This window comes from Xiphophorus hellerii, chromosome 1, assembly GCF_003331165.1.
Source record: "Xiphophorus hellerii strain 12219 chromosome 1, Xiphophorus_hellerii-4.1, whole genome shotgun sequence".
NCBI classification, from domain to species: domain Eukaryota; kingdom Metazoa; phylum Chordata; class Actinopteri; order Cyprinodontiformes; family Poeciliidae; genus Xiphophorus; species Xiphophorus hellerii.
Window position 1 is genome coordinate 26,973,493 of NC_045672.1, and position 144,179 is coordinate 27,117,671.

The window sequence follows — 144,179 nt, forward strand, 5'->3', positions numbered from 1 at the left end:
AGCACTGGGTTCACATGTCTATATCTTGATAATAAAGTGTGATATAGTAGCAAGTAGTCATCTTCCTGTGGTTTTAGGTGTTTATCGTGTTCCGCCCTGCTAAGTTAACAGAGCAAGACAGCTTTGAGTGTTTGCATACTTGTATTCCTGTAATATATTTGTACGAGGCCGTATGAAAAGCCTCTGTGTCATTTCTATATTTAAAATAGTTGGCCAGCTGCATCTTGCTAAATGTTCTACAAGTGTTTTGCTGCATTTCAGATCTGTTGCCATAGCGGCTGATGATGTCAAAGCCAAGGCATTGGAATAAAAGCACACCCATTTTTTTTAACGGGAAGGACTGGACGGAAAATAGTGTTCAGTTATCCAGAGCAAATCAACCAGAAGAGAGCAGGCTCTGGCCTTGGGCACATAATCTACTTAATAAACGAACCCACTTGTTTTCTCTGGTCTGTAGGTTTAGCCGCTACTGGATGACACACATACACGTTGAAAGAAGAGAGAAAGTACTTGAAAGGAATATTTCCCCTATCTAAAAATCTTGTCTTTTACAGTTTAAATGAATCTCTGTGGGTTAATAGATAGCATGAGAGCTGTTCAATCTGGTGGAGGGTGGAGAAGACAATGGAGAAGAACAGAAATCGGTTGTGGCTGTTTCAAAACTGTTTGCCTTCCCTCTTTTAACATGAGGTCATGAGGTTTTGTAACTGGAGTGGATTCATACTTCCAAAGCTACAGAGCGTCACTGTGGATGAACATGTGGTGCTTAAAAAAGTATGTACACCCCTGTAACTTTCTGCTTTTTTCCAGTTCCACCCAGGCACTTACAACATAATGCGTAATTTTCAAGTTAAAGGTAAATTATGCATGTTTTTTTTTAAATATTTTTAATAAATAAATAAAATATGTATTTAGTTCTCCAAGTCAAGAGTTGGTAGAGTCACCTTTCATTGCAACTAGTCTTCTCTGATATGTCTCAACCAGCTTTCTACATCTACAAAGTGAAATTTAAATCTGGACTTGGACTAGACCATTCACACACACAAATATGTTTTATCAAAGCCATTACTGTTAGGGTTTTTGTCCGACATTAAATTAGACCTTCACCCCAGTGTCTTTTTTTGCATTTATTTCCATCTATCTTCATGGAGCAGTTCACGGTTAAAATCCAATTATGCCAGGAAACTTCAAACTTTTTGTTACGTGGGCCAATATCATCAAGTGAAAAGTACTCAAAATGGAAAAACTAAAATCAAGCAAAGAAAGTAGTCAGATTTTTACTTTTTATTTAGCAGGAAAATTGTAGATCGAACACTTAAGAAGGATTTTGCATGTTTGCTGTTTGAAAGGTAAGACATTTAGTTTTTGAATTCTTTTGGGCTCAGTTGAACAAATTCTTATTCTCAGGTGTAAGAACAGAACTTGGGTCACTTTCTTTCAAAATGCTTGCTGTAATAGCCAAGTTTTAAAAAAATTACAGTAAAGCTGATTTGGGTGCAGAAAAGTAGTTTTTTTCAGTAAAACTGGATAAATGTGGTTCTACTTATTATAAAAGTTTGGTTGGAAAAAGATTCATGTTTTTTATGTTGTACTTAACATTTTCCATTGCAAGAAAAACACATCAATAATAATTTTATGCTGATTGAAAATAAAAAGGTTACTTCTTTCTTGACGTTGGAGTTGGGGGACCACAAAAATTCAGTTACAAATGGACCCTGGGCCGCACTTTGGACACCGCAAAGCCTAAGACTTTTTGAAAGTTGCATTTATATTGAGATTAGTGGTCCAAATGCGTACGGTATTAACTAATTTTGTGAGGAGTAAAAGAGGCCTAATTCATAAATACACTGTATCCCTCTTTTTCCACTTTCCAATTACCCTAAAATTAATGTGAAATTGGCCTTATAAAGTGACTAAATCTGGAAAAGTTCCCATAGTGTGAATACTTTTGCTAGGCACAGTAAATAAAAACCATCCTCATGTGGCTGATGTAACATCATGTTCTTTTTTTTCAGGGTTTACAGGGCGTAGGACTTCTAAAAAATATCAAGCCGTGACACTGGATGGAAACTTTCCACCACAAATCAGCTTAATGGCTAAACATGATGGATCTTTCAGTCAACCACAGCTTGAACTCTTCCGCGATTCATCTACAATCTGCATCTTGAGAACCTAAAAACAGAGTAAGTGAACGAGACCCCCCTCTTGGATTAGGGCTTTGAACCATCAAGTGCCCCCGACAGCTGTGGACCGGCCCCTCCAGACGCCCCGGATTTCTCCAGTCGTGCTTTTCTTTACGCGTCCAGCCACTTGGTCGGGTTATAAATACGAGCAAAGCTCGACAGAGAGTTCATGTTGCTGCTGCTCCTTTTTTGCCACAGGAGCAGCCAAATTTGGCCCCTGCAGCGTTGAATCGCCGACGCTTCATATGAATCAGCTAAACCAACAGTCACTAATTCCAGCAGACCTGGATTGGTTTATTAAAGGTCTCGTTGGAGGGAGCACTTGTTTTCTGCAGTCTAACCACTTTCCTCCGTCTGGTGTGACTCAGAAGCAGGAGTTAGAAATCTTCCCACACCCCCTCCCATGTTACTCGGACACATTCAAGCCCCAGTCACATCCACACTGTAATTACACAGAAATACATATGGCTCACACGCTGGCTGATAAAAGACTAATTAGTATGGAGTTGTACAGATATAAGTCATTGCTTTAATTTTGGAAGTGAAGTAGTAGTTGGTTCACTTTTGGTTTTGGAAATTTTTTTAAGTAAATGTTTTCCTCCCAAACTCCGGATCTCCATGAACATCTCTGAGTGGCTTGTTAAGTTTTATTTAGCTCATGAAAATGAGTTGACAATGTTATTGCTTTGACCCATAGATCTTGTCAAAATTTTGATTAAATACATATGTTGAATGTCAGGCTTGATTAAGCCATTCTATTAAACTTCCAGGAACATTTTGATAACAGTAGACATGTTTGATGAGATGTCTACGATGCCGTATTAGGACCGTTAGATGTAAAAAAAAGAGAGGAAATCAATCTCAGAAATTTTCTAGAAGAAACAATAAAGTTTCTGAGTTTAAAAATTTTAAAATTTGCTAGAAAAAACAAGGAAATCTTTAGATTGTCAGGATTTTTCTAGAAAAAGCATTACAATTTCTGAGTTTCAAAAGTTGATATTTTATTACTTCTGAAAATTTATGAGATCTTTTAAGCAATATTTCAAACTCAGAAATTTCCATGTTTTTTCTTGAAATTTTCTGAGATTTATCTTAAATTTTGCCAAATTTTTCTAGCAATTTTTTGACTTTGGAAACCTGGAAATTTCCATGATTTTTTCTTGAAATTTTATTAGATCAATCTTAAAAAGTTTTAGAGTTTTCTAGCAATTTTTTGACTTTCCAAACTCAGAAATGTCCTTGATATTTTCTTGAAATTTTCTATGCTTTTTAAAAAAAGAAAATGTACTCCTTTTTTTCTAGCTCCAATAGCCCTAATTCACGGAGATGTTTATTCATCTTAGAATAGACATCTGCTTTAGATATGTCAGTTTAGGGCTGGGCAATATGATCTAAAATCAGCATCAGGATATTTTGAGCAATTCACCTTGGTACTGACAAATGGACCATAGCACTAAACACCAATAACTGCAGTGAAGTTTTTGGGAAGAAACCAGTTGGAGAAGGATTAGCCTCAGATTAGCTATAAAACGATGGATAAAATCCCATATTCACTGTTTCTACTTTCTTCCTCATTCAAATACTCAGTTTCAACTTTAGCAAGTCTTCTTTATGCCCAACTGAGTTGCTGCCATGTGATTTCCCTACAAAGTGGCAGTAAATGGATTTACCTATAATATAAATAAAAACCCAAATAACTTTGCCTTGTATTTTGGTTTTGTTGTGTCAACACTGTCACCTGTTTGCCGCCCTTTAACAGCATTTAAGGGGCGCCTGGTCAGACATGTGACAGTGAGATGTCACATGTCTGACCAGGTTGGATGAGAAGTTTCATTGACCTTTCTATCACTTATCAGGAAACAGCTTTGATCTAAAAAGCTCAGGATAAGTGAAAGATAAAATCAATAGCAAAGATTGGGGATCCATTGTTCAGTCGGGTAATAATCTCCCCGGCGACACTTTGACCACCCTCGTAAAGTAGGTGGGTTAGTGGATCAGGAGTTCTTTCTTTCTCCTTTCTTTCTAGGGAATCACAAACTCCTCCTTCTCCAAACTTTGCTGTGGGAACTCCCTGCGTGTCGTGGTGATTAGGTGAGCAGAGTGGGCGTGCGTCTGGAGAGAATCGGAGTGGGTGAAGGCGAGAGGACGCAGCGGAGGAGCTGACGGAGCATTAATGAGATCCTGCCCGATCAGCGTCAAAGGGATGCGATTTTAAGTTACAGTTGTTCGGGATTCATCTTCGGATTAGTTAAACCGAAAGCTTGGACTGTGTTGCAACCAAACTTTAGTGGATTATTGCTGTGGTAACAATGGGCTCGAAGCGATCACGCGTAAAGACGCCGGGGACCGCAGCCTTTGTCGTCCGCTCGTCCCTCTGTATCATCGGGCTTTTGGCCACTTTCTCTCGGCCCGCGTGCGAGGCGTTCAACCTGGACGTGGAGAACCCGGCTGTTTATAGCGGACCTGACGGGAGCTACTTCGGATATGCCGTTGACTTTTATTTGTCTGAATCTGCCAGGTGAGTTTCTTACAAATAATAATAATAAACATGTGCAATAAAGTTAAAATATAGAGTTTTTTCTTCAACTGAACTCTGTGTTGCGCACAGTCAGTGACAAAACTTTCCATTCAGCTCTGTTGAAGCCTTTGCCTCTAATTTCCTGTCAAAGTAGCACAGCCAGGTTTATGAAACATAATTCTGATTTAGTTTAGGCTCCAAGTTTACAGCTGCGCGCATAAGGGCACATGTCCTGCGCGTACCCACACCCTCGCAGTGAATACAACTGACTGTAATTTAATATCTCCCGAGAAGCAGACTGGTGCCCTGATTGAATGACTCTTGGAATAAAACTAAAATAATTACAGTAAGGAGAGGAGAGGTCATGAGAAAAAAGATACGAACCTGGATGAGGAACAATTTATCTTAAAGTCTGTCAGAGACTATAATCTTATTATCCAACAGAGTGAAATTAGTTTTTGACCTTTTAATCTTAATTACATTCAGTAATCCGGTTCTCTGTGATGCTTCTTGCCTCAGAGGAGATGTGATCCCTGTGGCACTCGGCATGCAGTGACTGTCTCAGCATTCTTCCTGAAAGGGTTTTGGCATCAGTAATTTTTGGAATTTCAACTCTTGCATAAATGCCTGTGGTCATATCTAATACCCCAGTGGTCTGTGGATAGCATAAAATGGATGGGTTTGGGGGGACAAATTGTAATTTCAGTGGGTGTCTATGCATTTGAATCACTATCTTATATAGAGAAACCTTGAATGTTGTTTTGAGTTATTATTAACAAAAGTTTCACTCAGACATGCAGACTTGCTGAGTGCTGCTTAACCAGCCGGCATGCTGGGATTGGAGAAAGGACTTTGTGGCGTGTGGGCCGCCAGCATCAGCTTCGGTTTCTCTGTTTCTCCTCTCCAATTCTCAGGACGGTAGACCCTCAGACATGTGGGGAGACTCCACCTCCGCATCTCCCCTACTTATCTCTTTAGAATCCTCTTCCTATTGGTGCTAATTTTTCTTCCTGGGAAACAAGGGCTTTAGGAGGACGGTATGATTTAAGAGGTGACGGTTGTTTGCATAAAGCTTTCCCCTCTCCCTCATCCCACTCCTTACTCCCTCTTATGCTGATGTCATTCTGCAGGGCTTTTTAATTCATCCATCGCCCAGACATCCCCCCACTGTCTAGGCCCTCTCCTCATCACTTCCAACCCCAGATGCACCAGACATCCTTTTACCGATGACTTAATCTTAACTTTCTTGCAGTTGAATCATCACGGTTAAATGGAATGTATCATTGCTTTTACAACTTTTTGCATGTCAGCGGGTGTTTAGGCCTATAGCTCGCAGTAGTTTTATTCGTTTCCAGAGCTACGTTCAGAGAATGCAGCTGAAAGTAGAACAGAGGGATGACGTTCACTAATTTTCTTTACTAAAAGAAGTGAAGAAAGTCTCCAGTTTTTGAGTTCATAAAGGAAATATTTTATTGGCTATTTCTTAAACAAAAAGGAGAAAATCAAGAGAAATGTCGGAGAGCGGTATTTTGAAGACGTGGCAAACTGGCAACCTGGGAAGCATTTAAAAGTCCCTGTCTGCCTGTAAATGCTGATGACAAAATTGCAATTCAAAGAATAAAAATTCTTGTTTGGTCTGGTTCAGTTCTGATCGAAATGGTTACTGACGTGCATCAGCAGGTTCCTCCAAACACTTCAACAGAATAAACCAACTTTATATTGCAATGGATGCTCTTGTCTGACCTTTCTCCATAATTCAATTCAATTCCAAAATACTTTTTGGATTCCAAAGGGAAATTAAGTTAATTTTTACCATTTTACACTCTAAATGTTATTGCAAGGACACTGTCTGTTATTCTACTCACATTATGTCAATCTATCGTGGCCCAAAAACAATTACTTCAAGCCAAAGGTTGGGAAGAACATTAGAACTTCATTTGGTTTAGACACAAACAAAAAAGTCTTAGTTGAAGCTAATTGTCATAGCTTCACATGGAAAATTATATTTAGGAAAAAGTAATTTATTTGTTCTAATGCTGTTGTGTGATGTTGGGTCCTGGCAGGCCACACATAAAAACTGCTTCAAAAGAAATCATTTTCTAAACTTTATGCTCACAAACAACACTTGCAGTCACCTTAGTGGTCTGGCTGTTTTCTGTGACCTGAACTGTTCTTGCCTCATTTTTTTGTTGTTGTTCCTTTACAATGTTTTAATTGTTTCATAATCCTGGAGCAAACAGTGTTTCTAATGATAAAATTGCTTTTGTGGGCAAAGAGAAATATGTACTCTTGACCTGTTTACATTCATGGGATTCACCTCCATTTCCTGTATTTATGATCTTTGCAGCAACCATATTTCTGAGGAGTTTTTTTCTGTGTTACCAATAGACGGCCACACATCTGCTCATCATAGACTTTCTAAAACTATCCTTTTTTTGGTCAAGAAAATAGTCTTTTCTATCATTATTGTGAGAGATTTCCAAATAGTGTTTATACAAACACATCATCCATATAATTTCAGTTAAATGTCTATTATGGAATTTTGTTGTAATATATAAAGAGCCATGATTTTACCTAAACTTTTACAAAAAGAAGAGGGATACATTTTCTTCAATGAGATGTTATTTGTGGAAAACAATATAAAAACTATTTTCAAAATAGAAAAATGACAAAAGTATAAATAAAGTAATTCTGTTGTGTAAATTAAATGTAATTATTCCATAAATAGATTTAAAAAAAAAAACCCCAGCCAAAACCAGCTTTTGTTTTGATATCTATTAGTAACAGGCATTTATTGTGAAAAATTTCTTGAACGAATTTAGATTTATTGTTTCAACTATAAATTCCAATTGATGATGTTCGAAAACCCTATAAACGGACTGTACTGTCAGAGTTATTTATACTATTTCCTCTACTGTTGGTTCATTTAGAGCCTCAATAAGTATGAAAATATGAGGACTACATGTAGACCTTTGACTGCAGAAACACGCAGTTGCCTAAAAAAGTCTGAAAAGAAGTTGTAAATACTTTTTTTAGTATTACAATAAATACTAAAACATATTGTCATAAGAATTTAAGAGCCCCTAATATCTATATTATAGTGTTTTAGTTGGTTCTTTACCATTTTAGCCAAAGTTATTAGGAGCCATTACTGTCTGAAGAGCCACATGTGGCCCCGGAGCCTCAGGTTGAAGACCCCGGTATAAACAAAACATGAGTAATGTTCTAACACAGAAATTTCCTACAGCTCATTGCCCTGTAATTTTCCTGTCTGTGATATGTATTCACAAGTCAAACAAAAAAGTCTTAGAAGGCAGATTTAAGTCAGTGACTCATTCCTTTATCTGCAAACCACAGATATCTGCCACTTTTCATCCACAGTTTTTCCAAGGTTTACACATCAAACGTATCAGACGTGAAGCGAGTTGTTTTTATCTCATCTCTCACCAACACATCATCAACACCCACGCTTTGGAGAAGTGTGTAGTGGGGCAGTAGCTGTGAAGCCACAGAGGTCAGTTCAGGGTTGTATAAAAAGATTCTTTGTGTCAGGGCAGGTTTCTATAAACCCAGTTATGTTGATGAAATTATTGTGCCTTTTTAAAAACATTTTTAATCCAAGATGGTCTAGCAAAGTGGTTTTCAAAGTTTTTATAACAGCTCCCACCGCTATAAATTCTAATCAACTCTGAGTACTCTGTCTTTTGAGTTATTTCTAATTGAAGCGACAGTTAATGTGCTTGAAACAACTCTTCTAATGTTAATTAACTCTGTATTTTATCTAAGAAGGATTGTAAGGCTGGACAATATGGTTGAAAAGATGAGTTTTGATAATTCTTTGTTTTTGTTTTAAATATCTGACATACCTTTCCTCTTTTATCCAGTTTTCACTCTATGCAGTTGTTTTATTTTTAAGCAGTTAGGAGTCAAAGTGTCGGAATCTTAAACTGTTGCTGCATCACCAAGTTGTTGCTAGGTAACCAAAGAGTGAGTGAGTTGCTAGGTAACCAAAGAATGAGTGAGTTAGTTGATTCCAGAAACCTTACTTGGCTGGCTGTGAGAGGCTGAGCAGCTAAAGACTTTCCTCTGCCTACATCTCCCAGAATGCCGTGCAGCTCTAGATCAGTGTTCATTGGATATTTTATATTGAACACTGAATATTCTATCAAGCGTATTATGAATTGATATTGATTGTGTCTCTATTGCAATATACATTGATATTGATTCTTTATCTACCTCTAAAGGATTGATAAACAATTTTATTTGGTTATCAATCAAATACAATACCAAAGACAATAAGTAGCAATAATCGTACTTGTGCTGCGGTCTGAGATCTTTGCAATCAGCAAAATCTGTTTAAGAAACAAGAAGGATAGCAGATGTAGATGCGAAAAGAAGAAAAAAAACACTTCTCCCTCCATAAATACTCAATGACAAAGGGTTGCTTTCTCCAACTTTGATGCTAATTTTTGACAACAAGTTTATATATGTGGGTCTGCCATGCCCTTCAGCCTTAGTCATGAAATTGAATTTGGACACTGATAGTTGGCCCACCATGGTGGAACGCCTGAGGTTATCCTCGGTGAACTGTGTGTTATACAGCCCTGGTCAAATACACAAAGGGGTAAAGAGCAGCAAGATACTTTCTGTTGACTTCAAACATTTTTTATCTAAGAAAAACCAAAAGTCTTACCATAAGCATTTTCTCTATAATTGCTATTAAGAAATGAGGAGTTACTCATTGCATCAGCTGGGGTTAAATAACTTGTTGCCAGCTGAAAGATAATCGCCTATGCAGTACTTATCCAATAGGAGGCTTGTTCCTATTTGCTTAGTTAAATCCAGGTGGCAACTTTTTTTTTGGCCAGGCAGTGTATAATCCCAACGTAGAACACCTATCAAACTCATGATGAGGTCTTGCAGATGACTATGAGCAAAATACATTACAGTATTACAATAATTTATTGTTAAAGTGTGTTTGAAACATCCTGTTGACAAATATGAAACAATAGATAATCAGTGCAAAATGATGTAGATCAGATCCATTTTCTGATTTAAAAAGTTGGATACAAACAACCGAAACCAGCTACCATGGACTTTTTTTGTTCTTTTGTACTTTTCCTATTGCTAATCTCTTTGTTTTGGCCATTTTATTCAAAGGTTTTTGGAGTGTAAAATGGAACCGTTTATTACTGGGTGTTTGCAAATTTGTACCTGCCATTGAGAAATGTAGAGCGATCACTTAAAAAAAAAAATCTTTTGTCAGATTTTTGGTACGGTAAGGAAATGTGGCTTCAAGAATACATTGTGTGACATCCACTAACAAGAGGTCACAGAGTTACTGCACAACATCATGGCTACAAATTCATTTGTTTACATTTATGGAAATGGAAGGTGGGAAGGGAAAAATGGGAAAGTGTGGGTATTAAATGGTAGGAATTAGCCAAGGGGCAATTTGAAACTGAAGCAGATACCATGACTATTGTAAACAGAGCTCTGACTGACCACATTTGGAACTTCGAGAGGTTACCCTCTCAAATAGGATTAGAATTGAGCTAATATTGACTTTGGATCAAGGACTCCCTTGGCTGCTAAATCTGCTGCCATTTTTCTTTTCCTTGTCATTTTTAAAGCCTTTCCTTTTGCAAAATCAACTCCAACTTTGTTATTGCTTTTTCTGGTGTCTCTTTCTTTGGGTCTTTTTCTAAATCAAACCAGTGAATGTTTGAGCTGCAGGAGCACAGCTTGTATATTTGGATTGCCAAGCTTTCCTTCATCCAGGTCTTTGTTGCGTGTAGACAACAAGAGAGCCTTTGTCTGATGGCTGAAATTGTTTACTGTATTCTTTTGGAGGAGGTCTTGCAATGACTGTTTGTTCTTAATACATACTAGTCTTCTAATAAGCTGCCGAAATGCTCTTTATTGAATGTTATGTGCATCCATTGGTAATAGGCTGGTGGTTGGGAACATTTTGTGCATTTTAATAATGCCTTAAGAGTTTCTATATTACAGTATGTGTTTTTTTTTTCCTCTTAAAAAGATGTCAGTTCAGTTGATGATGATGATGATGTGCTTAAAGGGCATCTGAACCTTCTGCTGCATTGCTTGGGGAATGCCCAGAGGACATCATGTCTACTGGGGAATGGATTTGGCCGTTGGTTGGGGTCGTCCTGACTCATGCTTTGCTGGATTAAATCTGTGTCTGCCTGTAGGGCTGGTTTGTTTTAACTCCGGCCTCCTGCGCTCACACAAATGACTCACATCACTGGTAATCTGATGAAGGGCTATCCTTTATATGGCAACCAGTATAGTGCATGACATCAGCGCATGTGTAGTCAGCAAAAGTTAAGAAAGAAGGCTTTTAAAAATGGCATGTGGTTTTTAGTTTCTCTGCGCAGTGCTTTGTAAAAGAGTTCAAACCCACTGAACTTTTCACATTTTGACTCTTTAGAGCAACAAACTTTAAGGAATTCTGGTAAGAAGTAAGAGAAAATGGTGGTTATTTAATGGCCTTTTGCAGCAATTGCGGCTTCAGTCATAACTTTTTCTCATTAGCTCAATTTCAGTCAGTTTATATGGAGTGCATCTGAAAACAGGAATTTTCAAGTGTTTCTGATTTCCAGTTGCTTTTTAGTTGCTTTCATGGCTGGAAGATGAACCTTCAGTCCAGCCTCGTTACTGCTTTCAACTCCATTCGTCATTGCTACCTTCCACATTGCTTATGGAAAACCTCAAGAAAGACTTGTGGTAGTGTTTTTAGCAGTTTTTGCCATGCACAACATATTCTACTTGATACTATGTGACTCTATGCAGCTGCTTTAGAATTACCTCCATTGACCTCTTGGCTGCTGACTACCGCTTTCATTGTCCAGCTTCTCAGTTGACCATGTCTTAGTAGGTTTGCAGTTGGGACATACTCTTAAAACTATCCATTAATAAATAGCTGCCTCTCCATTCAATGAGTACATCTTCTCAGATTGATGCATTTTGGTAATATGTAAAAACTGCTTTGATTTGATTGATAAAATAGTACTTAAGCACACAAATATCGTTCTAAAGGTTTTATCTATGTAGCTCTATAGAGTCGGTTGTGGTCCTGTTTTGGCCCCCAGGCCTTGAGTTTGACACATGTTCTCTACATTTACTTCAGAGGTATCAGAGTAAGAAAGGTGCAGAATACAACACTTTCCCAACCTCTATTTGTGATTCTTTTCAGAGCTACATATAATTTTTCTTCCACGTCACTACTCTGTGTTTTATGTTAAAATCCTAATGGAATGGATCAGGATCAAAGTTTGCAGTCATGTTGTGGCAAATTGCTCAAAAGTTCAAGAGGTGTGAATACTTCTGCAGGGAGCTGTGAGCGTGGGAAGGGCCTGAAGTTCTGGATTGGGTTGGACATTAGCTCTCAGACAGCTGCAACCCCCTTCATCACCATTTCTCCCTTTAGACAACAGCTTCTCTATCCTGAGGTGAGAGCATTGGACCCCCTGATGTGGCCATTGTGGAGAGGTGTGAACCACCAGGCAGTTAAACGGCCTGCAGGCAGGAGAACCTCGAGGAGGGGAGGATTGGGTGGTAATTGTTGCTGAGGGGGGTTGGAAACTTTGTCTTCCCTACAACTATAAGACATTCTGATGTTTTACAAAAGTAACAAGATGGCTTACATTTCTTACGTGCCACTTTGGAAATATGTTTGCAGCTGTGACTTGGCAGGAAGTGAGCTAATTGCTCCTCGATGAAAGATTCTGAGTGGGAAAAAAAATAAAGATGGCTAAATCTTTTTGGTGTAAACTTGCTAATTCATTTACCAGATTGGAGACTCCCCAACCTGCTGAGTTGTGTGAAAGTTTGAACAGTTATTTCAAATTTTGTGTGGAAGTCGTCAGATTGTTCCTGCGCGACAATAAACAGCAGGGTGTGCATGCCTTAGATAGCACTGCTAGTAATTTCCAGGCCACCTGTTGCTTAACTGCATTATCCTTCAGAGAATACTGAGGAAACTAGATTTCTTTTTTATTCTGATCTGGGTTCAGATCCTCCACACAGTGGACTGTTTATCTTATCAGCGTTGAATCAGCTTCTTTATATCCAAGTCCGTCCTTGGATATAGGAAGGTCTATACATTTTTGGACACATCTTGCCCCAGGCTTTCAAGGAAACATACAGATCTCTTTTATGTTGCTGTTGTGGCTCAAAATTCCAGCTCCATGTGACGGTGAATAAAAAATGTGGCTGCAGTTCAGCACAGTAGATGGTCTGTAGTCAACACACACCATCCCAGCAGACGCTGCTTCTCTCATCATCTCTGTGCTCCTGTACTTTAGCGTAGGAGTGTGTGTATGTGAGGGGATGACCGTCCATATGGCAGACTAAAGACTCGCACGGCTTCTGTCTGGCCTTGGCTCTGAGAGGAGGACACTGGACCGCTCATATGGCTCCATGCTGTCTAGAATAAGTCATCACGCACTTCTTGTGTTTCTTTTGTCAGTCATTCAGCTGATGTCAGTCTGAATTAGTCATGCTCTAAATAGTCAATAGCAGATATAGATGAGCTGATTATAGATGTGTGATCTCAGGTTTTTGTAACGCTTTGGCCTGATGTTACTTGATCTTAACATTAGATTAAAAATGGAAAAAAAATTGCAAAATTGTCATTTTGCACATTTTAAACTTCCATTTGGTGTCTCCACTGTTCCTAAAACAGTTGAAGTGATTAAGAAAACACCTAAACAGTTTTTTGTCAATAAGATAATGTTTTTTGGTGTCTAGAAAACGAGCCATTTAAAAATTTAAGTCATATTCCACTGCTTTGTAGAATGTGACCGCCTAGCAACCCCCACTATTTTCTCAGATTAGCTTAGTCGACATCACCAGCAGCAAAAAGCTGACTTCATGTGTATTTCCTGACTAACTGACACCTTTACAGTAACCATCTGATTCCAAAAAGTTGCCAATATTTGAAAAATAAATCCAATTTAAGAACAGATACGCAGAATTTGAAGTTAAATAAGATTCAAACTCACATGGGAATGGCACGTTCACTGACCGGAAAAGATTTTTGAGTTATTATTGGTTAAATTGTTCGCTTATTTTTCTTTCAGCTGTTTCCTTTTTCAGAGGTCGCCGCAGAGTCATCCTCCTCCAGCTGACTGTCTTCTACTTCCTCCAACTGCCTCCATGTCCTCTCTAGCTGTGTCCATATATTTATTCTTTGTCTTTTTCCTGGCAGCTGCCTCTCGAACATCTCAGTCTGGCCTCTCTAACTTTGTCTCCCCGTCGCTCAACCTGTTCTGACCTCATTCTTAATCCTGTCCAACCTCAGCATCTTCAGACACTCCTGTCTTTATTTTCAGTGCCTCTGTCTCCAGTCCATACAAGCTGGTCTTGCTACTGTCTTGTAAATCTTTCCTTAAACATTTTCTGCCAATTTTTTATCACAAATTGCTCCTGAAACTTTTATCCATCCTATCTGGACTCTCTTCTTCACCTCTTCATTACACAGTCCTGTTCTCCTGGACAGTCGACCCTGTAAATACTTGAAGTCCTGCATCACACTGTTCCAGCTGGCTTTGTCTCATTCAGACATGCACTCTGTCTTTCTACAGCTGACTTTCATTCCTCCAACTCTCCAAGTTGTCTTCCACCTGTTCCTCATTTTTTTCTTGATATATTTCATAAATTGTGAAAAACCCAAAAGTTTGATCAATTTATTTTGATTTTGGGTTTATTTTTTTAATCTGGGTTTTTTTCTTCACCAATGCACTCCTTGGGTTTCCATTGGCCTCTCAGCTTCTGTTTATTTGGATTTTTATTTTAGGCCAACTATACAATTTAGTATTTTGACATTTTTATGAGGAATTTTGAGCATCTTGCTTTGGTATGCATTTTACAGATAATATTTAATAGAAATATTTAATCTTTCAAACATCAGAATCAAATTATTAATTGTGTAAATTGCTGTGTCTATTTTGAAGAAACAAAACCGCTGTCAACTAAACGTTTTTCTCATTAAGGCAACTTTTTTTATTGTAACATAAACACAATTTTCTTGGTAAAATTGTATTGTTTTTCTGCTCTAATATTCCTTCATGCAACTCACAGAAGAGATGATTGAAATAAAAGCCACTTTTTCAATATTTTCTGTCATTTGTCATTTTGTTTTTAGAAAAAAAAGTGAAAAAAAATAGATTGTTATATCTAGTATAACAATTGGTATATTGGGAAGATATGAATATTATACTATCTAATATGTAGATATATTAGATACAAAATATTTTATTTAAAAAATTAAAGGAAAAAACAAACTTTAAATAACAGGACAACAGAAAATACTTTCTCCTGTGGAACAGAATCAGTCTTTTATCTACAGTAAAAAAAATAAGCATCTAAAAATAAGCCAGAAACTGCTGGTTACAGAACTGATGTCTGCTCAAAGAAAGAAGTAGGAATTTCGATTCACGTCATTTCTCCACTTGATGACTCAAGAGCAGGAACCTGGCCCAGATCAGGTCTCTGCACTTCCCTTGTTTTTACTGATATGGCGCCACTCCATTTGTTAAGTAAGTGTTGATAGCTTAGTGTAAGTCCCACGAGTTGCAGTCCACATTTTATTAAGGTGATGGTGAGTTTTGAAGGCCACAAGCGCTTTCACCACCCGCCCGCTTCCTTCACATATGTGCCACAGCATTTGTTAAACCTTGTTTATGGCTGCAGATGGTGACTCCAGCCGACACTGGAAGGCCTAACAAATGTGATTTAGATTCTTTCCCCCCTTATTTCTCCCTTAAAGCTGTTATAATAGTGTTGAAGTGACATCAGCCTTTGCAGCTGGGTGGAAGACAATTAAATGTGGAATGGAAAGGGGGTGCTGGTCTCGAATAGGAGGGTGAATGGAATTTGCCTGTTGACAACCTCAGCCTGTAACCTCATCATAAACCGTATTAGCCATGGCTGCACACAATAATGTCACATCAGCGAGTTCCAGCACTTTGCATCAGCCTTAATTTTGCAACCCCACATAAAATAGTGGTTACAGTCTGGCAATTACAGTGTGGGAAGACTTTTATTTTTTGTAGAATATCACCAGATTGCTTGACCCTTTAATGAGACAGCTGCAGTCAAGTTGTTTACACATTCCTGAGTTGCATTCAGAATTATTTACAGTAGCTTAATGAATGCTTAATTGTTAGATGGGTGGTGGAGATCATTAGCGGCCTCCGGGTGACAGCTGATAAAATGGATAAAGCTGCAAATTCTTTTCATCTTTAGCCGCTTTGCTACCAGAACATTGCTCGGATATCTAGACTCTCTTAAAGGGTAATTAGTTGGAGTTGGAAACTAAATTGAAATTAAAATCCTTGCATGTGAGTAAACAGAGTAGCTTATCTCCATAGTTTGCAATGCATTCCTCTAAACAAATGCATGCTGAGCTACGTCTGCCTGAATGGGCTTCTTTTGTCCAACCTTTCCATCAGGACTGCAGGATCAACTCGAGTGAGTAGAGCTTGTCCCCACAGCTAATTGAATAATTTCACATGCCAATCTCAAGACCCTTTCTCCCACAAAGGAAATTATAATGCAGAATGCCAGGGGTTTATGAAATGCAAGCAACACAAAAGCCAAAGTTTAAGCTCACAGCAATCAGAAAAGGTATGCTTGGTGGGAGTACGTTTGAAAAAGTTAGATCCTCTCCAGATAAGGGCCCATTAAGTGCTAATTCAACCTCATTTGCAGAACTTTCAGATTGATATCAGTCTGTGTTTGTTTGTGTGTGAGAACGAGGTGGTATTTCTATTTTTTACATCTGCATGTATGCGGCAAAGGAAGTAAAATAAGCATTCATTAACTCCAAACTTTCTGGTTGATGCATGATATACTTTTTGGTATTTTTATGTTTTTCCATGTTTTCCTTATCTAATTTAACACAAAATGTTTTGACTTGTAATATCCATAGTTGTGCTGTTTACTCTAGCAAGCCCTCTAAAGTTTGCCTGAAATAGAGTTAGTGTGATTGTATGTTTTCCGTAAATAGATTTGGCTGGTTTGTAGATGGCAGGTGTAAATACTTGTTCTGAAATTTCAGTAAGAAAATTTAAAGATGGTTTAAAATATATTCCACTACTGTATGGTTTACAATCTTTTAAGAAATAAAAATAATGTGCTGCACATTTGTGTTCAAATGATAGATATGATGTAGAACGCGTGTCAAACTCAAGGGCCTGGGGCCAAATCTGGCTCGCCGCTGGTTTTTATGTGGCCCTCTAGGCTACAAATTATGTCAAAAAGTCCTTTCAGTTTTTCACAAATCTGCAAAACTCACTCAAAATCAACAAATCTCCAAACTTTTTCTGATTTTACTGCAAATGTTCTCAAATTGGTCAGACATTGAGTTTAAGTGGGTGCTGCATCAGTCTTACTTGATGTCAAGTTATAGTCTGTGATCGATATGAGTAATAAAAAGTCACATTTAACATCATATAGTAGCGTGAATATCATAAATATTCCTTATAGACAATCCTAAATGGTTTGTAAGGTCAGTGTAAAATTACAGATTTTTTTATTGCAAACAATCACAGAATCTTGGAGGAACAGCTATTTATTGATATTTTAACAGTTTAATTGGTTTTATCAATATATTCTGGCACAACCAGCCCTTTAAATACATTCAGATTTTTGATACAACCCAAACTGAAAATGAGTTTGACACCCCTGTTGTAGAAATACGAACTGCAACAATTACAGCTGCTAGCTTGTTGGGGTGTGTCGTCGCCAGCTTTGCACATCTAGTATTACATTTTCCCCATTTTCATTGAACAGATTGCATTATTAGACAATATCCCAGTCTCATGTTTTTCAGAGATTATGAAAGGTTTTCTTCCTGGATTGTTCTGTATTTATCGATCTTTTGTGTCTGGTTTGTGTTTTACTAGGGTTGCAATCATGATACTCTTGGCTTGGATTGAACATAATATTAATTATGCTGTTTTCTAGCAGCACATTGAGCAGCTGTATTTAGACTTGGATCTAAATAATGAATAAAGCTAATATTTGTTAATTAAGGGATTTTTAAAGATGGATTGCTCTGGATTTTATTTAATGACATTAGAGAAAGTTTAAGGATGTTCCATTCTCCTTTAGTATCATATTTATGCACTACTCTTTGTTGGTTTGTCACATAAAGTAAATCCAAAAATACACTGAAGTGTGTAGCTTTAATAAAATGTGAAAAGAGCTTGCTGTAATTCAGAGCTGTGCAACTCTACTGAGATACATATACTTGGATTAGTGATTATAAATAAAGTAATTTGTTTCTTTTTTCTCACTCAGTACAAAAATAGGATTTCCTGCTTCACATGTTGCTCTGTCATCGTTCTGTAGTTTCTGTTTTTCCCCCCCAAGGATTGTCTCTTCAAAACTATTAAGTTAGAAATGCTTTGAGAGTTTGGCCCTCTGGCCTCCTTGTTGGAGTATTCTTATAATCTTATACAATTTTTTTGTAATGGTTTAAGTGGGAATAATATTGGTGAATTTATAAGGGTATGGGAATTGAGCAGAGTTTTCATGCTGCTTCAATCATTGTGCCTTACAGATGAGTGTTGCCCTTGGGGAGAGAATGCTAAGTTTAGCCAAAAAGTAAACGTTTGTATACTATTGGAGGATCCAGAGCAGGAATGGGTGGGCTCTTCCTGTTTTTAAGCACCCTAGACATTGTCTGGTCCCAATGGTCCTTTCGCTCTGCTACCCACATGGAAACAACTGTAACTGTGTCTGGTACTTGTTGGGTCAAGTGTATTTGTGATGAGGTCAGGGCTGAAGTATCCACTTAAGACATATTATCTGTACTTCTTTGTTCACTTTTATCCTTGCACAAATCTTGACTGAATCCATTAACATGTCATCACTAACTTTTCTTAATCTCTCTTACCTCTGAAGTCCGTCCAGGATAGTTGTTACTCCTGAGCTCACCTCTAAGTCCCACTATTCCTTCAGTATGTTGTAGTGGTTGGTTCCTCTGTTCTTTCAGTAGAACTGAAAGGATACAGTCGTTTAGCATCCCAGCTGTAGAAACAAGAGTGTGACTCCACTTAGCGTGTCTGCTCTCTTGTTTTCCTATTGAATCATGCCCCCCAGGAGAATGTGTGACCATGCAAGTGTTTCTCCTTGTGCATTTGACAAAGTACGAGGGACGTTAATGTGAGCGTCACATGTGCACATGTGATAGCAACAGTTTCCATCGCATTGACCGGGTGGGATATGCAAAAACAGAGCTGCAAACTGTTAAAATGTTCTGCATGTGGGGGGAAAAAACGCCAATCTGTGAGTAGTAAAATGTGCAAGCTGTTTTCAGTGGATATGCCTAACGGGGTGACTGGAAATAGACACCAGACTGAGAGCAGCAGAGCTGAATAATGGCTTAATGTCACATTTGTAATGGTTGGGATTTGTTAGTTTTAACGTTTAAACCAAGAAAAAGAGAAAAACTTCCAATGTGCTTCTCTCCCTCACAGTGCAAGTGTGGTTATTGGAGCCCCGAAGGCCAATACGAGCCAGACTAACGTTACTGAGGGAGGCTCTGTGTTCTACTGTCCGTGGAGCGTTGGCCAATCGAACTGTCATACCATTGAGTTCGATCCAGAAGGTAAGATTTATGACTGCTACACATGCAACAACCACTTTTAATGTACAGTCGTTCAGCAGGAGAGTTTTATACATGAGGATGTAATGAAACTCATCTGGTTCTTCTTAGGCTATAAAGTGATTCAAGTCTAACCTCAAGTTTACAAAAGGACACAATAGTTTCCCCTTTGTCAATGTGTAACAAACAAAGATGAAGTTGAAATAGAAAAGCTGTGTGTGATAAAGTAAGCACACCCTTCAGCGAAGCAGCTTTTAAGACGGCAATAACTATTTCTCTACAACTTTGGCTCAATTTGACATGTTTGTTGGGAAATTTTGTCCCACTCTTTAGTTCAAAGTTTTTCAGATAATCATTCTTGCACAACTCTCTAAAGATCCCAACAAAACATTTAATCTGGGTGTCGTCTGAGCTTTGACTGGACCACTGCAACATCTTGATTCTTATCCTTTTCCGCCATTCTGTGGTGGTTTTTCTGCTGCAGTCTGCCACATATGGTCGACTCAGGAGTTCTTGGTCTCTCAGTGGTAGATTGACACCTAGCCAAACACCTCCACTTGTAGTCCAAAGGGACATTTTTCCAGAAGTGTTGTGGTTTATTCATTTGTGAGTTTGCAAGCCGTTAAAACGCCAAACTTGTTTTTGTGTCCTAGGGCAAGCTTTCCCATGTGGAGTACCAATGTACTAATTAGAGCCCTGACCACCTAATACCAATCTTTGTACGTTCCAACTTTTCCTTCAAAAGCTACAAATAAAAGCAAGATACTTTTTTCTCTGTGCATTTTTGCTTCATTTTGTAGTTTCATTGTCCCATTTTTAGTGTAGTTACTGTAGACTTAATAGACTTAGCTTAAATGTGAAATTTCTGAAAAGCTGCCCAAATTTCCTAATCCAACACAATTTTTCTCAGACAGAATTTGACTTGTTAAAAGGATAAGGTGAAAAATATTTGCTACAATACATTCAGATTTATGCTATCTGTAAAGGTGTTCGTGTTCAAAGCTAGCACTGTCCAGGGATGCTGCCATCCCAGCAAAACCGCTGCTGTAAAGTTGATTTTTTATTCAAGAATTTTAATTTTTGACCATACTTTTGTTTAATGAATAAGGAAGGAAATATTTTTAATCTGTGGTGGGCTTTTGTTTACTTGAGTTTCGATATAAATAATCTCCAGATCATTATTCTTGTTTCCTGGTATACAAAACCCTTGGTTGTAGTATTTGAGAAGATTCATTGTTAAGAAATATATTTTAAAATTGCATAGAAATTTCACTTCTTTGGAAAATGAACACTGGAGATTATCTGAACCTTTCTGACATTTCTCTTCACTCTTTTGGCCATCAGATCATTTCCTCTGTATGTCAATCTTTCACTCCACTAAGCTTTGTTGTCTTTATTTGTTCCTAATGTCTGATTGTCTTGTGTTTATGGTGTTTGTAGCATCTGCAAACACTACAATCGGGTGTTGACAAGTGTTTTCTGTGCAATACTTCCTCCTTCCTTCAGGTCATGTTTGTGTCGTCTTGCGCGATGATCTAAACTGAGATAAGCAACCAGTAAACAAATAGAACAAAGAAAGAAATATCCTGTTTGTAAGACAGGTGAAGCTGGCAGACATCACAAAGGAAGTTCCCGTTCAGTCAAAATTAGGTTAAGTGGTTAGGCACAACTTGAGGAAGTCCAGGAGGTTGTCGAATGACTGGATTCATGTTTCACTTTGTTGACAGAGTCTCCATCAGCCTCTTTTTGCACAACTTGGCAAAACAAAGAAAGCATGAAACCCCTAAAATGGCAGCTGCTGCATCAAACTCGGGCTGTTTTCTTAGAAATATTATTCACTTAGCATAAAGTATTATAGGGAGTAAAATTCCTCTGTTTCATAGGCTGAAAAAAATATTTAACTGAATGCTCCAGGACTTTTCCAGTTTTCCTTGCATGTGCATTCATGGGTCCTGGCCAAAGACTACAGGGAGTGATGTCATGCTCAAGCAGGGGAGCCTCAGAGTCAAGGTCGGCCCCCTGGGCTGTCAGAGTGTCCTTCATATTTTCAAAAGACTTTGAAGGAGCAGATTACACTCCCAGAGCCAGCTCTAACATCTGGATCATTGCATGAACTGTCGTACAGCATTCAGTACATGGATATCTGCATGGAAATGTGTCTATGACAAACAGCTGTTACACTTATGACATCCTCTGCTGCTACTCATTCATTGCAGCTGTCACTGCACTGTCTTTGGTAACAATGGCTGTGAACATTGAGCAATTTTGTGGCCAGTTTCTTTATTTTTAATTTCCAATTTTTGTAAAGCTTTGACTTGCCAATTCCACATTTCGCCAGTTCTGGGTTCTATTTAAAGTAAAAAGAAACAGGAACGTATTCAAAACATATTTTAGGATTTCTGCCATGAAGCGGCATGAGTTTGAAAATGGCCAAAAATACAAAATAATTGTGAGTTTCATCTTATTAGCAATTAACCTGGTTAGCAAGGTTAGCATTACTAAAACAGGAGTCTTACAGAGTTTGAACTCTTGCGTTCACCCTGGGATTCCCAAAAGGCTGCAGATATTTCCAAATCTAGCATGTTTAATGATGCTCCAAAGAATAAATAAGAAAAACTTTGTCTTCCTGTTATTTGGTTAAAGTCTTGCTCTCTCTCACAGCTTGAAATAACCACATGTCTTGGCATGTACTGACATATCATATATAACTTATGTGCTTCCTCTGACTTACAATTTTACCTCACTGACATTAAAAATAGCCGACTTTGAATTTTTCTCCCACAAGTATCAACTTCCTTATTGAAGTGTGACGTTTTCACTTACATGTGTTGAGTTCACTCATGCATAAACACAAGAGCTTACCACATTTTTTTTTTATCTACTTTCGAGGTCAAATATCTTAGTTCACTTGAAAATGAGGCAAAACTAACTTTCAAATAACTTTTTAGCAAGATATAGGGGCTTATTTAAGGTAAATAATTCTTTAATATTGATTTTAAAAGTACAAGTTTCACTGGCAGATTATGTTACTTATAAGATGAAACAATCTGCCAGTGGAGCAAGTACTTTTTAAAATCAACATTAAGAAATTACTGATTTAAAACAAGCTCCTACATCTTGCTAAAAAGTTACTTGAAAGTTAGTTTTGCCTTATTTAATGTGAGCTAATAAATTTGAACTAGAAAGTAGACGAAAATACTTGGTGAGATTTTGTGTTTTTGCAATACAAGAAAAAATTTGACTCAGTAAGCTGATAATCGGCCAATTTCTCGATGCATTTCTGCAATTAGTTTTAAAATGTGTCTCCCTGGTCTGTCTTGTGTCTTTAAAAAATATATTGCTGGAGGTTCCCGTCTACCTTAGTGTGTTTGAGCTCTGACCTACAGGCAATAGAGTCTCTTAATTAGCCCAACTAATTGGGTCAAAGTGGTCCGAAGCTCCCACCCATTCACTTCCTCTTCCGTGGAGATAAGAGCCTGTCCGTGAATCTGTGAGAAGAGGGGACTGAGGGCAGAAGAGAGGTTGTTGGAGGGTAAATGCAGGATTGGAGGGAGGGGATGGAGGGAGAAACCAGACCCCCCTTGCTCTGCTCCATCCACCTCCCCTTCTCTTGGTACTCCCACAGGGCCAGCTGATGTGTTGAGTGAATTTGACCATTTGTCTTCCACCTCACTGACAAACACAGAAATACACACCCTTACCATGAGAGGCTCTAACTCCCCTAATGGCTCTATCCACTCACAAACAGCTCAAAGTGGAGTATGAATGTATAGACGCGCTCCAGACCCCCCTGAGTCCTGCGCCGATCCTGGGAGAAACTGGGCCTGGCACCATGTCACATCAGCACACTACATTAACCAGCCTCACATAAACAATGAAGGAGATGTTCTGATTAGATGACAATGGTTTGTGTCCAGGCGTAGGTCGATCGGAGGAGATTATACTAAGATAAGTTTGCGTAAAACCAACAGAGATCCAACAATTACTACTACAGCTGCTTAAAAAAATGATCAAAGTTAAACATTGCTACAGCCTTTAGTTTACAGATAATTGCATTCCAGGTTTCTTGAAGTTGGAAATATTTCCAAAGAGCCGAATTTGACTTACTTGTGAGTGAAGGAAAAGTGGAGTGGCCTTATCAGCCAGCTGACTGGCAGTGCAAAGCAACAGGTGAGGGAGGGGGAAAAGCTGCATAACACCTGATAGACTCGGTTTGATTGGGGAAAATTGCAACATTTGTTATATTTTCAGCTGGTGTGTGGTTCGCTTTCACGCTGCACCGTCAAATGATTCAAACGTTTGAAAAACCTGTTCCCCTCCTCACCTGTGGTGGCGCTGCGCCAAGAACCACTGAAGGAAATGATGCAAAAATCTCAGAAGAAGACACTGAACGCGACTTCCTTCTTGGCAAAATGTAAACAAAAATGGAGCAGCGTTGGATTGTGGCGGTTGTAGGATTTCTCTTTTGTCTTTGGTAAAAGACCACAACTTATTTCTCTTGCTGGTTCTAGACAGATGCATTTGTTTTGCTTGTAGTTACCCAGAGCGTCTGCTTTCTCTTCTGGAGCGGTCTCCGGTCCGCTTGGCGTTCACTTGCCAGAGTTCACTTCAGCCGAACCGAAATCTAGGTTTCTAGGAGGGCCAGAGTTCGGACTTTCCAGGAAAACGAACTAGAGTTTGATTGAAGCGGACTGAACAGGCCTGGTGTAAATGAACCCTTAGTCTTTTCTCTGTTCAATGGTTGCGTTTCAAACTGTAAGAATGGTACAGTAGAAAATGTTTGCAGTTTTGAAACCATAAATATTTAAAAACTTGGTCCTCATTCAGTCAGCTGATTGGCAGTGCTCAGCAATAAACTCTCCTCTGAATCTCCTTCATTATTCTCTCGGAGGGATTCATATGATTCTTGTCAGCTGTCTTCAGTTTGACCACTGAACAAGCACATTGATTTGTTAGTCGTTAAAATGACACTGACTGAGGTTGCCATGCGAGAGCTTCACTGACCTTCAGAGTTTATGTCGTTTCCCCCCGTTGTGGGTAAAGCAGCTCTGAACTCTGAGGCTTGGGCTGGCTGCCATCAGTCCACGGAGGAGGAGGAAAACCCGGAGACAGGGAGGGATTATACAGAAAAATGTATCCTGGTTATTAAAAAGCATTTTTAATAATTTGATCAAGGCAACGGGAGCACACCCTGTAAGCAGTGGAGAAAATTTTGATGTGTAGACATTGAGACTTGGGTGAGAAGGTGTAAGAAAAATGAAAAGGGAAACGGAGACATCGCTGAAAATGAAAACAGATAGTAGCAGAGTGAAGTGTGTCTGAACGGAGATGAATGGTAAGTTGCTTCAAGGAAGCCAGGCCAGAGTGTGTATGTTTTCTTTGGACCTCTAACTCAAGGCTGTTTCCACCAAGAGATGGAGCAGACCTTCATCTTCAGCTCTGGGCTGCCTCTTTGGCTGAAAGGAAAGATTAAACGCAGACATGCGTAGACCTTTCTCTCATCACATCCACATTCCCACTAGATTCTGCTGTGCTCTTCTGCAGATGTGTGATTGATTGTACAGTGGTATGATCCATGTGGAGGTTTTTAGTCCTCCTTTCCTAATCAGTTTGTTTGCATTTTCAGCTTTATTGCTGCACAGATGTAGCATCTGTGTTCAAATGAAGCCATGTTTAAACCCGACTCCTGAGACCATCTGTCATATCACCTGCTGCTGTCAAAGTGGGAGACAGGATCAGTCTTGCTGGCCAGGTGGCCAAACAGAGCAGAGGGTCAGCAGGGTCATGACAGGCCGGTCCAATCTGGACCTGATCTCGCTCCTGAGCCGTGACGTTTTGGCAGACGTCACCTTCTCTAATTCTCATACAGTTGTGCTAATCTTCGCATGGAAAAGAAAATGTAACTGGAATCAAACTCCCAGCTGTCTGCCAATTGCGCAGATGTTTTCAGGAGTCTCTGCGAGGAAGGGGAAGGGATAATTAGGATAGCTGGGGTCCAGTTGAATGAATGCATGTTTTATCAACCGGCTGTAACTCAGAGTCTTTTTCTTTACATCCGTTTCCCCAGGAGATCGCAGTACCCGGATCAATGACACACTTCAGCAGGTTGATTTCAAATCCCACCAGTGGTTTGGCGCCACAGTGCGTTCTCACGGTGACACAATTTTGGTAAGGTGATCCCCCCTTTTTGTGAAGTATTAATGGTTTTGATTTTGCTACACACTGGTTATTATTAAAATTAAGATCGACTTCCCTGTTTTCCCTAACGTGTTCTTCCCCATTCAGTTTGAAGGAACGTTTAAAAATGCATGAAATATAATTAAATTCAATAGCAAATCAAACAAATAAGAGTACAATTATTTTTGGGGGGTGATTTATGATAATAACCTTGATGAGTTTTTAATATTTTTTTCACTTATTATGACCTGTAATGCCGCTTATCGTCGCGTCTTACACCTGCCATGTCTGCCTGTATCTTTCCTAACTGTAATCCAGGCTTGCGCCCCTCTTTACTACTGGCGGACTGAAAAGGATGAACCCCATTCTGATGCCACAGGAACCTGCTACCTCTCAGTTCAGAACTTCACCAAATTTGTGGAGTATGCTCCCTGTCGGACAGGTAACCGTCACTTCACTTTTAATCCATCATTGGAATTTGTTTATTTTAGATTTGGGTGAATGTATTTATAATTTTTGTGGAATGTTACCTGAAACCAGACATTTGGGCAAAATAAAAATAAACATTTTCCCTTCCTTGTTGTAGAACTTAGCGATCGGGGAGGACAAGGTTACTGTCAGGGAGGATTCAGTGCTGACTTTACAAAGGTAATAGCTATATTAGTTTTTAACATCTCTTCTCGTTTCTGCTTTGCTCACTCATGTAACACATACTGTCTTTTCAGGATGGCAGAGTGGTTCTGGGAGGACCTGGCAGCTACTACTGGCAGGGTATGCAGAGATAACATCAGTTATGTTGTACAGTTATCAAAAATCAAAGTAGAGAAGTTCAGTTTTTTCATAGTTTTCTTCGTTTCTCCACCTTAGGCCAGGTGATCTCTGCAGCTAAGAAAGACATCATCAAAGCCTACTATCCAGGCTATTTTATGCAGGCAGTAGAGGGTCAAGTTCAGACCAAACAGATTCAGGCTTCACATGATGACAGCTACCAAGGTAGGTGGTGTTCAATAAGTTTTGGTTTAATATTAATTTCTGCTGTGAAAGTTTACCCTGTCTTGTATGTTTTCCAGGTTACTCTGTTGCTGTTGGGGAATTTAGTGGTGATCAGGTGGAAGGTACATCAAGCTAACACACATTCCTAGGGTTTTGTGGAGTGTCATATTAAATTAACAATGCAAATATGGTATAATAATATTTTATGTGATTGCTGAGTGAGTATTATAAATCTGCAGTTACTTTCTCTGCTGATTGTTACTTTGCTTTTTTCCTAATAATCTTGGGTTTTTTCTCCTGTAGATTTTGTTACTGGTATTCCAAAGGGGCATCTCCTTTATGGTTTGGTAAGAAAACAAAACCATACTTTATTGGAATTTTTGAAGTGATAGCACATCAGGGGTGAAGAATTGGGGAAAACTAAAAGACTGAAACACACATTGCAAATTCCATAAAGCAAATTCCAGGAACTGTATTTGACCCAGTAAAAATGTTCGCCATGTGTGTTTTCTGTGTTGCAGGTGTCCATTTTGAACGGTTCAGATCTGACCACCTTGGGAAACTTCACTGGTGAGCAGGTAAGGTGAAAAAGTTGAATTAATTCAGAAAAAAAAATTTCTTTAACTAAATCTGATTTCTGATTTGTAGAAGTAATATAGTGATTGTAATGCTACAAAATGTTAAGGTTTAGACTATTTTTTGCAAATAACCAACTAAGTTTGGGAATAAAATGGCATTGACCTTCTTAAACAGACATAATTAAGCTGAGTAAGTAGGTCCGATGTGAACTTTCATTCATTCTAAAGACCCAGTCTGACTTTATGTTGTTTTTGGGCTCAGAATTACAGCATACAGTAGTAAAACTGAGCAGGAAAGACTCCCATAAACTCTCAACCTGTAAAATCCATCAGGCTTTTGCATTTTCTTTAGGTGTTCTTTTGTTAAACTAGTGGAAAAAACAGGTCTGGAGCTTGTAGTGTGCGTTTTCGATCAATTTTGTTACATTAGGTTTTGAGATTTACTCTGGTTCAACCCTTTTTTTCGCCCATAGATGGGCTCATATTTTGGCTATGCACTGGCAACGACTGACATCAACAGTGATGGGTGAGTAAACCACTCTAGACTGGAAACTTCCTAACTGCTGAAGTGATTTTTTTAATGCTTCGAGTTTTTATAGTCTGTCTTGTTTTCACGTTTGCAGGATGGTTGATCTGTTGGTGGGAGCGCCTATGTTCATGGTCCGAACCTCTGGTGGTCGTCTGGAAGAGATGGGTCGGGTCTACATTTACCTGCAACGCAGCCCGTTACACCTGGAGATCACCAAACCGAGCCTGACAGGCAAAGAGGTGTTTGGGAGATTTGGCAGCACCATCGCCCCACTGGGAGACTTGAACCAGGATGGTTTCAACGGTAAGAGCGGAACTATAAATGACAGCTCAGGCGAAGATACCGCACAGTACCACGAAAAAATATCAACAGATTTCTCCTGTTTTTGTTTTGCATTGTCACACAAACCTTGTTTGCATTATTAAAGATATTTTATAGCCAAAATAAATTCAAAAAGCAGTTTTCAAATTGTGTTTATTAGGAAAATAAGCAAGTGTGAAATGTGAAAAAACAATCACTCTACTATAGCGCTTTCAAACAATGAGGTGGGTGACCTTAAACTCAACTTCCTGTGGGTTATTCAGTCAGCATTCACCAATACAATAGTTTAAATATTGAAGCATGTTACAGATTTTGAAGATTTTTTGCTACGAGATGCCATTACAATAAATGTAGTTGTGGAAAAACATGTATAACAAGTTAGTGAGACCATGCTTGGATTTGTCTTTGCAAAGTGTGTGCAGATTAATGTGTAACAAGTAGCAAACAGGCAAACAATAGAAAAAATATGTTGTTTAATGTAATTATTGAGCTACAATGAGTCGTGACTACTTAAACACCTGGACTTCTTATAAAAAACAAATCTGGAGACATTATTTTCTTTAATTGGCATTTTCCAAGTTTATTGTGCTTTGAATGACAGTCAACATTCTTTGGTTTTGGATTTCTCTACATAATATAATTTCAAGGTTTCCCCCAGAAAACTTGCTAAGCCCGGTGATCATTCATCCAGCGACCCGTCGTGATTTTGAGTTAAAAAATGTTTAAAGTTTGAAAATTTTGAAAATATCACTTGATAATTATGTGTTATTGGAAGATTAATACCTGAACACCAACTATAAATTCTTAAAATATGAAACATTTTAAAAAGATTTTAGAAATAAGAAATGCTTAGCCTGGTGGGGGCACAAGTAAAGCCTGGTGGCCCGCCAGGCTTATAATGCACAGGGGGAAACCCTGAATTTGATCAGAACATCTCTGACAAACAATAAGGTCTGACCAAAGTTTTCTCTGAAAGTGTTTTTTTTAATATTCTCCCAAAGTGTGAGTGAACGTAGCATCTGAAGTTACAAAATATAAACCCAACGTAACATGAAGTCATTAAATCCATTCATTTGCTATTCCATTGTCACTAATTATATGCAATGTAATAAAAAACACTTTCTTTGGAATCTTCTATAGATTGTTATGAAAAAATAAATAAAGTTGGAAAGAAACTGGATGAAGTTGGCTCAATAATATTAGGTATATGACATCAACTGGAGTATTTTAACAGCTTTAAACAGAAATCTGTTACCGTCTGGTTGTTTTTACGATATAGTTTAATCAACGACAGTGGAGTCCCCAATGAGCCTTTCAGCTTTCCTCACAATCTTCTGCAGGGTTTTGTCTTTTCTACCTCCCTGCAAGTGGAGTTACTTGTTGACATGTTGCCTGTTGACTCATGCCACATTCAGGAAAAAACAGCGACTCTGTAGATCATCATGTGGACGGGAACACTGAATGCTCCTACAATGATCTTTTATTTCCTCACATGAGCTGAGTCGGATATTACGCCCACTGCATATTATGGGAAATGGAGGGTCAAGACCATGAAATGTCACTGCTGATTCATTCATGCTTTGTCATTGTTCACTTGTTTTTTCTAAAAAGTTAGAATTACATGGCAAAGTTAGCGTTTTTATCATTCGAACTCTTGGTTCAAAATTGCAATTCGTATTGGCAGTTAAGGAGAGTCAATATTTGTCCTGTGCTTTGACCTTTGTGACAGATGTGGCTGTAAGTTGTCCATTCGGAGGTGATGATCGCCGGGGACTGGTCTACATCTATAACGGATACTCTGAAGGGCTCAGGGAAAAACCTTCTCAGGTGATTGCAGGCCAGTGGGCTGCTGGTGCTTTTCCTGCTAGCTTTGGGTTTTCCCTCAGAGGAGCTCATGACCTGGACATGAATGGATACCCTGGTAAGGTGTTTATTTATTTGGAAGGACTTAAATAACCTTTTAATCCAGGGTTTGATTTTTATGCCTACTCTTCTGTTTTTCCAGATCTCATTGTTGGAGCTTTTGGTGTAAATAAGGCAGTTCTCTATAGGTATGCCTTCTAACTTTTATCCTTTATATTACTTGCATAATTGCTTAAATGGTAAACATTACCTGAGAGATTCATTAACTTTCATTGTGTCTACTCAACATGTAAAGACTGCAAGTAGGGAATGTGCTAATCTGCCTGTCTATTGCTGCAACGTAGAGCTGAATATTTTCTGACTAGATTGAAAGCGATACAAGTTCTTTGTTTTCAGTTGTACTAAAAGTTACGTTAAAAGTCCATTAAATTTGCCAACTTTGCATTATTCTGTAAGTAATGACACTTTTAATGCAAAGTTTTACCAAAACTTGGATTAAAAGTGTAATTATTTACCGGATGACACTTCATGACAACAGTCATAACCATTCATTAGGACTCCTTCATGTTTATAACTGGTGTTATATCATGTTTATGAAAGTATTATGTTAGAAAAAGTGTTACCGAAAACGAATAAGAGAAAATATTTGTATTTATTTTCTTTTGCATTCTCTAAACTGTCCCTCCTTTTTTCTTATCTTTCAGCTGAAACCTGATAATTATCGATATTTACTATGAGTTTTTTAACCTATACATTTTAAAACCGGCAAAAAATGCCAGAATCTGAAAAAGTGTTGAGTTTTGACCTGGAAAGTCTTTAGAAACCCTGAATATCCTCTTCTTTTTTTATTGCTTTTCGAAGGTCGCGGCCAATTGTCAGCACCGTCGCCTCCCTTATAGTTTCCCCAACGATGATCAACCCTGAGGAGAAGAGCTGTGTGATCACCAATGGAAACTCCAGCATCCTTGTTTCCTGGTGAGTGTTAAACTTGTCCTGAGCTGAGATTTTTTTTTATCCTTTGACTTTGTCAGATTTTGTTTGACCTGAATGTTCTGGGGAGAAAGAAAGACAAGAAAAATAAGATGATGGTTGCCATTTCCCCCATACACAAACACTGCTATCCTGCCAGGCTGTTCTGATAAGCAATATCCTTCATGTCAGCTGACACGGTGCTGGTGTGCGCTGAAGGCGGACTTTATTTGACCTATTTTCAGAATGTCTTCGTATCTCAGCCCTTTGCTGTTGGGAAGTGGAGAAATAACATGCTGAATGGGAGCTTTGTAAGCCGTTTTTGGCCTCCTCCTAATGTGAGCAGTTCAGCTCCAGCAACGGGGAGAGGAAACAGATGACGGGTCCTCGCTGCTCAGCATGGTTGACGCCGCATTCGTGTGTCTGCCTTTTCACCCTCCCCAATTCCCCTTTCTCCACATCCTGATTCATAAAGGAAACTCTTGTATACACATATGTCTTGATTATGCTATGTTGCCTGGTGATGAGGAGTTTTGGTGGGGGTGAAAGGAGAGCAAAGGGGATAATGGGAAGGGGAGGGGCTAGGAGGTTTCTGCAGTTGGTTTGAATGAGATATTGTTTGGTGGTGGAACACAGCTGGGAAACATCAGGACACGTAGACTCCTGTGAGCTTGCATTCAGTTGTGCAGACACAGGAGCACATAAGTGAAGTTATTGCTACTCCCTAAAAGAAGGCTTTGTATTTCCTTCGTCTTATCCTCTCGTTTTTCATCTTCATTTCAACAAGATTCCCTTTTTTTTTCTTGACCTGCAGAACCTCCTTAAAATGTTTCCACATTTTGTCGTGTGATGGCCAAACTTTTCATTGGGTTTTGCTGGGGATTTTATGGTATAGATGAGGAGCGTCAAGCTCTTTTTCATTTTGGGCCATATCAAAAATCTGAATGTTCTTAAAGGGCCGACTGTGCCAAAATGTATTGATAAAACCCATCGAACTGTTAAAATATTAATAAAGAGCTGTTTGTTTCTGCATTCAAAAAGTGTTTCTTTAGATTTAATAATATTCAACTTCTTTCCACACTGATCAGTCTCTCCAGGATTATGTGATTGTTTTTGTTTTTTCATTCAAAATCACAGATTTTGTGGTGGTAATTTAGAAATGTGTGCAAGGAATTTTTATGATATTTGCGCTAATGTGTGAGGTTAAATGCGACTTTTTATTAATCGCTGTATCGATCACAGACTATAACTTGACATCAAGTAAAGCTGAGGCAGCACTCACTTAAACCCAATGTTTTTGATTAATTTTGAGAAAAAATTGCAGTAAAATCAGAAAATATGTGGGGATCTGTTAATTTTGTGTGAATTTTGCAGATTGATGAAAAATTGGAGTAAATTATTGATGTAACTTGGAGTCCAGAGGGCCACATAAAAAGCTACGGTGGGCCGGATTTCGCCTTGAGTTTGTCTCTTGTGTGTTAGAATGACCCGATCAAAGACCAAATCTTGACTCATTTAAGAGTCTGTGGCAAAACTTGGAGGATGATGTTCACAGACTGAGCTTTTAAAGATGTTCACAGTTGGTATAGATATACACCAAAATGCATGTTCACTCAGGAAAGATGGGTTACAAATGCATGCCACACTTTTCTGATCTTAGTTTGTTTGTAAAACACTCCCACTTTGTGTTGGTCTATCACATAAAATCCCAATAAAACAAGCTGAAGTTTGTGTATGCGACGTGACAAAATGTGGAAAAGTTGAAGGCGTACATTTTTCAGTGCACTGCTTTCCAGGTCAAACTGCTGCTCTTTCTTTCACTTGTGTGTGGTTATCTGTTGAAGGCGGGGGGTCGGGTGCAGACTTGGACAGCAGCAGAAGCATGTTGCGAAGCTGATGTCATGGGAGAGGGCTGCAGGCTTATACAGACGGCCACTGACTGGTCAGCACTGAAACCCGAGTCTTTTCACAATTTCACCCTTCTTAACTCTGCTATTGCTTTCTGTGTCGGCTGTCGGGTCGGTGGAAATGGAGACCCGATGCTTTATCAGCCCAGCTGGCGAGTGTGGTCACATGCCAGCTCTGTCTCCAAACATTTAAATCTTTCTCACGTTATTCGTTGCATTCCCAGTATTCCACATTTGAACCTGGAAAGAAGTTGACACAAGAGAGATGGAAACTGTGAGGAAAATTAGATAGCAACTTAGGGAAAGTTATTTGTCTTGTGCAAACTGTGTATTTAACCCTAATCATTTTCATTAGTACATTTGACTTTGTTATTAAATTTTTGACTTTTTTTTTGTGTGTCTAAAACAGCGTCAATCTGAGTTACTGCATATCTGCTGAAGGGAAACACCTACCGGCCAATCTAGGTGAGCCAATTTTCCACATCTGTACTTAATTATGAGCACGTATTCTGTCAACTAGTCACCAATATTAGCATCTGAGATACATAGCAGTGACACGAAGTTTTGACAGGATCTATAGATCTCTGGATTGCTTTTCTGGCAGTGTTTAATAACCAACTCTTTTCTACATTCAAACTCTTTCCTTATCATTAGTTATTATCTCTAATTACGTTGTTCTCTAAGCACAGATGCTCTCCCTGCCTCTCTGTTTAGGTTACATCAGCTACATTGCATTCGCCTCAGAGAATTTACGGCGGGCTTTTTCAGACCTGTCATTAGGTGACTCAGGAGCATTCATCATTCAATGAATGCTCATTAGTGTGCTCTCTGGGTTTCAGACTTTCAGGTGGAGGTGCAGCTCGACAGCCAGAAGCACAAGCAGAAAGGTGCTGTGAAGAGGGCTCTGTTCCTGGATTCCCAGCAGCCTTTGCTCCAGAAACGTGTCAGGGTTCGCCATGGGGATCGTGTGTGTGACCAAAGAAGAATCTACCTAAGAGTATGTCCTTGTAGATTTGTAAAGAGTTTTGTGGGAACTCTTTATTCAAGTTTACAAAATTCAAAACAGAAACACATTTTTTTTTCTTATGTTGGAATTTCTATAACTTTCTATAACCAATATACTTTAAAGACAGAGGTATACTTTAACCATGTTCCATCTCTGGTTGAAAAACATCCATTTTCAGTCATTTTATTTGTCACATACACATTTTTTAGTCCGTTTCCACTCAGTTACACTGGGTGACGTCACATTTTTCAAAGTAATGGTGCGTTCACACCAAACGCGTTTCACGTCAAAAACGTGTCCAACACTTCAAGTTCGACGTCGGTGCACTTTGAAGTCAGACGCTTGACATTTCGCTCTAGGCGCGCGTCAGAATCGCTCTAGGCCGGTGTTGGCATACATGTCCCTCAAACTCTTCCATCGTCTCCTGCATATTTCATCTAAATAAATATGTTTATTTAACGTGACTCAATGTTTTTGCTGGATGGATTTGGATAGCTCAAATGCCACAAAATTTTTTCAAATAGTAAAAGTTATAACTTACCCAACATTCCAACTTCCTCGCTGATCCTCTCCCAATCAAGGTCCTTTCTGTTCCTGTCTCTGTAGTCATAACTTGATTGATTGTAGATTATAGGACGAGAGCAAACAGCGACAATTAGTTTATCCTCCATAGTTTTTCTTTTTCTAAGATCACGTCGGAAAATGCTCCACTACGCCACATAGCGGCGTCTCTCTGATTGGTTAACGCTCTGCATGAAGCAGCAAAACCTTGCGTCAAATGCTGGAAATGCTTCAAATCGTGCAGTGCTAGACGCGCAAGATGCACCACGACTTGCCTCCACATAGACTTTGAATGGAAACCAGACGCACCTCGCCCTCAAAACGCGTTTGGTGTTAATGCACCATTATAGTTCTAATTTTCTTGGCCATCGGCAACAGAAGTATAATATATCTTTGGTCAGCATTGGAAACATCAGCTGGCTTAACAGAGCAAATAGAACAGAATATTTGAAGGAATTTCCCTTTCAACAATTTTCTCAATATCTTTCTTAACATCTTTCCAGTGCTCAAAATGATTGAAAAATCCCAGAAAATATGTGTACAATTACTTATTTTGTCATATTTTCTCCAGCATAAAGTTAGAGAGGAAATAAAAAGTATTGTATGTTGACTTTCCAGTGCTAACTATTGAGTCCTTTGTCGCTACTTTTACAGAGTTTAACCCACAATTAGTTTTCTATCATTGTATTAGATTCTAATTCCCTTTTTTTTTTTTTACATTGTTGGTCAGTGTCAAGGATCAAGAGAAAGTCTAGTTTTATTCGTAGTCCATAAAAGACTCTCATTAAAGGAGACATTGTAATAAAATATTATATGCCATTTGGAATTTTGCTAATTCTTTTTGCAAAATTAATTTGTAAACATCTTTTGAAGGGAGTTCAGTTTTTACTCTTGAAGTTTTGTGGAGGATTTTTTTAAGTTAAACTTTAGCACTGATTCTGATGGTCAGTGGAAACTGCTAAATTAGCAAACCTAGTCTTGAACAGATTTTCTTCATTCCTACAGTGCGGGTGTTTATGTAAACTCTGTGTTCCATGTGTTTTCTTTACTTGTAGGATGAGAAGGAATTCAGGGATAAACTCTCCTCCATTTTTGTGGCCTTGAACTTCAGCTTGGACCCAGAAGCTGCCTCTGACTCCCATGGCCTGCGGCCCATCCTCAACTACCAGACCACCAGCGTTATAGAGCAGAAGGTACGTAGGCGTCATTTCAAATAGTTTTATCTTCTAGCAATATGGTTAAAAAACAACATTGTTGGTCTATAAATCTTTTAAAATTAGTTCATCTGAGAAGTGCTCACTAATAATTTGGGTTTGTTTCAGAGAATGCTTAGGAAGGTGAGAAGATTTACCACACAGATTAATCATTCTTTTTATCAGTGACCAACTATTTACCAACTCTAAAGGCCTGGATAAAAGAGATCATTTGTTCAAAGGGTTGAAGATTTTGCAGATTTTTGTCTAATTTTTTTTCCGATTCTGACAAGTTTAAGGACGCCCCGATTGTCAGGATTGGCTTTAAAGATATTCTAGCTGTGTGTGGTGAGTTAAGAGTAATCTGGTCTGCTTGGAAGGAGGTTTCAGATCTAAAACTGGGGAAACTCAACATGTCTGATTGTCTTGGCCCAATATTCCAGCGTGTGTGGTGTTTCCTGAAGAAAAACGAGAATGCAGCCTGTTGAATTTGATGTTTAGCTAATCAGAAAGCGAGGTAATGAAAATATGGAGAGAAATCCGTAATACATAGAAGACAAAACAACTCGTCAAGGAAAGTCCAGTGGGGGTTGTAGAAGTCTTTATATTATTTTTTAAATATACTCCACAAATCATTGCAATTGCTTCTTCCCAGTCAGGCATGTTTGTTTACTCTGAACTCATGATTGATCTCGAGAGGTTTTGGAAGATTTCACATCTAAAATCTGAATTTTTGTTTAATCGTCTCGTGTGAGGTCTCAGGTTTTGAAAATCGACTGATAATTTTGAAATCTGTGTAAACCAACTTTGTTCCAGGACTGTGTCATAATTGGTTATTCTTCTAAAAACGAACCAGTTTGGGTTTTTAACAATTTAGGTGAAAGTTTTTAACAATTTGACTGTGGATCCTTCCAGCCACTTTGGAATATGCACCATATGTGATTTCAGTTTTGACGGTAGGAGGATGTAGGAAAAATCAATCATCATACTTTGAACTCTTTTGTTTATGTCTTTTTTTCTGGATTACAGCATTTGTCTGACTTTTTCCTGTTGGTCTCTTTCACTGATGTCTCTTCCAGATATCAAAGCAATTTGTCCTCTAACAGATGTGGTCTGTTGTTGAACTAAAACTTCAAGACAAGCTTGAGCTGTAACACCAATTTTGAACCTCTGGAGAAAAAAAACAACAAATTTTTAAAGCGTAAACCTGATCCGAGAATGGATGTGTGTAAAAGGGAGTAGTGTAAGACTGCCAACATATTTCATTAATCTTGTCTTATATTGTGTCAGTTGAGGTCTGCGTAAACAGCGAAGAGTGACCGTTGCACCGCAGCCTTGGATTAGATCAGACGCCCGATGCGCTATTGATTTCTGCATATGCTCTGAGAATGTGTGGCGGGCCTTGTAACATTTCGCTTCACCGTTCCAAGTTCTTTTCAAGCTGGAGGGGGAATGAGAGATGGCTGATCTTCTTGGAGGAGTTTCTCTTGCATCCTAACATACTCCACATGTCTCTCTGAAGAGTTATGGCTTTAGGGGAGATTATTAATTTACATCTTTTGTTAAAATAGTTTTTTTTTTTTTTTTCTTTGGTTGTGGCGGTTGGGGGCGGGAGGTAATCTGGAAGTGATTTAAATTGTGTATCAATGCCTTTGCTGTTCTTGAAATAACATCATCTGATTGAGTGAATATGAATGATTCATGCTGCCAAGTTGGTGGTCTGATTTTTCTCTGTGATGATATTCCTGCTGATGTTGCTGCTGAAGTTAACTGATGGTACGGTAAGAAGTGTGTCTGTGCATCCTTAAATTCACGTAAAAATATGCTCATCATAGGTCTTAAATTTGTTGTGGCAGGGCTATTTAATCTCGCAAATACAGGTCACTAGTAATATACACTTTCTAGCTAGCAAGGTTATATTAAATATTAGCAGCTAATTACATACATATTTATGTAAATTTATGTATAGAAAATACATTAATTATAGGTCTTCAATTTGTTGTGGCAGGGCCATTTATTCTATGTATACAGGCTTCTAGCAATATACCCTCGCTAGCTAGCAAGCATATATTAGCGGATAGTTGTATATATGTTATATAGTTAGATTATATATCTTGTACGTTTGTTGCAATATAAGTCTTAAATTTCCTTCTAATGGTCCTAAAAACTCATAAGATGTCTTAAATCTGAGTTGGTGAACCCGTGTTAAGCCTGCCTTCCTCTGACAGGAACAGACTAGTCAAGGGTGAACATGTGGCCAAGTTAGCATAGTGGTTACCATGGTGACCATAATTAGAACCCCCGCCGGATTGCATAATAACAAGAAGGGCACTTTGCTGTCTGTAATTTCTTGTTCATTTCTATTTATTATCCTCATCGTCACAAACATCATCACACTGTCAGTCGCAGCGGGATGCATTTTTAGCTTCACCCTGCCGCGGCCTCGCCACACGTTCAGCGGTCGCTCAATCACTCTGCGGCGTTTCTGCTCCTTTCTTGTCTTCCCCTCGGCTGTAATCTCTGAAGCCTCACCGCTGTTTTCATGTCAACAAAGATATCTTGTGTCTCAGAGTCCTCTGAGCTGGAGGATCCCCACCTCCTCTCTATATGATCATATGCGGCGGTTGGCAGGGTGGTGTGGCGTGTGGCGAAAGCGCGGCTCTCCACATGGAGCTGTGATGTGGGAGAGCTGGCAGCTGTGCGCTTAGGATCGTCTCCTGTCTGTGCTCCAAGTTGCTACCTGCTCGTTGTTTCCACGTGTGTTTAACGCATTGTGGCAGGTGATTCACGGGACGGTCTTAGGTGGAGTCCAGGTGTTCTTTGGTTGGTGGATGGCAGATCGGTGGAATGTGTTAGTCATGCTGCGTGTTGTGGCACAGATCCTGTTTACTGATGAGTAGGGAACTTACTTACGTTATATTATTATATTATATTAAAGCATTTTTTGTCACTTTGTTTATCTTTCAGGCTCAGATTCTGTTGGACTGCGGAGAAGACAACATTTGTGTTCCTGATTTGAAGCTGGCAGTCCACAGGTAAGTCGACTCACATCCTCAAAAGAAAGTTTCATACCATATGTATTTCAGAAAATCAATTATAACAGAGCAATTTGCAAACATATTCAAACTATCAGTGAGTGATATCGACATAAAGGCATATATTTTTAAATCATATTTTTTTAATTACTGATATTTATTGCCACACAGAAATAAAGTAAACCTAACAATCCTGACAATATGGACAGTCTTAATTTAAAAAAAAAAATTATTAATTGGAATTTATTGCGACAAAGATAAATCAAAATCATATCTTAAGAAAATTTATCACAATAAGTGATAAACAATACAGAAAATTCCCATTCCCAATTAAAACCCATTGTAAGAATTTGTTACTTTACAACCACAAGCATCAGTGTGTTTCAGTGTATAATTGTGTCACGGCTTGCGTTAACATTCAGTCCTTTGACTAGGCCATTCTAACACATGAATATGCTTGGACGTTAACAGTTCTTATCGTAACTCTATAGCAGACAAATATTTGTGGTTGTTGTTCTGCTTGAACGTTAATCTCCATCCCATTCTCAACTCTTAGCAACCGTTAGCAGTTTTCTTCCAGTATCTAACTCCATTAATTATTTCATCAACTCTGACATCTTCCCTTTTCCTTCTCAAGAAAAGCGTTTCGGTTGCGAGATGCTTCCACTTTTGTATTATGCTAATCGGATGATGTAGTAGATTTTGCTCTCATCTGACCAGAACATCTTCCACATGTTTGCTGTCTCCTATGGCCTTTGGCAAACCGCAGAGCAGAACTCTTATTGCTTCTTCTTTTTTTTTAACCACAAAAGCAATTTTTGTGGAGGAAAAATTGTCCTGTTAACAGATTGTCTCACCTAACCTCAGCTTTTTTGATTCATGGTCTTCTTGCCTTGCTTGTCAGTTTAGGAAGATTTTCGTGTCTTGATAAGATTGCCTATTGTTACGCTTCGGATTTTTTGATGATGGATTGAACAGTCCTCTGATATGTTTAAAGCTTGGTAAATTGTTTAATAATTTAACCATACGTTGAACTTATCCACAACCACATCCCTGACCTCCATACTAAAAGTGAAAGGTTCCACAGGATTACATTTTAAGATTTTGAAAATCGTTTTTCTTTCCCCCTCTGTGATGTTTGTTGTAACGTGACAGAAGGTGAAAAAGTTCAACGGCTGAGAATACCGTTTTACAGTAACTATACTCTATAAACTGTGAACAAGTTTCTCATTCTCGGAACTCTTCACGTGTGCAAATCAGACCTTGATCATAAATACAGCTGGTTTTTGTTTCGTTTAACATGCCAGAAAGTGAGTTTTAATGGCCGTAACATTGTACAGTGGTGTCACGACATTCCATAAAAACAACAAGCACTGCTTTTCTCCTTATAGCAAAGGTAAAGAAGTGTGTTTGGATAGCTGTTTACAAGAGAGCAACCAAAAAATCTGTTTGCATTTTTCTCAAAAATAACTGCCTCCTCGATGATCCCTTCCCTGCTCTGTCATTTTGATCTCACATTCCTATATTTATCTCCCATCTGCATTCATTTTTCCCCCTTAGACGTATGGCTGGATGTAATAATCCATTGGCGAGTGTGATTAATGCTATCAAAATAGTCTCTTGTTGTTTCTGTCCTCTCTGTAGTGAATGATAGAAACCTAATGGTAGTCAGAGCAGAGTGACATTGGAAAGCATTTACCATTCCCTGGGATGTTGTTTTTATTTGCCCTGTAGGAAAATTACATAACCTGTTAGATGGGGAATCTGTCGCTGAAGCTTTTGGGGTTTTTGGGGTTTTTATTCGTTTGGTTTTTAAAGTGTGATGCCAGTTGGTTGGACTCAGACTACGGTTGACGCTCAGGCTATTATGAGATCAGATGTTTTATTTACGAGAGCAGGCTGTAATTAGAAAAGTTTGTGCTCCCCGCTCAAACTCGCACTGCTATAAACAATGGTGAATGCTAGAGGGTGCAGGCGAAAGGCAGGAATGGCAGCTGATTTCTGTTGTGCTGCATGAATGACTTTATTACTACAACATTAAAAAATAATTGACTGTAGAGGGGTTCATGGGAGGAATTTATTTGACGCTCACAAAGCTTCGAATCTCATCTGCAACCAACAAACTTTAAAAACATGTGACTTTTTGAAACTCTTATTATTTACGCTAACCTATTTCTTCAGCAAGTTGTGTAATTGAACATGTCAATCATTTCTTTTCTTCTCTTGGGCCCTCAGCGACAGGAAGGAAGTCTACCTTGGTGATGACAACTCGCTGACCTTAACTTTCAACGCCAGGAACGAAGGAGAGGGAGGGGCGTACGAGGCAGAGCTGTACGTGGCATTGCCCCCGGAGGCAGATTACAGCGGCATTGCCCGCAATAATGAGGTGAGGAAAACGCCTAAAAAAACCCCTGTAGATCCTCAAACCTTTTTGTACTAATGGTTTGAATGTGTCCTCTTTGTTTCTTCAGAGCCTCACCCAACTCACCTGCAGCTACGACACCGAGAACCAGACCCGATACCTGAGCTGTGATCTGGGAAACCCAATGAAGGCCGGTACCAATGTAAGAACTCTGTTTTTTCTTTTACCACATGGTAAAACAAAGTGCACCCTCTTTCAATTCTAGGGTTAGGTATATTATGTTTTACGGACAGAGGTGGGTAGAGTACCCAAAAATTGTACTCAAAGTAAGAGCAGCACAACTTCAATATATTTTTACTCAAGTAAAAGTAAAAAGTAACCGTCCAAGAAATTACTTAAGTAAGAGTACAAACGTATTTGGTAAAACGTCTACTCAAGTACTGAGTAACTGATCAAATTAGCGACCATTTAATATTAAAAAATTACATAATTAGATGGGCCAAAATGTAAAATTTAGTGGGCCAAAATGACAATAATTCATATAAGTAACAAAAAAATAATAAAGTTAGGCAAAAGAAATTGTTTCCAAATCAATTTCTCTCAATAAAAAAACTTATGAATCTTTAGTCTGTGTTTTTCATTCTGTGGGTAGAGAATCCAGAAATTTTACTCAAGTACGAGTAGCGATACTTCATAATAAAATTACTCAAGTAAAAGTAGAAAGTACAGCACAGCAAAAATACTCCTAGAAGTATTTTTTTTTAAAGTTACTCAGGTAGATGTAATTGAGTAAATGTAACTATTTACTACCCAACTCTGATTACAGATGCACCAATCAACTTTTTTCACTTCTTCCGAAATCTAAGGCTTAGTATCGGCCAAAACCAATCCGATACAGAAAAAGTTCTGAATTGACTTAAAATGTTTCTTTTTCTATTCATAGACATAACAAATTTACTTCATAACTCTGCATGAATACAGCACACTTAAAAACACCGATATCTTCACAAGCCTGGTCAGACATGCAAAAACAACTTTTAATTTGTTCAGTCAGTGTAAGTTGGAGTAGAACAGCCAATGCAGAATAAATAATAAAGAAACCGACAAAAACAAAAGGTTGACTACCTTGGTCAAACATAAACAAAGAAATAAACTGCAACAAACCTTCTTTCAAGTGATTCATAATGTGCAATTAGAAATGCTAAAGATAATGTGAAATAAATAAAGCATGACATTGCTTCCTGTCTTTGCATCATGTTAAAATATTTATGTATACTCAGTACCAACAAACTGACTAAACTCCTGCTTTTATCAGTTATTGATCAGGTAATCACCTGCTTTTTTTTTACAGCATTTGGCCGAATCTATGTTGCGGTTTTTATTGTGACTGGAACAAAATGTTGCACTTTTTTAAAGGTGTGTTTCATATGGTAGTACATCACAAATTACTGATTCTTGCATAATGCACTGTTTTGGATGGGCGGCGAATGGAACGGAAAAAGTTTTCCTGTGTCCGGAAATGTTGTGACAGGAAGTGGAGAATACATCTGTAACCCAAACTGCCTGCTGGGAAAAGGTGTTGTTAACAACCCGTCACGTATTTAAAGGGACAGCACAGCAATTACCAGGGTAGTGACAATATGACCAAGTTTGGAAAGGATCTTCAGGTTTATTACTAATTTATTCAGTGGAGACATTTTGTTCTTTTTAATCTTTTAGATTTTGGTTGAACGATGGTTGATTAAGATATCTTTATAATTCCTAACCAGGGACTTGAGAAGCGATGGACCACTTCCTTCTGAAAGTAAAGGTTTTCTGAGAATTATTTGTGCAGAGCTTAATCTGAAACATATTTAGCGTTTTTTGCTGAGGAAAGTCTTTACTATGTTTTGATTCTGCTTGTGAATTCTGATCCTTATATTTAAAATTTTACGTTCGCAGCTTTGGGCGGGTCTGCGATTTACGGTGCCTCGTCTGAAGGACACACACAAAACTGTCCAGTTTTACCTCCAGATACGCAGGTACACTATGAGCATACTGTGTTTCTATAATACTTTCAGATTCAGAGTTAACAGTACAAATCTAATAGCTAACCTAAATGTTCTTTTTTATTTTATTTTCACAGTAAAAATGAAAATAACTCCCAAAGTGAGGTTGTTTACTACAACCCTGAGGTGGTGGTCCAGGCTGATGTCATTCTGCAGGGGTGAGTTCAACTTTAGAGATCCTCTCATTTGAAGTTCATTCAGTCTCCAGTTCCTCCCTGCACATGCTCTCATCACCCTCCTTCTCTTTTCAAGTGTGTCTCGGCCAGATAAGGTCTTCTTTCCCCCGGCCAACTGGAAAGTGCCCAAAAGCTACGGGGTGGAACAGGACGTCGGGCCGGCTGTGGAACACATTTATGAGGTAATCAGCCAAGCTCTTATCTGTGCACACTCAGCGGGAACAGGATAGATTGGGTTTGAAACTAGATTTTATTGTTCATTCCGGAAAAGAAAAGGACCCATGATTGTGCTGCACCATCAAATTAATGGAGATCCATATCAGATATGAATTTTTTAGCAATCAATTGTGATCTTTTTAGGAGTCGTCATAGTACACTTTCACTCGTAGTTGTCACAACATTGATCAGCTTCACTGAACTCTAGTGCCTCACTTCATACACTATCCAGCCAGTGTAAGTGCAGAACACCTCCAACAGATTTTAAATTTTACAATAGGAGACCCTATTTAGTTAAAATAAAATATATATTTGTAGCTCTACTTAATGGAGGGCTTTTATGTATTTTCCAGCAACATAGTGACGTTTTATAGCACAATCAGGCAATTATGTTACCTTCAGTTGTTATGGAAATGCTGTATATATATCAAAAACAACATTGCAATATAGCCGTATTTGACACCTGGAAATTGGCCTCTGTCTCTTTAAGAATCTGACACGGTTCAGGAAGGAAAGTAAGCAATATTAGATCTGGAAACTCAAAAAAGAGATTATTTATTATCAATACCAACAGATTACAGTAAGGGTTGTACATGATGTGTGTATTGATTACCCTTATTATTGTTGGTTAATGCTATTAACTAATTTTTGGTGAAAATGAAAACTTATGTCTCTGGCTGAGACATAAGTCCTTTAATCCTTGAAGCTGAATGCTTCAATAAGAAATCTTAATGAATGCTATACATGTATGATATATGTATAATTCATCTTAAAACTCTTTGCAAAGTGTATGTTTAAAATAAAATGCAGGGTTAACCCCTTTGTATTATAAGCCTGGCGGGCCACCAGACTTTACTTGTGCCCCCACCAGACTAAGCATTGCTTATTTTTTAAAGTTTTTTTTAATGTTTGCATTTTTTAAGACTTTATAGTTGGTGTTCAGGTATTAATCTTCCAATCTTTTAATAACACATAATCATCAAGTGATATTTTCAAATTCCTGTGAACTTCAAGCATTTTTAACACGAAAAGACGACAGGTTGCTGGAAGAATGACTGCCCTAGCACCCACCCACTGGGCTTAGCAAGTTTTCTGGGGAAAACTTGAAATTAAATAGTTTTTTACTCTCAAAGCTCATATTTCCTTGATTTTTTAAAATAATGTTTTTCCAGCTCGTCAACAACGGCCCCAGTCGGATCAGCGGCACCCTGCTGGAGCTGCGCTGCCCTCTCCGCATCCAGGGTCACGATCTCCTTTACCCTCTCGAGTTCTACACAGAAGGTCCCATCAACTGCACCGCGGACAAAAACTTGAACCACCGTAATCTCAAAGTGAGCATCTCGCATGTGTGCACACACCTCTCTGGGCCCAATGGGGCTAAATTAGAGATCCTTCTGCACCCAGATTCCCAATGTTTTGCCCACATCCACCTCTTCCTCCCAGCTTCCCAGCTCCACCCATGACACTTACCCCACCGCTGCTTTGAAGTTGGAGCCCTTCCCTTCGCTCACAGAGATCCACCTCACTCATCTTCAGCATGCACCAACACCCCCTTTCCAAATAGTAGCCTTTGGGATTCTGTGGGAAAAACATTTCCATGCAGTTGTTTTTGTTTACATTTGAAGTATGACAGATGTTGAGCAGGCCTGGGAGGGTGTCATTCATCTTAGCTGTGACCTCATGTTTTTTTTTTTTCCTTGTTGAATTGGCATGGTGAATTTCCATGAAAATCCTTGAGAGGGGAGTCCTCACATGCTTCTGATTAATGGTGAAAAAACCTCAGGGTTGTGCTAACATTAGACAATATATTGACAGAGAACGTAGCGTACTCCTTTATTGGTGCCTGTACATTTACTGTGATAATCAGAGCTGTGTGTTTGCGTCTTTCTTCAGCTCCAGCGCTCATCGACAGAGTCTCCTGCTCTGGCACTGAAGGCTGATGAGCATCATGTTGAGAGGAGGGACGTCCACAAGAACTCGCTTGCTCATCTGACCAACCTGGTGAGACACTCATCGTTTTTATAGATGAAAATCCCAAAGAAATTTCAACTGAGTTTGAGGATTTTCTGCAATTTGTGTTCAAATTTGAAATAAATCCGTATTTTAAATCACTCTCCAGTTGTTACACACAATTGTGTTAACGTTATTAGGCCTGAGATGATTAATCGGATTAATCTTGATGAAGATTGTTAGCTAATTTAGTAAGTATACAAACAATAATCAAACAGTAATCAAAAAAATACTATTTTGCTGAAAGAGCAACACCCTCAGTGCACAAATTATACCAAACTATACAAAAATATGTGAATTTTGCATTTAAGATAAAAAAAAAACAACTTCTTTGGTTGTAAACATATTCTATCCAGAACTCCTCAAGAACAGTTTTAACTTCAACTGGGTCAAATCCTGTAAACAAAATAATCTTCTAAGTACCTTTTGCTATCCAATTATTAATAGGTTAATGTAAAAAATAATCAACAAATCAGACATGCGCTGTATTGATATTAAGTCGAGCAGAAATGTTAGAAGTATTTTAGTAGCTCCAAATGAATCATTTGCTGTAATGGTCAAGCTTTAAGGAAGGCTATGTTGCTGCAGTTTAGTTAAAAAAAATTCTTATTCTAAAAAGGAATTCAATTATTATCTGATGTTTGTATATGGCATGTTTGGTGTGTATAATGTTGACACTGTTTTTAAGGGCTTTAAAAGTGATTATTGTTATTTGCTTTATAATCCTTTACATCAAAAATAAACAAACAATTCAATGCATCATTAAAAGCCCAAAACTAATATAACATTCATGTTGATAAGTGGATGCAAACCCCTGACTGGCTTTGTCTCTCTCTGGGGACTGGATAATTAAATTATGATGCCATTAAAAAGGAGGGGTCAGAGGGCACATATTGGTCCCGTTGTGGCAATTAACATTAAAGACCCGTTAGTAGTTAGCTGGGCAGTGAAACGCTGTGCAGACATGGACATGGGGTGGGATTTTTGCCTCAGATGCACCACTTCCCTCAGCCTCCTCTCCCTTTATTGGCTCTGGGTTTTCTGATCCCGCTACACACTGGTCCTATTGATCCATCGAGCTGCTGGCCACTGCCTTATCTGTGGACAGGGACCGCTCTTTGTCTTCCCACCAGGCTCTTCTGACTGTGTTTGTTTATAAAGCATGTTCAGTGACACTTGAATATGAAGCAGCCCTCTCTTCAGTTTTCTCTGAGCAGTCGTGTCTGTGGAGGTTATGAAACACAAAGGACTGATTATAACTGACCTCATAAAAACGGCTTTTAAAAATCAGTTTGACACGGTCTAAAATCTGTTGTTTTGATGGTCTTGGACAACACTGGTTCTGAATGTTTGGTGATGATTGGCTCATTAGTTAATACTAATATCCAGATTTTTTAAGTCTTAAAAACAAATGCAATCTGTAGAAATGCAGTCAGTCTGACTGGTTGTTGGGTTGATATCTGTGCTGCAGTTGAGTGAACCAGTTTCCATTTAAATTCAGCAACATATTCAAAGTGAATGAAATATTTGGTGATTAAGATGCAGAAGGGGAACGTAGTGAAAATTGCAACTCGACATCGACATTACAAGTTCTCTTAATACAGTGAAGAAGACCTATGCAATACCTGGTATTAGAGAGATGAATTTTGGTGTATGTTTTGGATTATTGTCCTGCTGGGACGTCCAGTTGTGTCCAATTTCCATCCAATCCAAACATGTGGATATTGTTGTATTTATCAATTTGTACATCCAGTACCTGTGACATGATGCTGTCGGCACCATGCCTGATAATTGACACAGTCTTCTTAGATTTGAAAGCCTTGCCTTGCCTCCTCTAAAATTATTGTCAATTCTGAAAGTTTCAAAAGTGTGTGATAGACTTCTGTATTAAAACAGAGTCTATTTTAAAGATTACAGTTGAAGACCGACTACTTGTTAAAGACCAACTTCTGTTTTGTCTTTCATTAATTGGCTGTACTTAGGAGTTCACCGATTGCAGTTTTTGGGTCGATCGCCGATTACCAACCTGCAGATTCCGATTTTAGCCGATACCAATTTTTTTCAATGTTTTTGTCTGAAATTTTGCTCAATATAGCAAGAAAGTTGCTGAATTGGCAACAGTAGGGTCACTATTGTTAACTGTAAATGTGCAGACATGACCTAGTGGGCCAGTCTGTCAAACATCTGTAATGGCAGAAAAGAAAAGGACAGTGGTTGATTTTTAGACCTTTGCCGATGTAGATAAGATCAGTGGATAAGATCTGTTTCACATGTAAAAATTAGCCAATCACCGATCTCGCAAAATTAAGGAAATTGGCACAGCTAAATCGGTTTTAGCCTTGTAAAACAATTTCCAAACAGAACTTTAAATCAGCTTTCTAAATTCCTCTCCAATCAGTCACTAGAGCCATTAATGGGCTATTTTAATACACCCAGAGTGCAGGTTATTTCTGTCTGCTAGCTGTCAAGATAATGAGTAAAATAACAAAGGGATATTTCCTGAAACTTGGTGAACAGAAGAGCCAAAGGAAGTGTCTCAACAAACTAATTTGGATCCAGAGATAGGGCGGTGGAGGGCCATGTTTTCAGGGTGTCACTTTGTTTCTGCATACAGCAGGACTGATGTCAGTTCAAAATCTTTTTCTGTTACATTACAGTGACACCAGAAACCTCTCGTGGATTATCCCATCGTGAGGAATTTGTGAAATGTAGCTTCAAGACGACCTTAATTGTTCCTGTATTTTCTCAGACCTGTGTGGCCCCGTGTGGCCTCAGGCATGCAGCAGTTTCACCAGGAGGAAGTGAACTGATCTGTTCCCTGTCTGTTTCAATACTCATTAAGTCTGTCTAAGACTCAGACTAAAGGAACTGGGCGGTTGCACTCTTCTTCTCTTGGGTTTTCCCTCCTTGGTGTAATAAGTAAACTAATGCTTTCCTGCAGGAAACCCAATGAAACCCACAAGAGCGGGGGTGGTCTTGCTTTAGCACTGGCACTAAAGGACAGTGTGTGCATGTTGTAAAATGTTAAAGCTGCATTATTGCGAGCTAATAAAAATGTGTATTCTACAGTCTTGAGAAAAATGGGCCGGGTTTAGTGGTTGGGCAATAATGTGGCAAGTTGTGCATGCTGCATTTTTACAGTCTCATGACATTCCTTCAGTCTAATTCGAAGCAGGCGTGGAATTGGGATAATAACATTGGGCTCTTTGTTACGTTTATGTGTCCTGAAGCATTATGACCGTGATTGTTTTAGTTTTGCCATATAAAATCTCACCTGCATTTACTTTAGCTTGTTATGTTGTGGGATACTTTTGTGGAGATTATGTTTTTACTACAACATTCTCTTTTTTTTTTTTCATAGTCTTGCTCTAATGCGGATTGCTGGACGCTCCAGTGCAACGTTGGTCTGCTGGAGAAGGGAACCACTGCGATCCTGAAAATGCGCTCGCGCGTCTGGGCCGAGACCTTCACTGAGGTTAGTGGGAGAACAACCTTGCCATTCAAGCTGCCTTCTTCATACATGAACATGTGTTTCCACCAGAGGAAAGGGCTACAGAATACTTCCCCCTAGTGCTTGTGTATTTTCTCATGTCAGGCTTTGGCAGGGTCTAAGAAGCAAAAAAAAGTGAAAACCTCAAAGCAGAACTCAATAACACATTTTGTTTGTGCACACTTGCCCTTTGTAATGGTTCTGGATCAGCTGCCACTCTGAGTGGAATCACATATTTGCCTCAGGAAACAAAACTGTTGCTTTGTGGAACTTCAGATTGCTGTAAAAACAGTTTCCTTTTGTTATTCTTGGTTATTGTGATTGTTCTACAGTCATGTATTCATCACCCACTTCACACATTAACATGGAAGATGTGTGATGTATTGGAAAATCAGTGTCTCTTAGATAGATGGAGTACTGAAGAGGTTTTATTTCCCCATGGTCTGTGTCACCACCTTGTGTGGATTTTATGTACTTCATGTATTTTCAATATTTTTAAAATATTTTTTATACTTTTCAGAAAGCTTACAAGCAATACGTAATGGAGTGTCTGGGCAGATTCAACGTAAAGAAGATGCCATATGCAATCCTACCCAAGCATTATCCAAGTGGTCAGAAAAAGGTACTTGTTGTCTTTTAACAGGTTGCTGTTCGTAGCTGGATTACTTTAAGCTGAGAAACGGTCTCGTCATCCACAGGTGGTGACCCCAGTGGTTTGGAACAAGCCAGATATTGAGAACTCGGTCCCTCTGTGGATCATCGTCTTGGCCATCCTGGCCGGTTTACTGCTGCTGGCTCTTCTTATCTACGTCCTTTACAGGGTGAGTGGATTAGTTAAGTTAAAAGAGTTTAAAAGGTCACTTCTGCTATTAAGAGAGAGTATATTTCATCATGTATTCAGTCTCCCTTTGATTTGTGTTTGGGCTTGTAATACATAGTTATATTAAAATAACCATGAGGTTTTCAACTTGGTTCAGTTCAGCGGGCTCTTAATTATTTTTTAATTATTCATTAAAACGAGAACGTTTTCATATTTTAGCGAGTTTTGCATCTTGCTATAAGTTTTTTCAATTAAACAAGATACTGGCCCTGAATTTATTTCCAAGCTCTAACATTTAAACACTTCTGTAAACATCTGATAAATCTGAGCGGGTGTAATAACAAAGTCAAAGTGAATGGAAGCAGCTGAAAATCCCACTTTTCCATGTATATCCAGATTCTATGACGTGTCAGAAAATTTCTTTGAATGTTCCCACTTTATCTACGTCTTTCGTGTCTAAAATAAGATCACATTTAAAGAACCCGTGTATAAGCTGATCAGGATTGTGCTTATATTTAATTCCTGCATATTTTTTTGTTCTCTCTGCAGCTTGGCTTCTTCAAGCGTTCTCTACCTTACGGCACAGCCATGGAAAAAGCTCAACTCAAACCACAGGCTGCCTCTGAGGCCTAACTGATCGACTGAGTTACCAGAACCATCATATCTGGCCAAATGATTGCAAAGGAGAGAATCACAACGGAACATGTGGCGTGGATCAGAGAGACTACTGGAACTCCGCTGTGCTGCACTAGAGGAAGACAAAAACCCGAGGATCTACAAGCCAAATGAATGTTTTTTTTTTTTATTTATATCTTTGTTTTTAACCCTGTTGGGATTGTCGTCAAATAGAACTGATCTCTGTGCCTAAAAACAAATTTTAGATCATCCAGCAAAAAGAAGCACACAGGTTACCATTATCCTGTTCATGCAGGAACAAGTTGGGTTTACTTTTATAGACGCCTGTGATGAAGACGTCTGTTTATCTGCTTCATATTGGTGCTAATTATTGAACACGCTTGCCATCTCTAACAGGAAACAACCGAAGATTGTTTTTTCAGCTTTCAGGTTAAAAACTGATTTGCAACATATATGGTATCCTGTTTAAGAGCTAAAATGTTTGACCCTGTTTTACGCCTGTGTGAGCTGTTGCCATTTTCCAGCCCGCCGCCACTATGCAACCCCTGAACAGGAAAAGCGGGTATTAAAAATGCTTTAGATGGATCATTTCTGGAAATGATCACTTTCTGTCTCAGATTGGTGGAAAGTGTTTTTTTATTTTTATTTTTTGCACTCACAGGAAATCTACTGATATTTTTTTTTTTCAAATACACCAAAGACTGACTGAGCTTCCTTTGAGATTTGACTTTGACTCCTACTGATCACGTCGTCCAAATCCTGTGCGTGTTGTTCTCAGTGTTACCGCAGCGCCATTAGCAAGCTGGGATGGGACTGGGACCACCACAGACCTGTTGAACCTCATGTTGAAGCAGCGTGGCGCTTCCTGTCAGAAAGTGGAGCTCTCCTGTCTTTTCTGGTGCTTAAAGGGGGGGGGGGGGGGGGGGGGAGCACACAGAGTTGTCGGCAGTGGTAGCATGATGAAAACGGACAGAGACAGGACAGACAGCAATGATGTAGCCTTGACAGGAGGCTGAAGAACGATGGATCCTTTTTCAGCTTACAGTGTGATGCTGAATGAGATACTGTATTTTATTTAGTTTTATTTTTTTGGTGAGTAAAATGAATGAGACGCAGCTGACATCATCCCACTACCAAAAAGGCTGCAGGGACTGAACAATAAGTCATTGTATTTGTTTCTTTTATATGCAGGTGCATCGGAATAAATGAAAATATCAGCAAAAAAAAAAGCATTAATTTCAGTAATTTGGCTCAAAAGGTGATAGAGAATTTTAAGAGTTCTTTTTCTGTTTTTCCTTCCACTTAACTTTCCATTAATATGTGTACATGTAACACTGAACACTGGAGAGTGTTTGTGTATGATGTGGCCACAACATAACATATTCCTCCAATAATAATCTATTTTATTTATTAGTCTCGTGATTTTCAGATTTTAATGAGTAAGAAGCCACAATCATCAAAATGAACAGAATAAAGTGCTATAAAATGCATTTGTCTATCAATATTTGTAATAAGTAAATTAATTGAGTGATATTCAAATTTATTAAGATGCACCTCTACTCAAGTTTATGTGCCTTAATGTAAATACTTCATGTCTGTGGGTTAGCGTTAGGGTTACTTGCGTGTGACTCCATGTGTTCATGGATTTGTGTGAATGATATATTTAAATTCTTTTGTTTTGAGTGTGTGTGGTTTTTACCTTTCCTACCGCCTAGTCCTTTGTAGCCTGAGATAATTGAGGTCAGAGTTTTTCGTTAATATTAAACCCAACAGCAAAAATACCTCAAACAAAGGGATAACAACTAGGCACTGGGAACTACACAATGGTTGGAAGTGCAATATTTATATTCACTCTTTTTAACGTGTCACTGCTTGTATTTGTCTGTTTTAAACCAGAAATTGAAGGTGTAGACTAAATCTCCTGTTGGTTTCTGTTTTTTTTTTTTTACTTGCTTTCTCACTGCGAGCAGAGTGGAATCTAAAAAATACTTTCCCCAACTTCAGATATGCTCATCCTCACTTCACTGGACTGCTCTGAACTGCCTTCACCTTCTCACAGGTTTTTATTACACAGATTGATGCTGAAACAAAGCCACAAAGCATGTTCAATAGTTACAGGCTCTGCTTTTGCAGCTGTTCAAACAACCATTTTAGTTAACATGTGTTGTGCACATTTTTCTCCACTGGCTTCCTTAAACATCCTATCAGAGGATGATTTACGTCCACCTGGACGAGAAACTCCCCATTTAGTTATGGATTTAAATCCTTCATCTGATATTTATGATATTATAAATATTATGAAATTTCTTCCCTTAAATTTGCCAATGACAGGAACATTCTACTTTTTCTTCCATTGTTACATCAGGAGAAGGCACTGGTAATTATTTTCTCTTTTTTTAATGTCTTCATCCACTTTTTCTCTCCAGAACTTTCTAAAAGAAGTTGTACATATTTGTGACAAGGAGAGTTTTGACTGATTGAGAAATTTCTCTCCCCATATTGGGGAGACTTTTTTGTGCCAGGTGGAAGGTCTGTTTTTACCTGCTTTGGTTTGTACTTTAAATAATAAAAAAAATCTCTCTTTTTACCAATTTTTTTGTGTCCTCATTGACTATGCATAACTTGGAAAATAATTTATTTAGAAAACGACATCATATGAAAGCATGTTAATGTCAGTTTGTGGCGTTGTTGCCAAAAATGTATAATACAATATATTACTTTAAAAGTGAAAACAGAAGTGCTCAGAAAAGTCAAAGGTAGTATTTGTGGAACAAATGTTTAACGTGTTGTATAACTGCAGCTTACAATGTGTCATATAAAAAAAATTAAAATTTACAGCAGATATAGAGCAGCATTTTTACATTTTTGTACAAAGCCTTTTGGGCGGATGTAAGGCTTGCTTGGTAAAAACATTCCCAGCTGTCCTGTTGTTCAGCACTGAGGTCATTCCTCTGCATGCTGCACATTTTCACTTCCTGCTATGAACTGCAGAAAGATCCATCCTGCTCAGGCGACTGTAAAAGTTCAGAAAATCCTTGCAATTCAGTTTCTGATTTTGATATAAAGTTCCAGTATTTCTCCATCCAAAGGCAGACGTCCTAGCATTCGATTGTTCTCGATAGCTGGGTGAGCTTCCGCTGGTTGTCGATCACCTTCAGGTTTTGAATGTAGTGTCGGATGTTGCTGGGAGAGCGGAGAGGGAAGGCATGGTCGGAATCTGGGCGAGAGAGAGAGAGAGAGGAAATCTCGAATAGTCACAGCAGCATGTTAAAAATGCAAACCCAGAAAAAATAGGCTTTAAAACTAAACATAACTTTTTTTATAAAAAAATTTTTTTTATTTATTTGTTGACACGAGACACAATCTGTGAAATTTTTTTTAGCTTCTCTGCCTTTTCACTGCTGTCTCCAGAAATACAAAGCTCCTGGTCAGAAACAACCAATCAGACCTAGGAGGAGGGTCTTAGTGCTGTCAATCATCCTCATCCACACCTTGCCAACCATGAATGCTCATGCTAGATAGCATGGCCACCAATGACAGCAAATATTGTTGGCCACAAAGCATAGATAAACAGTTTTTCTGCCTTCATCCACTTTAAGCTGTTCTTCCATCCTTAGCAAATTGAGTAGCAAGTACAGGAGCATTATTGACATTAAAAGACAGAGGAACTTGATTTTTTTTTAACCTTTTATCTGTCTCTTACTATGCTGTCATGACATGGTGACCGTTTTAACAAATATGTATAAAAAAACCCCATATTGTTTATAAAAGTTACATACTGTGACTTCAAGTCATGACTACAAAAACAACATAGCTTACACGTAGATAATCGAGTAGCAGGCCCATCCAGAAACATGCGATCAGCCAGGCCCCTCTGTGGCGATGAAGGCACTGCAGAACAGCAAGAGAATAAAACAAAGAGAATAAAACAAAGTGAATCCCTCCAGCGCAGCTGAAACATGCGTATGTCCGGCCTCAGAATGGTGTATTGTTGTTTACACGACGGCATCCATGGTTCACTTACCATAAGGTTGGCTTCTGCAACCTCGTACAATTTTAACTGTCTTGGCAAGCATTCGCTAGGACAAGAAAGAGATTAAACATTTCAGTCCTCACAGTTTTACAAAAATGTTTCATTGAATACAATTAAGCCAAAAAGGAGCAAAAATAAAAAATTCTGTACCATTTTCTCAAAATTCACCAGTTTGTCAACGTAGTTTGGGTTGCCCTCATGGATGAATGTCATGTCTGTGCAAAAAAAAACAAAACAGAGGAGATTTGGTATTTTAAAAATTCAGAGAAAGATGTCTTCTGATTTATGAAGCTGACTTTTGGTGCTTCTTTACCTTTCAGCAGCAGAGGCATGAAGGGAATGTACGGAGCACTGAGTTTGGCCACAGCCAGGCGATAGGCCCTGTGGTTGCGTGAAGGATCCTAACAGAACCAGACAAAGGATAAACACCAGAATGTCCTGCACACTCACTCACTAATCTAAACAATGCAACAAAATAAGTGATATGAGAGTTTGTGGTGAGAATTACCATCAGTCGCTCATAAGCACAGTAGATTCTTTTAGTTTTGCTCGGTATTCTCTGCAAGGTAAAGTAAAATGTTGCGTAAAGTATTAGAAAAATATGATATTATATTGTCATGTCTGCTCACCTCCCAGGTCTTGTAAAGCCTCTGGACAGCACTGTTGCTCAGACCAAACATCACAGCGAAAAATGAGTTGAGATTCCTCTGTTCTTTTAACCTGAAGATGAATATGTTTAGAAAACCATGTTGTTTTTAAAATGTGTGAAATGCTGCTGTAAAGAGTTTAGCAATTACACAAAAACATTGTGGGAACTGCTCTTTAAGAGCAACCAGAGGTTGATGTCAGCTCTCTGTGGTAACACCTGATTAATTTACAAAACCAAATTCTGAAAAGTGGACAAAAGCTGTAATTTCCTGAGTTTTCTTTGATAAAAATTAATGTTTTGAAATGGGAGGGATTTGATTCTGGCAACAGACAGAAAATTGGGGATGTTTTTAACTTTCATTTAGCAAAGACAGTAAATAATATATACAAATGAACTACTTACAGCTAAAATTGTTTATCCTTCCTAGACAACCTCCTAATGTTTCTCAAAATAGGGCAAGTTCATGGAATAAACAAGAAAAATGTTTCCATGTTTCCTGTTCAACGTACCAGATATGGTTCTATTGTCCATCGTTTTCAACTTCTGAGATTAAAGTATAAGAATGTATTCACCATCTCCACCCAACTGGCATGCACCTTACAAAGAATCAAGCGCACCCATCCCTTTCGCTGCTCAAGGTCAGCAGCCAACTCTAAAGGTAACCTGGCACACCTGTGCTCACATAACGATCTCTCTTCAGACAAAGAACCTCAACTGAAAGCTTCCTCAAAGACACCACTGGTAGGAAATGGATACCTTTCACAGTTTACATGATTCAGACTGAATTCAGAAGACCAAAATAGATTTATTGTTTGATGCAATGTTTTTAGTAGTTCCACTGTTTGGAACATAATTTGTTCATTTATTCATTCACAGTTAACTTAAAAGTAAATGACTGAATCATTACTTGAGAAAGTTAATGTGTTTAAGTTAAAATTTACTTACTACTATCTGTAATTAACGTCTCTCCTATCTGTTGTAGGTTTTCAACCTACTTATGCTGCCTGATCATTTGCTGCTGATGAGAGTAAAGAAAAGATGAATAAAAGATGTCATTCAGATGAGTTGTTACTAGGAAGAATAATGCTAACTGCTGACTTTGGAGGAAAAAAGCCTTTTTCACATCTAGGCAAAAGCTGAGGTGACTTAAGAGAGCAAAAAAACTTGACAACTGCGATGTATTGTTTAAAAGATGATCTTAAGGAATATTTAGTACAGTAAATAAAACCAATGACATGTTGGTGCTGCACAAAGTTTAAAAGTAAGTAAAACTGCTCTCCCATTGTATCTTGTCTTGCGTTTTGTTGTATTGAAAAATGATTATCCCACTTGTGGATGTTAAAGCTCTTATTTTTAGAGTCGGTGTTATGCAATCAGCCAATATCTGACTCTAAAAACAGATGCATTAACATCCATAAGCTGTTAATGTGCTTTTATTTTATACTAATCATTTAAAACTCAGAGCTGGGGCGGGCCGTGGTGGCGTAGGGGTTAGCGCGACCCATGTTTGGAGGCCTTGAGTCCTCGACGCGGTTCGACTCCCGTACCCGGCAACATTTGCCACATGTCTCCTTCCCCCTTTCCTGTCAGCCTACTTTCAAAAAAATAAGGGACACTAGAGCCCACAAAAAAAGACCCCCTGGCAGGGTATAAAAAAAAATATAAAAAACAAATAAAAAACCTCAGACCTGGGCAAAAAAATAAAAATAAACATTTGTGAACCCAGTTTTATGTTTATCTAAGCAGAGCAAAAACCAGAGGATTTTCTATTATGCCAAGTCCTATCACATTTTGAAAGTATGTGCATCTCTGTAAACATTTTTAATGGCTTGGTAAAATGTAAAACATAAGAGACAGGAGTAATTAAGTGAAGTAATTCTATTGAAACAAACTGATGAATTGACCATTAAGCTTTAAAGAAAAAAAATCAAATCAGCTTTCTTGTCTTCTTACACTGAGGCGATTTTGATGAACTTCTTGAGCAGAATGGCCCGTTTCACCAGGTCCTCACAGAGGCACAGCTCAGTCACCACCCAGTGCTGGACCACATTAAAGTGCCGCACAAACCGCTCCAGGTTGGCTGTGGTGGCACCTGGGAATTTATGGCGACCAAATATGTAGTAGACGAGCTCCACCTGCAGAAACGGGGACAACGCATCAACACCACGTAAAAAATAAAACAGCCTTGAAGTGACAGACAGAAAAGCTCTCAGGTTTAGAGTAAAGGATGTGATGACACAGATTGTTTTACTTGTTATTGCAACCAACTGGAACGCTCCATGGGTGGTAAACAATCTTTTCCTCTTTGTTCTTCAGTAAATGGTTTATATTCTCTTGCGAAATGTGATATTTTGTCCAAAAATGTGCAACGTTACCTCATGCATGGCAGTAAACAGTTCCCAGTCATAGTTAGTCAGTTCTGTGGCAATGTCTTTGGAACTCATCTGCTCAATGAGGTCAGTCGTTGCCTGTTCTGGGCCCTGCTGATCCTTCAGTGGCCTCTGTACGAACAGAGGAGCATAACTGTTTAACTTTTCTACTTCAAGAAAACGTATGAAATATGCAGAAGACAAACATTCCTCACCAGTTGTTCCACTTCGCTGCTTGTACAGATGAACAGTCTCTCATTGAGGCCTAGAGCAGTGTAGACTGCAGTTGCATCCAGCTTTAATTGCGCTCGTTCTGTAAGAAAAATTACACATACATCAGTATTTCACCATTTATTATTTATGCAAGGTGTGTATATGTAAAACGGTTTTATTTTAACTATAGTACAGATGTGAAGTTTGTCAAAATGTATTTCTTTGAATTTATTTTATTTAGTTAAGCTGTTTCTCCAAACATTTGCTGGTGTTTTAAATTCTGTTAAGCTGCTCTTGACAGTTGGTGGTTACTATAGAAACCTGTAACTGACAGCTCCTCCCCCTTTTTTCTGTTGCCGTCGGTAACTGTGGTGTGTGCTAGAATCAGCTCTGTGTTTTCTTTACGAAGTATTATATTTTAACGTATATTTTAGACAAATTTTACAGTGTTTCATGAGTAATTTTGCTATGTTTTGTATACGTTATCATTATTAATGTTGTCCATTTTAGCTACGTTTAACTTTACAACTGCTAACTGTTGCCAACTGCTCATTGGGAGCTATTGCTTTGTCGTTATTGTATTTTATTTAATGTTTAGGGGCAGAAGCTGCTGGACTGATGTTAACCACCAACTTGATTTTCTCTTTTCTTTCAATAAATCCAGTGAACTTGAATGCGTCTGTGACTGGACCTGTGTCATCTCAGGTCCAGTCAACCTACTGGAGCTGAGACGAATATAGAAGGTATACATATATAAAGTTTCTACAACTATTGGAAAATCGTAAAAGTGAGGCCCACCTCCACTGGAGTTCATTTTGACCAGAACATGATCTCCATCTGATTTGACTATTGCCGACATCACTTCCTGAACAGAGGAGCTTATGGGGAGCATCAAGGAGAGAGCTTTGCTGTCTGCCTTGTAAATCTCATATAACACTGAAGGGAGAGGAAAAACAAAATAAAATGTCAACATTTTCTCATTTAATGCTTACACTGCAAAAACACAAAATCTTAGTAGGTATTTTTGGTCTAGTTTTAAATGCAAATATCTTATTACACATGAAACAAAGTGTGGCACCTCCGCAATATATCACAACCTGTTTTAAGTCAATAATTAATATTGATAAGTTATTCATTTACAACTTGGCATTTTTCCCATGTTTAAAATCAAATAATCTTCCAGTGGAACTAGTACGTTGGATCAATAAGAAGCAATTATTGACTTAAAACAACCTCTTATATTTTGATGACAAGTAACTTGTAAGTTAGTTTACTTATTTCCAGTGGACTAAGATACTTTCACTAGACCAAAAATACTTGGTAAGATTTAGTTTTTGCAGTGCAACTTGAATCAGCTAAACTTTCTCTATGCAACCTAAAGTGCATTAGAGAGAAATACACATAAGTAAAAATAGACTGTTACCTAAACAAATCATAAATAAATGAGGGATGCATGAGAAAACAGATAAAAACAAGATTATTATAAGGTAATAAATATAAAAGAAGTATTGCAAAAAATGGCTTTTTCAAATATGTATATTATAACTTTTTGCATTATTTTTTTATTCAAAAATATGTTAATTCTTATCTAAGGCATCTTCTCAACATGCCAGCATATTTGGTAAAAAGTGTGATGGTTTCACAATTTCAGAATTCTGGTACAAATAAAATCAAAATTGTTGAATTTCTTCAACCTATAAACCCCTTCACATTATTGGCACCCCTGGTAAAGACTAAAAAAAAGACTAACAGTTATGGAGACCTGGATACTTAAAGACACTCTGCTACAGTTCTCAACCACGTGATTCACAGCATGACTGATTAAAAATATAAACTTGGTTTTTGTGCAGATTTGTTTGTCACTGTTTAAGCTTTCTTAACTGCTCTGCCTGTAGCTTTGGACAGATTTAGGTGAGTATTCTCTTGTAGCTATTTCATAACTTATGAAGATCAACATATCTCTAACTTAATAGAAATGCTATAAAATATCTTGTGCCAATATATTTGAAGAAGGCACTGAGCCACTAGGTGTCACTGTTCTTGTGCATTTAAAGTAGAAACGTAAACATAATGGGTGTTGGCCGCTGCACTGGTGACAAAGGATGTTTGTTGTTGGAACGTGTTTGTTTGCAAATATGAACTGGAATATTAATTTCTGCATATCTGATAGGTGAAAAACTATTGGAAGAAGGACATTTGGACTATTTTGTCAAAATAAAAGGATGCAATCAGAGTGCATAAATAATAATCTCTAACATAGTAGAACTAAAGAGAAAAAGGATTTTTTTTTTTTGGTTTGCCTTATTTAATGCAAATCAGTAATGAGTATGGACATTTTGAAATCTTATTTTAAAAACTTTAAGTAATACAAATAAAACAGTCGATGTACTTCGATGTATAAATGTGTTACATTCTCGCTGATTTACTAATTAATTGGTTTGTCTGATTTAAGATCCAGAGCGTTGCGCACCTTTATCCTGTGCTTTGATTGGCTGCAGCCTCCCAACTGGCTCCTCACAGCTTGAAAACCAATCAAACTGGTGATTCTGCCGAATGCAACAAAATGACTCAGTGATCAGTGAGAGAAGAGATATTTTGAAATTAAAGTGTATTAATGAGTGCATTAGAAGTGCTTTTCTAGTCATACTGGCCACTCAAAGCACTAGACAACAAAAGCATCGATTATAAATAAAAACTCACCCTGCTCAGCGACTGATAGCCGTTCTCCATCCTGTCAATTCATAACAAAGATAAAAATGGTATTCCATAGTATTATTTAGTGTTCATGAATTAATTTCTTGCAAAAATAGCAGGAACTAAGTGAAAATATTTACACTTTTGTTCTTCTTCTTTCCCTAAACTGTTCCTTCAGGATGCTGGACAAACGATAATCAGCTGCAACCTCCTTTTTCAGTTTCTGCTTGAGCCAAGAAGAAAAACAAGCAGGAGAATTACTCAAGTGTTATCTCATTAATAAAACTGATTATTTGTTCTTTTTGTATTTAATGACGATCAGTTAATCCGAGTCTGATTTCTCACCTCCAGAAAGTCCCCAACTTCTGGGTCTTCTTTCAGCAGAAGGCCGTACAGCGCCACCCACTGGGCAATCAGCTTCACTACCTTCTGTTTGGTGTTGAAGATGTAAGCAGTCTTCTCCTGATCTGAGCCTTTGGACAACTCTGCCTGGTAAGTGCAAAGATGGTTAAGGGTCTAACACAATCAGTAGACATTATAATTTTCTGCAGCACTCTCCAAAGTGTGAGTAAACTGAAAACATTGGTCAGGATATTGATGCTGCAAAGCTAAGCACAGCTGGCTGGACGGCATGAAGACTTTATGTGTGAGCAGGAAGTCGCTCACGCAGGGATCTGAGGGGAGACAAACATCACGATCAATAGTCAGCTGTATCTGATCATCTGGAAAATTAGAAAAGCATGGGGATGTCGTTTAATCTCACCTATAGGATCATTTCCATTGGAATCCAGCTTCAGTGTGTCCAGTAGATGTTCCAGGATTTTTTCAGGTGTTCCTGACATAACTGTGTATCTGCAACAAAAAGGAAAGGAAGAAAACTTCTTCAATGCCTTGCACTGCTTCATTGTGCTCCCTTGGGCTTAACCAGGGTCTTTTATTTATTTAAAATATTTTTTTCAAATTCATGTAGTAGGGAACATTGCTTTTTCATAAAAGCACTGACAAAAAAAAATCTTGTTAGATCTTTGGTGTGTGTATTTGGGTAGATGACATCACAAAAGGCACATAAGCTTTCATTAGAGAACATTATGGTGGATCAGCAGCTTTTGACATATAGTACTCTGACAACATTTACTTCAAGTCAGGATAAAAATTACTATTATTAGACAAATTGTTAATGGCTGGGCTGAAAGAACAAGACAGTATTTTCAGATGTATAAATGAAGCACGAAAGAATACAGTCCTAGCATTTGTGTTAGGAAAGAAATAATTGAGTGTGACTCACCTGCTGTTGGCTGCAGCTCCCCCTTGACCATTGCCGTCTGCGCTCTTCTCCAACACAAGAACAGTCTTCCCATGCTCCTCCAGTCGCACCGTGTTAGCCTCCACATCCTGGAAAACGGAGCAGAAAATTGAAGTTTTGTGGGTGACATGTTGCAGGTAATGGAGCACTCATGTAAAGTTAGGAGGATGTCAGACAAACCTTAAGGATTCGAATGAAATCCTGTTTGTCAACACGGAGGAAGTGGCAGTTGTCCTCTCTCAGGATGATGGTGGCGGCACGCGGCGCATCGTTCAGCAAAGCTAGCTGCCCAAAGTCCTCGCCCTCATGCAGCGTGGTCACGATGCCCTGTTTGAACACAAGTCACATGAGCGTGACAAATCTTTCAGTAAGTGAAAAACAGCTCAGATCTGAGTGAACCTATGAGCCGTGTTCAGGGTTACCTTTCCATGTGTGATCACGTTCACTGAGCCTTTCCAGATGATGTACCAGGAGGTTCCTTTATCCCCCTGACTGAACACTGCATCACAATAAAACACAGTCAGCACCAACATCGTTCACCTGCACACATCTTTGTCAATAAATTACTATGACAACCCCGCTTACATTGCACCTTTCGTATTATATGCTGCATTAACTCTCATAATCACGAGCAGGGAGGCACGGTAGAGAGCAAAATACAACAAAAAAAAGTTAATTATCTGCTCGCCTTTAGTGAAGAGAAAAATGAATAAAGGCCTAAAGAGGCTGAATGCTAAAAAATGTATAAAGTGAAGGAGTACAGGCATGAATCCTGTTATGGTGTCATATGAGTATTAATATTATTAATATACATTAATATTCAGATGAATGCTGTTTAGCAAGATGCAGAGGAACTCAATATCTTATTTGACCAGATTGTTAAAGGCGACCTACAATGCTTCCTTGAACAGATTAAGATAGGTCTTATCTTAATTAAATTTTTTGCACAAAATCATTCTTAGATAATGAGATTTTAGTCTGCTGAGTTCACTAGCAGACTCCTTCCAGAATAAGCTATTTTATTGTGTCTTCACACTTTAAATCCAAATAAGCTGACATTGGCCACGCCCCCCAGCTCAATGTTTACACCTGCATGTTAACATGGCTGCAACATGTGTAATTATACAACCGTATGTCTTTGAAAAGCAGAAGTAGAGCCTCCTGCACAACCAAGCAGCAAGTAACAAGTGGTTTCTGGATGGTTAGTCAACAGTAAAACACTTGTATTTTCCAGAAGCCATTGTACAGCATAGAGGTAAAACCAGCTGACCAAACGTCCTGGCTCTTGGGTTGCAAGGCAATGGCCTGTATATAATTGCTATCCTTTGTTAATCAGAGAAAATGCACAATAAATTCTAACTTCAAAACCCATTTCTTGTTTTTAAAAAATGCTAAATTTGTATATAACAATTCCACCCTAATAACAAATTTAAAAGAGTCAAATGACCAAATAAAAAAACTTTCACACCCATGATAAACAAAACAGAAAGGCTCCACCTATGTTGATTTAGCTTGCTAATCTGAAATGAAGTGCAGACACATAATCACATGTAAGTCATCAGTTATTAACTATCCAGTTTCCCTCTGTAAGAACTAAGAGCCGGTATGAGCGATAATATCAGTAATGAATCACTTACAGACTGTTCCAGACTTGACGTGGGATTCAAACACCAGCACTGCGGCCAGCTCCTTCCGCACCTACAGACACAACACAGTAAAGACAGGAAGCCTAGCATTAGACTATACAGAAGTGGATTATTAACTAAATAAAAGCAGAAACATAAGGGATGTGTTGAAGCTAGGAAGAAAGGACTGACTGAAGATGAGAGATGAGCAGCGGCTTTCACATGGAGCAGCTCCTCATAGATGACCTCGATGTCCTCGGCGCTCCTCTGACTGGGACTGCACAACCAACAAATAATCAACATGAGCATGGCATCTATCTGTCCTGGTTCTTTACACTGGCACAGGAACCTCAGACATATTTTAAGCAAATCATGCGACTACTGATTTATACTAGGGATACAAACAACTGATTACCTTATGATTAATTGTTCACTAATGGTTTATTAGAGTAAAATTAGCTCCAATTGTGTAACTAGTAACATCCATTAGACCTTCTTTTAGTGTTGTAATTTGGCCGACATTCAGTAGAGGGCATCGTTGATCATCTTTAAATAAAGCCAGTTGACACAAAGATGGCGGAAACATAACAGAGCAAGAAAGAGAAATGGTCCAAACTGTTGTGGGATGCAAAATGCACTTTATGCGGTTCTGTTTAGAAATTAAGCTTTTAAGTTATCACCTTAATAGTACTCGTTGTACTACTAAGGTGAGGAGGATGTGATGACAGAAAAGCGGAGGGGAAAACAGAGAAAATATTTCTTCATGGGCAATCACAGATGAACATCTCTCCGTTCATTGGGAATTACGTGTTTCACATATTTTATTCTTATATTTTTCTGTTGAGCAACTTCAGAAGTTTCTGTTTTATTATATCTTATACATATGTTTCATTTTAATAATGTGAGAAAACCACAAATTTTTGTTTATTCAGTATGCAGCTGACACAAAATAATCTTAAAATGTAATGATGTTTTTTTAAATTCAGTATATTATGAAAAATGTAGCCCTTATGTTATGAAAAGACAGTTGACACAGGTTTTTACTAGGGTTTTTAAGAAAATGGCTGCTTATTGATTGATAAGATCAATTGGCTTTACATTTACTCATTAATTAATAACTTGCATCCCTAATAAATACACAACAAACTGTCCAGCAGCTTTACATGCTGACCATTTGCGTAGAATCATGGTGAGCAGCGCATCGGGGCCCAGCTGAGACAGCAGGGACAGAGCTTCATGCAGCTCGTCCTCCAAGTCCTTCTCGTTGGAGACATGGTTCAGGCCAAACTCCGAGTCCTGGAACCGGTAGAACTGTGTGTCCTTGTCAAGGAAGTTCGGATCCTGTTTCACTGGAAACATTCACAAAACGGGGAAAAGACGGCAGGATTTAAAAATTCGTTCACTTCAAATACAGAAAAACAGTGCCTGTAAAAAGAATTCACCTCTTTGGATGTTTCACCCATTTAACTGAATTCCCAAATAAGTCATGTTGAATAAGATTAGAAAAATATATTTTAAAAAATCATTTAATTTCAACAAAATAATTACAAATAAAAATATGTAACATAAATTAAATGTGTGGAGACTCCATGGTCAAGTGGCAGATGAGACCAAAGTGGAGTAGCATCACCACAAATACACCAACCCATTGTGAAGCATGGTGGTGGCAGCATCATCCTGGAGGCAGTTTGGTTCTATCTGCAAGAGAACTATGACTTCAGAGAACATTTATTTATCAGCAAGATGACCCAAAGCATTTAGCTAAAGCTACGCAGAAACGGTTTGAAGAAAACATGGTGGATGTTCTGAAAGGGCCCAGTCAAAGCTCAGACCTCAGTCACATGGACAACTTGTGGCTGGGTTGAAATGGGACGTTCACAGTCAATTCCCATGCAACCTGGCAGCTGTATCAGTTTTCAGTTTGACATTAAAGTTGTTTTTGTCACAAAAGCCAAATTTTGTTGCTTATAATTGATTTATAAATAAAATAATAAAAATAATAAAAAGGGTAAAGCATCCAAGGAGCTGAGTACTATTTACAGGCTCTGTAATTTCCCCGTCAGACGTTTTGACCTTGAGGTAAATTTAGTTTTTTAGGTAAGAGCTTCATAAAAATCCAGATACATGGAAATAAGTAGAAATTGTTTCTGAGTTCCTGTTATCTCCTGATGAAGCACTTCTGTCCTGATTAGAGTGTTCTCCATCAGAATAACAGAGCATCATCTCAGAAGCATGAACAGCGAGAAAACCCTTGACCCAGCAGAAAACACTGTCAGACCGATGCCACAATATTCATGGTCACTGAATTTCAAGCTATTCAAACCCTTCTGGAAAATGTTTGAGTATGCTTCTGCTGCAGAGATTATCATCAGCATAAATGAAAGACATTAAATATGGAAGAATCATCAGACAGCCATCATTGGTATGGATCTTCAATTACGCAAAGATCCAGTAATTTCATGAATATTAATACAATATGTCTTGAGATCAGCTGTTTAATTGTTGTTTTATTCATGTTTGTTAAAATTGTTATGTTTTGACAGTATGGTATGAGACAAATAATATCTAAAAAATCAACTCCTCTGAGTAGCAATCTGCAAAAATGCACCTCTCCATGTCAGAAACAACCAATCAGAGCCAGGAGTAATGACTTAGTGCTGTCAAATAGGCTTGTGTATGCGCTGCTAAAAGGCACAAAAATAACTTACTGCCAGGAGAACAGCTTATCCGATGTCATTAGTGGATATGCTAACTAGCCTTAGCATTCGTAGCTGGTGCTAAGGCCATGTTGTGGTGAACCAGCTGTAGTGTAGAAGAGCAATGAGGAGGGTGTGAGTTGCATGTACACCAGAGTGATTGACAGCACTAAGACCGTCGTCCTGGATCTCTGGTTGTTTCTGACTGAGTGGTGTATTTCTGTAATTAGCACTGGGAGCATTGGGAGAAGGCAGAGGATCCTTTTTTTCACATTTTATCTGTTTTGTACTGTAACAACATGACAACATTTTTCCATTTCAGTTTTCTAACTAAAAGATACAGACTGCAGCTTTAAATTACACACAACTGGACTATATATTTTTTTACAAATTAAATGACTTCTAAAGGCAATCAAGATTTTTATCAAAATGTGAAGTTTTCCAAGGCAGAGTAAGGGAATTTTCAACATTGAAGCTGAATTTAACGTCCTCACCATGAACGAGGATTCCCTCATCCACCAAGACCTGCCACATTCCAACAGCCTGACTTCTTGACTGCAGGCATTCGTTCTGTTTCATCAGCCAGTCAACCAACTCCTTCCCTGAGCAGCACTGCCTGGTGGGGAAATGATGCAGATTATAACACATGTAGCCTGTATTAGCTGAAGGTAATAACACTGTGAGCTGAAGTACCTGTGTGTTTTCAGGTGATGCTTCCTGTCTCGGATCAGGCCAGGGTTCTTCTCGATCATAACGCTGTACACCGACCTCGCAGCTTTTACGACACGATCTGAAAGAAACTGAATAGAAATGAGGAAATAAGGTTAAGTGGTTTTAATTTTGATGGATTTTACTGGAGGTCTTAGACAAAGCAATACAAAGTAGGTTTAATTGGGAAGAGGAAGAAATATAATTTATAGTTTACATTTTTTGCAAGTATTCAGAGTCTGAAAAGTTTGGTAAACATTCACTCTCCCTGAGTTTATACGTTGTAGAGCCGTTTTTTGGAGAATGTCTGTAAAACCTTTGCACAATTAGAGAGTTATGTTTTTGGTGATTACTTTTTTTTTTTTTACAATAAAGCTTCTTCTATTAACTATTTTCAAATCTTGCCAAGAATTCTCATTTGGATTCATTTATTTTCATTATTCTATACCGCATGTGTCAAACTGAAGGTCCGTGGGTCAAATCCGGTCCTCCATATGTTTTTACGAGGCCTTCTAGACTCTAGAAATAGAACTTTTGAGATAATAGTGTACTTAAATCTTATTTTATCAATTAAATCAGCAGTTTTATCTGTATTGTGTCAAATTATATTAATGTGAAAATATGTTTAATATTATTTTAGCAGTTTGTTATAGGTACTTTTATTAAGATTTTCTGCCACAACTGGCATTTTGAGGACATTCTTGTTACTGATGTGGCCCAAAATGAAAACAGTTTTTCATGCCTGTTTTATATCATTGAATATAATAAACCTTCACCCTAGTTCTTCTCGGTTTAAGCTCCATCCATCCTTCTATTAACTTTGTGACCAGCTAATGAGAAGCATGCCAGCAGTATCATACTGACTCCACCACATTCAGGGTCACCAGAGAAACCTGATACACATCTACTGACCCCTTAAACAGCTTATCGCGAATGTTTGTGTGACTTTCTTTCAGTGATGGCTTTCTTTTTGTTGCTCTTCTAGATTTGTATGACTAATAGTCGTCATGTCAATAGATTATGCCATCTGAGTTGTGGATCTCCAGATTTATCTTGGATCTTGTGTCTAAAAATGCAAGGCAAGGTATTAAGGTATTTGCATTTCCAAGAATTTGTAACAAAAACAGTTAATTTCACTGAAACAGACGATTTCTGCAACATTATCAAATATATAATTATCCAGAAAATGCTCTGACAAATGTTAGTTTACAAGAGAAAAGGAGGGACGCACTTTTCATCACAGTAATCCCCCCTACTTAAACCCACCCCCAGTGTGGAAATCGTGTGATGGCGTGTACATCAACATCGTGAGTGGAGATTTCTGTAGGTGTTGAAGTGTGACTTAATGTGTGTGAGTGTGGGTTGTATGAGGGTGAGAACGCGTTAAAAATGGCTCTGCGAAACTCTCCCACACCCCACTGAGTTCCCAGCCTGTGCAGCTCGTTCTGTAGCTGGTACACAGCAACAACAAACTTTCGCCTTCTCACCACCCTCTACGTTTTTTTCTTTTCTTTGAGCCAAAACTTTCCATTGAAAGTCTGAAGCAGAAGCACAGAGGTGGGTTTCCGTCACTTTAGAGGGCTTACAACAGCTTCCTGTACACTGATAGTGTAACAGCAGCCTACTTAACACTAATCCCACCTGAACTTACTTTCTAGTAAACCAGGTCAGTTTTCTGGCCTAATCTAATACCTGCCATTATGTGGACTTATTCTGACCTGAAATGTCCCCACATTTTCTGCGCGCAGACAGATTTAGGTCACCACAATGTGATTAACACAAGTGTCCACATGCAACTCAATGAGCTCTGGCTTAAAACATTAAACGACTAGAGATTGGGGCCCAAAGTCTGTCAGCCACTCATGCAGACAAAAATCTTATGTAATAAAAAAGGGCTTGGTTTATGGCTTTGTAATACCCGGTAATTCAGGATGCTTCAAGTTCATTGCATGACCTACATTTTATGACTGAGCGTGGTGGGACCTTTGCTCCTCCCCGTCTTGTTTGCCTACAGACACCTCCTGCACGTCTTGTGATTACAAGAGTGGCTCAGACGCTTGCATGTTTGCGTTCTGGATTTTCTTCAGGAGGCTGTTGTTTGCCCAAGGTGGTGGACTTGAGATCCGCAGAGCTCCACATTGACTGTGTGCTATTTTATTTAATATTATTCGGTAAGTGGAGTTTAGAGAGAACTATGATTTATAGAGACAGAAAGACTACAGCACACTGTTTAGCATGTACAATGTTCTGAAAACATTTTGTTTTCTCTTTTGTGTGTCAGTTTTATGTTTCAGACTGAACTAAAGGGTTTGACAAACAAACTATCCTGCCCTCAAAAAAGTAATTGTCCTGTAAACTTAATAAGCTGGTCCGCCATCAGCGCCAGCGACTGCTGTCAATCGTTTGTGTTAACTGGGAATAAGTTTTATAGACCTGTAGAGAAATTAAAGTTAAAACACAACAGCCCGTTAAGTCAAACAACGGAATGGTGATTGAATTAAAGTCCAGACTTTGACTAAGTCACTTCTAACCTTCAGTTTGTTTTGTGAGTCACATATAAGTGGACTTGGAAGTGTTTTTCAGATTATTGTTCTCTGCTGCATAACCAAAGTGCACTTGAGCTAAGAGTCACAAACTGGAGGGTGGAAGTTCTCCTTCAACTGAAGAGCAGAATTCATGGTTCAATCTGAGGTTGAAACAATCGGATTAATCGCAATGAATCAATAGTGAAATAATTGTCAACTAATTAAGTAATCAATTATTAACTAGAGTATACAGATGAAACATGCAAATTTGCTAAAAAGAGAAAGATATCAAGAGCAGCATTAAGCCAAAAGTGTATAAAATTATATACATTTTGTATTTAAGATAAAAAAAAAAACTTTCTTCATTTGTAAATATAGTCAACCCAGAACTCCTCAAGACATAGTTTTAGTTTCACTTGGTTCAATTTCTGTAAAAACTCATCTTAAGCACCTGTTGTTATCCAATTATTTATCAGTTAATTAAAAGATTAACCCTACACTGTTAAGTCAAGCAGAAATGACTGAAATACTTTCAGATGTTGCTGTTAAAAGTATTTTCTTTAGCTGAAGATGCATTTCTTTGCTTCAAAAGATCAAGCATCCACTAAAGAAATGCAGTGATATTACATTTTAGGCAACAGAATATTTATTTTATTCTTTAATTTTTTAAAGGAATTGTATAATTTACACTTTTTAATGTATTTTAAATAATGCATAAAAAAGTTTAAGTGGTTAAATGAAAATCTGCTGAATGTAGCAATTTTTTTCAATTGACTAATCGTCAAAATTATCCACCATGTTTGACTGTCAGAATTATATATATTTTTTAATGAATTATGTTATTTTTTTGTCAGATGTAACCAAAATGTGTCACTTTTCTTTAGTCAGTCCACAAAATAAATTCAGTCAGTCTTTGGGAATGTCGAGGTGTGTTATTGGCAGAAATGAGACCGTTTGTTTTCTCAGTTGTGTTTTTTTGTCTTAGAATATTCCTTTGGATGCCATTGTTGCCCAGTTGACCTTAACTGAGGCAAGTAAGGCCTGCAGCGCTTTAGATTTTTCTATAAGTTAAAAGCAGCATTTTCTATTCATTCCCATCAGCTGTGTTTGATATCAAAAAGTGTTTGATCATGTGAGTCGTCTAAGGTTGACGAACATGGTTTTTACACCACTGTAAGCCTCAGACGCAACATGGGGGTAGTTAGTGTGAGCAGAGGCGTCTGTGAAACCTCCCTGGAGTAAGGCTGTCTGGAGGTCACCAGTGTTCCCAGTGTTCCCAGGGGCCCGTTTTCCCCCTGAGGCTCCTAGAGTCACATTCTCAGGCATGTCAGAACCAAAACGTATGTCCCTTATGAGACGACTTTCCATTACCTACGCAAGTTCTTTAAAATAATCACTTCCAAAGCCATATGTCACAGAGAGGTCTACCCCCTCACTGCAAAACCTGACAATTATGTAAACATGCAGAGTGCAGAACTATTTTTCATTTTATGCAACATATTTGAACTCTCTCAGCTGCTGTTTTTATTTGTGGCCTTGGGTTTACACACTGGTGATCCAGTCATGTCATATACAGCTATAACCCTGTAGGTAATTGCTCTAAGTGAGTCTAACTGTATAGCAAATATACTGTAAATCTCACAGGCTGACCTGCCAAAAGGTGTGTAAAACAAAGAGCAGTTAAATATACTGTCAGTCTGTGTGCAGCAATAATTCAAACATACAGCCTATATACAAGTTCTCGAGGGAGCAAATGTATGAATCTTAGACCAAGGAATACCTTACAAAGGTATTCACACATGCAAACTTTTCATATTTTTCCCACAAACTTCAGTATATTATAGGTATCAATATGATACAAAGTTTTACATTTTTTTAGAAAGCTAAAAATGTGCAAAGGTTGGCATGCAATCACACTTAGCACCTAACATTGCTCACCATCCCTGAACACACTGTCCCCACATCATGTAGCATTACAGTATGGGGAAGCTTTTCTTCAGTATGGACGGGGAAGCTTAAGATGAACTATGATACCTGCTGCTGTTCTGTGAAGGCTTGAAGACAAGCATCATGAAGACAGTAACTCAGTAAAATGGTCAGAGATAACCTTTAATGTTTATAGAGGACCTATTATGCAAAATTCACATTTTGCAAATTTTGGTATTCAATTTGGGTCTGAACTGCTTTTAAAAGCAGCCAAGGTGCTTAATAAGACACCCAGCAATAAGTTAATGTTTTTTGGTGTCTAGAAAATGAGCTGTTTCAAAAACCTTTGGTATGTAAAGTCACAAATCAACAGGCTCTGTCTTTCACATATCCACCAAAGCTCAGCCCAACAGAGCTCCAGCATGTTTCATTGGCTGGTTTTACGAGTGTATGTGTTGTACAATGGCTGCTGAAAAACACCAGGTTTTTTTTTTTTGTTTACTCATCACCCTAAAAACCACTTGCTACATTCTTGTTGGTTGTGCAGTAGGTTCCACTTCTGCTTTTCAAAGAGGTATGGTTGTATAATTGCACATCTGTTTGCAGCCATTTTTATGTGACTGTAAATGTTGAGTTGGGGATCGTGGCCAGCAACTTATTTGGATTTAGTGACAAGCCCTAAAACGACTCATTCTGAAAGTAGATCACAACAGGCAGAACTGACCACAATAAAATCTCATTATCTGAGAATGATTTTGTGGAAAAAAAAATTGTATAGCCCAACTTAAGCTGTTCAAGGAAGCATAATAGGTCACTTTTAAAGAACAATACTCAACTTCATACTGCAGTACATCGAAACATTTAGTCAGCCCTGTATGGCAGAGCTGACGCTTGAGTACAAGAAGAAGATTATTGTAATCTGTTCTGTATTTCACATGTGTGTCTTCAAAAACTCACTTCTAATCTTGAAAAAAAGATGATACTTTAAACTGCGAAAAATCTCCCAAAAACATGCAGTGTAGTTTTATGCTTTGTTGTTATGGGTGGAACGATTAAGAGCGTAGAGTTTTCCACTCTGTCTCCTCTGTAGGCGAGACGTTTCTTTGTGTCTTTCTCTCTGTGTGACCTTAGTGGGATGTGCTGGGTGAGAAGCAGCACAAGCAGAACACTGCGTGAGCTGACGAGCCGCGTAGCACAGCTCCATGGACTGACTCTGACACCTCTCTCTTTCTGAGAAAAAGACAAAACAGTTCTTCCGAAGGACACACATTCATCTTGTCATGCACCAGAAGGCTGGGGATAGTGCTGGTCATAAATATTGAAGTTTCAATTATTTATCTGAATTGTTCTGTCAGGGTGGAATGATAACAAAGAACTTTAACAGGTTTTAAAAAAATCAACAATAATTGAGTCCACAGGTTTGAGTTTATTGTGGAGTTTCTCTGATCCACACAGGGTGTAAGAGGTAAATATAAACATATACCACCATAAAAATTTGAAGAAATTTAACTTTAAGAAATTGGAGAGAAGCTACTCCCTTTTTGGAGCCAATAACCACCTTCTGGCGTAAGTCTGACTGACTACATGACCACTCTGCTTTAACCCTGCTGGTTTTCAGACCCAGGTTTTAAGTATTTCCATCCATCCATCCATCCATCCATCTTCTTCCGCTTATCCGAGATCGGGTCGCGGGGGTAGCAGCTTCAGAAGGGAGGCCCAGACTTCCCTCTCCCCAGCCACTTCTTCTAGCTCCTCCGGGGGAATCCCGAGGCGTTCCCAGGCCAGCCGAGAGACATAGTCCCTCCAGCGTGTCCTGGGTCTTCCCCGGGGCCTCCTCCCGGTGGGACGTGCCCGGAACACCTCACCAGGGAGGCGTCTAGGAGGCATCCTGACCAGATGCCCGAGCCACCTCAACTGGCTCCTCTCGATGTGAAGGAGCAGCGGCTCTACTCTGAGTCCCTCCCGGATGACTGAGCTTCTCACCCTATCTCTAAGGGAGAGCCCAGCCACCCTACGGAGAAAACCCATTTCGGCCGCTTGTATCCGCGATCTCGTTCTTTCGGTCATGACCCAAAGCTCATGACCATAGATGAGGGTGGGAACGTAGATCGACCGGTAAATCGAGAGCTTCGCTTTTTGGCTCAGCTCTCTCTTCACCACGACGGACCGGTACAGCGCCCGCTTGACAGCAGACGCTGCGCCAATCCGCCTGTCGATCTCCCGCTCCCTTCTTCCCCCATTCGTGAACAAGATCCCGAGATACTTAAACTCCTCCACTTGGGGCAGGACACCCCCCCTGACCCGGAGAAGGCACTCTACCCTTTTCCGGCTCAAGACCATGGCCTCGGATTTGGAGGCACTGATCCTCATCCCGGCCGCGTCACACTCGGCTGCGAACCGCTCCAGCGAGAGCTGCAGATCACGATCTGATGAAGCCAAAAGGACCACATCGTCTGCAAAAAGCAGAGATGAGATCCTAAGGCCACCAAATCGGATCCCCTCAACACCTTGGCTGCGCCTAGAAATTCTGTCCATGAAAGTGATGAACAGAATCGGTGACAAAGGGCAGCCCTGGCGGAGTCCAACTCTCACCGGAAACGAGCCCGACTTACTGCCGGCAATGCGGACCAGACTCTGACACCGGTCATACAGGGACCTGACAGCCCGTATCAAAGGGCCCGGTACCCCATACTCCCGGAGAACCCCCCACAGGGCTCCCCGAGGGACACGGTCGAACGCCTTCTCCAGGTCCACAAAACACATGTAGACTGGTTGGGCGAACTCCCATGCACCCTCCAGGACCCTGCCGAGGGTGTAGAGCTGGTCCAGCGTTCCACGACCAGGACGAAAACCACACTGCTCTTCCTGAATCCGAGGTTCGACTATCCGACGGACCCTCCTCTCCAGGACCCCTGAATAGACCTTGCCAGGGAGGCTTAAGAGTGTGACCCCTCTATAATTGGAGCACACCCTCCGGTCCCCCTTTTTGAACAGGGGGACCACCACCCCAGTCTGCCAATCCAGGGGAACTGCCCCCGATGTCCATGCGACATTGCAGAGTCGCGTCAACCAACACAACCCTACAACATCCAGAGCCTTAAGAAACTCCGGGCGGATCTCATCCACCCCCGGGGCCCTGCCACCGAGGAGCTTTTTAACCACCTCGGCGACCTCGTCCCCAGAGATTGGAGAGCCTAACCCAGAGTCCCCAGGCTCCGCTTCCTCAGTGGAAGGCATGTTGGTGGGATTGAGGAGGTCTTCGAAGTACTCTGCCCACCGGCCCACAACGTCCCGAGTAGAGGTCAGCAGCACACCATCCCCACTATAAACAGTGTTGGTGCTGCACCGCTTCCCCCCCCTGAGACGCCGGATGGTGGACCAGAATCGCCTCGAAGCCGTACGGAAGTCTTTCTCCATGGCCTCTCCAAACTCCTCCCACGCCCGGGTTTTTGCCTCAGCAACCGCCCGAGCCGCATGCCGCTTCGCCCGCCGGTACCCATCAGCTGCTTCCGGAGTCCCACAGGCCAAAAAGGCCCGATAGGACTCCTTCTTCAGCCTGACGGCATCCCTCACCGAAGGTGTCCACCAGCGGGTTCGAGGGTTGCCGCCGCGACAGGCACCGACAACCTTGCGGCCACAGCTCCGATCGGCCGCCTCGACAATGGAGGCACGGAACACGGTCCACTCAGACTCCATGTCCCCCACCTCCCCCGGGACGTGTTCGAAGTTTTGCCGGAGATGGGAGTTAAAGCTCCGTCTCACAGGGGATTCCGCCAGACGTTCCCAGCAGACCCTCACAACACGTTTGGGCCTGCCAGGTCTGACCGGCTTTCGCCCCCACCACCGGAGCCAACTCACCACCAGGTAGTGGTCAGTGGACAGCTCCGCACCTCTCTTCACCCGAGTGTCCAAGACATACGGCCGCAGATCCGATGAAACGATGACAAAGTCGATCATCGAACTGCGGCCTAGGGTGTCCTGGTGCCAAGTGCACATATGGACACCCTTATGCTTGAACATGGTGTTCGTTATGGACAATCCATGGCGAGCACAGAAGTCCAGCAACAGAACACCGCTCGAGTTCAGGTCGGGCGGGCCGTTCCTCCCAACCACGCCCCTCCAGGTCTCACTGTCATTGCCCACGTGAGCGTTGAAGTCCCCCAGCAGAACAAGGGAGTCCCCAGGAGGAGCACTCTCCAGTACCCCCTCTAAGGACTCCAAAAAGGGTGGGTAATCTGAACTGTCGTTCGGCCCGTAAGCACAAACGACAGTCAGAACCCGTCCCCCCACCCGTAGGCGGAGGGATGCTACCCTCTCGTTCACCGGGGTAAACCCCAACGTACAGGCGCCGAGATGGGGAGCAACAAGTATGCCCACTCCTGCCCGACGCCTCTCACCTTGGGCAACTCCAGAGTGGAAGTATGTCCAGCCCCTCTCAAGGAGACTGGTTCCAGAACCAGAGCCGTGCGTCGAGGTGAGACCGACTATTTCTAGCCGGAACCTCTCGACCTCACGCACTAGCTCCGGCTCCTTCCCCACCAGAGAGGTGACATTCCACGTCCCAAGAGCCAGTTTCTGCAACCGAGGATCGGACCGCCAGGGTCCCCTCCCTCTGCTGCCACCCATCCCACACTGCACCCGACCCCTTTGGCCCCTCCCACGGGTGGTGGGCCCATGGGAGGGGGGGCCCATGTTTCCTCTTCGGGCTGAGCCCGGCCGGGCTCCATGGGTAAAAGCCCGGCCACCAGACGCTCGCCATCGTGCCCCCCCTCCAGGCCTGGCTCCAGAGTGGGGCCCCGGTGACCCGCGTCCGGGCGAGGGAACACCAAGTCCAAAGTTTTCCTTCATCATTGGGGTCTTTGGGCTGCTCTTTGTCTGGTCCCTCACCTAGGACCTGTCTGCCTTGGGTGACCCTACCAGGGGCATGAAGCCCCAGACAGCATAGCTCCTAGGATCATTGGGACACTCAAACCCCTCCACCACGATAAGGTGGCAGCCCATGGAGGAGTTTAAGTATTTCCCATACATTTAAATAAGTTTGAGGCTAGAGTCACTCAAGAATCCTAGTATGAGGTTACTTTATTATTAAATTAATTTAGTGTATTGCACCAGTTTCATTAGCATAAAAAACAGCCTACACCATGCTACCTAAATGCTCAAACTTTGTCTCGTCTGACATAAAACCTTTGTAAAAGTTTTGGCTTATGCACGTGGGCAAAAGCAACTTTTAGCTGGGTTTGAGCTTCTTTCTTGATGGCACCCTCTCAGTCCGCATTAGCTTCTTCTACATGAGAATGGCTTTAACCAGCTGTTCCCCAATCATTGCCGGCCATATTTGTCTTCATTTGCAGATCCTGCATGGTTTCTCCATGTTTTTTGGAACCACCTAAATAGTGGTACAAGCTGGACCAAGTCGGCTTCTGCGCAAAAGTGATTTGAGTGACTGCAGAAAGCATTTGTTGATTTTTCTTTGGATTCCTCCTTGACCAACAACATCTCAATCACCATTTTTAATCTGCAAGGAGGTTTTAGTGAGAAGGCAAACAAACTATAGGTCAATAAATGTGGAGGAAGAGCGCATACAGCGTCAACTAGACTGGGCAACCAGTAACGCACAAGTACATCAAGAGATTTCGATAATCAGGAACTACGCCAATTTGGCTAGACGTGAACCAGGCATTACCCAGGTAGAGTGACACTTGACAATGGAGAAGAGGCTACTGGTTTCAGAGACAATTCACTCATAATGATTGTAATAGAGTGGTTTATTGCCCCTAGTGTTAAGATATACAGACGTACCTGTTCCAGGGATAGTTCATAGTAGGCCAGCTGATTAATGTAAGATGTTTGGGACTGAAGTTAAAACAAAGAAAGGAGTTGGAGTTGTTGTGTTCTGTGTTTAAAGCACGTATCCACGTTTTCCCTGCTTTATTATTTCTAAGACTTTAACAAAGAAAATCACAGTGAAGTTAAAATACTGATGCATTTTATGGTGGTTTACACTTTAATGATCCTTAGGTTTTGGTTTTGAAGTTCCCAACAAATTTCCTACATCTAAGATCAACGATACCCAATAGCAAGTATGTTGGAAATTAGTGGGTGACTTCTGGATATTTTCAAGCATAAGTTTTAATACCTACTCTGGTATTCTGATTTATAAGCATCATTATTTTATTAAAAACAATCAATCTTGTCCAGTTTTACCATAATGCATGATTTTAATACATGGGGTTAGCATTTGGACTTTAGCAACCAAACTGGCAGCTCATTGTTTCTTTCAGAAAAAAAGTACTGTTTTTGATTAACCTAGATTTGAAAGATACACTTTACTTCTCCAGTCAAACAGGACCCACTGAATCTAACCAGAACTCACTTTCCATGTTGAACTGCACTATCAGTGCTTATAAAGTTCCTCTTCTTGGCACAACACTGAAAAAGTCGAGATAAAACAGCCCAGGGGGTCTGGACTGGATCGAGTAGGACTCAGGATCAGTTATCCATGAGCCTTTAAAGTGCCCTTTAGACTCGTTATGGCTCTCCGGCTAGGAATGTGTTTCTTAAGACTTGCTTGAGTGGTAGTGCAGGATATTGGAACAACAAAAGGACCCGTTCAGCACTTTTAGAGGATGCATGCGCCAATGGTCTACATGTTACTAGAGATCAGCAGAAGCAATGCCAAGTGCTTGTCAGTGAGTGATGATGAAGAGATTTACAATTTTTGAAGTTTGGGAGGGTTTTATAATGGATATATAAACAACAATAATTCAGCAATTAGTATGAAAGTATAAAAAAATCACAGGTTCAAGTTTTCTTTCTGCTATTCCAACCATTTAGTCCTAATTTGAGAAACTGCCTTGGGATAAGAGTTTTTCTTCAGCCACACAAAGAATAAAGTACTGCAGACCTGTCCCTCCCCCACCTGTTACTGTGAACTGCCAGTCAGCTGACTGAAAACTTTCCTGCACTTTTCACTTGCTCATGAGAAAAACAAATTTGACTGTTTGGAAATATTGCTGAATCTATTTCCAATGGAGGGAATTAGTTTTTACTGGCTATATGGAGTAAAGAATAACACTCTGCCCCTTCCCCACCTGTTGCTGTGCACTGCCAATTAGCTGACCGAAAGGAAGCTCCTATACAGAAAAATCTATCTGTTGGATTATTCCTGCTTGGGAAAATAACATAATAATGTGAAAACTAAAGATGCTATAAAGATGTTATACTCATAAATCTAACCTTTACCCCTAACACTAGAGTGTTATAATGGCTATCATATTTATTTATTTTAAATAAAAGATTTTTTCTTCTTAATTTTTTGTTTTAATATTGTGATATGGAAAAACCTTGGTATTTTTTAAATGAAGATTAATATACTATGAGAATCTTAACCTGGCCCAAGCCTAAGAACCAATTTACCTGTAATCAAATGTTGTTTAGATAAAATTGTTTTTCTAATAATTCGTTCTGGTTTTATCAGTCTCTACGTTTTCTAAGAGATTGAGTTTCAAATCACTCATCTCTTCTGAAATCACGACTCTCCCACTGTTCTTCGGGAGTTTAAAAACACACACTGGAACATTCAATTACTCTTGGCTGTGGGGAGGATATGTACTGAAGAATGTTTGGCATACACACCTGCTTCATAGTGTCCTTTGGATCCAGGGCCTCTGGCAGTGGAGTCTAGGAGAAAACAGAAAGGGAGGCTTTATTCTCACTTCCTCTGATCTACAGAACGCTTCAAACCTCTGAAATAAAACACTTGAACTTCTGCGGACTACCGGCAGCATTCTGCTCCGACTAGCTGGACTAGTTGTTGATGATAATCTTGCATTAAATAAACAGCTATTACCAGGCTGGAGTGCTCAGATAGAGGTAATACTGCTGTTATTGTCATAGAGATGAAGGTCAACACAAATATTACCTACATTTGTTTCCCTTCTCAGAGACTGTGTGATGGAGACAATTTGTCTCCATCACAGAATAGGTAGGTGTCAAGTGGGTATAATCAGTGGGTGGAGAGAGGAATATGCACAGTCTGTTTCCTCACATGATGCTGCTTTGCTTTCAATTACAAACAATTCTTTCTTTTAGCAACAGGATTTTATTGTTGCTTACTTACATATGTTTTTTTCTGGATATTAATTTACTTTTTCCACTCTCTGAGTTTACATAACACTCTGCAAGGTTATAGCTGCACTTTGATCTAACTGGGACTTCCTCCTTGCTGCCTGGTTTTTATGTTTTTATAACCATTTCGTTATTACTGCTGTGTACCTGTGTTCCCACGGTAATTGTTTTCAATAAATCTAATTTTACAGCCTCATAAAAGCTCATCTTGAGCAGAAATGAATTAGTCATTTCACATCTCCCAAAATGTCCATTAAATCCCTCACATGTCATTGTTTGTGATGTACCACAGGGGTCAGTGTTGGACCTAAAGTTATTTATTTTGTGAACAAACATGTACAGTCTTTAATAATCTATGTTTTTTAAAACATTTTCTCAAACAGCACTAATATTTTTATATGGTAAAACATAGATTTTCTTCCATTCTTTGTTTTTTCTAATATAGAAGTGGGTTATAAATTAAACAGTGCAATAAATCTGGTTTTATAAACTTGCTTGCAGGATTATTGCTATTATAACTTTTTGATTGCTACTATAGTTTACAAATAAACTTCAACTATGATATTGTCACAAGACACAGTGATTTATTGAGGTTTTAATCATAGGGAATACAAAAGTTGAACATTTTAAGGTAATAATGATTATGATGCATATACCAGTTTTTGTGTGAATGTGAATTGACTTGTACATGTGTAATAGAGGATTGTGTTATATTTATAAATTTTTGATAAATGAATTGAATAATTAGAACTAAAAAAGAGATTCTGATACTTTTTGAGTAAATTATATGCATAACTGTGATCATGTGTTGTTTATATATTTGATGTAACAGAGCATCCTGAATCAGTGGACTGAAGTTGTATGAAAAGATTTTTTAGAAAGTAATCACATGGCATCGCTGACAGTGACATATTCAGTAGCTGGTGACATTCATCCGGAAGTTGTGATAAGATCTTCACGTCACTGATAAACATCACTGTCTCTATTCCTTCTGCAGCCAGACTTTGTGGCGTGTTTTGTCTGGTCTGCAGTTCGGCCACATGATCAAGGCATGAATGACAAAATATTTTCCCTTATTCAAGAAGGAAAAAGTCTGAATTTGGGTGAGCGAGAGACTTCTAGACAGTTTTTAAAGCAGAGCTTATAACCATAACTTCTGAATATGCTAATTTCCCTCAAGCAGTACACGAGTTTAATCAGTGGAGACTCAAACAAAAAGAAATGTAATCAGAACTACAACCAACAATGTGGAGGAACCAGTTGCCTTTCAGGACTCCAGGAAGACACATGCAGAAAAGACAGGCGATGCTGATCTGCTTTTTATCTGCGTTAAAAGTAGGAGTTGCAGAAAAACAAGGGTCAGCTGTTGGTTTTAATTAAGATAATTAGCTCAGTTCTTACAGTCTTTGTGTTTAATTGGATCAGCAAATGAAAAGTGAACTGAAAAGAGCAAACCATTAATTATATCAAATTGAAATGTACGGTACAACACAGTTACCACGTAAAAGCCCTCAGGCACTGCCAGAATAGTTAACACAATGTGTTCATAAAAAGATAATCATCTGTTCCAAGTAAAAAAAAGTGTCTTTTAGGACTAGAACAGGTCTTTCAGCTAAAATTGCCCTCTCAAGTAACATCTACTGCAGGGGTGTCAAACTCCAGTCCTCAAGGGCTGCTGTCCTGCAACTTTTAGATGTGCCTGTGCTGCACCACCTGAATAGAATAATTAGGTCATTAGCAAGGCTCCGGAGAACTGATCTACACAAGGAGGAGGTAATTAAGCCATTTCATTCCAGTGGTTTGTACCTGTGGCACATCTAAAAACTGCAGGACAGCGGCCCTGGAGGACTGGAGTTTGACATCTGTGATCTACTGTGTCTTTTTTTGGATATTGAGCAATTTATTATATGTGAAATTATCTGGACAATTACAAAATCAGTGGTTTAGATGTCAGGATTAAACTGAAAAGGCCAGAGAAGGAGGTTGGGTGATTAAGTTGGTAAAGCAGGTGCACAATGTTCAGAGGCTTTAACGCCGTTGTCCTGGGTTCAATTCCCAGACGGTCATTTGCTGCATGTCTACCCTTTTCCTGTCAACTTACACTTCAAAATATCTTTTTTTTTTAAATCTGATTTTGTGTGTTTCTTTGAAACTGATGGGGCTGATGAAAACAAACCCAGACTCTGGAGATTTAAAGTTGTTTCTACTTCAGCGACTTGTAAATTTAGAACCGGAGGCTTTCAACCCTGCTCTGTGTCTTCCTGTGACCTGGAAACAAAGCCTTCCACTTTGCACATTCTTCTCCACACCCCTCTGTAAACCTAGCAGAGGAGCTGCGGGGAAGGTGAACAATAAACAATACACTATTAATAACTTGAGTTTAATAAGAAAAACTGTGTGACTTCCCATGTCCCTTCTCTGGGGTTGCACACACAATAGAGACTTTTTGCTTTGGTCTACTTGGAGTCATTCCTCAGATTTCTGTGAAGTGACACTTTGCACATAAAAGAGTAATACTAGCACAGCTTTGTAGCACTCCAACACTTTAAAAAAAAAATCTGCACTGAAGTTGTTACTTTTGTGCACGGTTGTAGAAAATAATTTGAATCAGAAATAGAAACCACATACAGTAGATCGAGCATAAAGATGTGGTTTCCAAACCTTCTGGCTTTCAAAATAAGAGTAGAAAAGAGTCACAGCTCTGTCTATTGCCAGGCCATCAAAAGAGGTAACAGAGAGTAACTTAAACAGAGGCTTAAGATTTCTGCTGCTACGCACTGCTAGTCAGCTGCACCTTCCGTCTCTTATAAGAAAGAAAGATTTGTCTTTGGAGAAAAGAACAAAACAAAAACATGATGCAGGGACTCCAATTTCCACCCATCAATCTGATTAAGGCGCCATGGGAGTTAGGCAATACTATTAGAGTTGTAAAAATAAATGTTGTATTAGTTTAACAGTATGTACAATTGTAGATGTACTGGTTTAAATAATTAAATCATGTTTATTTAAATGATCTGATGTTTTCATTCAAACTTAACATTTTCTGGGAACTCACACTGGTCGATAAACAACCAACAGCTGTAATTAGTTTATTGTTTTTATCCGTTCAAAAGTGCAGTTTTAAAAAAATCTTTTATACCTTTTATTAGATAAATATGCTTTTAGTATGATTTTTTTTGTTATTTAGTTTGGCTCCTAAAAAGATGCTCAGGCCTCATTTATTGATTTGTGATTCTAAGTTTGGGAACCACTGATAGGTATTAACACACGACTCCTGTGGTAGTTTCAGGGTGAAGGGACTGTGTTTTCATGCTTTTTGTATTACAGATCAGGCTTATTTTCTTACAATAAAATAATTGCCCTTCTGATCAATTGTATGTAATAAAACCAATTATTCTATTGCCAAGGCCCAACAATACTGCAGTTGTAAAGTTTAAATTGGTTCAGTTGAGGCATGAGTCAGTTACTGGAAATAAAGTTAATCAAGGCTTCAAAGTTATTGTTCAAAATGCTGAAATTTCTTAAGTCCTACATCCACCAGTCTTCTTTAAAAAAGTAATTACAGCTAAGAAGTCACTTGATAAAATTTAAGATAGAAAAAAGTGTTAATATTCTTTTAAAAAAGGGACTTGAAAATAGATATATTGGGTGATTATTTAGCAATTTGCTATCAGAATAAGATGTGTTTTATAATACATTATCATAAGGATATAAATATGTTACATTACAATTACTGCAGTGGGAATTATTGGAAATGTTATACATTTTTGTTTCAATTACATGCATAAGTATTATGGCACCATTCTACTTCAAGTTATCGTACTATAAAAATACCAATATTTGCCCATGCCAGTTAAGACTGAACTATCGGAATAATTAAAGGTCATATTTGAAACCAGTTGAGCATATAAATCATGATTTAATGCATTAAAATAAATACAACTGAAGATAGGTTTCTGTTTTTTGCCAACATAGAGAAATATAAATGAACATAAAGCATCTCTTTGTCACCAGCTAAGCACATTTTGAGTAGAAAAATCACAATCACAATTGTTACAGATCAGACAAAAACAATTGTCTAAAATGTCATCAAAATACTCAACATGGACTTCAAAGTAAATATAAGTGCTCGTTTTAGATGGGTTTTAGGTATTAGTCAGAAGAAGATAACCCTCAGTTCTTGCATCATGTGATATAAATGCTGGAATTTGCCAGAAAATCTTGATTATCGTTTTCTGGAGGTTAAGAGCTTCACCAGTATTGAATATAAACTATTTAAAAAGACCCTGTAGTAGTGTAGTAATTTATGTCTATAAAAAATGTAGTTTTTTAAAGCACAGATTATGATTGTCTTTACATAACTTTAAAAACCGACAGATATTTCTCGGCAGTAAACATACCCAGCTGATGCCCCGTATGGTCGGTTTCTCCACTGAGTAGCGGTGAGGGAACACTTGGTAATTATGAGTCCGAAACAGATGCATCTTGTGTCAGATCAAAACAACCGAAGAACAAGTTTCCCAGTCGGAGGAACCTCGCACGTCCTCGGCATGTCCACGCAGTATTCACGGCACACAGCTGACCACAGCCCGCTCATTTCTGCACAGCTGCCGCTCAGCGCCGCAGAGACGCTGTCCGCGCATTTTGAGTCAGAAATCCCGACCAGACCGTGTTCCTGCCGTCCCAACGCATCCAGGACTCAGAGCTTTCAGGACGTGCCTGCCTCGGTCAGGAAGGGCTGCGTAATGTTCAGCCATCCCGAGCGGCACAGGCGCACTTCGTAGCAGACGTGCGTGTGCGCGCGCTGTTTGGACCGACGGCTACCTCAGAGAGGCGGCCTCCCTCTGGCAGCTTTACAACCTCATTAACAGCGTTGGATTTATCTGCTCTGACATATTTGGAGTGGATGCGGGCAGGTGCATACCGTCCTTTAGAATACAACACACGAGTGCATCTTGGTAAATTAAAATACGTTCAACAAGTTTAATTCATCATTTCGACGAGTGAAAATAATAGGTTGACATGTGAATTATGTATGTGAAGCGTTTATTTAGTTCATTTTGACCAACCCAGACTAACAAAAGTAAACATATGACATTGGACGATTATTAAATGAATTATAATACAGAAACCTTATAAAACTGCTGCTGACTTGACAGCAAAAGTGCATAGAATGCCCCAAAAAATATACTAAAGTATGTGTAGCACTACTTAAGCATATTTTTATTTGAGTAAATGTAAGTAGCCGTCCAAGAAGTTACTTAATATGAGTGAAAAAGTATTTTGTAAAAAGGCTACTCAGATCATACCATCAGTCATTTGATATTTTAAAATAATGTTGTTTACAAAATAGAATAAGATAAAAGAAACAATATATAAAACTTATAAAATGTTAACAAAAACTGCAGGTGTGTCTGTGTCTATTGAATTTTTGGTTAAAACAAATCTTGTTCATCATTTATTGAAACTATTCACTGTGGTAGAGTGGCAGATATTTTGCTCAAGTAATACTTCACAATAAAACCCGTCAAGTAAAAGTAAAAAGAACTATACACAGTAAAAATACTCCTAAATGTATTTTTGGTTACTTCAGTAGCTTTTTGTAAATGTAACTAAGTAAATGTAACTATTTACTGCCCAACTCTCTTTGACAGTTATCCGTAAGACATTCACTGACACTTTTCAGAGGATAAGGCACCAAAGGTAATAATAGTGTTTTTTTGCTAAGGAATTTATGGGCAACTGCCCAGGGCAGCAACAGAAGGGGGTTGGAGCAGGAAACTTATTCAGTTGTGCCATGAAGTATTTTTCAGTTGCATTTTTGCATGTACAATCTTTAAGGAGCTGACACACATTTTGAGTAGGCACTCATTGTTTGATGCTGAAAAAAGCAAAATTACTCATGTGCATCGGAGGAGAATGTTTGTGTTTCTGGCTTTTCAAGGAGCGCTGTTTCAAAACTTTGTAATTCAAAGTTGAGTGGAAGGAAAAAGTAATAAAAGCAAAAGTAAAATGTGCTTAAAATTCGACCCTGTTGCTGTAACATTAAAATTATAAACATGTCACTTTGTATTTTAAGTCTGTCTCGCGTGAATTAAATTGCTCATAGTATCCATAGGGAAGCCATAGGGCTCTGCAGTCACTTCTGACCAGCTAACCAAAGTACACCAAACTCATAGCTGTTCCTATTCTTTAACAGTCAGTCATCACTAAGAATAAACTGAAGCACTCTGTTCTCTGCAGGTATGGTAAGGTTTAGTTTGTTCAGATCAGAAGCAAGCTGCAGAACTGTGTGCACGCATACTTATCAGGTCAACCAGCTGTCAGACTCAGCCGGGCCTGAACAGGCGCAGATAAACTGCAGAACAGCGTTTAAAGTTTTGTATCCACTCCTCAGTCTCACTGTTTGTCTTTAGCGCAGGTGTTACACTGTGACATTCACATCCCTGGTTTATAAGATCATAATATTCATAGTAAAACTTCAGCTGCACTATTAAGAATTAATTTTGGAGGGTATTAACTTTAAGACAAACATCAAGCATGTTTGAAATGATTAGCAAAGGTTACATTGTACTTTACTTTGGTCAGAAATGCTATATATAAATTTATTAAGGATTAATTCAAACAACTGTTATGCTATAACAGTGCTATACTGTAAACCATAGGCATGGTGAGTTTTTATGAAATGAACATCCTAGCTAGTTGTCAGAGACAAGAGTAGATTCCTAGAACAAATTTGAAAACGTTTATCACTATTTGTGAGGGGGCATAAGTTGGTAAGGAGGTCCTTGGTTCAAATTTCAGATTAGCATGTCCTCCAAGTACAACTTTCTTCAAAAACATGATTGTAATTAGTCTATCTATTGCTCTGAAGTATGAGTTTCCATGTGCATGGTTGTTTGTGTATCTCTGGCCATGGTGTATCCCATCCATTTACCACTTAGTTACCGGCAGAGACAGGCGCCAGTATCACAATTTGTTGTTATACCAGTGTGTGTCAAATTACTTACTTCACCAATCTCTGGTGTGCGCCGCCTTAGCGGTGAACAGATGGACTTAACCAGGTTTTCCATGGAAATCAACTTGACAACTTGACCAATATCTGGAAAGCAGAAAAGCAAAGTAATATTTTTTAAATAATTATTTCAATAATTCAATTAAAACAGTAAAGTTCATGTATATGTTAAATATAGAGAATATTTCAAACACTTATTGCTATTAGTTCTGATGATCATGGCTCTAACAGAAGCCAAAACGATCGAATCAGGGGACTCTTATATTTCTCTTGATCACAGATCATACATGCCACAGATCATACATGGCTTTTAGATCAGCCAGTCAATCAAATGTGCCTGATGATGCCTTTATCATTGAACAAGGTATTGGTACTTCTGGCAGTGAGGATGGATGCCAAGTGATGGAAGATTAAATCAGCATTTTCATGAAGCCTGTCAGCAGAGGGAAACAAAGTGCTCTGAAACTTCCTGATACATGGATTTGCTGACTTTGTACTCGATGAAACATTGCTTCCCAAATCACTGTCGACTGCTGAAGCTCTGATTTTTTGCCTCTCTGCACTTGATGAAAAGCAAAATATATTGCATCTTAAAGTGAACTTTGTATGTACAGTACAACTGAGCAACCATCCAGCCCTTTATAGCATGGGAAATACCCTTTGGACATTTAGTCTGCCTCTGAAGTGAATCAATTTAAGGAATTTAATAGTTTTAGCCCAAGGTATGCACTGTAGCTGAGTCCAGCTCATACCTTATAAAGTAATGTCTTTTATAGTGCATACCTTGATATTCTACCCTTTACTTAAGGTTATAGTTATGCCTGTTTCTTTTGCACTGTTTTTTTCCTTCCACTCAATTTTCAATTAATGTGCTTGCATATAGTAGTATGTACAAAACCAGCTACTTTAGCAATAATTTGTGGCTTGCCCTTCTTGTGGAGATTTTGAATATCTTTTAGACAACTGCTAAGTCAGCAGTCTTCTTAATGATTGTGTAATCCAACATAACAGAACAAATTGTTGTAAACTTTTAAACATAACCATCAACACAAATAGATTGTCACTAATTAGTCTTAATGAGTTTCACTTGTTGAACTGAAGTATTCAAATAAATAAACTTTTTGATGACATTCGATTGCGCTGTGATGTACCAACTTACGTCTACAAATTTGTAAACGAAGGAGCACTTTCTGTAATTTTATTTTCCTTGCACTGGATCATAGTCAACTCTGTCTTGCAGGCTGTTATGCAAGAATTGTTTAAATCCCTGCCATTGTTCCAGAGCGGGGCTGCCCTTCCTGTGCTGACCTCAGAGGCAGTTCAGTTTGCCAAGGTTTTCCACAAGGCGCTCAGTCACAAGAACATCCATTCTGTCCTGCTTTTCTGTGCGTGGGTCTGCGCTTTTCCCTCCTGGATAGATGTAGGAGGGCAGCATATTCAAACAGCCTCTATTGTTTATGTTATTAAAAACCACAGCACCTGTTGCTCACCTCAGCACTTTTTTCTTTCTTTCTAGAAGCATTAATCCATTAGCTTGTGGTGGGTGAAGGATAGATTTGAAAGCGTGCAGAAATCATTTAGATTTTTTTTTACAGCAATTTTTTTTATTTATTTCAAGACTAAATGCATTAAAATCCACACTGAGGCATGACTATAAACATTAACATGTAAGAAAAGGTATCCTCTTACAATGTTTAAACCTTTGAGGAGTCATTAATATGCCATAGCAGCTTACCCAATATGTAGAAATCAAATAGAAAAGTGTTTACATAGTTGAAAATGTCTGATCTGTGACTAAACCTGTCTATCCCTCTTAAATGTCTTGCAGGAACTCTGTGATGTCACCTTATGTAAGCTAATGAAAAGGGATTTCTTCTTCTGCTGGTGACAGCGTCTGAGTTGAAACGAAAAGACATATTAGAATCATTTGATTGTGCCAGACTGTCTGGAGTTTAGTCTGATTTCCATGCAGCTCGTACCTTATAAAGTAAAGTCTGCTTTAAGTGACTCGAACAGAACAGATCCGAATCTAAAACAAGCTCTATGTGGGAAAGTAATCTGTTTGATGATGATAATATTAGAACAGAAAAAAAACTAAGCTTCCCTTGAAGCTGAATGATTTCTGGGTTTGGAGTTGGTATAAAATCTTATTAATTATGAAGCAGCAAAAATAAAATTGTGGCTTTTGACCTACTAAGCTGTTTAGTGATAAAAAGTTTGTAATGCTTTGCTTCTCAGAAAACTTTTTCTAAATAAATGGCGCCCTCTATTGAGAACTCCGATGTTTTGCAGTTTGCTTAGAAAAAAAAGAAAATTTAAAGATCATCTGTGTGTAAGCAGAATAATAAATATTTTTGCATTGGTGTTAAATTACACATGTGTGTTTAATCTATAGCATGTTATTTGTTTTTATGTTTTATTCACACTTAAATATGTCAGATGATCAATCAAATTGTACACTTTCATAATAACTCCTTAATGCACATAACCTTTTCCAAAGGGCCACATCAGTACCTGTTAGTACAAAGCATGTCCATACCAACAGAGTGACCTAATAAATCAGACGTTTATAGATAGATTCTGACCTCTGACAAGCAGAAATTGATAGAACATAAATCGTAGACGCACATCTTCCCCAAAACACCTGCCGTTCACTTTCACATAAAATCTTGTTTCAAAAATCAAAGCAGTAAATTAAGATTTATGTAGAAATGACACCAAACACAGGAGGATCTGACGAAGAGGCAACAGTCACATTTACAAGATTAGACGGAAAACAAAGTTAGCTTGATTAATGCCAACACTTCCTGTACTGACATCAAATCTCTTGATAAAGTTGAACTGTTTCACTTTTGTCAGCTTAATGATAGATAAGAGAAAGAAGAGAAAATCCTGATCCACACATAACTTCTTTTTTAGAGGTTATCATACATCCCCAGGAGTCCCAAAGCTTTGGAAATGGCTTTGCAATCATTTCTGACAGATCTCAGTTTCCTGCCTGTTCTTTATTTTTTGTTTCAATTGGATTTGATGTTTTGCTCTCTGAGATTTTTTTTTTGCCCACCTCCTGTTGTCAGACATGTTCTATTGAAGTGATTTCCTGATTCTACAGGTTTTGCAATCTAAATGATTTATAAAGGGGTTTATTTGAAAACTTATATTTGAAAACTATTCTCCTTCTGCGGTTAAAACGTGATAATCTGAAGCATTTATTTGTGGTTAAACAAAGCAAAAAAAAAAAGAAATTTGTGAGGTCTTGAATACTTTTTAAAAATTCTGTATGTATTAATAGTATTGATTGAATTAGATTTCAGATTCATATGTTGGATATTTATAGTTGTGTTCTTTAATTAAGCACATAGTTTTGTCTGCTATCTCAGTCAATGTCTATTTCTCTCTTTCTCTTTCCATTTATTTTTGTGAGCCTGTGTTTCTATTTAAATCCTTCGGGAATGGGAGTGGGATTTCCTGCAACACATCTACGCCCATGGAATGTACTTTGCCAACTATCTTTGTTGAGCACACACACACACACACCCACCCACACACACGCACACACACCCCTACACGTGTACACTAACACACACATCCATGCAGTGACACATGTCCACCTTTTTCCTTCCTTTCTCCTGCCACTTAGCAGCGACAAGGAAATACAGATTTGATCTGTTTGACCTGGTGGTCAAATAAGGACTGATGCAGAATGTGAAGCCGATATGAGGGAAGAAATTAAAATAAATGGAGTAAATAATTCTGCATGTAACAACAGTTCACAAACCCACCCATGTGCTTCAATGGTTTTTTTACAGTGCCTTGCTGATGACCATAATCATAGTTAAATTAAATAGCAGCATCAAAAACTTTACAACTTTGAAAGTATGATTGGTTTAGTTCTACATTTTGGAGCAGCTGTGAAAGAAACTTTTATGCACATGGCAAATATGGCTTCAAAACCCTCACATACAAGTGTTACGTAAGATTTACCGTATTTTGAATAAAGCACATTTCTTGCACAAAAGATCAGAATTATTTCTAAAATATTACAGTAAACAGATAATCTGTCAGTTACATCACTCTCACTGATGATCAGAAACTTACCACATTCATCCACCTGTAAGGCTCGTCAGTACACTTGTTCTCTGCTTTCCTTTTTTCCAGCCGTTCCTTGTTTCATCCGTCTGGGGATGATTTCCCCGTCTGGGTCGTCTGTGTGAGTCGTGGGGAGTGTTAGTGGACACGGTTTCCTGTATCTTTCTGATTGGCCATGAAGCGAGCGCCAGAGGGCATGAGCTGAATGCAACACGGACCCACAGCAGTGAGCGTGTGAACAGCTTACTGTCTGAAAATAAGCAACGTTTGTTTCTCTCTTTCATTTACACGGTATACCCTTTACAGCTACAACTGAATTGTGTGGTTTCCTTCAGTGATGTCTGCAGAAGAGCTGCAAAAAACCACAGGAAGACTTTGAACTTTAACCTGGCAACACAGATTTCAGCTCTATGCCCTTCATCTCAGACAAACAATAATATTCCTTCTAAAATTCAAAGGTTCTCTACACTTTTTCACGTGCAGCTGAGGCCATATTTTCAACTAAATATTTGCTCTTAAGGTGCATAAATATTCCCATATTTCTATTTTTTTGGGTTGACCATTTGTAGTAATGCAATATCTGTAATCTGTAACATATTATTCAGCATTTACACCACTTTAAATGAAGAAAAATAATGTGCACCCTATTTCAATTATGGCTTTTCATATTAGGGAATGATAAAAAAAAAAAATCACCTGATTCCTGAAAAACTTGTCAAATCTCAAATTCCACTGTGTCAGTTTATAATAAATACGTGTTAACATAATGGAAAGGTTGAAGGTAAACACTGCGTACACATGAATATCTAATAGCTAATTGAACCATCTTTAAAAGTTGAAGTCATTTTCTGTGAGACGTCATCTGTGCCCAACACAAGCAGGATTTCTCAGTCATTTCAAGATTTAGTAATATTTTCCATGACCCAGTTTGAACTTATCTTCTCGGAGCCTGTCAGACAGATGGCTTCACATCTGAAACTAGAATACAAAGAAAACCACAGTGAATCGTAACCTGGTCTTGTGGCTGAAAAATGATCTAAATTCATCACCGTTCCACCACCATGCTTTAAAGAGGAGTTTTGTACTAATATGTTGCATTTTATTTCCACCAAACATAAAAATGTGCCTTCTTTAGTCTCATCTGTCTAAATGACAACCCCTTCTGGCAATCCTTTCATACAAGCCATTCTTATTTAATATGTTTCTAATTGTATTGTTATGAACTTTAACATGTGAAATGCTAAACTGAGACGTAGCTCCAGGTTTTATTGTTTCTCTGATCATTGTCTGCTCTGACCTTAAATCAGTGGGATTCTCTACACTTGGGAGACTTAGCAACCGTCTTAAATATTTTCCATGTGTCAATATATGTTCTTACTAAAAGATTATGGACTTCAAATTGATTTAAAACATATTTAAATATTCCTAGATTGATGGGTTGTAAAAATGTATTCTGTAACATGTTTGTTGATGTCTTTTTGTCTTGGCATGGTGTTGACACACCTGTCTGCTTCAGTGTAGTTGCAGGGCACACTTTGTAAGGATTAAGTAATGACATGCATTTTATTATGCCACACTAGACTACTATTTTAATCGTTAATCTTTGGAAGCAGATAGGACCAGATTGTCCACATAAAAAACAAAGATTTTCCAAAAATTCAATTTGATCAGTTTGCTCTCAAGCACAATATTCTAGGAAGCTTTATAATCAGAACAGAAATTACCCAAAATATTAAAATTGTTATTGGCTGGTGTGTGTCTTAAGCTGTCTTTATCAAAGGTTTGGAGTTTGTTGTTCACACATTTGATGTGCATGGAGTCCAGGTTTAGAGAAAAGAAAAGAAAATCTCAATTAGTCGACAATATAGTCTCAGAAGTGAGCCAACGGACCAAGACAATCATAAATTGAGGGACGCTTAAATTAAATCTGAAATGCCACAAAAAGTAAATTGCGTCATCTAACTTGGTGTCTCAAACTTTTACTTTTCTCCACTAGGGGCGCCATGACGCTGTGTTTGCTAGTTCCTCCGAACAAAGATGTTGAAAACATAAGAGATGGGTGTCTCACAATATTCCAGTGGTTCATATGTTGTAAAAGATTGTACTTACTGACCATGGCAATTTAATTCTGCGCGAATATTTTTGCGCTTTGTAATTGACTTAATAAGCAGTTTTTTCGTGCGGTTTGTTTACTTCTAACACAAACTGTGTGTGTGTGTAGGGCGTGCTGTCAGGCAAATGAACGGTGTGTTTTAAAACCCCACGGTGACAGACGCCGTTGTTCTCCTGGCTGCGGGCCGAGGGGGATTTCTATCTTGTCGCTTCCCTGTTGCTGAGGATATTACATAATATGGCGGTAAGCTGTTGATGTAGGTCAGAGCCAAAAACCGGATCGGTCCGACTTGTTTTTAACTAAAAATAACTTTTTATCCCGCTCGACGGCCCAGGTCTGTTGGTAGCATTAGCTTCATTTTACAATGGGGATCAGTAGGATATACATTAGCATAGGCTATGCTAGCTTCGGTACTCTGGTTGGATTTTCAGCCTTCCTTGTCTGGAATATCGCCTATAAACAGCCGTGGACAGCGGCCATGGGAGGCCTGTCAGGTACGTAAATGCTCCATAGTTATCATTAAAACCAACTATTATTTGTTCACGTATTTGTTTTTAGCACCTCCCCTTTAAGGCTGTATTTATCCTGACTGCGGCCTTCTGAACTTAAAATGCTGCCATATCAGTCACTAATCAACGTTTAGAGATTAACTGTAGTTTGTTTAAATGCCTGTAGTTGTTTAAGAGATTACATGTTTTTACTAGACATTTATTTTTCAATATTCAAAGCTTTTATTTGGGGGTTAATTTGGCTATTTAAGTAAAAACGTTTCATTTCCATACAGTTGAACCATTTTGTATCATTTAGTGAAATACTCTGTACAATTTATTTTAATTGATTGTGAATAGAAAACGTTGTGTTGCCCATTGTTTCCATTTATTTTGGTTTTGTTTTATGTTTGGGAACCAAAATGTTGTTCTGTGTCAAATATCACCTATATTTGTGCATGATAAATGCAATTTTAACAGTGAAATAGATTAACCTAAAATAATGGGATTAACTTTTACAATTTAATATTTAAGTAAATCTCTTAAAGTGTACCTGCCAGTTGTCTGAGAGTAATTTTGTGTTTAAGAAGTAGTTCAGATTTTTAAAAAATATATCTCCTAAGTTTATTGCAATGGCTGCATTTGCATAGTCCTCATCAGTAGTTTTTAATCCATTTTAAGTAAAATTTAAGATGTTTTGCATTTGATATCCAACAAAAGGATACACATGACAAATAAAACTCCAGTAAAACTGCTAAAATGCCACGTTTGCCATCAAATGTTCTTCTAATTGAAGTTTTTATTTATTTGCATATTTCAGTTTATTTTGATATTGTATAAAAAGGCTTGTGGTTAAATAAAAAATGTGTAGCATGTGCTAATTTTTGTATTCAATTAATTGTCAGAATAATTTATAGATTAGTCAATTACTAAAATAATTATTTGCAGCCTTAACAGTGTTAAGTGTGGAAATAGGAGTTCTGCATCAGTCTTTGTTCCAAGCAGCTGGAGAAAACTCTTAGGAACTTCCTCTGGTATATTTTTAAAAGGACTTTAAGTTGGAATTTTTTTAATATTTGGTATACCGGGACACAGCTGACATTCCTTGTTGAAAACTATGAGAAGTTTTTAATGATTGCAGTTTTTGATTTTTGAACACTTTGCTACCAATTGGTTGCAGTCGTATCTAAATAATGTAACCAATGTGTGTGTGTATGTTTGTCTCTTCTGACAGGAGTTTTAGCATTCTGGGTTCTAGTCACACACATCATGTACCTGCAGGACTACTGGCGCACCTGGCTCAAGGGCCTCAAATTCTTCATTGCTGTCGGTGGGCTCTTCTCAGTTCTGGCTGTCGCTGCCGCCTTTACCTTTCTAAGTCTGGCCATCACACAGAAACAATGTAATTTTCTTCTTTTGGCGTCAAATAACACTTAAAACGTCCAGTAACGTTTCAGTTATAAATTGTGGATTCTCCAGCAAACCCTAAGCTTGGTGTCATTTCTGCCCCACAGCTCTGACCGACCCGCGGACCCTCTACCTTTCCTGCGTTTGGAGCTTCCTGACGCTCAAATGGTCTTTCCTGTTGGCCTTGTACTCTTACAGATACCGCCAGGAGTTTGCCGACATCAGCATCCTCAGCGATTTTTAGCCAGGAGGCTTTTTATAGACTTCGGTGAAGGTTGAAGGATTTAGTAATGCCAGCAGGAGCTGGACTTTGAGCTTTGGAACAACAGGAGGAAAAGCAGACGTGGCTGATTTGGAAGTCGTATGACTTTTACCACACGGAGATGCACTTGTTGCTCTCGCATAACAAGCTCTTTCCTTCGTCTTGTAACCTGTTTTACTACCTAACCACGAGTTACAGCTAAAGTTGAATGCTTGTTCGGACTGGAGCAGTGCACTGCTGGGAATGTAGGGAGTGTTTTTTTCCCTGAGATTTTATCTCTTGATTTGTTTTGTTATAAAACAACTTGTGTGAATGGAAATCACCACCGTTATGGTGTCGTAATACATCGTAACGGCTGTATCAACACACAGAAATTAACACACAGAAATTCTCAGAACCAAAACGAAATGCTCAAAATGAAACCACATGTTTGGTAGGTTGATGGTGGTTTTTGAAGATGCGTCTAAGAGAATGGCATTCCAAAAGTTTATCTACCACTGATCTCATGACAGCAGATGTTTAGACGTTGGTGCCACTGAAGTTGAATTAGTTTCCATACCAAAAAAAAAAATACTGATACAGGTTTTGGTTTTTTTTCTCTTTAAAAGTAGCAGTTGCACATGTGATAATTTACAGTAGGGAAAATAGGTGTTAAATATGTCAATGTTTTTCTCCATGAATACATTTTTAAAGATGCTATTGACATGAAATTCAAACAGATGTTGGGTGATGCACACAAATAAATAAAAACATAATAATTCTATAAATTATATGGAGTAAAGTGGAATGGCAGAGGTAATAAGCATCGAAGTAGCTTGATGAATTTTCTGTTTAGTACTTTGTCGAAAAGGCTTTTTAGTAATGGCATCTTCCAGACATTCACACCAGAAAATTCGTTGCTCTTGTATAATTTTTGTTAAAGTTCTTCTGGTTACTTTATTTTCTATCTGTAAAAACAACAGAGTTCCCATGACTCTGTGTATGTGAGAGATTGTCCTGTTTAAAAATCCACCCCTCATTTCATCTTCAGATTCTTATCAAGGATGTCTATTTATCCTTCCTTCAATTAAAGTGAGTCTGCCTGTGTAATGTTAGGGATAGGAATTCATCACACTGTTTATTCACATCATGAAATGATCAATCGTTTATTCAGTGATAATAATAATGATGCACTCTGATGGAAATCCTGAAATAATTGACAGCAGGTTGTTACTGTTGTTCCTTTGTTAGCTCCAAGAGATCGGCCGTAAAAGCTGCTTCTATGTTTTAAAATATGATTTAATGCTTCTGCTGGATATGTTTTAGCAGCACTGTGGCATTACTGAATGAAACTAGATGATAATGGGAACAATATTTGTGTTTGCAAATATGTCTAATAGATTTATAGCTGAAAACGGTGATGAATTTTCAGTTTTTGTCATCACGGCTACAAAATATTGTGATTAGTATTTTAATCTCACCAGACTATTTTATTGTAGTATTTTATAAACTTGTCCGAATACTCTGTAAACTTTTAAACGAGTTTCAAAATGCTTTTTCTTCAGTAGTGGTGTCTTGTGCAGAGAGTGGTTGAGTGAATAACTTATTGTTTTCGTGGAGAAAATCCCTCCTGGTTTTTCTGACATGCTGTGTGTCTCCTAAATGACTTCTCTCAACTTATTTTTAAGGTGAAATTATTGTCTTTCCACTTCCAGATTATGCCCCTAGTGGCACACATTGAAGCATTCAGAAGTTTAGACATATTGCACTTAATTTTCTTTCTATTTCCAGTGCTTACCTGTCATTCCACTTTGTGAATTTCATATCAATACGTCTATTCGAAATAGATTTACTGAGAAAAACATCCTCAATACTTGTTTTCCCTGTTGCATATTAAATGTTCATTTTGATTGCAGGTTATTGGTGCATTTAGCAGCTACTTGCTTAGTTTTGAGCTGTCACTACTTCAGTCTAAAACGAAAGACATGATCATGCGTTTGTGGAGTCTTGTTGCAACAACTACACCAAGAAACAAACATTACACCACAAAACACTTGCATGCAAGAAGAAGGCATTTTGGCAGCATAGTTCCCTTCTCTGTTGTCATTGAGTTCCTTAAATGAGTTATTTTCTATATTTATGTTCTCAAATCTTGCAAGGGGTTGTGTAACTTTTCCCTGACGAAACTATCCCATACACTTCGTAGTACATTTTATTTTTAGTAACAAGTCTAAGCTGCAGCCTCTCCACTTCTTGTTTCTGTCCAACATTTAGAGCTCCTGCAGTACTTTCTTGATCACCTTTCAGTGAACATCAGCATTAATATTTAGCAGTGCTGTTGTCTGGTGTGACATCCTTTCAGCTCCCCTGCATCATTTAAGAAAAAAAAAACTTCTTCAAGTTCAGATGGTCTAATTTAAAGCTTTATCACAGAACTGTCAATGCGATTGGATTATTAAAGCTATCAATATGGAATGAAAAATTATTATTCTGATGTAAAAAGTGCTTTTTCTGTTTGTTCCACAAGAGGGAGACGTAACACTTTCTGATACTCTTAACATTCCAGTTTTGGAAAAAACACATGGATTTGATACAGAGTTGCACTTTAGTAAATGACATTAATGCCCTTGTTTTGCACACAGGTTGTCATTTCTGTCTCAACCCCGGAATGTTGTAATAAACCAAGTAACATTCAATTTCCTATTGGTTTGATTTCACTAATCAAGCTAAGGTCTTTTTTTTCTTCTTCTTTTGTTTCATTGTTTCTCTTGTCTACATTTTAATTATGAAACATGTACAGTATTTGTCAGTGGTTGCATGTGAGAATACTACAAGTACAAACCAAACACATTAAAAATGCATTTATTGTTATTTGTCACCTCAAGTCTTCAATAATAAAGCAGAGATACAGCAGCAGTCTGAATCAGCTTATGTTTATAAATGTATACGAAGTGTGATATCTGTAACTCCAGATAGCTGCTTATGTGAGAAGCAAATTCAAGCAAAAATATTTTATGCATATAGTTTAAACCTGATGTTTAAATACACAGAATAAAAATAAAAATTTTCTCACTGTCTCAAATTGTATTACACTAAACTTCTTTTGTTTTAGGTCTATTAAAATGACCAAAATTGTTCCTAGTAGCTAAATGCGTCAATAACAAATATCTCAAAGATTTCTTTATTAATTTCTACAGAATTATCCTTTTAAGCAAGTGAAATCCCGGATGATGATATCATGGCTAAGGAACCGTCTGATAGGTTAACTGATATTTTTAACTAATTCGGAAGCACACCTGGAAAACAATACTTTATTGGAAAGTCAAGTGAAATCAGATTTCAGGAAGAGTATTGCTTCATAATTGGGATCAATTTCCAGATGTTTAACATGCAGTGCTCTCTGGTTTTCAAAAATAAACATCCTGTGGCCAAGGCAGATGGCAACTGGACTTATTTTGTTTCTTGAAGATTTTTCACCTCCCTCCAAAAGGTTTCTTAAATTTGAACTTTCCAGTTTAGTTGTCTTCTACGTAACCACTTAGGATTGTCATTTTAGCACATGATCATGATTGGACCTAAAATAGGAACCTCAAACTCTTGTCACTAATTGTTGGTGACTAGCACCTTGTACATGCATGCCTTGTCCAATTCCACTGAACCAAATAGCTACATTTTCTGTCCAGCTCTATAGAGTCCTGCAAATGACCAAGTTATTTGATTCAGTTGTGTCTAAGCAGATACTTAACTAAAATTTTGCAAACCTTGATCTTCATTGTAGCTGTTCAGGATTGTTGTCCTTCTAGAAGGAGAATTTGGACCATTAGTAACTTTTACCTTTTCCCATTTTCCCATTAATTCTGTACAACGTTTCTGTCTCTGTTGAAGAAAATTGACAGTTCGTCATGGAATCTTGCAGACTTTGATGAGAGATTTGACAGGAAGACTTATCAGGAAACTGAAAACACTCTTCCAGGACAGGAATCCAGTCTTGCTACACAGTACTACATTTCTTCCTTTCACACAAACTCCACGTCTGACAAGCTTTGTAGGAGATCAAACAGCAGAGAGCCCAACGGCATCAATCAATGCAAAGCTTAGATATGTGTGATAGACTTTTATGAAGGAAAAAAATAGAAAAATCAGAAAACAGGAGCTCTACTAAGACTTGTTTGTGATTGCCAGATGCTTTGTGCAAAGACTGAAAGTTTATTTACCTATCTTCCTGTATGGAGCGGGATTTATAGAAACCCAACTGTGTGATATCATCAATGGGTCAGAAGAGGCTCAATCCAGGTTCTTCAAGGTCAGACAGTTCATGTTTCTCTGATGGCATCATATAGCAGATGGCCACTGCCTTGCATAAAATCTTGTACCATTCTTTTATGATTTATTTCAGTTTGGCTACTTTCCAAGCATGTGTTTGCCCTTCTGGCAAATCTCTCCCTCCTGTCAAAGCTCTATATTCCTCCATCTCTCCCCTCATCCCATATTTCTTCATGGGCATTGGTCCCCAGATAGTTCCTGGTTAATCAGGGTGATTTATCTGCAGCAGTTTTGTGTGATGACAGTGATAAGTTGCCCAGGAAGCATATAGCTGCTCTCAATCCCACTTTTTCCACTTTCCATGGATATGGCTGTGACATAGTACTTTCTATGTTGAGGTACGTTTGCTCGACTTTATGGTGGAAATTTTGTCTTAGGCTGGTCAGAGAACCAAACATGAGCCACTTAAAAATCTTATTGCTGCAGATGGGAAGATGGGCAGAATGACTAAGGCTAATTTATGTTTGTGCATGTTGTTGAGTTTATAGTTATCTATTTGTTAGATAATACATATATCTGAATTTTGTCAGATGTATGTCTTATCTTTTAGGGTGCTTCTCAGTGCATGTTGTAACTTTGATTTACTTTCAGGCATATTGAGTTTCTGATTTTAGTGACGTTATTCTTTAAGAAACATAGTGCACTTATAGTCAAAGCCGTCCCAGTTTTATTGGACTTGACATAGCCATAGCCCTAAAATTTATTTTATTTTTTTAAATAGATGGTGGTTGAAACAATTTTTTCTGTTCCTCTTCATTTTCCTGAAATCTATGACACAGGCATAGCGGAAAGAAAATTTGATTTCTGTGAAGTCCGTTTTCAACGTACAGAAATCAGATGCTTGCTTGATGCATCCAGTGTATTCTCCTCTATTTCCCAGCTTGTGAATTCTGTGACGATCACTCTTTCCTATTTGGCTATACCAGGAAAAAATGGGAACTACACTGGTCAAAACACTGAGACTCTTTTGACACCTAAACTTTAATAACATATTGTAATTTTTTTTTCTTTAAGCTGGTTATGCTTTAAACTGGAGCTGCTCCAACAGCTTCAACTCTTTTTATAAACACTCAGGGAACATTATGTAGGCCAGTCAAGTTCATGCTCATTTTGCATATTGCAACAGGAAGGGGGCACCTCAAATTGTGAGCATGAATAGGTCCAAAAAATCTTTATATTTGGCAGCATTAGGAGCTTCTTCCATGGATAGTAAGTGGCAGATAAGGACAGATAATTTGTGATAATTACCATAGTAAATTGTCTGACAGTTAGCATTATTGCTTTACATTGAAATAATCATCAAAGTTTTTTGATTGTCCATCAAATGCAGAATTTGATCCACTCAGTAAAACAGAGATATTTCCGAACACCAAGTATTAAAGATGGCAGTGTTTTAGACTTCAAGTCATTTAAAGTTGTGTCAAAAAGCCTTTTGAACATGTTTTTGAATTTGCTAACTTTCAGCCAAATGTTTGCAATCTTCAGAATGGTCTGGATTTTCTATTTGACTTGCAAAAAACTTTTTGATCTTCCAACTTTGTAGCAGTGGGTCTGCTTATATTCAGCAGATGTGCTAAGAAGGAACGTCTTGCAGATCTTCACATTAAGAACTTTAATCATACTGCACTATGAACTCTAAGCACCATATTTTAAATCTAATTAAGGCATCTTACAATATTCTGCCGCCTGGTAAAATCACAGTAAAGTGAATGTTTAGTGTTTGATGTTTAATTAGTCTGTAAAATACCTTAATTAAGGGCACATGTCAAACTGGTTTTTATTTACTACTACTTGTACTGCTGCTTCTAATTATAATAATAAAAAATAATGCTAATAATAATATTTATTTGCATGAACATGTTGCCTTTTTAATCTTTATATTAAAGAATCATGTCAGTTGTACATAAAGTCTGTTTGACTTTAGTTATGTGAACCAACTATTTTTTTCCCCAGGCTGATTGAGGAAAACATGAAGTTGCTTTTTTTACGTACTTTAATTAGGAGAAGGATCATAAATAGATACTTTGTAGTTTTTCTACACAAGCTGACAGATTCACTTATTAGCATTCATTCATCATTGATCCTTAAAGACTAACTTTGGCTTCACAGAGACTATTTCAGCACTGATTACTCTTGAGGAGATGAAGAGGAATGCTAATATTGAATGTCATTTTGTAATTTATGAAAATGAATAATTGCCATGTTGAACTTGTATGGTTGATTAAGCGTCTTTTCACTATTAGTTATTTAAATTAAATGTCTGTTTTTGTTTGTGCAAAGGCTTTTCAGTCCAGAGAAAGAGGCTGATGGATATTTTTTATGAGACTCCAGCAACAAGCAGATGATGATGGGTGCTCTGCGGCTTCGACTGCTCACCTTTCAGAATAACAGTGGGGGAAACCTGCTGAATGTGCAGAGCTCCTGTAATTAACCGAGAATGTGCATGGGCACAGCTGTGAGGTACAGCCAGCCAAGCACTCTGACCGAGTCCCTCTGGAGGTGAGACGTTGTGAGAGGCTAACCAGGAATGAAACAACTATTGCATAGGGTCAGCAATTTCTTAGCTTTGCTGGCCTGTAAGCTCTTTTTAGGACCACAGTCAATATTTTGAAACAAAATTTCTACTCTCACCTATGGATAACATTACTATTTAACTTAATATACAGTATATATATAATATTTCACTATGGTGAGAAAAGACGTCACATAGGCAGTGGGGGAAGGTTCACCTTCAGGCTATGAGGCAGCCATCATGCTCCATGCAACTAAGTTTTTATTTCAGTTTTATGAATGCAACTTGAATATGAAATAAAGTATGAAACTATTTGCAGTTTTATGTTCAGAAGTTGTTTTTTAAACTGTTGCATTGTAAAAATATAGACATTTAAAAGCAGTTCAAGCAGTTCAAAGCAGTTATTGCTCATTCCATTCACAAATCTGAGTGATATGGAAAGAAAACAAAACATTGTCCATTGTTGAGGTTGACAATGTGAACCTCAACAATGGTTCACATTGTTGAGGTTCTAAACCTCAACAATGTTCAGGGTTGAGGTTACAGTGCCTTTTCAAAAGGCACTGTAGCTATCTACAGAGTGAAAAATAAAAACTCCTCAAAGCTCCTCACAGACATGTTGCAATGTTCCTTTAGTTACTAGTGAGATAATTCAGCAGTTTTATTGTAAAGGAGTTCTCTTATTTGTTGCTCTTTTTACAGTTAAATTAAAAATTAACATTTAATATCTGAAAACATTCTCAATTCTTCCTTTTTAAACCGACACATTTTACCAGTTATGATTGTTTTTAGACCATTTCATTTTATCACCATTTCACATTTCATTTACTCTGCTTAGTAAGTGTTAAAAAACTGAAATCTATGGGCTGTAGCAACAGACTTTACACTCCTTATTGTTTCCACAGCTGCACAGATAAAAACAGCAAGAAAGAAAAATATGTGAGCCAACTAACTTTATTTGTGACATGTTGCTTAAAGGCCTGTGGCGTCTCGCCTGGCAGCAGCCTGTCAGTGCTGCTGGCATGTCTGTGATGCATGAATGGATTTATAAAGCTATTAAGAAATTATCCTAAGGTATTCTGGCACACATCTGCTCCTCGACTCCCCTTTGTCTTTACAGCAAATTGACACTAAGAGTGATTACAAGGCTTCTATGGCCATCAGCTTTAATTTAGATCCCTGGAAAGGTTTCTCATCACTGAATGGAAGGGAATCAGTGCCTGTGGGTTATTTGCCTCCCATTATTTGTTGCATTTTTTTTTTAGCTTGAGTTGATGTTTTTTTTTATATGAGAGGTTTATTCTGATGAACTGAAAAATTATCAGAACTGATGTAATTCTCTCAAACATCCCTCTTTTTGAAATTTGATTATAAGCAAAACCATTTACAGCATAATTACAGGACAATTACACACAAACATAGTGTCTACTTGCAAGTGCTGCTTTGATAAAACGTTGTACTCTCTGGATAAAGTAAGTGCTTATAAGATCCAAAAAGAAATATATACTTTGCTTGGCACAATGGGATTTTTACCAACACTGCTTTTGTCAGTTCTGAAATGCTGATGTTTAAATACACGCAAAACATCTAATTTTTCTATTAGTGCTTTTGACAAACGGTGCTTCCTTTGCACTGCACTCATTTTCCCTAGAGATGTAAAAGATTTCTGAAACATTCCTCAACTATTTTGGTCCATATTGGTAGGTTACCATCAAAATGAACCAAGATGGGTCATAACAATGTAATCATAAAGAGATGAACATGCACAATAATTCTCAATTAGTAACAAAGGACTCCAACTGTGCCAAGAAAATACCCTACGCACCATTACGCGACAAACATGGCAGAGTGGATCCATGTTTTTATGTTGTTTATACCAAATTTCAGCTGAAATTGTGACCCATTAAACCAGATACCATTTTTCAAATCTGTGACTATCTAACTTTGATGAGCCTGTGTGAACTGTAGCCTGAGTTTATTTGTGTATTTGTTTATTTTTGTAGGATCCCTATTAGTTTCCACCAAAGTCTTTGCTAATCTTTCTGGGGTCCAACTGAGAAAACACAAAACTATAACACATCAAACCATTCTGACATTAACATATAATATGAACAATATTAGTCAGACATCACATTTTATAAGCTACACACATGAACCTAGATTTAAAATAATATTTAAATACTCTTTTTTTAAAAAGTGTGCTTTTTAGATCTCCTTTAGGTAATTTATTCCAATACTGAATTTTTTGCTAGACGACTGTTTTTTGTAACAAGTTTGTCTTGGCATTTTTTTCCCTAAACTACAGCTGATCACTAATAAGGTAAACCTGGAAGATTTCTGTCTGTATCTGCAGGTTCTGAAATGGTCACATAACTTTAAAAGTTACTCACGATCTTCTATTTTTCTCATTTTCATGCTTAGTTTTTACTTCAGCGACTTGTCTACATTATTTCTAAATGCCTTAATAAACTGCTGCCTTGTGATTTGTGTTAACAAGCAACTGAGCAAATGTACCAAATAAAGTGTCTGGTAAGCATATTTTAATCCTTTTTTTGATCAATCATGTTTGCAAAATGCTGTATTTTTCCTTGCATTTGTTTGACCCTCGACATTTTATTGTATAATTAGCTTTTATTTCTAAAGTTGAAGGAACAAAGCCTCAAAAGTTAGATAATGATTCCAGAGAATTACAAAGGACTTCCAACTAAATCCATTCTTAAATAAAATACTTTAATTATAGTTGAACATATGTCTTCTTTAATTGCAAGTTCAGATAAAAAATAATTTTACTTTCTTAAGACATTCATTGACAGTGACAGTTTAATTAACAGGATTCGGTTAAGAAACTGGAGACCAGGAGATTTTTTAAATAAAATGTATTTATGCGCCCAGTGGTTTCACACTATTCACACAAATTATATGGTCTTAAAGGCTTTCTCTTCTTTCACTCACATTGTGATGTTATACAGTATGAAAAAATATTTAGTTGTCAGTTTGGCAATTAAAATAAAACCTCAAAGACCCAAGATCGTCAAGTCATTTAAAGGATGAAGGATAATGAAAAAGCCACAGCTGAACACCTCTGGAAATCCAAGTAATGGAGGTCTGACATTGATCAAGCATCAGTTGTTAGTATTTTGCACAAGCCTACACATACAGGGAGGGTCCTATATCCCCTTTAATTAGCAGACCAGTTTACAACAAGGGAACCATAAATCTTGATTGTGCAGCATCAGCAAAATGCTTCTGGACACGGTATGTTTACAGATTTACTGAAAGCGAATCTGATCACTGATAGCTGGTATTAATTAATGCTGCACATTGTCTCACTCCCATAGTTCAGCAGCAATTAGATCCACCAACAAAGGAACTCTCTCGCATGATTAATTAGGGCATAAAATTATTTAGTTTCTGTCTGCTATTAAGGGTTGTTTAATTATTTATGGACGACTTAAACCACAACCTTTTGTCTGATGGAAAACGCGGCTCAACCTGCTTCCAATTTTTGCTCCTCATTTTAGCAACTTGCAGATGCAATGAGTTCTTTTGTTACATTTGAACTTTTAACATTTTTTCCTTAATTTATTGCGTTTCAGTAGTACTCACACTCCCTGGAAAACTGCACAATTTGCCAACTATTGTGTTTTATTTGGCTTATTCATTTTTTTTGCAAAAAAAGCCCAAACTCAGATTTAATGGAGAGTTTATGTGAAAATCTATTTTCAAGTTTTACCACCAGATTCCTCATTGGGTTTATGTCTGAGAACTGACTGGGAGTTTTTAACATATGCATTTGTTTAAATATTCCAAACCCAGTTTCCAGTTTTTACCTGTTTCTAACAAGTTGTCTACCGTGACTGCTTGTATTTACCTCCATAAAATACCAGAAAAACAAATGCACATAAATGTTTCACACTTTTTTGCACTAATAATTTGGAGTTTATTGCAGATTTTTCTCAAAAATTGTCAAAAATATTCTTACTTGTACTACACAGCTGCCTCAGCTTTAATTGTTGACAGATTATAATCCACAATCTGTACAGCGAGTAATAAAAAGTTGCATTTACCATCATTAATAAGCACAAATATCTCAAATATTTAAAATTAGTACCACAAACATTTTGAGTTTTATTGCAAGAAAATCACAAAACAAATCACAAAATCCTGGAGGGACTGAAAAGATGTTCAATGTTATTTTGTTATCATGTAATTTAGTTTTAAGAATTCATTGATATTTTAACAGTTTGTGGGTTTTATCAATACATTCTGGCACAACCGGCCCTTTAAGAGCTTTCATGATCTTGATTCGGCCCAAAACGAAAATGAGTTTGACAATATGAGACGATGTGTGGTGTTATTGTGCCTTTACTTCATTTAACATAATGAGTCACTCATTAAACAAGTGACTCTTCTCAGTTAAAAATAAAAAGCAACCAAAGAACGAAAGGAAGAGTAATAACTTTATTCCCGGCTCCTCACTGAGCTGCTAAGTGTCGATGCAGACATTAGACAAGACAATGAAAAACAACGCAGTGTGGTGCAACTCTAGGAAAACTCATTAGAAAACTACAGTATGAGAAAACGCAACATGATGCTTTTCAGTGTCATTATGAGGGTTGCGACTGTTATTACACTATCATAATTTTGTAGCTTGTGCACAGCTACCTCATTTATTTTGAGAAGTGCATGATCGCCTCAAGAGCTGGTAGTCAGACTTCCCATTTAGATTGATAGAGCATCTGTGTGAAGCCGACAATAAAACTACAGCAACGATGAATTTTCACACCATAATATTGTGGGGCTTGATGAAGTTACCTGAATCAGCTTTTTACCAGCTCAACCACTCGTATCTACACATTTCTGAGTCCATTAACAGATAAACACTGGTGAAAGTGCAAACTTTCAGCATGCATTATAAATCTGAATCATTAACACAAACACGTTCTCATCAGCGTTCCAGTGAGCTGCTGCTAACAGAGCTGCACACAGTCTGGAAATAAAGGATGCAGGCTGAATAGAAGAAGGAATGGCCTTGAAATCTCTGGCAGTTTTGTTTTTCCCTCAGTCTGTGTAACGTCTCTTGGGGACATCTGTTTGTCCCTGATGCAGAAACACAAGAGTCTGAAGCCCAAAGGAGGATTCTTCAGCTGTTATCTCAGTAAATAGACAGGCTAAGCTGGCAACACCCAGGGGTTCAGGCGCACTTTTGTTTACCTGTCTGCTTCATCAGGGGAATCCAAACCCAGTGGTCTTTTAATTAAAATAAATCAAATTAATACTGAAGGCTTTAGTTGGACAATGCAACAAAACAGTAAACAAAAACATTTTTCTGAGAGATAGTGATGCATGTTTAATTACCTGTTTTATGTGTTGAAAACGTAGAGTTACTTAAACATATTCCCTGGCTGCTGCTGCGAAGCTCATTCCCATTGTGTGCTGGACTCTGCCCACTGTCACTGATCCTGCTTCTGGTGTTCATGGGCCAACTTCAGTTTTACTTTCTTCTATAATAACAGGATAGAGATCACGACTGACAGGATGCCAGAAAAAAGCTGCTGACAAGAGAATCCCTCAGATTCTGGAGGCTAATTCACATTTTCTGTTTTTGTTCTCCACAACCAATTGCTGATCAGTGCTTTTCTTTGTGTCTAGGCTAATAATCGAAATGAGTGATGTCATAGTCTTCAATGGTCTCTACTGATATGCTGCTTTGTGGCTGTATGCACAGCAAATTGTGATGCACTGCATTTCGACACCTTTCTGTCTGAAGTAACATGAACTTTTTCAACAATCTGAGTTACATCTGTTGGATCACCCAGGCTTGCCTTCACGACCCTCATGCATCAATTACGTTTTTCTTTCTTTCACCTTTTTTGAATAGAGATGGATCACAAATTGTTCCACAAAAGCTGCAGTGTTAGAGGTGTTCTGATCCAGTTGCCTTCATATTTCAATTAGATTCTCATCAAAGTCTCAAATCTTCACAGTTGCACATCATTCCTGTTTCTAACATAACAACTTTACACCAAATAATCATTGTTTTTGCCCTTTTTGGTGGTCATAGTGTTATGCCTGGAGTGAGGAATTTCTGGGTTTCTCTCTTAAACCTGCTGTGTCCCTAAAGACAATGGATGGATTTATACATCCATCCATCCATCCATCCATTTCCTGTTCACCCTTTGTCCCTAATGGGGTCGGGAGGGTTGCTGGTGTCCATCTCCAGCTACGTTCCAGGCGAGAGCGGGGTTCACCCTGGACAGGTCGCCAGTCTGTCGCAGGGATTTATACATTTTAACTAAATTTTGACAACAAAAACATTGGTATATTTCTTTCTTGCTTTTAAATGCACTGAAATCTGCATATAATCACCTTCCTAAAATAATGGCACATAAATGCCAATATCGCTTTTTTACCCCAAAAGCGATATTGGCAAAACATGACATAGGCCATTGTTTTAGACCTAAGCCTAAAGGTGATAATATTTCACTTTGCTCCATTTAATCCTATTTAACAAGTTTATTCACACATTTAGATTAATTTCCCACTATTCAAAGACACTGGGAGTGTTTCAGAATGTATATGTTACTAATGAAACATTTATACAACTTTTTTATTTTTTAACTTTACTGACAGCAACTGCAGACCCACAGCACTTTGTACAAACTATTTAGTAATTTATATAGTGTTAAATTCTGTCACAGGCTTTAGACTGAAACTTATAAACATATTTTGAGTTTAAACTTTGTGTAATTATCATTCTTTTGTAATGACCTACTATGACCACATGATGGCACTGTGGTTTAATCCGAAAACCTACAAATTCACTTGTCTTGGCAGAGCTAGAAACTTTAAAGAATTCCCCTAAGTAAACCATGAAAGACAAAGTTGTGAAGGCTGCAGCCGACCGATTAAAGAAAGTATGACTTTAAAAGAGCTGCTGTTGTGATCTTGTTTCTTGTGATCCATAAATATTGAGCAAAAGGAAAAGCGATGCTTGAGTGGGGACTGCGGCACCTCGGTAGCTCAGCAGATGAATGAAGATGCAAATGCGGGGAGGGGGAATTTAAAGCCTTTAGTGACACTAAGCACACCCCAGAGGCCACATTGCAGAAAGCTCTGCCTCAGCACATCAAGGACGAAGCCCAACCGTCTGCGCGTCCCCTTGGCACGCATTACATCCAGTTCATCTACATTTCCAGCCAGACAACCTCTTGACTCCATATGCTAAACTGAGCCAATGACAAGGGACAGATGTGTCCTCCTCAGAGAATCCAGTTTCATAAGCTGCTGCTCTACAAACTATTAAATACCCAAAAGAAACCTCCAGGATGGAGAAAAAATGCATTCTATTTTACATGAGAATGGATATGTCTGGAAAGCGTAACATGGCTTTGCCTTGGCTGTAAATGTCAATTTCATGTCAGATTCTTTCTCTATTCATCCATGTGATTGCTTTATCCCTTTGCATAAGAATAGATCGCTGGCCTATTCTTCTGATTTCGATAAATGGGAAGCATCTTAAAGGACAGGCTAGGAGACAGTCACATGGTCAGGAAACTCTTTATAGAATATGAAGCTGTGCAATAGACTGTAAATTCATGCAGTTACACTGTGACATTTCTTATTATCTTTACCAGAAATGAAAAAGAACACCTTTAATATACAATCTTCTCAAAATCTCACTGAATCAAATAAATCAAATACTCTGCTTTGAAAATCTACCTAAGTCCATACTTTGAGTTATTTCCATTTGGTCTCATTTTAATCACACTTTTATTAAATGCCACTCAATCAAGAGTTTGCAATTTGTCATCACAATTACAACAGAACTTTTTTTGATGTATCTATTATAGCTTGGTGCCTCTGGAGACTGAAATGTTTGCACAGTCGTCTCAGTAAAATATGATCTCAGTCAGAATTAATAGAAAGTTACTGTTAACATACATTTTCAAGTCCTGAACAGATTCTTATTGGTTTTAAGTTTAGACGTTCGGACATTTTAACATATAAACATGCTTTAATCTAAACCAAGTGTAGTTCTGGCTGTATGTTTAGTGTTGCTGTCCTTCTGAGAGGTTAAACCCCATTTCTGTCTCATTCGTTTGCAGCCTCTGACAGGTTTTCTGCCAGATATTCTGCTCCATGCATCTTCCTACTCTGATCGGCTCCTGTGTTGAAGAAAAGCACTCCTGTAGCAATGTTATACCACCACATTTTACAGTTGGGAAGGTGTTTTTGGAGCTTAGGGGTGTTTTCACAACTAATAGTCTGGTAGATTCGATTTGATTGAGGACCAAAATTGAAACATTTGTTACATTTTCAGCTGGTGCGGTTCTCTTTCACACTGCACTGAGTCAAATGATCCAAGCTCACTGTAAAAACTGTTCACCTTCTCACTTGTGGTGGCGCTCCACCAAGATCCACTGAAGGAAACAACATAAAAACCTCCAATGAAGAAATGAGCATAACTTCCTTCACAAAATGTGAACAAAAATGGAGTAGTGTCAGATTTTAGGAGTTGCAGGATTTCTCTTTCGTCTGACCACGAGGTATTTCTCTCACTAGCGGTAGACTCACACATTAGTTCAGGGTGTGTTTACGCAGAATGTCGTCCGCTGTTTGAACCATGCTAGAGTTTGAATGCATTATTTACTTAAGCTGAACCAACATCTAGGTTTTTAGTCAGGTCTGAGTTTGATTGCACTTCCACAAATAACCTGAATTTTCAAGGAAAACAATTTACAAGTGGACTGAACAGGAAGCATTCACAGCAGCAGCCCTGTTTAGTCTGCTGTAATAAAACTGTAGTTTGTTCGCCAAGGGGAAACCGGCAAAGGAGCGAAAAAGTTGCTCAAAGGCACAGTGCAGTGTGAAAGCATACCACAGGAGCTGAAAATGTAACAAATGTTGCAACTTTGATCTTCAGAAAACTGAATCTACTGGACTATCAGGTATGAAAACTAAAGAGTTAAATTTTGGCTTCTTATATGCAGAGCGTTTTATTAAGAGTCATACTTTATACTGGTCTATCACACGTTTGTTAACATAATAAACTGAAAACATTCGACCGGTGTGAATAAACTGCAGGACACCAAAAGAAAAAATAAGATGACTTTTGTACATAATGAAACAAAACACAAAAAAACTCTCATTCGTATAATCTGCTAATAAGTTAAAACATTTTTTAAACCATTACTTTATGTGCAACAGGGTTCGCAAGCTTTCCATTCCCACAGTTTGCCTCAATGACCCTAAAGAGTTTGTTTTCATTTTTTCTTTTAGCCAGCTGAAAGAAGCTTCCTGATGGATCCTTGCAAAATAGTGTCACAACCGTGATGGCCCCTTGTGGCATGTTGTTTCTCTGAGTCAGTCAGGCATACAGAAGTACAGCTTTCCTCTCCACTGCTTACAGAAATGCGGTTGAGCCCACAGCAGGTGAACCTGCCAGAGTCAGCACCTGCAGCATCCTAACAGCCAGCGGGGGAAAACTGAAGGACAGAGAAAGTTTAGTCATATGTAGCTGTCCTCTGCTGCCAGGGGAGCTTTGTGATGAATGTGAAACAGAATGATGTCTGAAGACACCAGAGTTTAATGTTTCACACAGCAGAAATATGAACTATTTTGTTCTATAAATACAATAATTATTCATTAAGATGTGTGCCAAAAATAGATTTCCATAAGAATCTTTAATCTCATTTACTATGACTCAGAGTTGGTATAAAATGTCCCGAAGACTATTTTAAAAATTAAAACTATCCACCTGCTGTCAGCCTCTATTTTGTAAATACACAGGGCATTCTGACGTCATCATGCAGACGTTACTGGAACTTACACATGCATGAAAAACATCAACACCAGGAGAAAACTAAAAGAGAAAGAGAGAGAGACAGAGAGAGAGAGTTAACGGGGCCCACCTACTGTATGTCAAAGGCAAACATTTGGACTCATTTAGTGTTTTGACTGATGTCCCATGAAAACCGAGGTTGACACGAGCTTCACCGTGTGCAACGCTTACAAAATTTAGTGTAAGCATTTCAGGAACACAGCAAAATGCTTGGAGCCAAAATAAGCGTATTTTGCTCTGAGCGGTTTGTTGTGTGATTGGTCAGAAGTTTGAAGCCATGTTTTATGCAAAAATGCACTTGGACAGCAATGTTAATATTTCACTTCAACTTTATGTAACCCCTTGAGGAATTGCATACATTTGTGGGAAACTCCTGGATGGAAACTGCAATGTCATTGTCCATGGAGAAGGCTGTCTGCTGAAAGGTGCGGCGCTCTCTCTGTAACCTATAATGTCTCCATTTGTCATTCTGCTTTGCAAATCAGGTACATCATGTGGATACTTCATATGCCTATACATTGAAGAAGAAATCTCTATAAATAATCATTTTGAACCAAATCATGGCGCCAAAATCAGAGTCGGAATGAATTGTGAAATAGTAAAACATTCCCACTCCTATTATTCATGACGTTGTCACTATAAATCATTCTAAATCCAGCTGTTCTTTAAAGGCTGCAGGTGTTAGAGAGCATTGGTGACCAAACAGCATCATTAATATTTCAAAGATTATGGCACAACTCCAGCGTGTCCATGTAAGCTGACAGGCTGGCCTGGTAAATATTTAGGAGCTGCAGAGATCCACAGCTCAGGTGGGATAAAATGTTAACCGGATAAATTAGTCACACATTGCAAAATGTGGGACTGATTCAGTAAATCTTGACTTTATTCTCTTGAAAGAAAACTGTATGAAGTTTACTGCAACCCATGCTGACACAGAAAAGACATGAAAGAATGCACTCTTGCTGGATGGGATGAAATAAAAATTGGCTCAGTGTAGGATGCTATTTGTGCGAGAAAACTAACACTCCGCATAATCCTGAATGCACCATCCTTATGTTGAGCCATGATGGTGGCAGCATCCTGCTGAAGGGCTGTTTTTCCTCAGCATGGACAAACACACTGGGCAGAGTTGATTAGAAGATGGATGGGATGAATAAGAATAAAATCCTGGGAGAAAACCTGGGAGGTTTGTGCAGCAGGACAGCAGCAGCACTTCAGTGGAATGGTTCAGATCAAAGCATGTTCATTTGTTAGAATGGCCCAGTCAAAGTCCACACCTAAAACTAAGTGGACACAGATGCATGGTATGTTTTTGCAGATTTCTGTTTGTAAAAAAGTTTGAAAATCATGTTATTCCTTCCTTCATTCCTGCCATGTGTTGGTCTCACAAATCAAAAATCACAAAAATAGGCTGAAGTTTGGGGAAAAGTTTAAGCAAAATAAGTACTTCAATAATTACTATAACTCAAAGGCATGTCCTTTTGGACTTTCAGAGCTTTGCTCATACAGTTGTTGGCACTATAATTTGTTTAAATGTTGATTCATGGACTAATAGACCATAATTGCTGCTCAGTGCCAGTGTTAATCCAAGCTGTCGCCCTCCTGAAGCACATTAGGCTAGATTTGTGTAATGAAGTAATTAGCTCAATTATGACGAAGAAAGTGGGGACGGTGTTAGAAACTGGGAACAAGAAGAAAGAAAGTAGCCGAGTGCCATGAGTGTTTTTCATCATGGTATTATGAAACTGTCTGGGTGAAGTAGTTGAGAATGATCCTGTTGAGAGCAAATGATTTTCTAAATTAAAGCCCACAGATTTCAACAAAACCCATAAAAATTTGTCTTCCCTTCAGTTGGGAAGGGGAAGGCAACTTATTTAATGATTTTCTAAATTAAAGCCCACGGATTTCAACAAAACCCATAAAAATTTGTTTTCCCTTCAGTTGGCTCCCTGGTGTTCTGGGTCCCATTTTGTCACCCAATCTTGGATATCAACTTATTTAAGTTTTCTCTTTTTACATTTAAAAAAAGGTATTCCTCCAATTTAGTTTTGGCTACCTTCAGCCAGCAGACGCTGCCATCTGCTGGCTGTCTTGGCAAACAAGAGTTCTCCATTGTCTGCTGGTATTGTCATTGTTATTAGTCCTTTGGATTGCCTGTGGAGGTATCGGCGAGCTCAGGGGGAAATGGACGCCAGGCCGGATAATTAGTTGTTCTTCGATGCCAGACGGGCACAGTGCCGTCACGTAGAGGGGAAATTGAAAGTGGCATCCCTATCAGAGTAAAACCGGAATAACCTTTGGTGTGAAGGCTGGGTTCCAGTGCATCTGTCACATCACAATGCAGATAGCCCCTGGCAAGACAATACTGCCTACTGGTTAAAAAAAAACATGCAGAGTGGATAATTATTTTTCTGAAGAGGAACCATTCTCACTGTATTTGTTGATATGAACAACTATGATTGGAGGAAATCTGTAAATCTTACATAAAATGGACATAAACATGAAGATTTTGTGTATTTATTTGCAGACACTCAACCAGAAACATTTTATTGTTCTGGAAACATCCTAAAATGATCAACCTGATTCCCGAGAAACAAGAACAAGGATGAGGAGGAAACCTGCACAGGTGACCAAGCTGAGCAGGATGCCATACAAAACAGGCAGCGCCACATCCAGAATCCCCCTCGGATACACGGGGACCGGCGCTCGCTTCATGATCAGATCCAGGTCACGCCACGACACGTCCTCAACTGAAACACAGCACAAACAAGCCAAACATGCTTAAGATTATGAGAACTATGGGAATGCTTTTTTTGGACAACTTTTCACCTACAGTAATCTCTCAGGAGAGTAAATAAAGGGAGAGGTGATAATTACATTTTTGAGTCTGTTAATGTCTTGGGAAATATACTTTGTAAAGTGAGAGTGTTGATGTTGGGGAGTAATGAGTTGGAAGCATGCCCACAGCCACCACATCTAATTCAGCATCTCATCTAAACACTTAATAGATTCAGGGTTCAGTGAAACATCATTCAGACAATCTCTAGAGCTATTAACCAAAATCTCCCCTTTGGCATCAATAGAATGAGAAATTCCTGCTTAAACATTTGCAAGGGTCTATTTTTATCTGTATAATAGTCCATCTTTAAATCTGTGAAAGAAATAATATTACTCTTTATCCTTCGGCCTTCCTGATTGTGCCCGTGTTGATCTGGCTTTGTGGGCAGGTCGGTTAGAGAGTTGGCATGTTTTTGGTAGTCCTCAACGTAACGCTTCAAGTTTAAGATTTTATCCTGGTTGATGTTCTTCCCCACTTCTGTGAAACCAAAAGTACAAAAACACGGTCATATTACACAGTAGAGCATTTGACCTTTCACCTACAAGGATGGCTTTTCTTCATTTCTCATCAAACCATCCTTGGAGGAGCACAGGTCTACTGAAAATAACCTCTTATTGATCATCCCGGTGGCATCCTGAGAAGCCTTAATGTCAGCCTGATACTCTGAGATGCCGTTCACACCACTTTTCTCCCTCCTGCTCTCTACTACGATACAGCTTTTCCCATCAGCCTGTCGTGAATGCTAAGGCTAGCTAGCATGGCCACAGATGGCGGTGGAGTTGTTTTCCGCCATTAGCACATTTAGCAGAGCATTAACAATGTTGATTGACAGCAATAAGACCCGCCTCCTGCCTCTGATTGGTTGTTTTTGACTGGACTTGTGCATTTCTTCAGGTGGCAATAGTAGCAAAGAGAGGAGTCAGAGGAGATTTATCTTTTCACAGATTATCTGTTTCACAGTTTACTGTCACAATAAGGTTTTCATGTCTTTTTGCTTTACTTAAGTAGATTTAATCAAGGATATTTTGAACTTTTACTTCACTATGTTTTACATTACATCTGTGCATTTTCTACTCCACCAACTTTCTATAATGTTTTGTGTAATGTTAGATTCGCGTCACATTGCTTTAAAAAAAAAAGTTTATTAATTTGAAAGTAATCAATGACTTATTCGAATTAACCTGTTCAGAAAATCAACTTTTGGGTCCAAGTTTTAAAAGTAGCATCAGGAACTTAAAATATTGTTCTCTATTGATCTATTAAAAGGTGGAATATAAAGTATTTTTTAATTGGCGTTGAAGACAAATTGAAGTTGAAATGTTTGTGGAAAGGATGCCTAATGTCTCATTTTTCAAGCATATCTTTAGCTAGAATGTGTTTGCTGCAGTTAAAATAATGCATTAATTATGTTTGTATTAAAGAAAAACTTTCAAAGGTATAATCATTCTTGCAGATAATCCCTGAAATTTTATAACACAGATTTATAAGTATAGGGTAACAGAAAGTTCAAACAATAAAAATATGCATAATCTGCAATTCTGTTCCTTAAAATGGCACAACAGCATTGACATATGAAAGAAAATGTACAAACAGTCAGCACACTTAAATATATATTTAGACTGTCACATGAGGGAATACATACATACTTATACTTAAGTGCAGTGTTTGAGTACTTTTTCCTCCATGGGTAATCCTACAATTTACAAAACAAACCTTTCAAATGAATAAATCTGAGGAGATTTCTTCAAAACTGCAGTCAAGTGATCAATGACTGCTACATGCTGCATCACGCTGATTCCCACCCTTCCGTATTCCTGTCTTATAACTTGTCTTTGCATATTTTCCTGGTATTATTTTTTGCAACTCCAAAAGCTGCTGATGAAAGGAACAGATGGTTTGTTGTCGGGTTTGTGTCAGCTCCACTGAGTCCCCTGTCAGATCATTTACACCCCTCCTTCCCATTGCTACTCAGCTGTGGAGTTGCGTGCAAACCGGACGGCAGCACATGCCAGAGACTGGCAGCGTGCAAACTATCCCAGTCTTTAAGTTCCAATTAAATCAAACCTCGAAGTGATGAAGCAATTGTTCGCTCTTACTAACATCTTGGGGAGGCCATCTTGACAGCAATAAATCAGTTTTGAAACTATGCAGACATGTAGCAGAATGAGGCTTTGTTCCAGTTTCCTTTTGTCAGAGGACATGTTGTGCTTTTGGGATTTGCTGCTATCAATGGTAATGCACATAAAAAGTGAGAAGCTTTAATTTGACAACTAACTAATTAGTAGGATCACACAAATTCCTGTTTATGAAAGAAAACACATTTAAGTGTTGCAAGGGGTAAGCTTTGTGTAGGAGTTCATTTAAAGCTGGGGATATGTTACATGATTTTTTTAAAATTTTGGTCAGTTTTACATCCGATTCCCAGGCCTGTCAGTCTACAGTAGTTGTGGTTGGTTGGCAGAGCAATTCTGTCAGTTTTGAGACTCGGGAAGTTTGATAGTGGAACCAATAAGACCTCAGTTACAGCCAAACAAACTCGCATCAGATCTGAATGTAGTCAGGTTTAATCAGATTAATCGTGATAAATTGATTATGAAATAAATGTCAGTTAACTTAGTAACGAAGTAATCAGAAACTGGAGTACATAGATCCTAAAACACAACATAACAAAAACAACACTCAGAGCAGTAATTAAGCCAAAACTGAACATAAATATATTATTTGCTGTAAACCATCAAAGGTACATGAAATGTTATTGCATTTTAGGCAATAAAATATTTAATTTCTTATCTGGTCTTTTAATTTCTTGCTAAAAAAGGGAATTGAATTATTTAATTATTTCATCTTTTAATATTTTCATAATATTGCAAAACCATATATATGTAAGTGGTTAAATGAAAAATCCCCATAATGTGGCAATTTTTTCATCTAATTAGTCAATCGTCAAAATAATTGATTGAATAATCGATTACTAAACTAATCGTTAGTTCAGAATCCGAATCAGACTTTACTGTCATCGCGTGACAAAACTTAATTTCAGTTCATTCCATCCAAAGTGGTCTGGGACAATAAATTGAACTATAAAAATTGAGCTTTTGTAGGCTAATTTATTTGTAACTACACAACATTATGAACATAAAAGCACAGCAGCACTTTGCATTGTAAAAACTATCAACTGATTAATTACAATGATGTGATTAAAAAAGACAAACAAAACAGAAACAACAGAGACAAACTTGAATATTCAAGAATGAAGCAATGAATAATGAAAGTCTTATTGAAGTATACCAGACAATTAAAATATATCATATAAAAGTAATGGAACTTAACTTACCAAGTCGATGTGTGAATAAACCATTTCCCACACAGAATAACACAATTTACTAATTTTTTTTGTGTATTTGCAAACATTATGTTGTGGTGTATTAAGATAAAAATAGTAAAAATGTGTCAATTGTAGCCAACAAGGATAGTCATTCTAACACCTAAACAAACTCATATCCTTAATTGCATGTCAAGCTTTCAACATGAGCACAATAAAAAAAATACAGTCAACAGTAGATAAATCATATTGACTCGAAGAACTTGAGATATTGTAAACTGCATGTAATTTTTTTATGTAGCAGAGATAGAGATTGTCTGTGAATATCTTCCATTACTGCTAGTTACTGGAATGTTGGTTCAGTCAAATCGTCTCTCTCCTTTCTTGCTCTCTGAGAGTTTAATGCTCTCAGTTTGCTTTAGTTGTTCAAAATCTTGTAGTCTGTCAACTTTTAGCAGGTCCAGTTAAGATCTCCAGTCTTGTGAGACATCTGTTAGCATAATCAGTCTTTTCCAAATCTGTGAAGACTGAGTGTGTACTGTGTCCCCTGAGTAACTTACCTAGGGCAATGTCTGTTCTGCCGATGTGCTGCAAGGCACGAGAAAGCCTGTCGTAGTAAATCTTTTCACCAAACTTCAGCAGCCAGTTTGACAAGGATGTCCTGCATTGACTCTTTTCATCTGCTAAACACAAAACACCAGGCAATTAAAGAAACATGACACTGAGCACCAGGAAGCTGCAACAAGCACTCAAAACTGAGCTGGACATGTTAGAAAGAGCTGATTTTTCCCCCCACTCACATCAAACATATTTTTATTTTGGTATTAAAAAAATTATATGTGCACAATTTTGTAGTTATTCAGCACTGTAGCCTCTAAATAATCTTGTTTATATTTTTTGCTGTACTCTTATTTTGTTAAAAAATGCATTAAAAATTGATCATTTATGTTGCATAAAACAAAAGATGAATGTTTCTTTCTTCAATAAAAAATGTGAAATAAGTATTACAAAGTATTACAGAAAAGTAATGTTTTGTAATAAAAATATAAAAAATAATTTATTTAAAAAAATACAATTTACTGCTAAAAGATTCCCCCCCTAGTCTAGAATAACAAATCAGTAACATTGTGTATCTATATGCATTGTTCTACTCAGTATATTTTATCCCTCTCACTGTTTTACTTCGACATTTTCCCATCTAAACTTTTTGGATGACCCATCATGTAACTCCACATGGGAACAGTATTCCACCACCTGATAAAAAAGAACCTTTAAGAGGTTTTAAGAGGGGTCAAAGGTCTCAAATGACCTGTGAACCAACCTGCAGCAAGGGAGGCGTCTCTCTTGGCTCGAAGTTTAGAATTCAGTCGATTATTTTCTGGAGAGAGACGTTCAACGCGCTGAAAAATGTCCTCCGCTGGGCGAGACAGGGCAACCAGGAGCTTTTCACACTCTCTGGAGGTTAGCATCTCCACTAAACGCTCCACCTGATGAACTCCAATGTCTGCTGCCACTGATAGTCCCAAAAATAAGGAATAATGGCAGCAGCATGGACAAAAACAAAAGCATATAGCAACAACTTCTGCTTTAGCTCCTGCCAGGTGAAGTTGTGATTGTCTTGTGTATTAAACTGTCATATTAACATGAAGAGTCAGCATTTAACAGCAGCGTCTAAACTCCACAACTCTAAATCTGTGAAAGTTTTTTTTCCTGCTCTGTTTCTCTCACCTGTGTCTTCCTGTGCTGACTTCTGGGACAGAAGGAGAAAAAAGAAACACAATTTATAGACCGTCATGTCAGCTGTTCAGTGTTAGTCTGTGCTCCTTCATCAGTTTGTACAAACAAGCTTAAATTGTTTTAAAGATAAACATATGTCTCAGAAGCTAATCACCAAGGATACTGTTGCTATACTAAATAATCACCCATTGTTGGTAGTGTTTTTACTAACATATTTGGATATTAAAAGTGACATTTAACATAAAAAAACAAGTTATATAAATAACAAAATGAACTGAAGAAAGTTTAAAATTTTGTGTCAAGTGTTATTGAAAATTTCAGTTCTTATTGAGGAATAAATTAAGGCATTCCCACATTCATTCCCAAATAACTTCTGTGTTTTATATCAGAGGCACATAATTATAACACTGTTACTTCACATTAGGAGAAATTTGTTCTGTTTGTACCTCAGGCAGGAAGTTTATAGAGGAAGTTGTTACAGATTATGAGTCTCATTAAGTGTTTATAGAGGTCTAAAGAGAATTAGAAATCAGCCTGAATGGAAAATTTCCTGGAAGTGGAATCCGACACAACTTGCCACATTTCTTGGACTTCCCACACATACAAGTTCAGCCTGATTGCAGACAGCTAGCTATTAAGTGACATCTCCGGGGACCCTAAAGTCATCATGGAAGCAAGGTCTTGCTACTGTTAAAGATGATCTATTGTGCTTCCTTTTAAACAAGTTACAGTAGGTCTATGGGTTGTTCAAAACATGTTTAATACATTTCTTTGCACAGATATTTTCAGATGATGAGATTTCATCTCCTCAGTTCTACTTTTTCTTTTTTTGCTTCTTTCAGAATTAGCTGTTTTATGACACTGTCACTTTTATCCAAATAAGCTTCTGCTGGCCACGCCCCCTACTCAATGTTTACATTCACTAATATTTTATACATGTGAAACTAGTCTTTTTTTTTAGCATTTCATTGGTTTAAACTTGTCAACATAATGAACTTTGGTTTGGTGGAATTTATCAGTCTTTGCTACAGTTCAGTCCTTGTAGTACTCTAATATTTGAGACATATTTTTATTCAGCTCTAAGTGATAGTTTGTAGTTGTAGTTCTCTGTGTGTCTTAGTTCCAGCTAATATTAAAAACCAGCGGTTTCTATTTGTTTCTGTGTTGCTTTGCTGGTCTCTTTAGACCTTTTGAGTTGAATCTGGATCATTTTTTATGTTGGCTTGTGTCTCTGGTTTGTTTATATTTCTGTTTCCTCACAGCTGCACCCTGTTTCTAATTTACCACCTGTTCCTTGTTCAGTTATCAATTCCTCTTGTTTAAATCTGATGGTGGGCTCGGTTTCTTTCCTCTGCCTGTGTGGTAGTAGTTTGGATTCACCCACTGACTTTAGTTTAGCTTTTTGTTTTTCTTTAAGCAACTTGTTAATTTTTGCCTGCCTGGCTCCTTCCTGCATTTTGAGCCCTGAATTTCATTTGACAGTCAGAAACGTTATTCTTGACCTGTCTGGTGTTTTCCTTGATGTTCATGATGCGGTTTGTTCAATAATGTTCTTTAACAATCCTCTGACATTTTTATAAAAGAGCTGTAGCTTTACTGGGATTAAATTACACACTGCAGGGTTTATCACTAAGGTGATTTCTGAAGGGAATTGGTTGAACTTGACTATCAATCAATCAATCAATCAAATTTTATTTGTATAGCACATTTCAGCAGCAAGGCATTTCAAAGTGCTTTACATCATAACAAACACAGAATCACAATGCAATATAGAAATTTGTAATTGATTACATTTCAAATACAATTCTAAACAGGTGGGTTTTCAGTTGAGATTTAAAAGAAGTCAGTGTTTCAGCTGTTTTACAGTTTTCTGGAAGTTTGTTCCAAATTTGTGGTGCATAGATGCTGAAAGCTGCTTCTCCTCGTTTGGTTCTGGTTCTGGGGATGCAGAGCAGACCAGAACCGGAAGACCTGAGAGGTCTGGAAGGTTGATACAATAAAAGCATATCTTTAATGTATTGTGGTGCTAAGCCGTTCAGTGATTTATAAACTAACAACAGTATTTTAAAGTCTATTCTTTGAGCTACAGGGAGCCAGTGGAGGGACTTTAGAACTGGTGTTATGTGCTCTATCTTCCTGGTTTTAGTGAGAACGCGAGCAGCAGCATTCTGGATCAGCTGCAGCTGTTTGATTAATTTGTTGGACAGACCTGTGAAGACGCTGTTGCAATAATCAATACGACTGAAGATGAACGCATGGATGAGTTTCTCTATACTTAGGACTATATTTAGGCCTAGCATCACAGTAATAGAACGTGAAAATAAATGTACAACACACTTCCAATTTTTACAGCATTTTGGAAACCATGTCCTTCCACACAGTTGTGCACTTCCTGATCTTTCACATAAATTCCTCAAAAAAGCTTGTAGTTGTAGTAAAAAATCTGAAGCTTTGAAAACATTTTTTATTTATTATACTGACATGCACTTTTTTTTCAAAAGATTATTTTTTTGACCCAAGTGACCTTGTATTGAGAGACAGGAAACAGGGTGGAGAAAGATGCAGAAACTGGCCTGATACTGACAATCAAACCCAAGACAACTACATCAAGGGTTTTAGCCTCTGCACATGGTACAGATACTTACACATTTTCAATACATTAACTATTTTCTTTTTATTGCAAGATTTATGCTGCAGGTAGCAATAAACCCTTAAGATAAATTATTTTAAAGCATTGCAAATGTGTATGAGAACAGAAGAAATGGTTCATATGAATTCCTGTATGTGTACAGACATTGATAAACAAGGACTATGAGTATTTTACACTTTTATGATTTTTGCATATTAAAAAAACATCAGTGGTTGTCATAAACCAAACAGAACCCTGCAGAGAGACAGTCTGTTCACAGCCTTGTGGCTGTAGAGCTCTGTTGCTAAAGTCAATTGAACTTAAAAGCTCTACCCAGATCAGGCCCGGTTAGACCCTGAAGATATATGCTCCATACAGTTTGAAAGTCCATACTACTAGTCTATTCATGGTATCTGTGGCTCACACTTTACAAAGAGTGAACACGGCTGCAACTGTGAGTTGCAGGGAAGTAAGAAAAGAAAAAAAGCAAACACTTTCATGTCTGTTTTGCCTTCCATTGCAGAACTTCAGAGTATTGTGCTGGAAGTCGTGGAGATGCATCTATTTAGCAGAGAGAAAATGTTTAATGGCATCATTGTGAAGGCTATGGCGAGGGCATGTTTTAAATTGTTAATAAGCTTCATCTGCCAAGAAGTAAAGCTTGTTTGTGTGGGCTGGAGTCTTAAATTCTCCATGTGGGCTAATGAAAAAAAAAAATCTGCTCAGGGGCTGAGAAACACAGAAGCTAAGGAGTGGGTGGTATAATGGCTCTGCAATGATTTGAGATGATGCACTATTAGAGGAAAAAAAAGAAACACAGGGCAGGAGGTCAAGAATTTTATTCATGTTACATTACAGTTTCCAGCAGATAATCCAAGGTTTACATATGTAGCATGAAATAAAGCAGGATAAAAATTAAAATATTTGATTACTGATAAAGTACAGGAACAAACTAATTGACTTGTGTGCTGGTATCCTTCTTGCAATCTGGTCGGCTCCTGAAGTCATGCGTCCATGTCTTTTACACTTCACACCACTGAAATCTGGTTAAATACAGATACAGACTCCGGTGGAATGAAGGATAGAACACATGGAATATTCCTGCAGTGTCTGAAATAAAAAAAGACAAAATCACACAGTCAGAATATCTTTTCTCACACTCTGTTTCTCACATTTCCCTAAGGTAATGAAACACAATCAGTATTTTTTATTTTGTTTTTTTGCAGCAACAGCAGGTCTTAAGTCATATTAAGATAAGACTTTAAGCTTTATTTTCTGTGTTAAGCTTTAGGATAGAGGCCAACCCTGAAACCTGGTGCAGTCTCAAGCTGTGACTCCATGATTTATGAGGAAGCCTCTGAGGTTGAGGAGGTGGCAGTGACTGCCCCAGGAGTTGAATGTCGACCTCTCCCTTTTTGTTCGTGAGTTTTAAGTTAAACCCGAACGAGACCGGGCCTGCCCTGCGCCTTGACTCCAGGGTTTCCATGCGGCAGGTAAGATCAGTGGCTCTGACAGGTTATCACAAGCCTGAGCTGAATTCTGGTTTAGTCATCAGCAATATGAACCCACATCAGCCCCTCTCAAGCTTCCCTTGCTATCAGCCCACCCAAGATTTGTGTTCCCGGAGTGAAAAAACATTTATTTTCTGTTCGAATCACCTGCAACTTTCCAGTAGTCACCATTCGATATGTGATTTACTTACTTCTTCTGACCCAAAATGTACCTCTTATTCTGCTTATTCTGCAAATCATCTACTATAAGATCAAATTTATCTGATTTGTATATATCTAAATAGTCGACCTAGATGAAGACGTAATACTCACCTTTTATGTTCTGTAGCTCCCACTGGTTTGCAAACAACGATGAAGCTCAACTCAGACTTCATGGAGGTTGAAGGTACTTCTGACAAGCTTTTCACTGACTTTTTTCTCTACCTCATTCAGGTGGTGTTTTAGACAACAGCACCAACCAATAAGATGCAAGTGCTTGAGAAGGACCGCCCCGTTTTTTTTTCGTCTTTGTGAAAAACCTGCCACACCTTATCACACGGAATGATCTTATTACCAGGAAACGTGAATGTAATATTTTAAAACTATAAAAAAATGCAGGTTATATTCTTAAAACAAATCCGGTCAAAAATAGATTTACTCTGAGCACAACAGAGTTACCGTCTTAAGTAGTTCAAAGACAATGAAAAAGAGTTTCATGTAATATTTATCTAATAAGGGCCTTGTGTTCATTATTTGATGAGTCTCTGCTGTAATTTGTTCATTTTTATCCTCCCCTCGAGAGCGAACCGCATTCTCCATTAGACCAAATTGCTTTCATGAGCTCCTTAAACAAGTTCCTTTAAAAGAAATGTATTTCACAACTGTGGCAAGAAAGAAAGTGCATGTGCTGTTTGTTTAACATTTATATCTGTATGCATAGGATATAATCCCCGTCTTATTAAAATAACTCAGATGAGACAGCGTTTTGTTTCATCTTGTGAAGACTCTGATTTGTTCTTTGAACTGCATCCAAACATCTTACTTGAGTTTGAAATGCAAGTAAATATCCGGCTTTTGAACTTTTGCGCGAAACGGTGTAATGCCCGACATCCTGCGCCGTGAAAGGAGGGACATTTTGAATAGCATTTCTCTCCTTCACAATGGCAGGGTCGCGGTTGGGGAGGGGTCGGTGGCAAACAGCAGTGCTGACACTTTCCTGAGGGCTGCATTGAGCCTCACCTGACAAAGTATTCCTCTCGTGGGAACATTCGTTTAGCCCCAATCTTCTTTATGTGTGATTTTATTGACAAGGACACCAGGATCTTTGACTTATGAGCTGTGGTTCCTCAGAGACAGGCTCTGTTTTACCTCAGTGTTTGATGTGGACCAGATTGCTCAGGACAGTGAGACTTGTTCAGGGTAATCTTTAGGACCACTTGAAGGTGACAGGTAAAAAATGAGCCTGTTAAAACATACTGCTTAGAGCAGCTTTGGATCTGGGTAACTAAAGAATCTGAAAAAGAGTTTTTGAGATCGGTTTGTACACCGCTGGTTGAATTGCGAGGTGGCCTATGTGTTATGAATATGTTGTTTTGTTTAACCCCTTTCTAAAATCTTTTCACTGAGATTTTACCACATTAGCAGCTTTTACTAAATAGAGCAAATTATTTTTTTAAAGTCTGAAAAACTGGATGTTGTTTAAAGCTCTAAAGATCAAAAGTAGGTGTTCCACTCTTTCTTTCTGTGTTGATCCTGGTTGTTGGTACAACTTTTTGTTGGAACAAAATTTGATATCAGCCACACCCATGCTGTTAGTGAGTTGTGCTGTCAGATTTTTCATGGTGGATTGAAAAATAAAAGGCTTCTGTTTTTGTATAGATGATTTTTAAAACAATATTTAAGTCATGCACATTATTTTATTGATCAAACAAGTCTCTGTTTTCCCCAATATGCAAAGTGTTTTTCACACTTTGCAGGGATGTTTGGAGTAAAATTGAGTCTGTATTGGCTGCTGACTTTATCAATTAGTTGGTCATTGAAACTCAGAATATCTGCGTAAGTTAAACGCTCACAAACACCTAAGTTACTGGTGGCATTTTCCAGTACTAAAATCCCTGAAGGCAACATGCACAGAGAGCAATGGCTCCGTTGCAACATGTCACAGTGAGGAATGTGAGCTTCAACACACTAATCAGACATACAGAAAGCTTCTGCTATGGTACATCCATTTGTGTCAGAGTAACAAATGTCTTTACTGTGACCACAGCTGCACAAACCTGCATTTTATGACAAACTGCAGAGTAGCGGTGTCTTAGTGAGGAAAAACACTTCTCCTTGTTATTAATTTATCTCATACAACTTTTGGCAAACTAAACATTAAAGCCAAATTTAAATGTAATTATAATTGAATTTGTACTTTTCCAAAATAACCTCCATATGCTTTTAAAAAATATTTGCTGATATAGATGAACCCACAGATGCCTAAAATCAAAGCATGAGTTGAAATTTTCTTGGGAAAACTGATGCATAATGTATCATATTGAGGTGACATGTATTCAAAACTATGATTGGTAATGTCATGCATAAATGTAAGAGATGCCTGCTGTTTATTCATGTAGAAAGAATCAAGCTAAATTATGAATACGTTTCATATTGTAACAACAAAAAAACATCTCAAAATAACAAAATGAAGGAGTTTTTACACGCTTTATTTTTCTTCAAAGGCTTCTGTCTTTGGGAAAATTTTAATACTTTGTTGGAGGTTTAGGGATGCTGGTCAGGAATCTGCCCAGAGGTGGTTTTTCTTCCTCGACATCCCCCTCCCTTTATCTCCTTTTCTGACGCCTCATTGGCCATTTCTCTTCTGATGTGCCTGGCTAGGAATGCGCCTACCTTCTAATGCAGTTTTGTGTTGAAGCAAATTGACAATGAGGAGCGCCATCATCGTTTTGCAGCATAAATATTTCATTCCCTATTTGGATGCAGATCCGAAGTGTCTCACATGGAATACAAATGGGCTGTCAGAATGGGTTGAATTTAACTCAGCCTCTGCGCGAATATGATTTGTGTGAGCTCAAGACAAATATGGTGCAAATTTGATTAGGTCTTATTGGAAATCACTGTAAAACAACTGAATAAAGAATAAATAATGATTTTTTTATTAAAGGCAGTAATATTAACTGTTATAGACAGCTGCAAGATTTAAGTTTATTAAAGTTTGAACAATACTTTATTTGAAAAGGCTGTTAATTATTAATGTCAGCCTTACTCAAAATGGACAAAAAAAGCTAAAGACAATTTAGTTAAGTATAAAACTAGGCTTCTGTATTTACTTTGATGATTTATTGGGAATTCTTTATTTGTGAGACAAAGTACAAGCAAACTTTATTTAAAAAATGGAAAAAAGATGGGGTTTTTTTAACACTAGCAGCCTGATAATGCTGCTAGTCACACACACTTCAATAACACAGACGTTTTGCTTTGCTAGGATTAAGCATGCAGATGTTAAATACAATGCAAATACAAAAACACATCAACAATACCCTAATAATAACATTTCTAGCATTTCCAGTGTTTCATTCAACAGAAGAAATTATTATTCACTAATATAAAAAATACATGACAGCCGTTGATCGTACCAGGAGTTGATGTCCCAGCAAATTCACCCCAAGGATCAGCATGCAAAAAAATCCAAGATTTCAATGTCAGACTCTGCAGGCCTTATTCAGCATGTTTAACGTTCTCCACACTCTTAAGAGGAATAGACTGAACAATTGCAACTCCTGTGAAAAGGGTTTGATGAATAAAACATTTCCGCTTCAAAAAGATTATGTATTATGACTAAATTGGAATGCATATTGCAGTGCGTCATTCCAGTAGCCACTGGTCAGTTGGTGCCTTAACGTACGTGCATTGAACACATTATGCTGAAGAGCACTCAGACTAAACAGATGGACTGCAGTTGTAAATAGGTTAGAAAAGGTTAGTGCCACAACCTGCAGTGGCGGCTGGCAGCCTGACTCCAGAGGTGTAGGAACTGGGATGCACTTTCTTTTTTAGACAGTTTAGACCTACCGTAAGTTGATCTGTATCAAATTTGGGTGAAACAAAACAAAAACTAGCATAATCCATCAACATAAATAAATAATAAAAACTACAAAGTATGGGTGTGGAGGGTGAGGATTTGGATTTAAGTCTGGGAATCTTCCAAGCATTGAGCCAACTAAGAGCTGATCTCTATACAGAAATATTAAAGTCAAATATGAGGCCATCTTTCCGACAGCTGAAGCTTGACCCACACAAAGTCATCAAAAGCAAATACAGCAACTAATCTAAAGTGAAGTGTCTGAAAGGAAAAAAATCAAGGTGACTCAATGCTCCAGAGAAAGTCAAGGACTCAATGTGATTGAAACTTCGTAGAGATAGAGATGGAATTTAAGAGGAATTTTCTGTACAGAAAAAAAAAATTGCCAACCTCCTGTTTGAACCAAAATTCCTTCACAATAATGAGAGAAACTGATAAAATCAAACAAGAAACAACTCATTATGTTTAAATGTGGCTCTGCAGGTTTTTGAGTAACAGGGTGTATTTGGTCTTTCCCATGACTGTATTCACCTGAACCAAGGCAAAACATACAAACATACAGCAAAAGGTGATGAACATTTCCTCCACTACTAAGAATGTTTAAAACTGAGGTGAATTGCCTATAAAATGTATGATATTTTAAGCACAAGTTAACAAAAACCATATACATTTGGGACAAGAGTCACTGGATGTCATCTGGTTTCTACTCATGACTGGCTGTAAATTAAGATAGCATAAAACAGCACCTCATTTGCATAACAATACAAACCTTTTCACCCAAAATGAATCATTTGGGGCAGGAGCAAGCTGGATAATTCTTCTATTCTTGTGTGAGACAGGGGGTCTGTCAGTACCCTGTGTTTATGCACTTCTCTCACTGACACAGAATGCTCGGTAATAACAGTGGTGGGATGGCATCCCAGCAGGAGTCATTGAAAAAGCTCCCATTTTGCTGCAACATTGTGCCTCTGCCCGATGAGTTTGGGAGCTTGAATGGCTAGTCATTGCTGTTACTGCAACACATGAATCCACACGCATTGTATCTGGTTTTCTCTTTGTTGTAAGAAAACCTACAATGTCTGTAGCCAGTTAGATGTAAAATAAGGAATTGTTTCAGTTTGTGTTGCTACATTTATGATCACATAGTTTCTGGTTTCTTTCAGTGGGTAATACAAAAGCTTCTTGAACACTCCCAGGATTTCTCAAAACATATTACAACCATACCAGGAAACAGGTCTGGGCTTGTTTTCTGCTCAGAATACCTGTCTGGTATTTCACTAAGCCTCCTCTCCCAAAGAAACTATGGAAATTCCAGCAGGCTGAAGGTGTCGATTAGCCCTGCTTTTTTCTGAGTGGGAGCCTATACGGCTTCTGTGTGATGGGATGGGGACAGGTGTTGTTGAAAGGTCAACACTCCTTTGTTGACAAAGGTGAGACAGACATGACCATCCCCCTTTTGATTAGCTAGTCCATTAGTTAACCTGGTCACACAATAGAGCAGATATGGAGAACCTGGGTCAAATATCGGACTGTTGGAATGTCCCCCTAAAGCCCTGAAGGGCCGATGGTAGATTTAGGTTGTGTCTTTTTGCAAACTCACACTGCCTTGGAAATTTATTCAATTAACCACAATGCAACTACAAATTTCAATGGTATTTTATTAAAGAGAACAAATGCGTTTTCTTAAGAAGATATGACATGCATTTATATTTAACAATACTTCTAAGTAAAATCCAATGCAACCTTAAGTAACTTTAAGTAACTAGTTGCAATTTAGTCTCACTGGAAACTGAACTATTCTGTGAAGGACTTTAGAGGTTTGCTAGAGAACATTAGTAAAAAAGAAAAACATTAGAATGACAGAAAAACACAGATGACTTAATGGAGAACTTTAAAGAATAATTAGCTTATAAAACACCATCTCAGGCTTTACAAATCTCATGGAGCACTGTTCAGTCTATTGTCTGTATGATAGTAAGAGGACATTAATGGCAGCTTGAGAAGCTAAGGTGAGGAAATCAGCAAGACAGCTATTAGTTCTGAACTCCACAAATCTGTTCTTAAAAAGAGAGGCTTTGTAAGGCCAGGTAGGAAAATATTAACCCCTTCAAGGTTCTTTGACAAGATGAAAAATGTAATATTTTTGGCTACTTTTCAAATAAGATCAGACAAAGAGGTTTCGTTTGTATGTGCAAATCTGATGGAACATATCCCAAAGCTGTAATTGCACTGAAAGGTTGTTCTACAACCTACTCACTCAAGGGGATGAATACGAATCTACTATACATTTTTCAGATTTGCATATGTAAAAACGTGCTAATATACATTACTACTGTTCTTCTTTTGTAGCAAAAAAATGCTTTTGTTTTAAATTTATTTTGTCTATAATTTTGTTTATTCTTACATTACACTACGTTCAATAAAGTCTAACTAAAAAAAAAGTCATGCATGTTTGAATTTTGTGATAGTAATAAGACAGAAAATGGAAAAATTCAAAGCTCATAAATACTTTTGCAAGGTCCAGTGCAACTGCATTCTTATTCTAGGAACATGAGTTTTTAAAACATGTCCAATCTAGCAAGCATTTTAACTAGTATCTTGAATTCAAGTGTGCCTCCAAAGTTTGTAATGATAAGTTTAGTAAATGTTCTTTTCTCTATGCGATTGATTTTTGTTGGCTTTTCTAACCCCTCAGTCCAGGGCTTGTGTAGCTTGACTCGGTTACTCAATGAACTTCCCAAGAGGTTTCTAAAGGCAAATTTAAATTTCTTGACCTCTAAAGGTAAAAGGTAATCCAGAGACATAAGAAATGAAACAAAAGGGAAGCAAGGTGTAATTGAGTGCACACTGTAACAAAGATCTTTCTGTAGAGGTTATTTCGTGATTTGCTGTGAACAGTATATAACGCTCTACACTATGAATACAAAAGTGGTTTGTTTCAGCTCAACAGAGACAAACATGGTTTTCACTTTAAACAGAGGTTAGATTAAAATGCTATGACTGATTTACTACTATAGATCAATATTATAAATAACTTTCAAAATAAAAATGACTTGTTTCTTCATATTAGAAAGAATATTGCAATATTTGTTCACATTTTTTTTTATGTCGAACGAGTATGAAAGGAAAACAATTGGGTCTAGAATATGAGGCTGATCAGAACTGTTAGTCTTTCTACAATTAATAATTTGGTTATCTTAGGATTTACTTTCCTTCAGTGTTTCATTAATATGGTCATGAGTTGGGGGGAAAAAAGCATTTTCTTACTCTGCTCCGTCAACATGAAAGAAAATAGCTGGATCTGAAGCTATCCACTCTTATTCCTCTGGAACATTTCAAATATCTTTAGGACAGAAAGAGAAATCTTCTTATGAAACTTGCCCTTTTTATAGCTCATATTTTATTGGCTTATTTAATTGAGTTGACTCTCTTAATTACTTGTTAGTGTTTAGAATTTTTTTGTTTTATCCAAACAGATTTGTCTTGTAAATTAGATCTTGCAACCTGTATTAAGAAAGGTTAAAATAAAATAAATTTTTATTTGTTTTGGAGATAGAGCCTAAAAGATAATGGAAAATGTATTGAGATCAAATGCATGATGACAAATTTGAGAATATGTACACCAAATAAAGAATCGTTTCGTCCGTCCATCTCTTGTCCTCTGCTTATCCAAGATCAGGTTTCACAACAGAAAATCCAGACATCTGTCTCCTCAGCAACATTCTCAGGTTCCTTCTTGAGGATCCCCATTTGTTTCCTGGACAGAAGACAAATGTGATCCCTCCCTGGAGTCTCCTTCGAGTGGGACATCCCCAGAAAACATCCAAAGGGCCCAGGAGGCATCCTGATCAGATGCCTGTACCACCTCAACAGTTTTCTTTCAATGCTTCTCTAAGCTTCCCACTATTAATGAATCTCCTTACTCTGACCTTAAGGCAAAGTCTGGTCATCCTACAGAGGAAGTTTGTTTGAGGACTCCAATTGCTTTGGTCATAGTAAAACTCTAGATGAGGGTTAGAACATAGACAGCACTCTTTCTTTTCTACAAAAAGCGATGCCCCAATTCATTTATCCGTGTCCCGCTTCATCCCACCATCATTTGCGGATAAGACATCAAGCTACTTAAACCCCTCTGCCTGAGGCTAAGACCTTTTCTGGTTGAAAACTATGACATAAGACTAACGGTAACTGATTCTGATCCAGGGTAATCTACACTCTGCTGCGAACGTCTTTGTATGTTGAAGGTTATGGACAGGAAAGGTCAAGAGAACCACAATATCTGAAAAACGGAAAGCAAACGAGATGTTGAGGTTCCCCAGCTAGACATCAAAACCAAGATCGAAACATGAAGAAACCCTGGAGATCAAGTCCGACTGTCTTTTTTTCTCTCACATTTCTTTACTTAACTTTGAAAGCATAGTTTTGATTTCAGATTTTGTTGGTATTTCCATATTTTGGTTGCAGTACATTAAATATAATTTGTCCTTTTCACAATTATAATTTTGCACATTACAGTTAAAAGTTCTGTCAAACCCAAATAGGTCACAAAACTGGTTGACTTCTTTGGTTTCTCTAATAAGGTCATATCTGTGCAGTTGCAGCTGCATAGTTTACAACCAAAGATAAATCACATGAAGTCGGATCAAGAAAATATTTTACATTATTTAAGCAGTACTCTGCTCTTCAAATTCTTTAGGGCCACAAACTGACTAAAGTGATTATCAGAAAACCCGATTTAAGCTACAACCTTTAGACAAGTCAACGTGTGTGTAAGTATTATGTTGTACCACGGAAAAAGTTGCTATTATCAGAAATGATGAGGATATTTAGTCTCGCCTTTACTGCTGCTACCTTCATCTCTGTTTTTCTCATTGCCATAAGTGTTGTGTTGGTTCAGTGACAAAACTCGAAAAGTAAAAAATTAAGTATGTTTCCCTTTGAATTTTTTCATCTTTTAAGGTGACAAGTCTTGAAGCTTATAATGAATGTTATGGTCCTGGTCATGTTCCCTCTTGCTGGATCGCATTTAAAATACTTTTTCAAAGGTAATAATGACCACTTTGTGTTCAACATGGTTCTGAGCTTGTGGTGAACCCTGTTTCTGTGCCACAGTTTTTGGCATTCACCCTGCTCTGATCAAAACTACAATGTTGTTAGGAAATTCTGCCCTTTGATCAAGTTGGCATACTCATCTGTGCCAACCAGAAACAATTTACACTTAACCAGCTTTTTGTTAAAGAGAGAGAAAAAAGGAGATAGATAGAATAGTGTGCCCTTGTAGCTTCTGAATACATGATGGAATTACCACACAAATTATGTGAAATATGGAGGTGTGAAGAACATTCTCAGTGTAAAGCTGTTTTCTTTGTTTTATTTTTTGCCATGGCAAAAACAGCAGACATTAAATAACAGCCAACTGTTTACGTGAATTTCTATAGGTGTTGAAGGTCGTTTAGTGGAGAATCTTTACTGCATTGGTTTATTTTCACCTCTTGAGGCTGTTTTGTTTCTATCAAACTGAACCTCATCCTGGGGAAAAGTCTGTTTTTAATCTATAAAATTGTTTCAGATAAGTGAACTGTTAAAAACTTTGCTTAGCTTAACTTTATTACTTAATTAGATCTGGACAAAGAGGAGCTCAGATGGACCTGTTTTGCTAAAGGTCAAAGAGTTACAAAATTATTCAACATTAGCCAAGGTGACTAAAAAAGGCACCTTGGCATTTTTGATGGCTGCTGTTTCTCTCATTTTCTTTGGCGACCTATTAAAATAGAGTGAATGCGTTATCATTAAGTAGAAACAATCAATTTTAGTTGGTCATGCACACACTATTAAGATGAAAAATATTTGAACTGTTTTAATTAAATCATGCAAAGCAAGTCAAATTAAAATAATACATTAATGTAAAACTGAATTTATCTAATTTATGGATGTGTGCTGACACACTGATTTTATTTTTAACAGTTTTTCAAACTCTGTAAATGTGCAGTGACTCTTTCATTCTTTCACATTCTTTGCAAAGATATTACTATTTTTAATATGCTGGATGTTTCCTAGTGCTTCAGATGTACAGTTGTGGCGAGGGCCTTTTCCTGATGCCTAGAAAATGTAGAATCTCACCACCAGAATCAGCTTTTAAACACCAATCTTTAAAGTAAATGTTTACATTTATACAGCATAAAGGTGGCAGAAACCAGTGCTGTATGCATCAGCAAAATTACATTACTTTGACAAAAAGTATGTAAATAAAAGCAGCGGATCACATGATTAAGTGTGCAGTTAAATCAGTTTGTCCAGAGGGAATTGCAGTTTTGATTGGATTTAGCAAACAGTTTCGATTTTTCAGCTAACAACTGAAACCAGTTCATAGTTTCAGTGCCCACAAGCCCAGACAAGCTGTGAACATTCAAAGCTTGTACATGTCATTCCCTTTGTCCTATACAGACACGTTTTCTGAATGAATGTGGTAGAAATATGGCTATGTTGCACTCTTATGTTTGTTGTTTATCAATAAATTAAGAAATAGGAATCTTCATTTGTGATGTTGTAAGATGTGGTTTTGTTTGTAAAAAAATAATAAAGGTTTAACTTTTAACATTATGATAAAATCTTCAATGAAATGTGCATTTTTCTTTTTATTCTAAGAAAAACTTTCTTAAAAAACATAAATTAGACAACATTGACCTGTGTCTAAGCAATGTAAAAATGGGATTAAAGAGTTGAACGTCTAATCCAAAGCCTTCAGTATCTGGAGATTAATCAAGTCCACTACTTTTAAACTTCCTTTGCAATCTCTGCTGTGATGATGGCCTCTACATTCTTGAAGCCTTCTACATGCTGAATGGACTGAGGAGTCAAAGTGCTCCTCCAAGTCCTCCATGTGTTAACTACAAAAATACTCCATCAGAAACCATCAAAAAAAGCCAGGAGGAAGGTCTTGGTGTTCAATCATCCTTGTGTATGTGCTCCTCACAACCTCCCCCTTTCCCTCTGCTATGCTACAACTGGTTCATTAAAAGGGGGCCTGCCAAGAAAGCATAGGCTAGTTAGCATGACCGCTGATGACAGCAGATAAACAGTTTTCTGTGTTTTTCCGCTGTTAGCACATTTAGCAGCATGTGCATGATGATGATTGACAGTGCTAAGACGCTCCTCTTGGCTGGGATTGATTGTTTTTGACCGGGAGCGGGGTATTTCTTCAGAAGGTTGCACAGGGAGGCAGTAGAGGAGCTCAATTTTTTCACATATTATACAGTTACAACATGGTAACAAATATGCGAAAAACATATTTTTTTATATAAAACTCTGATACCATGGCAACTAATACATGTTGCTCTCCTAAATATTGCACCAAATTAGTCATTGACTGCAATATTGGAGAAATTAATCTTGCTATTACAATGGTGATATTCCAGTTCAGAAATGTATTGTTTATCTGTTAAATGTCATTCTAACTAAAGAATTTATAGAAACTTCATTTCTAAATTGGACACTTGGAAATTAGATGCTGGTGAAATCCCAGCTTCTTTTTCTCTGAATATAACATGAGCTGCAGAATGAGTTTCTGCTGTTTAAAAATAAGCACACTCTTGGGCTTTACATATTTATTTAGTAGCAAAGGTTGGAAAAAACCTCAGTGAAAAACTAAATTATGTATCAACGTCTAACACTGATTTGCCTCCTTAGGCCAAGCTCTCCAGATGAGATGTGGGCAACAGCGATGGCAGATGTATGACTCTGGAAGTTGCCATTTATCATGCTGAAGTGTGTGTGGCCCCAGACGATGCTTGCTGCATTATATAAGGATAACAACAGAGTTCTGGTGTTTACCATTTGATTGAAAGCAAAGCTGTCAAGTCTGTGATAAATATTCATCCCATGGCCTTTTTAATTCAATTATTGTGGAGCCCAGAATTAATGGAAAAAAATCTGGTCAAGTCCAAGACACATTGTTGAGTCATGGCATTTGGCTGTATAGTGAAGCAATCTCGGTAAAGGAGTGTTTCGGAGTCTGTTATGACCTGCAGCATGTCTGCTTAGATTTTCTCGGAATTAAATTATGTCGACTAACACATCATTGACAGATTCATTTACCAGTTATGCAATCAATAAAAGGATCCGTATGCTCTTCATTTTTTTTAAACCTTCCTTTAAAAATCTCCACCCCATCTTTCCTGCCATCTCCCAGATAGGAATTTTCCAGTGGTGTTTCTGCAGGACTGGAATGCAGACAGGCTGAAGCTTGTTTCTGGCTCTCACAATCTCCAGAGAAAGTGCCTGTGCAAACGGGCTTAGACATAAGAAGAAAATTACCTGCAGAGCAAAACTTTCATCACAGCGTAGTTTGGGATAATCAAAGTTTAAGGAATTTAAAAAGTATTTAGACCACATGAATTAAAAATAAGGTCTTATTTATGATTCATAAACTTTAAAACAGGAGAAATGCAAGAAAACAAGTGAATGGTTTTCAACTCCTACAACATTTTATATTTTACCACATTATAATCACAAACTTTTACGTTTTATTGGGACTTTACGTGACACGCCAACGTTGACTAACACGTTATTGTGAAGTTGAAAGTAAAGGATACATGGTTTCTGTTGCATTTAGAGTTGAACATTTTGCACAATTTTCTTTCTAGAATAGCTCACACTCGTCAGTTTTCAAGTCTTTCCACAGACTCTCAATTGGATCTGGACTTTGAATGGACCATTCTCACGCATGAATATACGTGAGAGTCTAAGCAATTCAATTGGCTACAGCATGTTACTACCACCACAATGATTGATGAGCCTAAACTTTAGGTCTTATTATGGCTGTCTACCAACAGTGGTTTATTCTTGCCACCAGATTTCTGAAAAGCACAGGTAGCAACTTCCTGGGTCCCCTCTAGGGCTTTTCTTGCCCAGCTGTTTAGTTTACGAGGATAGCTATGTTTTGATATATTTGCAGTTTTTCCATTTCTGGATGATGGTTTGAACAGAGATCTGTGAGAGATCTGTGAGAGATCTCACAGATCTCTTTAAAAACTTGGGGTTAGCTGTTTTAAAGCCTTACCTTTCTTTTAACTTATCCCTGAATTTTCAGGTGTGTTACTTGGTCTTCATAAAGTTTTTTCCCCATATTTGAGGCCTTCGTAGAACAGCTCTGCTAACTGTTGTAAAATATTAGATGTAATCTATGTAAAAAAAAAAAAGAGGTATTAAGTTGTTTGTACTGGATTTTATTCTGCAGGGGTGTAAGAGCAAAGAAGCAAAACCTTTTAGAGCTCAAAATGATGCACTACTTTGTGTTGGCCTACCATAAAACATCCCAATAAAAGACATTTTTAAAATACAAATACTGCTAAAATAACATGACAGCATAGAGAAAACTTAAGTAATCATAAGTAGAGGACAGTAAATGTATTTTATTTGTATGAATATCACAGCGCTAATCCTTAATTCACAAATATTCACTTTCTCAAGTTTACCAGCATGTCAAGCTGTTGTGGAATGAGGATCAGCAGAACGAGGTTTTAGCAGAAAGCTCAGATGCAGCTTTATGCATACTTCAGACTAACTCACAAATGAAGCTTTAGCTTTCACCTCACCACCAACTCCAATCCTGACAATCTGGAGGATCCAACTGAGGTCACTGCAAGAATTTGGCAGGGGAGAGGACGCCTTTATTTTTCCTTGAATGATGCTGACGCAGGGCAACATGAGCTGCAGCTTTGTAGAGCTGCTTGTCCTCTGTGATCAACTCTGGTTAAGACACTGGACCCAGCTGCCATTGAAACCTTATCCAGTTGTGATATTTTCTTTGAACTGGAAAGATAATACACTTTTCCCACCCTGAGTGTAGGTACAAGTTTGGACCTCTCTAGTCTTTCTGCTTCACAAATACTTTTCAAAGTGCATAAGTGCAACATATTTCCACAAAGGAAATGAGACGTCTGACAAAAGTGTAACTCCTTTTGGTGGTATATTGACTACTATTACCTGCTTTGATGGCAATTTAGATCAGCACAGAGCCTCAGATTAAGCAAAGGTTACTGTAGACTTGGTAAGTCAGATAAATAGACAGTCAAATTTATCTTAAAGTCCCCAGTTTAATAACAATGGAGCAGGGTGTGTTGGAGTAGAGCTCACCAGGCTATATTTCTTTGAACAAAGAGACAGGCAGCAGTCTTGAGCGCCATCTGCTGAGACATGTATAAATATTATTGAAAACTAAACCCTTAACCAGGTGTTTAGATGTGCTTCCTGGATGACATCCATAGTCTAGAACAACTAATGATAATCAAACATTTTTTTTTTTACATTTCTTTACAGCTTATGAGCAAAATAAATTAAACTTTATGACTACAGTTGAGATTAGCATATTTTTGGTAAGCTCTTACAAAGTTATGAGTTATCAGTTAAAACATTTTTCATGTGAAAAAGACTTTCGGATAAAACAGACTCACCGATAAGATTCAATGATGTTCTAATAACCTAAAACATTCAAGACTGTATCCTCTTCATTTCTTTTTGAAGACTGTACACACAACCACGAAATGTCTTAAGTAAATTTATTTTGTTCTGTTCGGTTTCTTTCCACAGGGACCATATTGCTTGCTAAGCTAATATCAGCATGCTTCCACTGTTTTGAAATGTCTTGTTGATTGTTTAAGAACCTGTCTTCTTTCAGGTTCAGTTATTCACATAAAGACAATTTTACAGAAAGTTGCTAGAGTTCTTCTGTTTCTTACATTTGAATGTAAAAATTATTATTAAGTGGTGTTAATAGTGTTAGCCTATAGCTGCATATAACTTGCCCTCAAAGCATGGTGTGTCATGGTTCACGGCTTTGAGAACTGCATTGGGTCATTCACAAAATGTTAAAAGGATAAAAAAAGACTTACATCTCATCAATTCTCTTTTTTAAAGGTACTTCTTAAATGACTTTGGAGAAATAAAAAGTGCAATGTTCTGTTCTGAAAGAGGAGTAAAAGCACTCTACACAGTTAAGTAAATGTACCACCCAGGACTCAATAGGCCATTGGAATAACAGCTTATGTTAAACCTGACATTTTGTGGAATTTGTCTTTCATCTCCCCCTATTTTAATGTCAGTAACTCTCCTGAAAATTTCTTACCAATATGTCTGAGGGCTTAATAGCTCTTTCATTTGATTGCAATTCATAGCAGGCTCACACTGTGTTCCAGAAGAAATGTGAAACGAGCCCCTTTTTAAAAGTTCTCACACAGTCTTCCATTTTTTTGACATTTAATTTAATTTTGCTTTTAACTCACCCTGATCCACACTTGACACAGACTGTGAACACAGTGTGGACCAACTGAACCAAAATTTCACAAAGGGCACTCATTGCTAACATCAAACAAAGGATATTTCAGCCTTTTTCCTATTTCAGTTATGAGACAGTGAGTTGAAAAAATGACAAAACATTAATTCCAGTGAATTTACTATAAAATTATATAACTTAACATGTATAATTTTACTGAACATGGCACTTCATTGATTTTATTCACCTGTTTTACTTTGACTATGTTCACTTCTTATTTGACATAATACTGCGTCTATGTGACTTACCTTATAGTTATCAATCTGCAGAACAAGAGAGCTGGTTTCCTCCAAATACTTGATTGTTCTCTGCTCAAACAAACTTCCCTCAGATTGATTTATTGCCTCCTAGGCCTGTCAAGTTCTGCTCCTGTCAGTTAATAACAATTTTTTTGTGTAAAGTTGTTGCAGCAGGGACACATCTAAAACTTTCCTGGCTTGAAGGCTGGAGTTGGTCACTCTTACTCTAGGACTTTCTACTGAGCTTATTCTACTCAATGTTTTTTGTTATGAATACTTAAAATAACAGGTGACTCAGTTATGACCATGTAATCGTAAATGTCAAGTCAAATGATAAAAATTAGGGATAATCCAGTCATATATATATATGTGACTGGATTGGGGCCAGATTGAGGCCTTTTTGTGTGACGGGTCTCATAGTCATGACACCAGTCATTAAACTTGACAAAATATTTTAAAAAGGAGACTTTTTCTGTACTTTCTGCTCTTTCGGAGATTGTTCTGATTGAGATATGACAGTGACGAAACGTTGTGCAGTGGTGTGTGCCGCACTTACTGACTTTATGTAGTAGCTGTATTACCTAAAATAAAATAATTATTTACTTAGACAACGTTTTCTTTTAGCCCAAAGAAAGCCCCAACATGTTTTATTTATCTTCTATACACCAGAGGGAATCCACAGCTGTTCCTATGGAACCCTCCAGTGAACATTAAAGCATATTTTGTTTTAATAAAAATATTTCATCTTATCAGAGGCTGCATTTATACTGTTAAATTTACTGGAATAACTCTTTTTCACAAGTACTTTCAAGAGTAGCATTACAGCATAAATTTTGCTTTTAGTTGAGTATTATTACTAAGTATCTATTTATGACAAATTTCTGGATACTCTAACTTCCGTGAGTAACTTTATTTAATGTAGTACAAACATACACCAGACACAGACCTGTAGTTTATGTTTAAGTGAGACCTCTTGTTTGTACACAATCTTTGTTGTGCTGTTATTTTCTATCTGCTGAGCCTGTTATGCCAGTTGGGGGTCAAGTGAATATAAGGTAAACACTATATATTGTTACTGGAAGCTCATTACCCTGTTCTAACCTATCACCCACACCCACATATATGTGGCTTCTGAAACTTACAATGTTTTTTGGCGGGTGGGGGATGAGAAGAAACTTCATAGTTGGAACTTTTGAAACCTACAAATGGTTTGTGCAGTGTGAGAGTGGGCGAATCAAGTGATGGTATTTTCTCCAGCCGGGAGAGACACATAAAAAGAATGTCGGCAATATTATTTCAGAAACCGAGTTGACGTTATTGCAGTTTTATGTGTCATGGGAAATCATTGTGTCCTGGGCTGCAGAAAATGATTATTGAGAGCTAATAGCCTGCGATGTTTGATATAAGGGAAAGTACAGACAGAATCACTCATCGCACCTCAGGGAATAAATTAAGGGTGAGGGAGAGTGCGGATATGAGGCATCTCTGCAGAAAAAGAATCTTTATTACCACCTGCCTGGCTTTGTTTTTTGTCATTACTGGGAAACAAAAAAATTTCATGCTGTACAGCTGCTTGAGAACTCAATTCCCCGACTCCGGTGGATGAGCACTGTCTGCGGACTGCGGTATTTACTGAAGCCAATACATACGGCAAATATTGACTTGTGAAATGTGGAGGGAAGCCATAGTGCCTGCAGACTCCTGGGACAAACTGCAGTATTACCTCATTTCTTTTGCCATATGTTTGACTTATCAAGTCCGCTGTCCTTTCATTATACACCTTGTGTTCTCTGGTGTATAGCGCTAAACAAGGTGAAAATCTGCTTTCAGCAAACTAGATCATACATAATTTACTTCTTTAACTCATACAGCTCAGTGGTCGCTGGTGTCAGGTCACAGAGCCTCCTACCTTCTCGTCCCCAAGGCAGGCAGAAGATTTCTCTTTTACTGACCTTCTACAGGGCTGGGTACTGTTTATGTTGTAGAGAAAAGCTGTGTGATCTCCAGAGGCCTACCTGCCTCTGGGTGTGCTTATCAGCAGGAGAAGCCATGAAGCTCTTCTCCTATATCCTCCCTTGAAGGGCAATTCAAGGGGTGTCTGCACAGGTAGGACTAACTAGAAAGTATGTGAAGTTACAAGATTACAGACAGAGAGAATACATTTAAATAAATTAACATGCAAAATGATCAAAAACTGAATAATTTATCATAATTTTACATGCTAAATTATGAAATTAGTTTTGTAATCAAGAAGCTCTGTACTGAAACATAACTAAGGTATGTTCAGGCCTTCTTTGATTTAATTAGAAGCTAAACATGCCAGTTAGTTGTCATCCCACTCTTAGCTGTTTCTGTACAAACAGGAGCCTTATCATGTAAAGTAGAACCAGAACTATAATGTATTTTTAGTAGTACTCCAGTGTGCAGCTGCAGCAGCTATGTTTCTTTCTGCTTTGACCTTAGGAAAGCTTCAACATATGTAGCAGAATAAATGCGTTTTCTAAAACTGGATGATTTTATATTTGTAACATTTTACACTTTTAGCATTTGTAAGATGGTTTATAAGATATAAACACACAAAATAAAAGAAAAACAACATAATTTCTTAAACAAATAAGAGCTTCTGTAGAACAGATAAAACCCCAAGCATACTAATGGTTGTCTATTCACGTCAAACTATTTCATGTGGTTGTGAATATACACCCTTCATGTCTGTTGATGCATATTCTACACATACCATTATATATTAACAACACGTTGCTGAAATTCTGTATTCTGCTTGAAAAAAACTTCACATGTTCATATAACTGTAATAAATTCAGGGAATAAAGGATCAAAAGAAGAGCTACATTTTGCAGTTGTTTAAATATATTAACTTTCAATTTCTTTCAGGTAATTGTTAGCCAAAGTGGGTCTGAGGCAAAAGTTAATGACTCCAAAAATTGTTTTATAAACCTTTAAACCCTTAGTATTAGATAAGTTAAGACAACAATTGTACATATGACCAGCAGATTTAGGCTTGGAGTTGGTTTTGAATTTCACTAACCTGTTACTTGAGATGAATGATTAACCTTTGGTCTGGCCTAAATCCAACAGAGAATCTGGAGGGAGTTTAAGATTAGGGTGATGGGAAGGAGGCTTCCCAATCTCAGAATATGAGTTCATCAACAAAAACAGAACAGTAAAGTATCAGTGAAAACATACAAAAAGGTGGAATGATCAGAGAATATCACTTTATTTTCAGAGTTTGACGATTTGCTGATGTCATTCATGCTGAAAGTAGTAGTGTGATCCAATACTGAAGGATTTCCATCGTCTGTGTTAAAGTGGGTGTCTTTCAAGAGTTGTGGTTGAAAACATCCAACATCATTTCTTTTGAATGAAAATGCTTACTGTAGCTTTCTCCACTGACATTTGGCCCACCACTGTTCCTGCCCCCTGCATCATCTCACAGCGCTGAAGGTCTCACCAGAGTGGCAACGGAGCGATTAGTGATTAAGTTGGAAGGTCAGGTGGAATTGATTCTTTTCCCAGTGGTACTTCCTTGCAGCACTTAGACAGGGAGCCAAGAGCCAATTTGTTTTGGGAGCACAGGATTACTATTGAGACTCCCCCTTTTCCCTTCATTTCCCATATCGCCCTCTCTGGGTTTTCATCTGCTCTTTTTGACCCCGTGGAGCTGCCCGATTGGACACATCCAGCTGCTGGCTAAAAGTCAGATGAGCAATGGTCGCATAGTGGGAGATCGAGGCAAGACCCATAGAGATTGACTTAATTTAGGTCAATTACTGCATGAGATGGCACATCATAACCCGGAATGATCTCCTCTAATGATTCATTAGTGCATTAATCATCCCTTTTAACTAATAAGAGGCCACAAACAAAAATTATTTGCCTTTGGTGTGGAACGCTTTCTCGCTTTGTGGACCACGCAGGAAAACTGTTGATGAATTTGTGACAGAAATAAATGCTCTTTTGTTTCTGTGTGCTGTATTCTAGGATGTGTGGTCTCTGTGCAGTATTCTAGACAGGAAACAAAGGCAGGCGTCATGCATTTCATGTCATGTTGACAATATTTGAGCAGCATGAGTCTCCGTTTGACAACTTGTTCTTTTATCTTAATGCCTCATCAAGCATTGACAACAAGCTGTAATTGTGGACCGAGTGTTGTGTTTTGATAAAACTGACTGACAAAGCTGACAGCCCTCACAGTGGCCGTCAGTCATGAAGCAGCTGACGTTGTTGATGTGTTTTTATTAGGCTGAACTGATTTCAAAAAACCCTCAAATCAAACAAACCCACATTCTTCTGCATAAGTGTGAAGGAGTATATTTTTGTCACATGTGAAAAACACCAGCACAAACAAACTAGAAAAACTGACTCTGTGAACTAAACTCAAACAGATTAAAGTTACAGCGCCTTAAAAAATATTAATTTCTCTTAAACATTAAAATATTTTTTTTTCCACTGGATTTTATTGAGTTTGCATGATAAAGACTAACAAAAAGCTACATGAACTAGAAAGAAAATTAAGCATTTTCCAAAATTTTAAGTCAGGCGTGCATATGCACTCAATCTGATACCCTAAAAATAAATTCTAGAGCAACAAATTACCTTCACAATTCAAACAATTAACAAATAGAGTTTGCTAATTAGAGTTTACTTCAGGCTTAGTATCAAAATGGCTGTTTCATGAAGATGGAGAAGTTTGTTAGGGAACATTAATGTGTAAAAGGTGTCATAAAGACCATCGTCTAATTAAGTGAAGCAGAGAGAGGTCGATGGTTCCTCTGGAGGAGCTGTGGAGATTCACAGCTGTTAGTCATTCAAAACGTCTGAAAGAAGACAGCCAGGAAAAGGACTCAACAAATATGTTGAAAACTGAACTTTTTGGCCCACAAGCACAATATATGTCCAAGTAAAATGACCATTACTACATATTAGAACCCAGTGGTGGGCTGTCAGGGCCTGCAAGGCCTTCTCTGCTGGCCTAAAAATATCTGAATCACAGACTGATGTTAATTATATTTTGTCCATGAATACGTATTAAATAATTCCAAATGGTCTGTCCGCTTCCTTTCATTGCTAGCCCCTGGTTGCGCTGTTTCCAGACGTGTATTTTCATATTTAAGCATTTAACCAATCAGATTTCAGCCACTATTTGTTGCCAGGGTCAAAGAAATCTGCCTGGAGGCCTTCACAATCAGTTCTGCGGGCCCTGTAGCATAAAATAAATGTCGATCAAACTGTTGCTTCAACCAATCAAATTTTGAGTTGGCGACACCAAGGCCCTCTAGCAGGCGTAACGTCAGCGTATTCACACGCTCTGATTGGATAGTCAAAGAGCGTACTAGCCAGAGCTAGCAAACTGCATCTATAGC

At 38.1% G+C, this 144,179-nt stretch overlaps 3 protein-coding genes and 2 long non-coding RNA genes across 6 annotated transcripts; 2 read left to right on the top strand and 3 right to left on the bottom strand.

Moving 5' to 3' along the window:
* The first annotated feature begins 4,276 nt into the window (after nt 1-4,276).
* On the top strand, nt 4,277-52,820 carry itga5 (integrin, alpha 5 (fibronectin receptor, alpha polypeptide)). The gene is made up of 30 exons (XM_032557534.1): nt 4,277-4,701; nt 19,212-19,342; nt 25,407-25,507; nt 25,835-25,958; nt 26,103-26,164; nt 26,242-26,287; nt 26,384-26,509; nt 26,587-26,631; nt 26,813-26,856; nt 27,031-27,087; nt 27,561-27,613; nt 27,711-27,919; nt 29,667-29,858; nt 29,943-29,988; nt 30,662-30,775; nt 33,086-33,141; nt 33,516-33,673; nt 35,299-35,436; nt 38,404-38,471; nt 40,707-40,857; nt 40,943-41,035; nt 42,775-42,854; nt 42,959-43,039; nt 43,134-43,239; nt 44,446-44,604; nt 45,167-45,274; nt 48,645-48,758; nt 49,294-49,395; nt 49,472-49,594; nt 50,143-52,820. The coding sequence occupies exons 1-30, from the start codon at nt 4,493-4,495 to the stop codon at nt 50,224-50,226; spliced, it is 3,180 nt and encodes a 1,059-aa protein (XP_032413425.1). The 5' UTR covers nt 4,277-4,492; the 3' UTR covers nt 50,227-52,820.
* A 27-nt stretch (nt 52,821-52,847) lies between these two features.
* On the bottom strand, nt 52,848-90,432 carry rapgef3 (Rap guanine nucleotide exchange factor (GEF) 3). 2 transcript variants are annotated; one of them, XM_032557582.1, is made up of 28 exons: nt 90,211-90,432; nt 86,108-86,199; nt 78,606-78,650; nt 66,505-66,611; nt 66,306-66,427; nt 64,287-64,464; nt 63,308-63,392; nt 63,128-63,188; nt 61,913-61,989; nt 61,671-61,817; nt 61,473-61,579; nt 60,951-61,039; nt 60,783-60,861; nt 60,533-60,683; nt 60,328-60,410; nt 60,194-60,224; nt 59,964-60,039; nt 58,292-58,429; nt 57,496-57,593; nt 57,287-57,412; nt 56,865-57,046; nt 54,892-54,982; nt 54,771-54,821; nt 54,576-54,663; nt 54,413-54,477; nt 54,254-54,308; nt 54,049-54,120; nt 52,848-53,446 (listed from the first exon to the last, which is right to left on the bottom strand). In XM_032557582.1, the coding sequence occupies exons 2-28, from the start codon at nt 86,168-86,170 to the stop codon at nt 53,328-53,330; spliced, it is 2,586 nt and encodes an 861-aa protein (XP_032413473.1). In that variant the 5' UTR covers nt 86,171-86,199; nt 90,211-90,432; the 3' UTR covers nt 52,848-53,327. The 2 variants fall into 2 exon arrangements, with proteins under 2 accessions (XP_032413473.1, XP_032413463.1); XM_032557572.1 differs by lacking the exons at nt 86,108-86,199; nt 90,211-90,432 and adding an exon at nt 83,498-83,865.
* Nucleotides 90,433-92,427: 1,995 nt separating this feature from the next.
* Nucleotides 92,428-97,519, top strand: slc48a1a (solute carrier family 48 member 1a). Its single transcript, XM_032557595.1, has 3 exons — nt 92,428-92,808; nt 94,037-94,204; nt 94,317-97,519. Exons 1-3 carry the CDS (start codon nt 92,679-92,681, stop codon nt 94,451-94,453), a joined length of 435 nt encoding a protein of 144 aa, XP_032413486.1. The 5' UTR covers nt 92,428-92,678; the 3' UTR covers nt 94,454-97,519.
* Nucleotides 97,520-113,632: 16,113 nt separating this feature from the next.
* Nucleotides 113,633-118,111, bottom strand: LOC116723307 (uncharacterized). Its single transcript, XR_004339957.1, has 3 exons — nt 117,851-118,111; nt 114,302-114,445; nt 113,633-113,879 (listed from the first exon to the last, which is right to left on the bottom strand). It is a non-coding gene; the product is annotated as an uncharacterized LOC116723307 (long non-coding RNA).
* A 4,367-nt stretch (nt 118,112-122,478) lies between these two features.
* On the bottom strand, nt 122,479-123,602 carry LOC116717207 (uncharacterized). The gene is made up of 2 exons (XR_004338705.1): nt 123,480-123,602; nt 122,479-122,766 (listed from the first exon to the last, which is right to left on the bottom strand). It is a non-coding gene; the product is annotated as an uncharacterized LOC116717207 (long non-coding RNA).
* Between the last annotated feature and the right edge of the window lie 20,577 nt (nt 123,603-144,179).

What these genes read in the sequence shown, in the direction of transcription:
- rapgef3 (XM_032557572.1), bottom strand. Translation starts at nt 83,581, where the DNA reads ATGCATCTGTTTCGGACTCATAATTACCAAGTGTTCCCTCACCGCTAC. An exon ending in ACCATGATTCTACGCAAATG is followed by an intron (nt 63,393 to 64,286) that starts GTCAGCATGTAA and finishes TTGGTTGTGCAG; the next exon opens with TCCCAGTCAGAGGAGCGCCG. An exon ending in ACGTGATCACACATGGAAAG is followed by an intron (nt 61,818 to 61,912) that starts GTAACCCTGAAC and finishes GTGTTCAAACAG; the next exon opens with GGCATCGTGACCACGCTGCA.
- itga5 (XM_032557534.1), top strand. Translation starts at nt 4,493, where the DNA reads ATGGGCTCGAAGCGATCACGCGTAAAGACGCCGGGGACCGCAGCCTTT. An exon ending in TGGCAGCTACTACTGGCAGG is followed by an intron (nt 26,288 to 26,383) that starts GTATGCAGAGAT and finishes TCTCCACCTTAG; the next exon opens with GCCAGGTGATCTCTGCAGCT. An exon ending in GCATTGCCCGCAATAATGAG is followed by an intron (nt 40,858 to 40,942) that starts GTGAGGAAAACG and finishes TTGTTTCTTCAG; the next exon opens with AGCCTCACCCAACTCACCTG.
- slc48a1a (XM_032557595.1), top strand. Translation starts at nt 92,679, where the DNA reads ATGGGGATCAGTAGGATATACATTAGCATAGGCTATGCTAGCTTCGGT. An exon ending in GGCCATGGGAGGCCTGTCAG is followed by an intron (nt 92,809 to 94,036) that starts GTACGTAAATGC and finishes CTCTTCTGACAG; the next exon opens with GAGTTTTAGCATTCTGGGTT. An exon ending in GGCCATCACACAGAAACAAT is followed by an intron (nt 94,205 to 94,316) that starts GTAATTTTCTTC and finishes TCTGCCCCACAG; the next exon opens with CTCTGACCGACCCGCGGACC.